At 34.0% G+C, this 107877-nt stretch overlaps 8 protein-coding genes and 14 pseudogenes across 8 annotated transcripts; 8 read left to right on the top strand and 14 right to left on the bottom strand.

The window, feature by feature from the left end:
• Positions 1-2683: 2683 nt before the first annotated feature.
• Positions 2684-3413, bottom strand: LOC111903404 (uncharacterized; annotated as a pseudogene).
• A 1654-nt stretch (positions 3414-5067) lies between these two features.
• Positions 5068-6409, bottom strand: LOC128127417 (putative pentatricopeptide repeat-containing protein At5g40405; annotated as a pseudogene).
• Positions 6410-6768: 359 nt separating this feature from the next.
• On the top strand, positions 6769-7119 carry LOC128127418 (protein PELPK1-like). The gene has a single exon (XM_052765900.1). The coding sequence runs from the start codon at positions 6769-6771 to the stop codon at positions 7117-7119; it is 351 nt and encodes a 116-aa protein (XP_052621860.1).
• A 5242-nt stretch (positions 7120-12361) lies between these two features.
• Positions 12362-13704, bottom strand: LOC128127419 (putative pentatricopeptide repeat-containing protein At5g40405; annotated as a pseudogene).
• Positions 13705-14061: 357 nt separating this feature from the next.
• LOC128127420 (protein PELPK1-like) lies at positions 14062-14412 on the top strand. The gene has a single exon (XM_052765901.1). It carries the CDS (start codon positions 14062-14064, stop codon positions 14410-14412), a length of 351 nt encoding a protein of 116 aa, XP_052621861.1.
• Positions 14413-19657: 5245 nt separating this feature from the next.
• On the bottom strand, positions 19658-21000 carry LOC128127421 (putative pentatricopeptide repeat-containing protein At5g40405; annotated as a pseudogene).
• A 358-nt stretch (positions 21001-21358) lies between these two features.
• Positions 21359-21709, top strand: LOC128127422 (protein PELPK1-like). The gene has a single exon (XM_052765902.1). It carries the CDS (start codon positions 21359-21361, stop codon positions 21707-21709), a length of 351 nt encoding a protein of 116 aa, XP_052621862.1.
• Positions 21710-26952: 5243 nt separating this feature from the next.
• LOC128127423 (putative pentatricopeptide repeat-containing protein At5g40405) lies at positions 26953-28294 on the bottom strand (annotated as a pseudogene).
• Positions 28295-28653: 359 nt separating this feature from the next.
• Positions 28654-29004, top strand: LOC128127424 (protein PELPK1-like). Its single transcript, XM_052765903.1, has one exon. It carries the CDS (start codon positions 28654-28656, stop codon positions 29002-29004), a length of 351 nt encoding a protein of 116 aa, XP_052621863.1.
• Positions 29005-34247: 5243 nt separating this feature from the next.
• On the bottom strand, positions 34248-35589 carry LOC128127425 (putative pentatricopeptide repeat-containing protein At5g40405; annotated as a pseudogene).
• A 360-nt stretch (positions 35590-35949) lies between these two features.
• On the top strand, positions 35950-36300 carry LOC128127426 (protein PELPK1-like). Its single transcript, XM_052765904.1, has one exon. It carries the CDS (start codon positions 35950-35952, stop codon positions 36298-36300), a length of 351 nt encoding a protein of 116 aa, XP_052621864.1.
• A 5245-nt stretch (positions 36301-41545) lies between these two features.
• Positions 41546-42887, bottom strand: LOC128127427 (putative pentatricopeptide repeat-containing protein At5g40405; annotated as a pseudogene).
• Positions 42888-43245: 358 nt separating this feature from the next.
• Positions 43246-43596, top strand: LOC128127428 (protein PELPK1-like). Its single transcript, XM_052765905.1, has one exon. It carries the CDS (start codon positions 43246-43248, stop codon positions 43594-43596), a length of 351 nt encoding a protein of 116 aa, XP_052621865.1.
• Positions 43597-48841: 5245 nt separating this feature from the next.
• Positions 48842-50006, bottom strand: LOC128127429 (putative pentatricopeptide repeat-containing protein At5g40405; annotated as a pseudogene).
• Positions 50007-52537: 2531 nt separating this feature from the next.
• LOC128127430 (putative pentatricopeptide repeat-containing protein At5g40405) lies at positions 52538-53905 on the bottom strand (annotated as a pseudogene).
• A 7657-nt stretch (positions 53906-61562) lies between these two features.
• Positions 61563-62904, bottom strand: LOC128127431 (putative pentatricopeptide repeat-containing protein At5g40405; annotated as a pseudogene).
• Positions 62905-63262: 358 nt separating this feature from the next.
• On the top strand, positions 63263-63613 carry LOC128127432 (protein PELPK1-like). The gene has a single exon (XM_052765906.1). It carries the CDS (start codon positions 63263-63265, stop codon positions 63611-63613), a length of 351 nt encoding a protein of 116 aa, XP_052621866.1.
• Positions 63614-68859: 5246 nt separating this feature from the next.
• On the bottom strand, positions 68860-70024 carry LOC111894248 (putative pentatricopeptide repeat-containing protein At5g40405; annotated as a pseudogene).
• A 2531-nt stretch (positions 70025-72555) lies between these two features.
• Positions 72556-73896, bottom strand: LOC111893338 (putative pentatricopeptide repeat-containing protein At5g40405; annotated as a pseudogene).
• A 7489-nt stretch (positions 73897-81385) lies between these two features.
• LOC128127433 (putative pentatricopeptide repeat-containing protein At5g40405) lies at positions 81386-82729 on the bottom strand (annotated as a pseudogene).
• A 359-nt stretch (positions 82730-83088) lies between these two features.
• LOC111894336 (protein PELPK1) lies at positions 83089-83439 on the top strand. The gene has a single exon (XM_023890434.1). It carries the CDS (start codon positions 83089-83091, stop codon positions 83437-83439), a length of 351 nt encoding a protein of 116 aa, XP_023746202.1.
• A 5257-nt stretch (positions 83440-88696) lies between these two features.
• On the bottom strand, positions 88697-90037 carry LOC128127434 (putative pentatricopeptide repeat-containing protein At5g40405; annotated as a pseudogene).
• Positions 90038-107877: the final 17840 nt, after the last annotated feature.

Below are 107877 nucleotides of genomic sequence, written 5' to 3' on the forward strand. Positions count from 1 at the left end.
GTATCATAAGAGCGCGTCGTCTCTAGACGACGCGCATTGAGACGACGCGCATTTGAGCGTCATCTTTGTTTATGACATGGCCTTCCTTGACGCGCATTGCGTATCATAAAAGCGCGTCGTCTATAGATGACGCGCACTTGCACGTCGTCTATCTTTATGACATGGCCTTCCTTGACGCCCATTGCGTATCATCAGGGCGCGTCGTCTCTAGATGACGCGCATTTGCACGTCGTCTATCTTTATGACACAGCCTTCCTTGACGCGCATTGCGTATCATAAGAGAGCGTCGTAAATGCGCGTCGTAAATGCGCGTCGTCTCTAGACGACGCGCATATGCGCGTCGTCTATCTTTATGACATGGCCTTCCTTGACACGCATTTGCGCGTCGTCTGTGCCTTTTACGACGCGCAATGAGCGTCGTAAAAGGCCTTTTTTCTAGTAGTGGTGGTGACATGTGTCATTCAATTTAATTTAGATTAGATTAAGATGTTAAATCTGTACATTTGTCACAATCTTAAATAGGTAGGAATAAAAGGTAGGAGTATATTGAATTTCTCTGAAATAAATATTCACTACTAGAAAAACAGCCTTTTACGACGCTCATTGCGCGTCGTAAAAGGCTCAGACGACGCGCAAATGCGTGTCAAGGAAGGCCCTGTCATAAAGAGAGACGACGCGCTTTTGCGCGTCGTCTATAGACGACGCGCATTTACGACGCTCATTTACGACGCGCAATTACGACGCGCGTTTACGACACGCAATGCGTATCAAGGAAGGCCCTGTCATAAAGGAAGATGACACGCATTCGCGTGTCGTAACCTTACGACGCGCGTGTTAATGACACGCAATGCGTATCAAGAAAGCCCCTGTCAAGAAAGGCCATGTCATAAATGAAGATGACACACATTTTTGCGTATCGTAAATTTAAATGTTTAAAAAAAATAAATTTATATATTTATTAATTTTCAAATTAAATTTGCATTTAATTTCTCATAATAGAAATAAAATAGCATATACAAAAAATACAATCCATTGCATAATATAAAATAAAATTTCATACTCAAATCATAAAAGGTAAGATGAAAAACAAAATCAAAGATATAGTTACACCAAATTCAGAAAACAATTACCCTAGCTACATTTGTTCTATTTTCTATCCCACTCCAATCCACTTCCCTAGCTGCATGTGCTATCAAACTCCATCTAATTGTCCTTGCACAACCGAACAAACAAACATGACTATCAAAGATATAGTTATGTGAATTTCAGAAAAAAAATACCCACCTGGACATTTGTAGAGTCTATATCTATTCGTAGTCGTCTGGTACTTCAGCAAACATGTATTACCTTTGAGGATGAAAAACATTAAGGTTGGATCCATGGAAACTAGAAATCAAATTTTCAACTTATGAGAGAAATTAAAAGGTAGAAATTGAAGCTTACCTACCTGTTGTAGCATCCACATAATACTCCCACATCCATTTCATATAACATTTTTTACACAACTTCATTTGACCACCATATGTACATATATTAAATTCTCAAAGCTCTGTTTTAATTTGCTTTTTAAATTGCATGAAACATTGAAACCCATGTTAAGCCTTTATATCATATAAAAATTAAATAACAGATTGTAGTTGAAACCCATGAAAAATGCTAATTCTTGAAAATTCATTACTCCAAACCTGTTTAGACTGATCATTACAACCACCTAGAATGCTCCACACAGCTCCAAAAGGTGGCAGCAAGCTCCACACAGCTCCAAAAGCATGGGAAAAAATTTGAGACCAACAAACACAACAACTAAGCAAAACACAGAGCAGGGGTAAAATGGTCAAAAAGGCAGAAAACACTTCAAAGTTCAAATAGCAACCGTAGCAGGTTAATGATGTAGCTATAAAATTAGCAATTAGATACCTAAGAAAGAAATCACAAGTTTCCCCAAGTTTCCCCTGTTCCAACAATTAATAAAATCAATAATTCACAAATTAGGTTAATGATGTAGCTAATTTTTATACTCACAAGAGAATAAGGGAATAAGTGATGCAATCGATTTCTACATGACAGAGTCAGAAAGAAGACCGGGTGTGTTGTTGTTCTTATAACATGCCTTGCTTCAGAACCCACACCATGTACTATCTCTGGTTCACTTTCCTGCAATATAAATCCAACATGAACAGATTATCAATAACAACTGATGATATATAAGAATTTTATGAATGATATATAAGAAAAGTTATGATAAGGGAAAAGGAACTTGCACTCACTCTTTCATCATCATGTTCTACCTTGTCACATCTCAAGCATCTCTCTCCCGAGCCAGTCAACTGAACTAGATAAATAATTCAAGCCGGTAACAACTCTGGAACTGCCAACTCCGCCATGTCCAAGGTTGGTAGAAGCCATTTAACACCTGATGAATAGCACAAAGGTGGCAACGACTGTTTCTTTAGTAACTTCCAGGAAGTTTTTTATAAATGTCAACCAAGGGTATAATGGACCAAACTTGAAATAAATTTATATTTATCCCTGACATGACGTTGAAGTTTTCAACCTCGAGTGTCAATACCAAGCATATCCCTGGAACTTTGTGCTGTTGGATCGATGTATATCAGGAGCTGTAAAATCAAAAATAAAAAACATTAAATATGAGTAAATGCAAATTGTAACTTACCAATAGACATTAAATATGAGTAAATAAAAAATCAAGAACATCATCAACCAATAGTTTGATACCAATAAATTCATCACGATTAGCAAGGCTTCTAGCAAGGCTAATTGCTCATTCACTATAATCTATTCCAGTGAGATCAGAAAACCTATTTATACTAACATCAAAAGTAATAAAGAATGATTTATCAATTATCATCGTACCAAAAGGAGGAATAAGTGTTATTATGTATAATACTATACCCCTGTTTAGCAAGCTCTTGAAGAAGTAGCCCATTGCCTGTTCCAACATCAAGAACACTCCATCTTGCTAAATCTTTATCCTCTTGACTAACAGACTCAGAGTCATCAATTTTATGTTGAATTTGTAAATGTCTTTGTGAAATGTCAGCACATAGTCCTTTTTTCCATGAAGCAACATTTCCATGACATCTGCCCCAAACCTTTAGAAAGAATTTAAAAAGTCATACAAAAAAGCATCTTGTCAAAGAAGGTATATGTCATAGTCAATTAGATATGCATACCAAACTTCACCAGCATCCCCATGTTCACGAAAATTTGTCAATTCATGTGCATATGCTGCATCCCAGTAACTTTGATACCCCAGATGATTACCTTGGTTAAAGCTTTAATTTACTAAACCTTCAATTGGAACTGAAGAAGCATAGGGCACTACCCTTGCTGTTGTAATTGATGATTGGGACCCATTTTGCCTAGCAATAACAGATCACAGATGTGACCATTATTGCAACTAAATGAGCTTCAATTCCATTCCATATCTTCAATTCCAACTCTCAAACGCTAAATGGTAATTTTCTCCAGCACTAGCAACTTCAGGGTAAGATTGACAAGTTGATTTAGTTAATGAAGAATCATGATCTTGAAACTGAATTTCAACTAAACAACACATGGGTGTCTTCAAAGTCAAGATCAAGAACTAAAGACGATGGAATTTTCTAAAAAAGAAAAACATTAAGAACAAGAACAAAGGCAAAAGGATTGGATGTTTAAGAATCATAACCCTAATTTGTTTACTAATCACAGATAAAAATGCCCAGATTGGGAAGGAAAATAAACATGCAGGTTCCAAAAATCAAGAAACCCGAACAATTTATGAAGATCTTATAAAATCAAAGAGCTAAATCCAGATAAATTCTAACACTGAAAGAAGAACAAGAAAGGGGTTTGAAAGATTAAAGATGAAAAAACATGAAAGCAGAAATTATACTCTATGGAGGAGAGACTTACCTAAAGTCGCAGGAGAAGAAGTGTTTATGCAATCAGAGTAGTTTTAGGGTTTCCTTCGGTTACTCCCTTCATGTCTCCGACAATCTCCATCTATGGAGGAGAGAGATGAGAGAAAACACGGTGGAGGGGGAGAGACGAGAAGGTGGATGCAAGCGCTTTCCAGAACCAGAATCCAATGTTGGAGAAGATGCAGCAGATGCAAGCGCTGTTGTGGTGCGATGTTGGAATGGTGGAGTCCGAGAGAAAAAACAAATTATGATGGGTAGCTATCATTGTTGGTGATGTTCGATTCATCAGAAGCCCTAGTTCTTCGCTCAATCGTCTATTTTGTGAAAGAAGACATTACCATTGCAAATGCGTTATGTTTGATTAAGGTTTACACAGAGAAGGAAGTGAAAGTCGATCGCAGAGGAAGGGGTTGCAGAGAGAAGGAAGGGAGAGAATGAAATCGATTTGGCGGGTGTAGAGAGTACACAGGGAGGATGGCGGGTGTTCAAAATTTTGGGGGATTTCATTTTCCCTCGGACACGCGCGTTTCTTAAAAAAAATATAAAACGACATTCACAGATGACGCACAAGTGCCTTCCGTGTTTTTAATATTTTTACATCAAACACTAATTTAAAGGCACTCAGTAATGCGCGACATAAATCCTTAAAATTTTTGAAGAGATGACACTTTTTTAATGTCACTCTCTAATGCGTAACATAAATCAAAGAGCGTCGTGTTTTGCATGTCGTAAAAGGCTGTTTTTCTAGTAGTGATTGTTGAGACAATTGTAAAGGCCTGGTACCGTTTTGGTTTTATTAGATTCCTTTTGTCCGATCTAATGTGCTTCAACTGATTTTTTTTATAATAAAAACAATTTTTTTTAATACCATATAATACTTTTAAAAATTATTGAGCATTAAGTGGTACAAATTTATAAATTGATTTTTTTTAAAGAAATAAACTAAATGTTTTATAAAACTTACAAAAATACATGGAAACTAAAAAATTACGAAAAAAATGCATTGAAATGGCAAGAACTAAAATACCTATTAAAATTGCAATAATTACAGAAACATGCAATGAATGGTTAAATATTTCTCAAAATGAAACGATTGTCAAAAAGTCAAAACAAAGTTAAGTACCAGTTCAACATGTTCAACTTAACTGCTATCGATAACGATAACAACATGGATCTTCACAACACCTTTTGATTTCATTTTATGCCTCACGCCATCAACACCATTCAAATTCTTGAAATCCGCAAAAACATTCGACAACTCCACATACGCACCATCACTGTTAGCCTCTAATTCCACCATCTTTCTAGACGCAAGTTTAGCCATTTCCACATTTTTATAAATCTTGTTGGCATTTAGACGGTGCACCCTATGCTTCAGCAATCGGTGCACATGGCATACTCTGGATGAAGCGTAATGATTCATCCAAACGGATCAATCGGCCGTATAAATCAACCATACATCCATACTGCTCTACTCTTTGGTCATAGATTAAGAATGCTTCCAACCTTCTTCAACAAGACCCGCTACACTACAAGCCTTTAAGATTGAAATGAAAGTGACCTCATTTCGTGTGATGTTTTTTTGTTGCATAAGGGTAAAAAGGTCAAGATACTCTTTACCATAACCATGCATGGCTAGTCCTCCCATGGCACCACTCCATGTGTAGACATTCTTTTCTTTCATCACCCAAAAAAACATTCATTGCCGTGTTAAAACCCCCACACTTTTCGTATATATGGACTAGTGCACTACCAAGAGTTGTGTTGATTTGTAGTTTTTTATACTTTATATATCTATATGCCGGTTGTCCCGCATCTAAAGCACTTAACCGAGTGCATGCAGATAATACATGAACCTTCAAACCTTTCATTTCCATTGCGTTAAACAGTTCGAGTCCGTTTAAAGGCTCCCCGAAACGCACGTACCCTGCTTTCATTGCGTTCCAGGCAATCACATCTCGGTCGAGCGTTATTTCAAACTCTTGGCGTGTGAATTTGATATCTCCTAACTTTGCACAGGCGACCACCATTGTTGTCTGAGTTACCAAATCTGGGTTGTTGATGCTAAAAAGCAAATCTTTTAAGTCCCTAAGAGACCCCATTTCAGCGTACAAATTAATCAACCCGCTTTGAACATGTGGGTCTTGATCCAAGGCGTATTTCAAAGCAGTCCCATGTACAGCCAAACCAAAATTCTTATCCACTAACTGTGCAGCAGAATTGATCAAGAACGTAAACAAGTAATTATCAGGTTTATAATTCGATTTTACAATTCTTTTATAGAAATCGAAGCTTTTTTCAGTAGTTGAGCTCTCTTGGAGTAAACTTTGATCAGAGAGTTTAAAGCAAAGACCGGAGGGACTTTCACATTGGTCCAATAGTTGAACAGAATAATCCATATTTTGTGGGTGTTTGAGGGCCATTGATGCAGCAAATTTAGATACAAGATCTGGGCCGTTTAGGAAACCATTGACTAGCAATTGTGAGTGAATTTACTTTTTTTTTTTTTTTGTCATTAATTTCATAAAAGGAAAACTCTCGATATTATGTGGCAAAATAGCTTACCTAACATATACGAGGGTTAATAAACGATTTCTTGTTATCAGGAAGTTGTTTAACAACATTACATGCCTTGGATATCTTCATACCAACCAACCTAATGTAAGTCTCAACAAAACTCATGACACGTTAATTATTTATGGATCAATCATTATCACTGTGCATTACCTATATATACATGGTCTCTTGTACATTATTTTTCACAGGTTAATCAACTTCATTAATCTTCGATCACCTCTCAGAGTCTTTTGACTCATCTTTAGCGACTCAAAAAAATCCTACAATGGCTTCCACCTCCTACCTTTACATTTTTGCAATTGCACTATTCTCAATTACAACAAATGAGATGTGTTTTGCTTCCCGCAATTTGCTGCAAGCAACCACATTCCCGACACTGCCACAACCACAGATACCAACAATCCCGACAATGCCACAGCCACAGATACCAACAATCCCGACAATGCCACAACCACAAATGCCCACCATCCCCACACTGCCACTACCACAAATACCCAGCATCCCTAACATGCCCAAAGTTTCATTGCCTCCATTGCCTTCTATGCCTACCATCCCTAACTTTCCAACAACTCTTCCCAATATTCCTTTCTTTGCTCCACCACCTTCCAAGAAGTAGATTGTACAACGATATCAAAAAAAGAAAAGAAAAATCCATTATAGAGCTCGGGCGATTTGATTGATCCGGAGATTATAATCTTTTTTATTTGATCGCATTCATGATATTTGTGGCTAGATTAAATTGTTGTCGAGTGCTATCATTCACATGTTTTTGTGTTTTGTGTAATTTGATATACTTTGTAATATATTTTTTCTATTAAGGTTGATGATTTCCATTACTTTTATCTCAAGTGTTTCCTGGTATACAAAATTAGGCAACATGCTTGATATATGTTAACATTACATAACAAAAATTATTAAAAATATACTTTATAAAAACAATTATTTCATTTTACGTTTACTATAAAATACTGAAAATCTTATAATAAGATGAAGTATATATTATAAAACAAATATATATTACAATCACATTAATCAATGACTTCAATCCATGGTTTGAGTGAAAATAAAATAAAAATTTATTTTTAGATTTAATGATAACTTTTTAACTATTGTTATTATTAATTAGTAAAAGCCTATCTATTTGGTTATTTTTATGTTCGATTATGTAGCTTTTTTAAAATATTAACCATTATGTATAGTTAATTAATGTAATTTTATTTATCAGTTTACGTTAATACTTTATTTTTTAGACAAAATTATAAAAATAGTCCTAATGGTTTGTCAAATGTCACAAAGTCGGTCACTATTAATTTTCATTATGCAAATGGGAATTGTGGTTTGCAAAACATGCACGTGTGGCCATTTTAGTAACTCCGTTAGTATTCAGGAATGACATTTTCGTCTTTTCAAGTATAAAATGACTGAATTCGTGACATTTGGTAAACCAGAATGACCATTTTTGTAACTTGTTTTAAATTAATATAGATGATAGAAAATGAGTTTTTTTTTATACTCAAAAGTTTGAGGCCATATGGGATTAATATTTTTCTTGTGTTTCACCTTGCATGTTTTGACTTCCCGAATAATAACATTATTCAAACCATCCACAACCGATCATACTTTGGAAGTAGGTATGAAAGAAGACTGTCATGAATCTGACTGTAGATTGTCTAAAGTATCTTAGACATAACAAAAGTTTGTTGCAGGGTTCATCAGTGCTCCTGTAAGATTACAGTATTGGATTAAACAGATGCTCACTTGGATCGCATCATGGATTTTATCACGAGTGATTAGTGAGACGATAATATCCTATATTCTTGAAACCGAGACGTGTGAATTTTATTCTGTAATTCGGTTGCACATTGATAATATGTAAACGCACCAGTAACTTGGTGTTATAAAACATATTGTTGTGTGTGATTTGATGAGTAGGTACAAGCGAGCATTGAGTCCAATTTTATCCGTTCCTTTTACCCAAAGTGGGATAAAAGCGATATATATGGGGCCCTCGATGATTTAGTGATGACACCCTAAGCGCTTGGCAGAGCCGGGACTAAGTTGATGTGTTGAATTGTAGTGTGTTGTTAGTCGTCATAAATCGGAAATCGGGAAACAACACATGAACAGAGAGTCTGATTAAAATCCATGTCTCAGTTCATACGATATCTAGAATGGAGGAACATATGATCCCTTATCTAAAGGACACGTTTCTGATATGATCAGAGTTCGACAACGGCTTTAGAAAGCTACGGTTGCTGATCAGGTTCCGAAGTCATATGCAACTGATAGGATAAACTAAGGAGAAAGAGGATTAATTATGATTTATTAATATATCATATGGATAATATATTATAAGAGAAATCATATTGTTTAATAAATATTAGTTAACAATTAATAATAATTAATTTTGTGGCTAAAAGAGATTAATTAAATAAAGGGGACTGATTGTGTAATTATATGATAGTTGCATAAATGGGCTAATGGACTCCATAGAAGTTGGAGCGGATGAAATCTATGGGGAAACCCATAAGAATTCGTGCAAGGCCTCTAAAGAGGGAGGTCATGGGCTCCTTAGGGCCTAAGCAGTGAAATTAGGGTTTCCTAGTTCAAAACCCTAATAGCCTACCAATATAAGGAACCCCTAAGGCCCCAAAATGTGGTGAAGTAATCCATAAGGGTTCTTGGACGTTTTTGGTGCTCATCCTCCTTCTCTAGGCCATCTTGTTGCTCATGGTGTTTGTGACTCCATTAGAGGTGCAACATTTAAGGCACTAAGCTTTCAAAGGTCAAGATCAAAAGGAATTGAGATTGTTATTGCTACATAAAAATCAATGTAAGATCTAAACTCTATTCTTTTGTCAATTTCGATTGTTGTATGCTAGAATTAGGGTTTATGAGCGTTGGATGATTATTGCATGTTCATTAGACAAACTAGATCCAAAGCTTTAGGGTTTGCATGTACACCATATGATTGATGTAGTGCTCAAAGCCCATCAGATTTTGACCATACTGAAAAAGGTGAACTAAGTAGAGTTTGTATGTGCCTTTGATGTTATCTAATTTTTGTTTTGACTATGCTCAATGTTATGGGGATCCAAAGTAAAGGTGTGTTGGTTGGAGTCTATAACCACCGATGGAGATAGAAGGTGAGGAGAGGGGGAAAACTGTACAAGGCTTATGAATAAGACATGTGTACTACCATAAGCATACCTAGGTGGTTCCCGAGGTAGCCAAGGAAAAATTTTGGGGATAGCCTTTTACTTTGATCTTGGATCCGCCACTCTGTATGTGTACTAAGATTTGAAAATTTTGTAACCACCCATGTGTAGATAATGAAATAAGTACTTCAAGGTAAGTTCATATAAGTAATATTATACAAAAACCCTAGATTTTAGGCAATTCTTTTGTTACTAACTTCTAACTGGAAAAATATTTGTATTTTAATTCTTAAATTTATAACCTAACAGATGTATATGCCAAACATTCAGTTACATATTTAAATGAAAAGTTGATGCATCGTTCAAGGAGTGCGTGAAGTTGTTATTATGTTTCCCATGCCTACAAGATTGAAAGATATCAAACTACTTTAGTAGGTATATACATAGTGCTACTATTCATATTTGGATTATAACTTTTCAGCCTTTATAATTTAGTTCTTTCAATTAATGTCTCATGTATTCATGAAGTTGCTATTATCCATATTTGGATTATAACTTTTCAGCTCTAATTTTGATGTTTGTGATATGATTTTAGGAAGCAAACATGGCAACCAACAACAAGTCTTGTATTTTGCAAGTTATATCTTCCATCTTCTTAAGTGTTTTTAAACATCAATTAAACACTGTATATTTAAAGCATTTAATGTGGATCAAAATAGCCTTAACTATACCTCTTTATGATGTTCATTGCTTTCTTAACACATGCTTTTACTATATAAAACATTTACTTTTTTCGTTCTTTTACACGCACTACCATATGATTGTTTGTTTTGTCACTAACGTCAAAAGTCGATGGAAATGCATGTTTATGGTATTGAAAATTTCCATTTTTTTTAGTATAGCATTTTCATACAGTTTCTAATTATGGGAACATTTACTTAGGTCTTCACAACCACAACTTCTGATGACCATAAAGCATTCCACTACTCTTTTTGCAATAATCAAAACGATAATGCATGATTATTATAAATATATTATAAGGACATAAACAAAAGCTTTTACAAATTGTGTAAATTGTACGTTGGTATTAATTGTGGCTAGTTTTTATTTAAGTTGAAAGTATGTTGCTAGTTTTTTATTCGATTTGAAAGTATGTTCTTATTAATAAAATGATACGGCTTGCTGTTTAATTTGGTGTAAACATGGTTATTATTTCTTTGTTAATCTTGAATTTAATTTGTGACACTTGGGTAAGGATTAGTGGTAGATTCAACACCTAATAGACCATGGCTAATTACATTAGTAACAATGATTAAATATATAGAAAAATTGTTCATTTACAAATAATCAACAACGGATAAGCGACGGCAATTAGCGACGGATCTTTGACAAAATGTAGTTGATCCAAAAGTCTTCCGCGATAGCCCAATCACTTCTTGATCTTTCGCTGCCCATTAGCTACCAAGGTTTTTTCGTCTGTATCCATCATTGATTTGTAACTAATGGCTTTACCAACAGATTTCCCGACAGAAATGTTCGTGACCAATACCTATGTTTCTAGTAGTGCAACACATATTAAATTCACATCAATCAGGGCTTCATTGGGTGTAAATAAAACTAAATTTAATTCTTAATTTATTGTTACATTTTTAACTATTGTCATGATTATTTAAACAAAATTTACTTATTTGGTCCATTTTAGATTTCGATTATGATAATATTCTAAAATACTAACCATTGTTTGTAAGTTAAAAAAACATATTACGTTTTTTATTATTATTAATCATTATTGTTGTGCACTATTTTTAAACTAGTTATTACTATTAAAAAGTTATGAAAGATCATCCATTAGTTATTTTAAAACCATTAACTATTATTATTAGTAAATAATTCAAAAGTTACAATTCTATGTCTTGGTAGAAAATTTTATTTTTCATTGCACTTATGTGAAATCTTGTTATGTTTTATGGTTGACAAGATTTACATAATTAAATGATGTTGTGTGAGAAGCAAAACTAGTGAACCATGTATGCAAGTTTTGTAAAGGGGAGTTCGTATACTATGTTCATATATGTATATAATTAGGGTCGTAACCTTGTAATAACAAGAGCTAAACATAATCTGGGTTAGTCCGATTCTAAACCGGTCCATAAATCGGTTCCCATAACTAATATCTTCATACCTATTTAGGTGGTGACATGTGTCATTCAATTTAATTTAGATTAGATTAAGATGTTAAATCTGTACATTTGTCACAATCTTAAATAGGTAGGAATAAAGGGTAGGAATATACTGAATTTCTTTGAAATAAATATTGTTGAGACAATTGTAAAGGCCTGGTACCGTTTTGGTTTTATTAGATTCCTTTTGTCCGATCTAATGTGCTTCAACTGATTTTTTTTATAATAAAAACATTTTTTTTAATACCATATAATACTTTTAAAAATTATTGAGCATTAAGTGGTACAAATTTATAAATTGATTTTTTTTAAAGAAATAAACTAAATGTTTTATAAAACTTCCAAAAATACATGGAAACTAAAAAATTACGAAAAAAATGCATTGAAATGGCAAGAACTAAAATACCTATTAAAATTGCAATAATTACAGAAACATGCAATGAATGGTTAAATATTTTTCAAAATGAAACGATTGTCAAAAAGTCAAAACAAAGTTAAGTACCAGTTCAACATGTTCAACTTAACTGCTATCGATAACGATAACAACATGGATCTTCACAACACCTTTTGATTTCATTTTATGCCTCACGCCATCAACACCATTCAAATTCTTGAAATCCGCAAAAACATTCGACAACTCCACATACGCACCATCACTGTTAGCCTCTAATTCCACCATCTTTCTAGACGCAAGTTTAGCCATTTCCACATTTTTATAAATCTTGTTGGCATTTAGACGGTGCACCCTATGCTTCAGCAATCGGTGCACACGGCATACTCTGGATGAAGCGTAATGATTCATCCAAACGGATCAATCGGCCGTATAAATCAACCATACATCCATACTGCTCTACTCTTTGGTCATAGATTAAGAATGCTTCCAAACCTTCTTCAACATGACCCGCTACACTACAAGCCTTTAAGATTGAAATGAAAGTGACCTCATTTCGTGTGATGTTTTTTTGTTGCATAAGGGTAAAAAGGTCAAGATACTCTTTACCATAACCATGCATGGCTAGTCCTCCCATGGCACCACTCCATGTGTAGACATTCTTTTCTTTCATCACCCAAAAAAACATTCATTGCCGTGTTAAAACCCCCACACTTTTCGTATATATGGACTAGTGCACTACCAAGAGTTGTGTTGATTTGTAGTTTTTTATACTTTATATATCTATATGCCGGTTGTCCCGCATCTAAAGCACTTAACCGAGTGCATGCAGATAATACATGAACCTTCAAACCTTTCATTTCCATTGCGTTAAACAGTTCGAGTCCGTTTAAAGGCTCCCCGAAACGCACGTACCCTGCTTTCATTGCGTTCCAGGCAATCACATCTCGGTCGAGCGTTATTTCAAACTCTTGGCGTGTGAATTTGATATCTCCTAACTTTGCACAGGCGACCACCATTGTTGTCTGAGTTACCAAATCTGGGTTGTTGATGCTAAAAAGCAAATCTTTTAAGTCCCTAAGAGACCCCATTTCAGCGTACAAATTAATCAACCCGCTTTGAACATGTGGGTCTTGATCCAAGGCGTATTTCAAAGCAGTCCCATGTACAGCCAAACCAAAATTCTTATCCACTAACTGTGCAGCAGAATTGATCAAGAACGTAAACAAGTAATTATCAGGTTTATAATTCGATTTTACAATTCTTTTATAGAAATCGAAGCTTTTTTCAGTAGTTGAGCTCTCTTGGAGTAAACTTTGATCAGAGAGTTTAAAGCAAAGACCGGAGGGACTTTCACATTGGTCCAATAGTTGAACAGAATAATCCATATTTTGTGGGTGTTTGAGGGCCATTGATGCAGCAAATTTAGATACAAGATCTGGGCCGTTTAGGAAACCATTGACTAGCAATTGTGAGTGAATTTACTTTTTTTTTTTTTGTCATTAATTTCATAAAAGGAAAACTCTCGATATTATGTGGCAAAATAGCTTACCTAACATATACGAGGGTTAATAAACGATTTCTTGTTATCAGGAAGTTGTTTAACAACATTACATGCCTTGGATATCTTCATACCAACCAACCTAATGTAAGTCTCAACAAAACTCATGACACGTTAATTATTTATGGATCAATCATTATCACTGTGCATTACCTATATATACATGGTCTCTTGTACATTATTTTTCACAGGTTAATCAACTTCATTAATCTTCGATCACCTCTCAGAGTCTTTTGACTCATCTTTAGCGACTCAAAAAAATCCTACAATGGCTTCCACCTCCTACCTTTACATTTTTGCAATTGCACTATTCTCAATTACAACAAATGAGATGTGTTTTGCTTCCCGCAATTTGCTGCAAGCAACCACATTCCCGACACTGCCACAACCACAGATACCAACAATCCCGACAATGCCACAGCCACAGATACCAACAATCCCGACAATGCCACAACCACAAATGCCCACCATCCCCACACTGCCACTACCACAAATACCCAGCATCCCTAACATGCCCAAAGTTTCATTGCCTCCATTGCCTTCTATGCCTACCATCCCTAACTTTCCAACAACTCTTCCCAATATTCCTTTCTTTGCTCCACCACCTTCCAAGAAGTAGATTGTACAACGATATCAAAAAAAGAAAAGAAAAATCCATTATAGAGCTCGGGCGATTTGATTGATCCGGAGATTATAATCTTTTTTATTTGATCGCATTCATGATATTTGTGGCTAGATTAAATTGTTGTCGAGTGCTATCATTCACATGTTTTTGTGTTTTGTGTAATTTGATATACTTTGTAATATATTTTTTCTATTAAGGTTGATGATTTCCATTACTTTTATCTCAAGTGTTTCCTAGTACACAAAATTAGGCAACATGCTTGATATATGTTAACATTACATAACAAAAATTATTAAAAATATACTTTATAAAAAATATTATTTCATTTTACGTTTACTATAAAATACTGAAAATCTTATAATAAGATGAAGTATATATTATAAAACAAATATATATTACAATCACATTAATCAATGACTTCAATCCATGGTTTGAGTGAAAATAAAATAAAAATTTATTTTTAGATTTAATGATAACTTTTTAACTATTGTTATTATTAATTAGTAAAAGCTTATCTATTTGGTTATTTTTATGTTCGATTATGTAGCTTTTTTAAAATATTAACCATTATGTATAGTTAATTAATGTAATTTTATTTATCAGTTTACGTTAATACTTTATTTTTTAGACAAAATTATAAAAATAGTCCTAATGGTTTGTCAAATTTCACAATGTCGGCCACTATTAATTTTCATTATGCAAATAGGAATTGTGGTTTGCAAAACATGCACGTGTGGCCATTTTACTAACTCCGTTAGTATTCAGGAATGACATTTTCGTCTTTTCAAGTATAAAATTACTGAATTCGTGATATTTGGTAAACCAGAATGACCATTTTTGTAACTTGTTTTAAAATAATATAGATGATAGAAAATGAGTTTTTTTTTATACTCAAAAGTTTGAGGCCATATGAGATTAATATTTTTCTTGTGTTTCACCTTGCATGTTTTGACTTCCCGAATAATAACATTATTCAAACCATCCACAACCGATCATACTTTGGAAGTAGGTATGAAAGAAGACTGTCATGAATCTGACTGTAGATTGTCTAAAGTGTCTTAGACATAACAAAAGTTTGTTGCAGGGTTCATCAGTGCTCCTGTAAGATTACAGTATTGGATTAAACACATGCTCACTTGGATCGCATCATGGATTTTATCACGAGTGATTAGTGAGACGATAATATCCTATATTCTTGAAACCGAGACGTGTGAATTTTATTCTGTAATTCGGTTGCACATTGATAATATGTAAATGCACCAGTAACTTGGTGTTATAAAACATATTGTTGTGTGTGATTTGATGGGTAGGTACAAGCGAGCATTGAGTCCAATTTTATCCGTTCCTTTTACCCAAAGTGGGATAAAAGCGATATATATGGGGCCCTCGATGATTTAGTGATGACACCCTAAGCGCTTGGCAGAGCCAGGACTAAGTTGATGTGTTGAATTGTAGTGTGTTGTCAGTCGTCATAAATCGGAAATCGGGAAACAACACATGAACAGAGAGTCTGATTAAAATCCATGTCTCAGTTCATACGATATCTAGAATGGAGGAATATATGATCCCTTATCTACAGGACACGTTTCTGATATGATCAGAGTTCGACAGCGGCTTTTGAAAGCTACGGTTGTTGATCAGGTTCCGAAGTCATATGCAACTGATAGGATATAATAAGGAGAAAGAGGATTAATTATGATTTATTAATATATTATATGGATAATATATTAAAAGAGAAATTATATTGTTTAATAAATATTTGTCAACAATTAATAATAATTAATTTTGTGGCTAAAAGAGATTAATTAAATAAAGGGGACTGATTGTGTAATTATATGATAGTTGCATAAATGGGCTAATGGACTCCATAGAAGTTGGAGCGGATGAAATCTATGGGGAAACCCATAAGAATTCGTGCAAGGCCTCTAAAGAGAGAGGTCATGGGCTCCTTAGGGCCTAAGCAGTGAAATTAGGGTTTTCTAGTTCAAAACCCTAATAGCCTACCAATATAAGGAACCCCTAAGGCCCCAAAATGTGGTGAAGTAATCCATAAGGGTTCTTGGACGTTTTTGGTGCTCCTCCTCCTTCTCCTAGGCCATCTTGTTGCTCATGGTGTTTGTGACTCCATTAGAAGTGCAACATTTAAGGCACTAAGCTTTCAAAGGTCAAGATCAAAGGGAATTGAGATTGTTATTGCTACATAAAAATCAATGTAAGATCTAAACTCTATTCTTTTGTCAATTTCGATTATTGTATGCTAGAATTAGGGTTTATGAGCGTTGGATGATTATTGCATGTTCATTAGACAAACTAGATCCAAAGCTTTAGGGTTTGCATGTACACCATATGATTGATGTAGTGCTCAAAGCCCATCAGATTTTGACCATACTAAAAAAGGTGAACTAAGTAGAGTTTGTATGTGCCTTTGATGTTATCTAATTTTTGTTTTGACTATGCTCAATGTTATGGGGATCCAAAGTAAAGGTGTGTTGGTTGGAGTCTATAACCAGCGATGGAGATAGAAGGTGAGGGGAAGGGGGAAAACTGTAAAAGGCTTATGAACAAGACATGTGTACTATCATAAGCATACCTAGGTGGTTCCCGAGGTAGCCAAGGAAAATTTTTGGGGATAGCCTTTTACTTTGATCTTGGATTCGGCACTCTGTATGTGTACTAAGAGTTGAAAATTTTGTAACCACCCATGTGTAGATAATGAAATAAGTACTTCAAGGTAAGTTCATATAAGTAATATTATACAAAAACCCTAGATTTTATGTAATTCTTTTGTTACTAACTCCTAACTGGAAAAATATTTGTATTTTAATTCTTAAATTTATAACCTAACAGATGTATATGCCAAACATTCAGTTACATATTTAAATGAAAAGTTGATGCATTTTCCGAGGAGTGCGTGAAGTTGTTATTATGTTTCCCATGCCTACAAGTTTGGAAGATATCAAACTACTTTAGTAGGTATATACATAGTGCTACTATTCATATTTGGTTTATAATTTTTCAGCCTTTATAATTTAGTTCTTTCAATTAATTTCTCATGTATTCATGAAGTTGCTATTATCCATATTTGGATTATAACTTTTCAGCTCTAATTTAGATGTTTGTGATATGATTTTAGGAAGCAAATATGGCAACCAACAACAAGTCTTGTATTTTGCAAGTTATATCTTCCATCTTCTTAAGTGTTTTTAAACATCAATTAAACACTGTATATTTAAAGCCTTTAATGTGGAACAAAATAGCCTTAACTATACCTCTTTATGATGTTCATTGCTTTCTTAACACGTGCTTTTACTATATAAAACATTTACTTTTTTCGTTCTTTTACACCCATTACCATATGATTGTTTGGTTTGTCACTAACGTCAAAAGTCGATCCAAATGCATGTTTATAGTATTGAAAATTTCCATTTTTTTTAGTATAGCATTTTCATACAGTTTCTAATTATGGGAACATTTACTTAGGTCTTCACAACCACAACTTCTGATGACCATAGAGCATTCCACTACTCTTTTTGCAATAATCAAAAAGATAATGCATGATTATTATAAATATATTATAAGGACAGAAACAAAAGCTTTTACAAATTGTGTAAATTGTACGTTGGTATTAATTGTGGCTAGTTTTTATTTAAGTTGAAAGTATGTTGCTAGTTTTTTATTCGATTTGAAAGTATGTTCTTATTAATAAAATGATACGGCTTGCTGTTTAATTTGGTGTAAACATGGTTATTATTTCTTTGTTAATCTTGAATTTAATTTGTGACACTTGGGTAAGGATTAGTGGTAGATTCAACACCTAATAGACCATGGCTAATTACATTAGTAACAATGATTAAATATATAGAAAAATTGTTCATTTACAAATAATCAACAACGGATAAGCGACAACAATTAGCGACGGATCTTTGACAAAATGTAGTTGATCCAAAAGTCTTCCGCGATAGCCCAATCACTTGTTGATCTGTCGCTGCCCATTAGCTACCAAGGTTTTTTCGTCTGTATCCATCATTGATTTGTAACTAATGGCTTTACCAACAGATTTCCCGACAGAAATGTTCGTGACCAATACCTATGTTTCTAGTAGTGCAACACATATTAAATTCACATCACTCAGGGCTTCATTGGGTGTAAATAAAACTAAATTTAATTCTCAACTTATTGTTACATTTTTAACTATTGTCATGATTATTTAATCAAAATTTACTTATTTGGTCCATTTTAGATTTCAATTATGATAATATTCTAAAATACTAACCATTGTTTGTAAGTTAAAAAAACATATTACGTTTTTTATTATTATTAATCATTATTATTGTGCACTATTTTTAAACGAGTTATTACTATTAAAAAGTTATGAAAGATCATCCATTAGTTATTTTAAAACCATTAACTATTATTATTAGTAAATAATTCAAAAGTTACAATTCTATGTCTTGGTAGAAAATTTTATTTTCCATTGCACTTATGTGAAATCTTGTTATGTTTTATGGTTGACAAGATTTACATAATTAAAGGATGTTGTGTGAGAAGCAAAACTAGTGAACCATGTATGCAAGTTTTGTAAAGGGGAGTTCGTATACTATGTTCATATATGTACATAATTAGGGTCGTAACCTTGTAATAACAAGAGCTAAACATAATCCGGGTTAGTCCGATTCTAAACCGGTCCATAAATCGGGTCCCATCACTAATATCTTCATACCTATTTAGGTGGTGACATGTGTCATTCAATTTAATTTAGATTAGATTAAGATGTTAAATCTGTACATTTGTCACAATCTTAAATAGGTAGGAATAAAAGGTAGGAGTATATTGAATTTCTCTGAAATAAATATTGTTGAGACAATTGTAAAGGCCTGGTACCGTTTTGGTTTTATTAGATTCCTTTTGTCCGATCTAATGTGCTTCAACTGATTTTTTTTATAATAAAAACAATTTTTTTTAATACCATATAATACTTTTAAAAATTATTGAGCATTAAGTGGTACAAATTTATAAATTGATTTTTTTTAAAGAAATAAACTAAATGTTTTATAAAACTTACAAAAATACATGGAAACTAAAAAATTACGAAAAAAATGCATTGAAATGGCAAGAACTAAAATACCTATTAAAATTGCAATAATTACAGAAACATGCAATGAATGGTTAAATATTTCTCAAAATGAAACGATTGTCAAAAAGTCAAAACAAAGTTAAGTACCAGTTCAACATGTTCAACTTAACTGCTATCGATAACGATAACAATATGGATCTTCACAACACCTTTTGATTTCATTTTATGCCTCACGCCATCAACACCATTCAAATTCTTGAAATCCGCAAAAACATTCGACAACTCCACATACGCACCATCACTGTTAGCCTCTAATTCCACCATCTTTCTAGACGCAAGTTTAGCCATTTCCACATTTTTATAAATCTTGTTGGCATTTAGACGGTGCACCCTATGCTTCAGCAATCGGTGCACACGGCATACTCTGGATGAAGCGTAATGATTCATCCAAACGGATCAATCGGCCGTATAAATCAACCATACATCCATACTGCTCTACTCTTTGGTCATAGATTAAGAATGCTTCCAAACCTTCTTCAACATGACCCGCTACACTACAAGCCTTTAAGATTGAAATGAAAGTGACCTCATTTCGTGTGATGTTTTTTTGTTGCATAAGGGTAAAAAGGTCAAGATACTCTTTACCATAACCATGCATGGCTAGTCCTCCCATGGCACCACTCCAGGCGTAGACATTCTTTTCTTTCATCACCCAAAAAAACATTCATTGCCGTGTTAAAACCCCCACACTTTTCGTATATATGGACTAGTGCACTACCAAGAGTTGTGTTGATTTGTAGTTTTTTATACTTTATATATCTATATGCCGGTTGTCCCGCATCTAAAGCACTTAACCGAGTGCATGCAGATAATACATGAACCTTCAAACCTTTCATTTCCATTGCGTTAAACAGTTCGAGTCCGTTTAAAGGCTCCCCGAAACGCACGTACCCTGCTTTCATTGCGTTCCAGGCAATCACATCTCGGTCGAGCGTTATTTCAAACTCTTGGTGTGTGAATTTGATATCTCCTAACTTTGCACAGGCGACCACCATTGTTGTCTGAGTTACCAAATCTGGGTTGTTGATGCTAAAAAGCAAATCTTTTAAGTCCCTAAGAGACCCCATTTCAGCGTACAAATTAATCAACCCGCTTTGAACATGTGGGTCTTGATCCAAGGCGTATTTCAAAGCAGTCCCATGTACAGCCAAACCAAAATTCTTATCCACTAACTGTGCAGCAGAATTGATCAAGAACGTAAACAAGTAATTATCAGGTTTATAATTCGATTTTACAATTCTTTTATAGAAATCGAAGCTTTTTTCAGTAGTTGAGCTCTCTTGGAGTAAACTTTGATCAGAGAGTTTAAAGCAAAGACCGGAGGGACTTTCACATTGGTCCAATAGTTGAACAGAATAATCCATATTTTGTGGGTGTTTGAGGGCCATTGATGCAGCAAATTTAGATACAAGATCTGGGCCGTTTAGGAAACCATTGACTAGCAATTGTGAGTGAATTTACTTTTTTTTTTTTTTGTCATTAATTTCATAAAAGGAAAACTCTCGTTATTATGTGGCAAAATAGCTTACCTAACATATACGAGGGTTAATAAACGATTTCTTGTTATCAGGAAGTTGTTTAACAACATTACATGCCTTGGATATCTTCATACCAACCAACCTAATGTAAGTCTCAACAAAACTCATGACACGTTAATTATTTATGGATCAATCATTATCACTGTGCATTACCTATATATACATGGTCTCTTGTACATTATTTTTCACAGGTTAATCAACTTCATTAATCTTCGATCACCTCTCAGAGTCTTTTGACTCATCTTTAGCGACTCAAAAAAATCCTACAATGGCTTCCACCTCCTACCTTTACATTTTTGCAATTGCACTATTCTCAATTACAACAAATGAGATGTGTTTTGCTTCCCGCAATTTGCTGCAAGCAACCACATTCCCGACACTGCCACAACCACAGATACCAACAATCCCGACAATGCCACAGCCACAGATACCAACAATCCCGACAATGCCACAACCACAAATGCCCACCATCCCCACACTGCCACTACCACAAATACCCAGCATCCCTAACATGCCCAAAGTTTCATTGCCTCCATTGCCTTCTATGCCTACCATCCCTAACTTTCCAACAACTCTTCCCAATATTCCTTTCTTTGCTCCACCACCTTCCAAGAAGTAGATTGTACAACGATATCAAAAAAAGAAAAGAAAAATCCATTATAGAGCTCGGGCGATTTGATTGATCCGGAGATTATAATCTTTTTTATTTGATCGCATTCATGATATTTGTGGCTAGATTAAATTGTTGTCGAGTGCTATCATTCACATGTTTTTGTGTTTTGTGTAATTTGATATACTTTGTAATATATTTTTTCTATTAAGGTTGATGATTTCCATTACTTTTATCTCAAGTGTTTCCTGGTATACAAAATTAGGCAACATGCTTGATATATGTTAACATTACATAACAAAAATTATTAAAAATATACTTTATAAAAACAATTATTTCATTTTACGTTTACTATAAAATACTGAAAATCTTATAAAAAGATGAAGTATATATTATAAAACAAATATATATTACAATCACATTAATCAATGACTTCAATCCATGGTTTGAGTGAAAATAAAATAAAAATTTATTTTTAGATTTAATGATAACTTTTTAACTATTGTTATTATTAATTAGTAAAAGCCTATCTATTTGGTTATTTTTATGTTCGATTATGTAGCTTTTTTAAAATATTAACCATTATGTATAGTTAATTAATGTAATTTTATTTATCAGTTTACGTTAATACTTTATTTTTTAGACAAAATTATAAAAATAGTCCTAATGGTTTGTCAAATGTCACAAAGTCGGTCACTATTAATTTTCATTATGCAAATGGGAATTGTGGTTTGCAAAACATGCACGTGTGGCCATTTTAGTAACTCCGTTAGTATTCAGGAATGACATTTTCGTCTTTTCAAGTATAAAATGACTGAATTCGTGACATTTGGTAAACCAGAATGACCATTTTTGTAACTTGTTTTAAATTAATATAGATGATAGAAAATGAGTTTTTTTTTATACTCAAAAGTTTGAGGCCATATGGGATTAATATTTTTCTTGTGTTTCACCTTGCATGTTTTGACTTCCCGAATAATAACATTATTCAAACCATCCACAACCGATCATACTTTGGAAGTAGGTATGAAAGAAGACTGTCATGAATCTGACTGTAGATTGTCTAAAGTGTCTTAGACATAACAAAAGTTTGTTGCAGGGTTCATCAGTGCTCCTGTAAGATTACAGTATTGGATTAAACACATGCTCACTTGGATCGCATCATGGATTTTATCACGAGTGATTAGTGAGACGATAATATCCTATATTCTTGAAACCGAGACGTGTGAATTTTATTCTGTAATTCGGTTGCACATTGATAATATGTAAACGCACCAGTAACTTGGTGTTATAAAACATATTGTTGTGTGTGATTTGATGGGTAGGTACAAGCGAGCATTGAGTCCAATTTTATCCGTTCCTTTTACCCAAAGTGGGATAAAAGCGATATATATGGGGCCCTCGATGATTTAGTGATGACACCCTAAGCGCTTGGCAGAGCCAGGACTAAGTTGATGTGTTGAATTGTAGTGTGTTGTCAGTCGTCATAAATCGGAAATCGGGAAACAACACATGAACAGAGAGTCTGATTAAAATCCATGTCTCAGTTCATACGATATCTAGAATGGAGGAATATATGATCCCTTATCTACAGGACACGTTTCTGATATGATCAGAGTTCGACAGCGGCTTTTGAAAGCTACGGTTGTTGATCAGGTTCCGAAGTCATATGCAACTGATAGGATATAATAAGGAGAAAGAGGATTAATTATGATTTATTAATATATTATATGGATAATATATTAAAAGAGAAATTATATTGTTTAATAAATATTTGTCAACAATTAATAATAATTAATTTTGTGGCTAAAAGAGATTAATTAAATAAAGGGGACTGATTGTGTAATTATATGATAGTTGCATAAATGGGCTAATGGACTCCATAGAAGTTGGAGCGGATGAAATCTATGGGGAAACCCATAAGAATTCGTGCAAGGCCTCTAAAGAGAGAGGTCATGGGCTCCTTAGGGCCTAAGCAGTGAAATTAGGGTTTTCTAGTTCAAAACCCTAATAGCCTACCAATATAAGGAACCCCTAAGGCCCCAAAATGTGGTGAAGTAATCCATAAGGGTTCTTGGACATTTTTGGTGCTCCTCCTCCTTCTCCTAGGCCATCTTGTTGCTCATGGTGTTTGTGACTCCATTAGAAGTGCAACATTTAAGGCACTAAGCTTTCAAAGGTCAAGATCAAAGGGAATTGAGATTGTTATTGCTACATAAAAATCAATGTAAGATCTAAACTCTATTCTTTTGTCAATTTCGATTATTGTATGCTAGAATTAGGGTTTATGAGCGTTGGATGATTATTGCATGTTCATTAGACAAACTAGATCCAAAGCTTTAGGGTTTGCATGTACACCATATGATTGATGTAGTGCTCAAAGCCCATCAGATTTTGACCATACTAAAAAAGGTGAACTAAGTAGAGTTTGTATGTGCCTTTGATGTTATCTAATTTTTGTTTTGACTATGCTCAATGTTATGGGGATCCAAAGTAAATGTGTGTTGGTTGGAGTCTATAACCAGCGATGGAGATAGAAGGTGAGGGGAAGGGGGAAAACTGTAAAAGGCTTATGAACAAGACATGTGTACTATCATAAGCATACCTAGGTGGTTCCCGAGGTAGCCAAGGAAAATTTTTGGGGATAGCCTTTTACTTTGATCTTGGATTCGGCACTCTGTATGTGTACTAAGAGTTGAAAATTTTGTAACCACCCATGTGTAGATAATGAAATAAGTACTTCAAGGTAAGTATATAAGTAATATTATACAAAAACCCTAGATTTTATGTAATTCTTTTGTTACTAACTCCTAACTGGAAAAATATTTGTATTTTAATTCTTAAATTTATAACCTAACAGATGTATATGCCAAACATTCAGTTACATATTTAAATGAAAAGTTGATGCATTTTCCGAGGAGTGCGTGAAGTTGTTATTATGTTTCCCATGCCTACAAGTTTGGAAGATATCAAACTACTTTAGTAGGTATATACATAGTGCTACTATTCATATTTGGTTTATAATTTTTCAGCCTTTATAATTTAGTTCTTTCAATTAATTTCTCATGTATTCATGAAGTTGCTATTATCCATATTTGGATTATAACTTTTCAGCTCTAATTTAGATGTTTGTGATATGATTTTAGGAAGCAAATATGGCAACCAACAACAAGTCTTGTATTTTGCAAGTTATATCTTCCATCTTCTTAAGTGTTTTTAAACATCAATTAAACACTGTATATTTAAAGCATTTAATGTGGAACAAAATAGCCTTAACTATACCTCTTTATGATGTTCATTGCTTTCTTAACACGTGCTTTTACTATATAAAACATTTACTTTTTTCGTTCTTTTACACCCACTACCATATGATTGTTTGGTTTGTCACTAACGTCAAAAGTCGATGGAAATGCATGTTTATGGTATTGAAAATTTCCATTTTTTTTAGTATAGCATTTTCATACGGTTTCTAATTATGGGAACATTTACTTAGGTCTTCACAACCACAACTTCTGATGACCATAGAGCATTCCACTACTCTTTTTGCAATAATCAAAAAGATAATGCATGATTATTATAAATATATTATAAGGACAGAAACAAAAGCTTTTACAAATTGTGTAAATTGTACGTTGGTATTAATTGTGGCTAGTTTTTATTTAAGTTGAAAGTATGTTGCTAGTTTTTTATTCGATTTGAAAGTATGTTCTTATTAATAAAATGATACGGCTTGCTGTTTAATTTGGTGTAAACATGGTTATTATTTCTTTGTTAATCTTGAATTTAATTTGTGACACTTGGGTAAGGATTAGTGGTAGATTCAACACCTAATAGACCATGGCTAATTACATTAGTAACAATGATTAAATATATAGAAAAATTGTTCATTTACAAATAATCAACAACGGATAAGCGACAGCAATTAGCGACGGATCTTTGACAAAATGTAGTTGATCCAAAAGTCTTCCGCGATAGCCCAATCACTTGTTGATCTGTCGCTGCCCATTAGCTACCAAGGTTTTTTCGTCTGTATCCATCATTGATTTGTAACTAATGGCTTTACCAACAGATTTCCCGACAGAAATGTTCGTGACCAATACCTATGTTTCTAGTAGTGCAACACATATTAAATTCACATCACTCAGGGCTTCATTGGGTGTAAATAAAACTAAATTTAATTCTCAACTTATTATTACATTTTTAACTATTGTCATGATTATTTAATCAAAATTTACTTATTTGGTCCATTTTAGATTTCAATTATGATAATATTCTAAAATACTAACCATTGTTTGTAAGTTAAAAAAACATATTACGTTTTTTATTATTATTAATCATTATTATTGTGCACTATTTTTAAACTAGTTATTACTATTAAAAAGTTATGAAAGATCATCCATTAGTTATTTTAAAACCATTAACTATTATTATTAGTAAATAATTCAAAAGTTACAATTCTATGTCTTGGTAGAAAATTTTATTTTTCATTGCACTTATGTGAAATCTTGTTATGTTTTATGGTTGACAAGATTTACATAATTAAAGGATGTTGTGTGAGAAGCAAAACTAGTGAACCATGTATGCAAGTTTTGTAAAGGGGAGTTCGTATACTATGTTCATATATGTACATAATTAGGGTCGTAACCTTGTAATAACAAGAGCTAAACATAATCCGGGTTAGTCCGATTCTAAACCGGTCCATAAATCGGGTCCCATCACTAATATCTTCATACCTATTTAGGTGGTGACATGTGTCATTCAATTTAATTTAGATTAGATTAAGATGTTAAATCTGTACATTTGTCACAATCTTAAATAGGTAGGAATAAAAGGTAGGAGTATATTGAATTTCTCTGAAATAAATATTGTTGAGACAATTGTAAAGGCCTGGTACCGTTTTGGTTTTATTAGATTCCTTTTGTCCGATCTAATGTGCTTCAACTGATTTTTTTTATAATAAAAACAATTTTTTTTAATACCATATAATACTTTTAAAAATTATTGAGCATTAAGTGGTACAAATTTATAAATTGATTTTTTTTAAAGAAATAAACTAAATGTTTTATAAAACTTACAAAAATACATGGAAACTAAAAAATTACGAAAAAAATGCATTGAAATGGCAAGAACTAAAATACCTATTAAAATTGCAATAATTACAGAAACATGCAATGAATGGTTAAATATTTCTCAAAATGAAACGATTGTCAAAAAGTCAAAACAAAGTTAAGTACCAGTTCAACATGTTCAACTTAACTGCTATCGATAACGATAACAACATGGATCTTCACAACACCTTTTGATTTCATTTTATGCCTCACGCCATCAACACCATTCAAATTCTTGAAATCCGCAAAAACATTCGACAACTCCACATACGCACCATCACTGTTAGCCTCTAATTCCACCATCTTTCTAGACGCAAGTTTAGCCATTTCCACATTTTTATAAATCTTGTTGGCATTTAGACGGTGCACCCTATGCTTCAGCAATCGGTGCACAGGGCATACTCTGGATGAAGCGTAATGATTCATCCAAACGGATCAATCGGCCGTATAAATCAACCATACATCCATACTGCTCTACTCTTTGGTCATAGATTAAGAATGCTTCCAACCTTCTTCAACAAGACCCGCTACACTACAAGCCTTTAAGATTGAAATGAAAGTGACCTCATTTCGTGTGATGTTTTTTTGTTGCATAAGGGTAAAAAGGTCAAGATACTCTTTACCATAACCATGCATGGCTAGTCCTCCCATGGCACCACTCCATGTGTAGACATTCTTTTCTTTCATCACCCAAAAAAACATTCATTGCCGTGTTAAAACCCCCACACTTTTCGTATATATGGACTAGTGCACTACCAAGAGTTGTGTTGATTTGTAGTTTTTTATACTTTATATATCTATATGCCGGTTGTCCCGCATCTAAAGCACTTAACCGAGTGCATGTAGATAATACATGAACCTTCAAACCTTTCATTTCCATTGCGTTAAACAGTTCGAGTCCGTTTAAAGGCTCCCCGAAACGCACGTACCCTGCTTTCATTGCGTTCCAGGCAATCACATCTCGGTCGAGCGTTATTTCAAACTCTTGGCGTGTGAATTTGATATCTCCTAACTTTGCACAGGCGACCACCATTGTTGTCTGAGTTACCAAATCTGGGTTGTTGATGCTAAAAAGCAAATCTTTTAAGTCCCTAAGAGACCCCATTTCAGCGTACAAATTAATCAACCCGCTTTGAACATGTGGGTCTTGATCCAAGGCGTATTTCAAAGCAGTCCCATGTACAGCCAAACCAAAATTCTTATCCACTAACTGTGCAGCAGAATTGATCAAGAACGTAAACAAGTAATTATCAGGTTTATAATTCGATTTTACAATTCTTTTATAGAAATCGAAGCTTTTTTCAGTAGTTGAGCTCTCTTGGAGTAAACTTTGATCAGAGAGTTTAAAGCAAAGACCGGAGGGACTTTCACATTGGTCCAATAGTTGAACAGAATAATCCATATTTTGTGGGTGTTTGAGGGCCATTGATGCAGCAAATTTAGATACAAGATCTGGGCCGTTTAGGAAACCATTGACTAGCAATTGTGAGTGAATTTACTTTTTTTTTTTTTTTGTCATTAATTTCATAAAAGGAAAACTCTCGATATTATGTGGCAAAATAGCTTACCTAACATATACGAGGGTTAATAAACGATTTCTTGTTATCAGGAAGTTGTTTAACAACATTACATGCCTTGGATATCTTCATACCAACCAACCTAATGTAAGTCTCAACAAAACTCATGACACGTTAATTATTTATGGATCAATCATTATCACTGTGCATTACCTATATATACATGGTCTCTTGTACATTATTTTTCACAGGTTAATCAACTTCATTAATCTTCGATCACCTCTCAGAGTCTTTTGACTCATCTTTAGCGACTCAAAAAAATCCTACAATGGCTTCCACCTCCTACCTTTACATTTTTGCAATTGCACTATTCTCAATTACAACAAATGAGATGTGTTTTGCTTCCCGCAATTTGCTGCAAGCAACCACATTCCCGACACTGCCACAACCACAGATACCAACAATCCCGACAATGCCACAGCCACAGATACCAACAATCCCGACAATGCCACAACCACAAATGCCCACCATCCCCACACTGCCACTACCACAAATACCCAGCATCCCTAACATGCCCAAAGTTTCATTGCCTCCATTGCCTTCTATGCCTACCATCCCTAACTTTCCAACAACTCTTCCCAATATTCCTTTCTTTGCTCCACCACCTTCCAAGAAGTAGATTGTACAACGATATCAAAAAAAGAAAAGAAAAATCCATTATAGAGCTCGGGCGATTTGATTGATCCGGAGATTATAATCTTTTTTATTTGATCGCATTCATGATATTTGTGGCTAGATTAAATTGTTGTCGAGTGCTATCATTCACATGTTTTTGTGTTTTGTGTAATTTGATATACTTTGTAATATATTTTTTCTATTAAGGTTGATGATTTCCATTACTTTTATCTCAAGTGTTTCCTGGTATACAAAATTAGGCAACATGCTTGATATATGTTAACATTACATAACAAAAATTATTAAAAATATACTTTATAAAAACAATTATTTCATTTTACGTTTACTATAAAATACTGAAAATCTTATAATAAGATGAAGTATATATTATAAAACAAATATATATTACAATCACATTAATCAATGACTTCAATCCATGGTTTGAGTGAAAATAAAATAAAAATTTATTTTTAGATTTAATGATAACTTTTTAACTATTGTTATTATTAATTAGTAAAAGCCTATCTATTTGGTTATTTTTATGTTCGATTATGTAGCTTTTTTAAAATATTAACCATTATGTATAGTTAATTAATGTAATTTTATTTATCAGTTTACGTTAATACTTTATTTTTTAGACAAAATTATAAAAATAGTCCTAATGGTTTGTCAAATGTCACAAAGTCGGTCACTATTAATTTTCATTATGCAAATGGGAATTGTGGTTTGCAAAACATGCACGTGTGGCCATTTTAGTAACTCCGTTAGTATTCAGGAATGACATTTTCGTCTTTTCAAGTATAAAATGACTGAATTCGTGACATTTGGTAAACCAGAATGACCATTTTTGTAACTTGTTTTAAATTAATATAGATGATAGAAAATGAGTTTTTTTTTATACTCAAAAGTTTGAGGCCATATGGGATTAATATTTTTCTTGTGTTTCACCTTGCATGTTTTGACTTCCCGAATAATAACATTATTCAAACCATCCACAACCGATCATACTTTGGAAGTAGGTATGAAAGAAGACTGTCATGAATCTGACTGTAGATTGTCTAAAGTGTCTTAGACATAACAAAAGTTTGTTGCAGGGTTCATCAGTGCTCCTGTAAGATTACAGTATTGGATTAAACACATGCTCACTTGGATCGCATCATGGATTTTATCACGAGTGATTAGTGAGACGATAATATCCTATATTCTTGAAACCGAGACGTGTGAATTTTATTCTGTAATTCGGTTGCACATTGATAATATGTAAACGCACCAGTAACTTGGTGTTATAAAACATATTGTTGTGTGTGATTTGATGGGTAGGTACAAGCGAGCATTGAGTCCAATTTTATCCGTTCCTTTTACCCAAAGTGGGATAAAAGCGATATATATGGGGCCCTCGATGATTTAGTGATGACACCCTAAGCGCTTGGCAGAGCCAGGACTAAGTTGATGTGTTGAATTGTAGTGTGTTGTCAGTCGTCATAAATCGGAAATCGGGAAACAACACATGAACAGAGAGTCTGATTAAAATCCATGTCTCAGTTCATACGATATCTAGAATGGAGGAATATATGATCCCTTATCTACAGGACACGTTTCTGATATGATCAGAGTTCGACAGCGGCTTTTGAAAGCTACGGTTGTTGATCAGGTTCCGAAGTCATATGCAACTGATAGGATATAATAAGGAGAAAGAGGATTAATTATGATTTATTAATATATTATATGGATAATATATTAAAAGAGAAATTATATTGTTTAATAAATATTTGTCAACAATTAATAATAATTAATTTTGTGGCTAAAAGAGATTAATTAAATAAAGGGGACTGATTGTGTAATTATATGATAGTTGCATAAATGGGCTAATGGACTCCATAGAAGTTGGAGCGGATGAAATCTATGGGGAAACCCATAAGAATTCGTGCAAGGCCTCTAAAGAGAGAGGTCATGGGCTCCTTAGGGCCTAAGCAGTGAAATTAGGGTTTTCTAGTTCAAAACCCTAATAGCCTACCAATATAAGGAACCCCTAAGGCCCCAAAATGTGGTGAAGTAATCCATAAGGGTTCTTGGACATTTTTGGTGCTCCTCCTCCTTCTCCTAGGCCATCTTGTTGCTCATGGTGTTTGTGACTCCATTAGAAGTGCAACATTTAAGGCACTAAGCTTTCAAAGGTCAAGATCAAAGGGAATTGAGATTGTTATTGCTACATAAAAATCAATGTAAGATCTAAACTCTATTCTTTTGTCAATTTCGATTATTGTATGCTAGAATTAGGGTTTATGAGCGTTGGATGATTATTGCATGTTCATTAGACAAACTAGATCCAAAGCTTTAGGGTTTGCATGTACACCATATGATTGATGTAGTGCTCAAAGCCCATCAGATTTTGACCATACTAAAAAAGGTGAACTAAGTAGAGTTTGTATGTGCCTTTGATGTTATCTAATTTTTGTTTTGACTATGCTCAATGTTATGGGGATCCAAAGTAAAGGTGTGTTGGTTGGAGTCTATAACCAGCGATGGAGATAGAAGGTGAGGGGAAGGGGGAAAACTGTAAAAGGCTTATGAACAAGACATGTGTACTATCATAAGCATACCTAGGTGGTTCCCGAGGTAGCCAAGGAAAATTTTTGGGGATAGCCTTTTACTTTGATCTTGGATTCGGCACTCTGTATGTGTACTAAGAGTTGAAAATTTTGTAACCACCCATGTGTAGATAATGAAATAAGTACTTCAAGGTAAGTTCATATAAGTAATATTATACAAAAACCCTAGATTTTATGTAATTCTTTTGTTACTAACTCCTAACTGGAAAAATATTTGTATTTTAATTCTTAAATTTATAACCTAACAGATGTATATGCCAAACATTCAGTTACATATTTAAATGAAAAGTTGATGCATTTTCCGAGGAGTGCGTGAAGTTGTTATTATGTTTCCCATGCCTACAAGTTTGGAAGATATCAAACTACTTTAGTAGGTATATACATAGTGCTACTATTCATATTTGGTTTATAATTTTTCAGCCTTTATAATTTAGTTCTTTCAATTAATTTCTCATGTATTCATGAAGTTGCTATTATCCATATTTGGATTATAACTTTTCAGCTCTAATTTAGATGTTTGTGATATGATTTTAGGAAGCAAATATGGCAACCAACAACAAGTCTTGTATTTTGCAAGTTATATCTTCCATCTTCTTAAGTGTTTTTAAACATCAATTAAACACTGTATATTTAAAGCATTTAATGTGGAACAAAATAGCCTTAACTATACCTCTTTATGATGTTCATTGCTTTCTTAACACGTGCTTTTACTATATAAAACATTTACTTTTTTCGTTCTTTTACACCCACTACCATATGATTGTTTGGTTTGTCACTAACGTCAAAAGTCGATGGAAATGCATGTTTATGGTATTGAAAATTTCCATTTTTTTTAGTATAGCATTTTCATACGGTTTCTAATTATGGGAACATTTACTTAGGTCTTCACAACCACAACTTCTGATGACCATAGAGCATTCCACTACTCTTTTTGCAATAATCAAAAAGATAATGCATGATTATTATAAATATATTATAAGGACAGAAACAAAAGCTTTTACAAATTGTGTAAATTGTACGTTGGTATTAATTGTGGCTAGTTTTTATTTAAGTTGAAAGTATGTTGCTAGTTTTTTATTCGATTTGAAAGTATGTTCTTATTAATAAAATGATACGGCTTGCTGTTTAATTTGGTGTAAACATGGTTATTATTTCTTTGTTAATCTTGAATTTAATTTGTGACACTTGGGTAAGGATTAGTGGTAGATTCAACACCTAATAGACCATGGCTAATTACATTAGTAACAATGATTAAATATATAGAAAAATTGTTCATTTACAAATAATCAACAACGGATAAGCGACAGCAATTAGCGACGGATCTTTGACAAAATGTAGTTGATCCAAAAGTCTTCCGCGATAGCCCAATCACTTGTTGATCTGTCGCTGCCCATTAGCTACCAAGGTTTTTTCGTCTGTATCCATCATTGATTTGTAACTAATGGCTTTACCAACAGATTTCCCGACAGAAATGTTCGTGACCAATACCTATGTTTCTAGTAGTGCAACACATATTAAATTCACATCACTCAGGGCTTCATTGGGTGTAAATAAAACTAAATTTAATTCTCAACTTATTGTTACATTTTTAACTATTGTCATGATTATTTAATCAAAATTTACTTATTTGGTCCATTTTAGATTTCAATTATGATAATATTCTAAAATACTAACCATTGTTTGTAAGTTAAAAAAACATATTACGTTTTTTATTATTATTAATCATTATTATTGTGCACTATTTTTAAACTAGTTATTACTATTAAAAAGTTATGAAAGATCATCCATTAGTTATTTTAAAACCATTAACTATTATTATTAGTAAATAATTCAAAAGTTACAATTCTATGTCTTGGTAGAAAATTTTATTTTTCATTGCACTTATGTGAAATCTTGTTATGTTTTATGGTTGACAAGATTTACATAATTAAAGGATGTTGTGTGAGAAGCAAAACTAGTGAACCATGTATGCAAGTTCTGTAAAGGGGAGTTCGTATACTATGTTCATATATGTACATAATTAGGGTCGTAACCTTGTAATAACAAGAGCTAAACATAATCCGGGTTAGTCCGATTCTAAACCGGTCCATAAATCGGGTCCCATCACTAATATCTTCATACCTATTTAGGTGGTGACGTGTCATTCAATTTAATTTAGATTAGATTGAGATGTTAAATCTGTACATTTGTCACAACCTTAAATAGGTAGGAATAAAAGGTAGGAGTATATTGAATTTCTCTAAAATAAATATTGTTGAGACAATTGTAAAGCCCTGGTACCGTTTCGGTTTTATTAGATTCCTTTTTTCCGATCTAATGTGCTTCAACTTACCTTTTTTTATAATAAAAACATTTTTTTAATACCATATAATACTTTTAAAAATTATTGAGCATTAAGTGGTACAAATTTATAAATTGATTTTTTTTAAAGAAATAAACTAAATGTTTTATAAAACTTACAAAAATACATGGAAACTAAAAAATTACAAAAAAAAATGCATTGAAATGGCAAGAACTAAAATACCTATTAAAATTGCAATAATTACAGAAACATGCAATGAATGGTTAAATATTTCTCAAAATGAAACGATTGTCAAAAAGTCAAAACAAAGTTAAGTACCAGTTCAACATGTTCAACTTAACTGCTATCGATAACGATAACAACATGGATCTTCACAACACCTTTTGATTTCATTTTATGCCTCACGCCATCAACACCATTCAAATTCTTGAAATCCGCAAAAACATTCGACAACTCCACATACGCACCATCACTGTTAGCCTCTAATTCCACCATCTTTCTAGACGCAAGTTTAGCCATTTCCACATTTTTATAAATCTTGTTGGCATTTAGACGGTGCACCCTATGCTTCAGCAATCGGTGCACATGGCATACTCTGGATGAAGCGTAATGATTCATCCAAACGGATCAATCGGCCGTATAAATCAACCATACATCCATACTGCTCTACTCTTTGATCATAGATTAAGAATGCTTCCAACCTTCTTCAACAAGACCCGCTACACTACAAGCCTTTAAGATTGAAATGAAAGTGACCTCATTTCGTGTGATGTTTTTTTGTTGCATAAGGGTAAAAAGGTCAAGATACTCTTTACCATAACCATGCATGGCTAGTCCTCCCATGGCACCACTCCATGTGTAGACATTCTTTTCTTTCATCACCCAAAAAAACATTCATTGCCGTGTTAAAACCCCCACACTTTTCGTATATATGGACTAGTGCACTACCAAGAGTTGTGTTGATTTGTAGTTTTTTATACTTTATATATCTATATGCCGGTTGTCCCGCATCTAAAGCACTTAACCGAGTGCATGCAGATAATACATGAACCTTCAAACCTTTCATTTCCATTGCGTTAAACAGTTCGAGTCCGTTTAAAGGCTCCCCGAAACGCACGTACCCTGCTTTCATTGCGTTCCAGGCAATCACATCTCGGTCGAGCGTTATTTCAAACTCTTGGCGTGTGAATTTGATATCTCCTAACTTTGCACAGGCGACCACCATTGTTGTCTGAGTTACCAAATCTGGGTTGTTGATGCTAAAAAGCAAATCTTTTAAGTCCCTAAGAGACCCCATTTCAGCGTACAAATTAATCAACCCGCTTTGAACATGTGGGTCTTGATCCAAGGCGTATTTCAAAGCAGTCCCATGTACAGCCAAACCAAAATTCTTATCCACTAACTGTGCAGCAGAATTGATCAAGAACGTAAACAAGTAATTATCAGGTTTATAATTCGATTTTACAATTCTTTTATAGAAATCGAAGCTTTTTTCAGTAGTTGAGCTCTCTTGGAGTAAACTTTGATCAGAGAGTTTAAAGCAAAGACCGGAGGGACTTTCACATTGGTCCAATAGTTGAACAGAATAATCCATATTTTGTGGGTGTTTGAGGGCCATTGATGCAGCAAATTTAGATACAAGATCTGGGCCGTTTAGGAAACCATTGACTAGCAATTGTGAGTGAATTTACTTTTTTTTTTTTTTTTGTCATTAATTTCATAAAAGGAAAACTCTCGATATTATGTGGCAAAATAGCTTACCTAACATATACGAGGGTTAATAAACGATTTCTTGTTATCAGGAAGTTGTTTAACAACATTACATGCCTTGGATATCTTCATACCAACCAACCTAATGTAAGTCTCAACAAAACTCATGACACGTTAATTATTTATGGATCAATCATTATCACTGTGCATTACCTATATATACATGGTCTCTTGTACATTATTTTTCACAGGTTAATCAACTTCATTAATCTTCGATCACCTCTCAGAGTCTTTTGACTCATCTTTAGCGACTCAAAAAAATCCTACAATGGCTTCCACCTCCTACCTTTACATTTTTGCAATTGCACTATTCTCAATTACAACAAATGAGATGTGTTTTGCTTCCCGCAATTTGCTGCAAGCAACCACATTCCCGACACTGCCACAACCACAGATACCAACAATCCCGACAATGCCACAGCCACAGATACCAACAATCCCGACAATGCCACAACCACAAATGCCCACCATCCCCACACTGCCACTACCACAAATACCCAGCATCCCTAACATGCCCAAAGTTTCATTGCCTCCATTGCCTTCTATGCCTACCATCCCTAACTTTCCAACAACTCTTCCCAATATTCCTTTCTTTGCTCCACCACCTTCCAAGAAGTAGATTGTACAACGATATCAAAAAAAGAAAAGAAAAATCCATTATAGAGCTCGGGCGATTTGATTGATCCGGAGATTATAATCTTTTTTATTTGATCGCATTCATGATATTTGTGGCTAGATTAAATTGTTGTCGAGTGCTATCATTCACATGTTTTTGTGTTTTGTGTAATTTGATATACTTTGTAATATATTTTTTCTATTAAGGTTGATGATTTCCATTACTTTTATCTCAAGTGTTTCCTGGTATACAAAATTAGGCAACATGCTTGATATATGTTAACATTACATAACAAAAATTATTAAAAATATACTTTATAAAAACAATTATTTCATTTTACGTTTACTATAAAATACTGAAAATCTTATAATAAGATGAAGTATATATTATAAAACAAATATATATTACAATCACATTAATCAATGACTTCAATCCATGGTTTGAGTGAAAATAAAATAAAAATTTATTTTTAGATTTAATGATAACTTTTTAACTATTGTTATTATTAATTAGTAAAAGCTTATCTATTTGGTTATTTTTATGTTCGATTATGTAGCTTTTTTAAAATATTAACCATTATGTATAGTTAATTAATGTAATTTTATTTATCAGTTTACGTTAATACTTTATTTTTTAGACAAAATTATAAAAATAGTCCTAATGGTTTGTCAAATGTCACAAAGTCGGTCACTATTAATTTTCATTATGCAAATGGGAATTGTGGTTTGTAAAACATGCACGTGTGGCCATTTTAGTAACTCCGTTAGTATTCAGGAATGACATTTTCGTCTTTTCAAGTATAAAATGACTGAATTCGTGACATTTGGTAAACCAGAATGACCATTTTTGTAACTTGTTTTAAATTAATATAGATGATAGAAAATGAGTTTTTTTTTATACTCAAAAGTTTGAGGCCATATGGGATTAATATTTTTCTTGTGTTTCACCTTGCATGTTTTGACTTCCCGAATAATAACATTATTCAAACCATCCACAACCGATCATACTTTGGAAGTAGGTATGAAAGAAGACTGTCATGAATCTGACTGTAGATTGTCTAAAGTGTCTTAGACATAACAAAAGTTTGTTGCAGGGTTCATCAGTGCTCCTGTAAGATTACAGTATTTGATTAAACACATGCTCACTTGGATCGCATCATGGATTTTATCACGAGTGATTAGTGAGACGATAATATCCTATATTCTTGAAACCGAGACGTGTGAATTTTATTCTGTAATTCGGTTGCACATTGATAATATGTAAACGCACCAGTAACTTGGTGTTATAAAACATATTGTTGTGTGTGATTTGATGGGTAGGTACAAGCGAGCATTGAGTCCAATTTTATCCGTTCCTTTTACCCAAAGTGGGATAAAAGCGATATATATGGGGCCCTCGATGATTTAGTGATGACACCCTAAGCGCTTGGCAGAGCCAGGACTAAGTTGATGTGTTGAATTGTAGTGTGTTGTCAGTCGTCATAAATCGGAAATCGGGAAACAACACATGAACAGAGAGTCTGATTAAAATCCATGTCTCAGTTCATACGATATCTAGAATGGAGGAATATATGATCCCTTATCTACAGGACACGTTTCTGATATGATCAGAGTTCGACAGCGGCTTTTGAAAGCTACGGTTGTTGATCAGGTTCCGAAGTCATATGCAACTGATAGGATATAATAAGGAGAAAGAGGATTAATTATGATTTATTAATATATTATATGGATAATATATTAAAATAGAAATTATATTGTTTAATAAATATTTGTCAACAATTAATAATAATTAATTTTGTGGCTAAAAGAGATTAATTAAATAAAGGGGACTGATTGTGTAATTATATGATAGTTGCATAAATGGGCTAATGGACTCCATAGAAGTTGGAGCGGATGAAATCTATGGGGAAACCCATAAGAATTCGTGCAAGGCCTCTAAAGAGAGAGGTCATGGGCTCCTTAGGGCCTAAGCAGTGAAATTAGGGTTTTCTAGTTCAAAACCCTAATAGCCTACCAATATAAGGAACCCCTAAGGCCCCAAAATGTGGTGAAGTAATCCATAAGGGTTCTTGGACGTTTTTGGTGTTCCTCCTCCTTCTCCTAGGCCATCTTGTTGCTCATGGTGTTTGTGACTCCATTAGAGGTGCAACATTTAAGGCACTAAGCTTTCAAAGGTCAAGATCAAAGGGAATTGAGATTGTTATTGCTACATAAAAATCAATGTAAGATCTAAACTCTATTCTTTTGTCAATTTCGATTATTGTATGCTAGAATTAGGGTTTATGAGCGTTGGATGATTATTGCATGTTCATTAGACAAACTAGATCCAAAGCTTTAGGGTTTGCATGTACACCATATGATTGATGTAGTGCTCAAAGCCCATCAGATTTTGACCATACTAAAAAAGGTGAACTAAGTAGAGTTTGTATGTGCCTTTGATGTTATCTAATTTTTGTTTTGACTATGCTCAATGTTATGGGGATCCAAAGTAAAGGTGTGTTGGTTGGAGTCTATAACCAGCGATGGAGATAGAAGGTGAGGGGAAGGGGAAAAACTGTAAAAGGCTTATGAACAAGACATGTGTACTATCATAAGCATACCTAGGTGGTTCCCGAGGTAGCCAAGGAAAATTTTTGGGGATAGCCTTTTACTTTGATCTTGGATTCGACACTCTGTATGTGTACTAAGAGTTGAAAATTTTGTAACCACCCATGTGTAGATAATGAAATAAGTACTTCAAGGTAAGTTCATATAAGTAATATGATACAAAAACCCTAGATTTTATGTAATTCTTTTGTTACTAACTCCTAAATGGAAAAATATTTTTATTTTAATTCTTAAATTTATAACCTAACAGATGTATATGCCAAACATTCAGTTACATATTTAAATGAAAAGTTGATGCATTTTTCGAGGAGTGCGTGAAGTTGTTATTATGTTTCTCATGCCTACAAGTTTGGAAGATATCAAACTACTTTAGTAGGTATATACATAGTGCTACTATTCATATTTGGTTTATAATTTTTCAGCCTTTATAATTTAGTTCTTTCAATTAATTTCTCATGTATTCATGAAGTTGCTATTATCCATATTTGGATTATAACTTTTCAGCTCTAATTTAGATGTTTGTGATATGATTTTAGGAAGCAAATATGGCAACCAACAACAAGTCTTGTATTTTGCAAGTTATATCTTCCATCTTCTTAAGTGTTTTTAAACATCAATTAAACACTGTATATTTAAAGCATTTAATGTGGAACAAAATAGCCTTAACTATACCTCTTTATGATGTTCATTGCTTTCTTAACACGTGCTTTTACTATATAAAACATTTACTTTTTTCGTTCTTTTACACCCACTACCATATGATTGTTTGGTTTGTCACTAACGTCAAAAGTCGATCCAAATGCATGTTTATAGTATTGAAAATTTCCATTTTTTTTAGTATAGCATTTTCATACGGTTTCTAATTATGGGAACATTTACTTAGGTCTTCACAACCACAACTTCTGATGACCATAGAGCATTCCACTACTCTTTTTGCAATAATCAAAAAGATAATGCATGATTATTATAAATATAGTATAAGGACAGAAACAAAAGCTTTTACAAATTGTGTAAATTGTACGTTGGTATTAATTGTGGCTAGTTTTTATTTAAGTTGAAAGTATGTTGCTAGTTTTTTATTCGATTTGAAAGTATGTTCTTATTAATAAAATGATACGGCTTGCTGTTTAATTTGGTGTAAACATGGTTATTATTTCTTTGTTAATCTTGAATTTAATTTGTGACACTTGGGTAAGGATTAGTGGTAGATTCAACACCTAATAGACCATGGCTAATTACATTAGTAACAATGATTAAATATATAGAAAAATTGTTCATTTACAAATAATCAACAACGGATAAGCGACAGCAATTAGCGACGGATCTTTGACAAAATGTAGTTGATCCAAAAGTCTTCCGCGATAGCCCAATCACTTGTTGATCTGTCGCTGCCCATTAGCTACCAAGGTTTTTTCGTCTGTATCCATCATTGATTTGTAACTAATGGCTTTACCAACAGATTTCCCGACAGAAATGTTCGTGACCAATACCTATGTTTCTAGTAGTGCAACACATATTAAATTCACATCACTCAGGGCTTCATTGGGTGTAAATAAAACTAAATTTAATTCTCAACTTATTATTACATTTTTAACTATTGTCATGATTATTTAATCAAAATTTACTTATTTGGTCCATTTTAGATTTCAATTATGATAATATTCTAAAATACTAACCATTGTTTGTAAGTTAAAAAAACATATTACGTTTTTTATTATTATTAATCATTATTATTGTGCACTATTTTTAAACTAGTTATTACTATTAAAAAGTTATGAAAGATCATCCATTAGTTATTTTAAAACCATTAACTATTATTATTAGTAAATAATTCAAAAGTTACAATTCTATGTCTTGGTAGAAAATTTTATTTTTCATTGCACTTATGTGAAATCTTGTTATGTTTTATGGTTGACAAGATTTACATAATTAAAGGATGTTGTGTGAGAAGCAAAACTAGTGAACCATGTATGCAAGTTTTGTAAAGGGGAGTTCGTATACTATGTTCATATATGTACATAATTAGGGTCGTAACCTTGTAATAACAAGAGCTAAACATAATCCGGGTTAGTCCGATTCTAAACCGGTCCATAAATCGGGTCCCATCACTAATATCTTCATACCTATTTAGGTGGTGACATGTGTCATTCAATTTAATTTAGATTAGATTAAGATGTTAAATCTGTACATTTGTCACAATCTTAAATAGGTAGGAATAAAAGGTAGGAGTATATTGAATTTCTCTGAAATAAATATTGTTGAGACAATTGTAAAGGCCTGGTACCGTTTTGGTTTTATTAGATTCCTTTTGTCCGATCTAATGTGCTTCAACTGATTTTTTTTATAATAAAAACAATTTTTTTTAATACCATATAATACTTTTAAAAATTATTGAGCATTAAGTGGTACAAATTTATAAATTGATTTTTTTTAAAGAAATAAACTAAATGTTTTATAAAACTTACAAAAATACATGGAAACTAAAAAATTACGAAAAAAATGCATTGAAATGGCAAGAACTAAAATACCTATTAAAATTGCAATAATTACAGAAACATGCAATGAATGGTTAAATATTTCTCAAAATGAAACGATTGTCAAAAAGTCAAAACAAAGTTAAGTACCAGTTCAACATGTTCAACTTAACTGCTATCGATAACGATAACAACATGGATCTTCACAACACCTTTTGATTTCATTTTATGCCTCACGCCATCAACACCATTCAAATTCTTGAAATCCGCAAAAACATTCGACAACTCCACATACGCACCATCACTGTTAGCCTCTAATTCCACCATCTTTCTAGACGCAAGTTTAGCCATTTCCACATTTTTATAAATCTTGTTGGCATTTAGACGGTGCACCCTATGCTTCAGCAATCGGTGCACATGGCATACTCTGGATGAAGCGTAATGATTCATCCAAACGGATCAATCGGCCGTATAAATCAACCATACATCCATACTGCTCTACTCTTTGGTCATAGATTAAGAATGCTTCCAACCTTCTTCAACAAGACCCGCTACACTACAAGCCTTTAAGATTGAAATGAAAGTGACCTCATTTCGTGTGATGTTTTTTTGTTGCATAAGGGTAAAAAGGTCAAGATACTCTTTACCATAACCATGCATGGCTAGTCCTCCCATGGCACCACTCCATGTGTAGACATTCTTTTCTTTCATCACCCAAAAAAACATTCATTGCCGTGTTAAAACCCCCACACTTTTCGTATATATGGACTAGTGCACTACCAAGAGTTGTGTTGATTTGTAGTTTTTTATACTTTATATATCTATATGCCGGTTGTCCCGCATCTAAAGCACTTAACCGAGTGCATGCAGATAATACATGAACCTTCAAACCTTTCATTTCCATTGCGTTAAACAGTTCGAGTCCGTTTAAAGGCTCCCCGAAACGCACGTACCCTGCTTTCATTGCGTTCCAGGCAATCACATCTCGGTCGAGCGTTATTTCAAACTCTTGGCGTGTGAATTTGATATCTCCTAACTTTGCACAGGCGACCACCATTGTTGTCTGAGTTACCAAATCTGGGTTGTTGATGCTAAAAAGCAAATCTTTTAAGTCCCTAAGAGACCCCATTTCAGCGTACAAATTAATCAACCCGCTTTGAACATGTGGGTCTTGATCCAAGGCGTATTTCAAAGCAGTCCCATGTACAGCCAAACCAAAATTCTTATCCACTAACTGTGCAGCAGAATTGATCAAGAACGTAAACAAGTAATTATCAGGTTTATAATTCGATTTTACAATTCTTTTATAGAAATCGAAGCTTTTTTCAGTAGTTGAGCTCTCTTGGAGTAAACTTTGATCAGAGAGTTTAAAGCAAAGACCGGAGGGACTTTCACATTGGTCCAATAGTTGAACAGAATAATCCATATTTTGTGGGTGTTTGAGGGCCATTGATGCAGCAAATTTAGATACAAGATCTGGGCCGTTTAGGAAACCATTGACTAGCAATTGTGAGTGAATTTACTTTTTTTTTTTTTTGTCATTAATTTCATAAAAGGAAAACTCTCGATATTATGTGGCAAAATAGCTTACCTAACATATACGAGGGTTAATAAACGATTTCTTGTTATCAGGAAGTTGTTTAACAACATTACATGCCTTGGATATCTTCATACCAACCAACCTAATGTAAGTCTCAACAAAACTCATGACACGTTAATTATTTATGGATCAATCATTATCACTGTGCATTACCTATATATACATGGTCTCTTGTACATTATTTTTCACAGGTTAATCAACTTCATTAATCTTCGATCACCTCTCAGAGTCTTTTGACTCATCTTTAGCGACTCAAAAAAATCCTACAATGGCTTCCACCTCCTACCTTTACATTTTTGCAATTGCACTATTCTCAATTACAACAAATGAGATGTGTTTTGCTTCCCGCAATTTGCTGCAAGCAACCACATTCCCGACACTGCCACAACCACAGATACCAACAATCCCGACAATGCCACAGCCACAGATACCAACAATCCCGACAATGCCACAACCACAAATGCCCACCATCCCCACACTGCCACTACCACAAATACCCAGCATCCCTAACATGCCCAAAGTTTCATTGCCTCCATTGCCTTCTATGCCTACCATCCCTAACTTTCCAACAACTCTTCCCAATATTCCTTTCTTTGCTCCACCACCTTCCAAGAAGTAGATTGTACAACGATATCAAAAAAAGAAAAGAAAAATCCATTATAGAGCTCGGGCGATTTGATTGATCCGGAGATTATAATCTTTTTTATTTGATCGCATTCATGATATTTGTGGCTAGATTAAATTGTTGTCGAGTGCTATCATTCACATGTTTTTGTGTTTTGTGTAATTTGATATACTTTGTAATATATTTTTTCTATTAAGGTTGATGATTTCCATTACTTTTATCTCAAGTGTTTCCTGGTATACAAAATTAGGCAACATGCTTGATATATGTTAACATTACATAACAAAAATTATTAAAAATATACTTTATAAAAACAATTATTTCATTTTACGTTTACTATAAAATACTGAAAATCTTATAATAAGATGAAGTATATATTATAAAACAAATATATATTACAATCACATTAATCAATGACTTCAATCCATGGTTTGAGTGAAAATAAAATAAAAATTTATTTTTAGATTTAATGATAACTTTTTAACTATTGTTATTATTAATTAGTAAAAGCCTATCTATTTGGTTATTTTTATGTTCGATTATGTAGCTTTTTTAAAATATTAACCATTATGTATAGTTAATTAATGTAATTTTATTTATCAGTTTACGTTAATACTTTATTTTTTAGACAAAATTATAAAAATAGTCCTAATGGTTTGTCAAATGTCACAAAGTCGGTCACTATTAATTTTCATTATGCAAATGGGAATTGTGGTTTGCAAAACATGCACGTGTGGCCATTTTAGTAACTCCGTTAGTATTCAGGAATGACATTTTCGTCTTTTCAAGTATAAAATGACTGAATTCGTGACATTTGGTAAACCAGAATGACCATTTTTGTAACTTGTTTTAAATTAATATAGATGATAGAAAATGAGTTTTTTTTTATACTCAAAAGTTTGAGGCCATATGGGATTAATATTTTTCTTGTGTTTCACCTTGCATGTTTTGACTTCCCGAATAATAACATTATTCAAACCATCCACAACCGATCATACTTTGGAAGTAGGTATGAAAGAAGACTGTCATGAATCTGACTGTAGATTGTCTAAAGTGTCTTAGACATAACAAAAGTTTGTTGCAGGGTTCATCAGTGCTCCTGTAAGATTACAGTATTGGATTAAACACATGCTCACTTGGATCGCATCATGGATTTTATCACGAGTGATTAGTGAGACGATAATATCCTATATTCTTGAAACCGAGACGTGTGAATTTTATTCTGTAATTCGGTTGCACATTGATAATATGTAAACGCACCAGTAACTTGGTGTTATAAAACATATTGTTGTGTGTGATTTGATGGGTAGGTACAAGCGAGCATTGAGTCCAATTTTATCCGTTCCTTTTACCCAAAGTGGGATAAAAGCGATATATATGGGGCCCTCGATGATTTAGTGATGACACCCTAAGCGCTTGGCAGAGCCAGGACTAAGTTGATGTGTTGAATTGTAGTGTGTTGTCAGTCGTCATAAATCGGAAATCGGGAAACAACACATGAACAGAGAGTCTGATTAAAATCCATGTCTCAGTTCATACGATATCTAGAATGGAGGAATATATGATCCCTTATCTACAGGACACGTTTCTGATATGATCAGAGTTCGACAGCGGCTTTTGAAAGCTACGGTTGTTGATCAGGTTCCGAAGTCATATGCAACTGATAGGATATAATAAGGAGAAAGAGGATTAATTATGATTTATTAATATATTATATGGATAATATATTAAAATAGAAATTATATTGTTTAATAAATATTTGTCAACAATTAATAATAATTAATTTTGTGGCTAAAAGAGATTAATTAAATAAAGGGGACTGATTGTGTAATTATATGATAGTTGCATAAATGGGCTAATGGACTCCATAGAAGTTGGAGCGGATGAAATCTATGGGGAAACCCATAAGAATTCGTGCAAGGCCTCTAAAGAGAGAGGTCATGGGCTCCTTAGGGCCTAAGCAGTGAAATTAGGGTTTTCTAGTTCAAAACCCTAATAGCCTACCAATATAAGGAACCCCTAAGGCCCCAAAATGTGGTGAAGTAATCCATAAGGGTTCTTGGACGTTTTTGGTGCTCCTCCTCCTTCTCCTAGGCCATCTTGTTGCTCATGGTGTTTGTGACTCCATTAGAGGTGCAACATTTAAGGCACTAAGCTTTCAAAGGTCAAGATCAAAGGGAATTGAGATTGTTATTGCTACATAAAAATCAATGTAAGATCTAAACTCTATTCTTTTGTCAATTTCGATTATTGTATGCTAGAATTAGGGTTTATGAGCGTTGGATGATTATTGCATGTTCATTAGACAAACTAGATCCAAAGCTTTAGGGTTTGCATGTACACCATATGATTGATGTAGTGCTCAAAGCCCATCAGATTTTGACCATACTAAAAAAGGTGAACTAAGTAGAGTTTGTATGTGCCTTTGATGTTATCTAATTTTTGTTTTGACTATGCTCAATGTTATGGGGATCCAAAGTAAAGGTGTGTTGGTTGGAGTCTATAACCAGCGATGGAGATAGAAGGTGAGGGGAAGGGGGAAAACTGTAAAAGGCTTATGAACAAGACATGTGTACTATCATAAGCATACCTAGGTGGTTCCCGAGGTAGCCAAGGAAAATTTTTTGGGATAGCCTTTTACTTTGATCTTGGATTCGGCACTCTGTATGTGTACTAAGAGTTGAAAATTTTGTAACCACCCATGTGTAGATAATGAAATAAGTACTTCAAGGTAAGTTCATATAAGTAATATTATACAAAAACCCTAGATTTTATGTAATTCTTTTGTTACTAACTCCTAACTGGAAAAATATTTGTATTTTAATTCTTAAATTTATAACCTAACAGATGTATATGCCAAACATTCAGTTACATATTTAAATGAAAAGTTGATGCATTTTTCGAGGAGTGCATGAAGTTGTTATTATGTTTCTCATGCCTACAAGTTTGGAAGATATCAAACTACTTTAGTAGGTATATACATAGTGCTACTATTCATATTTGGTTTATAATTTTTCAGCCTTTATAATTTAGTTCTTTCAATTAATTTCTCATGTATTCATGAAGTTGCTATTATCCATATTTGGATTATAACTTTTCAGCTCTAATTTAGATGTTTGTGATATGATTTTAGGAAGCAAATATGGCAACCAACAACAAGTCTTGTATTTTGCAAGTTATATCTTCCATCTTCTTAAGTGTTTTTAAACATCAATTAAACACTATATATTTAAAGCATTTAATGTGGAACAAAATAGCCTTAACTATACCTCTTTATGATGTTCATTGCTTTCTTAACACGTGCTTTTACTATATAAAACATTTACTTTTTTCGTTCTTTTACACCCACTACCATATGATTGTTTGGTTTGTCACTAACGTCAAAAGTCGATCCAAATGCATGTTTATAGTATTGAAAATTTCCATTTTTTTTAGTATAGCATTTTCATACGGTTTCTAATTATGGGAACATTTACTTAGGTCTTCACAACCACAACTTCTGATGACCATAGAGCATTCCACTACTCTTTTTGCAATAATCAAAAAGATAATGCATGATTATTATAAATATATTATAAGGACAGAAACAAAATCTTTTACAAATTGTGTAAATTGTACGTTGGTATTAATTGTGGCTAGTTTTTATTTAAGTTGAAAGTATGTTGCTAGTTTTTTATTCGATTTGAAAGTATGTTCTTATTAATAAAATGATACGGCTTGCTGTTTAATTTGGTGTAAACATGGTTATTATTTCTTTGTTAATCTTGAATTTAATTTGTGACACTTGGGTAAGGATTAGTGGTAGATTCAACACCTAATAGACCATGGCTAATTACATTAGTAACAATGATTAAATATATAGAAAAATTGTTCATTTACAAATAATCAACAACGGATAAGCGACAGCAATTAGCGACGGATCTTTGACAAAATGTAGTTGATCCAAAAGTCTTCCGCGATAGCCCAATCACTTGTTGATCTGTCGCTGCCCATTAGCTACCAAGGTTTTTTCGTCTGTATCCATCATTGATTTGTAACTAATGGCTTTACCAACAGATTTCCCGACAGAAATGTTCGTGACCAATACCTATGTTTCTAGTAGTGCAACACATATTAAATTCACATCACTCAGGGCTTCATTGGGTGTAAATAAAACTAAATTTAATTCTCAACTTATTGTTACATTTTTAACTATTGTCATGATTATTTAATCAAAATTTACTTATTTGGTCCATTTTAGATTTCAATTATGATAATATTCTAAAATACTAACCATTGTTTGTAAGTTAAAAAAACATATTACGTTTTTTATTATTATTAATCATTATTATTGTGCACTATTTTTAAACTAGTTATTACTATTAAAAAGTTATGAAAGATCATCCATTAGTTATTTTAAAACCATTAACTATTATTATTAGTAAATAATTCAAAAGTTACAATTCTATGTCTTGGTAGAAAATTTTATTTTTCATTGCACTTATGTGAAATCTTGTTATGTTTTATGGTTGACAAGATTTACATAATTAAAGGATGTTGTGTGAGAAGCAAAACTAGTGAACCATGTATGCAAGTTTTGTAAAGGGGAGTTCGTATACTATGTTCATATATGTACATAATTAGGGTCGTAACCTTGTAATAACAAGAGCTAAACATAATCCGGGTTAGTCCGATTCTAAACCGGTCCATAAATCGGGTCCCATCACTAATATCTTCATACCTATTTAGGTGGTGACATGTGTCATTCAATTTAATTTAGATTAGATTAAGATGTTAAATCTGTACATTTGTCACAATCTTAAATAGGTAGGAATAAAAGGTAGGAGTATATTGAATTTCTCTGAAATAAATATTGTTGAGACAATTGTAAAGGCCTGGTACCGTTTTGGTTTTATTAGATTCCTTTTGTCCGATCTAATGTGCTTCAACTGATTTTTTTTATAATAAAAACAATTTTTTTTAATACCATATAATACTTTTAAAAATTATTGAGCATTAAGTGGTACAAATTTATAAATTGATTTTTTTTAAAGAAATAAACTAAATGTTTTATAAAACTTACAAAAATACATGGAAACTAAAAAATTACGAAAAAAATGCATTGAAATGGCAAGAACTAAAATACCTATTAAAATTGCAATAATTACAGAAACATGCAATGAATGGTTAAATATTTCTCAAAATGAAACGATTGTCAAAAAGTCAAAACAAAGTTAAGTACCAGTTCAACATGTTCAACTTAACTGCTATCGATAACGATAACAACATGGATCTTCACAACACCTTTTGACTTCATTTTATGCCTCACGCCATCAACACCACTCAAATTCTTGAAATCCGCAAAAACATTCGACAACTCCACATACGCACCATCATTGTTAGCCTCTAATTCCCCCATCTTTCTAGACGCAAGTTTAGCCATTTCCACATTTTTATAAATCTTGTTGGCATTTAGACGGTGCACCCCATGCTTCAGCAATCGGTGCACATGGCATACTCTGGATGAAGCGTAATGATTCATCCAAACGGCTCAATCGGCCGTATAAATCAACCATACATCCATAATGCTCTACTCTTTGGTCATAGATTCAGAATGCTTCCAAACCTTCTTCAACATGACCCGCTACACTACAAGCCTTTAAGATTGAAAGGAAAGTGACCTCATTTCTTGTGATGTTTTGTTGTTGCATAAGGGTAAAAAGGTCAAGATACTCTTTACCATAACCATGCATGGCTAGTCCTCCCATGGCACCACTCCATGTGTAGACATTCTTTTCTTTCATCACCCAAAAAAACATTCATTGCCGTGTTAAAACCCCCACACTTTTCGTATATATGGACTAGTGCACTACCAAGAGTTGTGTTGATTTGTAGTTTTTTATACTTTATATATCTATATGCCGGTTGTCCCGCATCTAAAGCACTTAACCGAGTGCATGCAGATAATACATGAACCTTCAAACCTTTCATTTCCATTGCGTTAAACAGTTCGAGTCCGTTTAAAGGCTCCCCGAAACGCACGTACCCTGCTTGCATTGCGTTCCAGGCAATCACATCTCGGTCGAGCGTTATTTCAAATTCTTGGCGTGTGAATTTGATATCTCCTAACTTTGCACAGGCGACACCATTGTTGTCTGAGTTACCAAATCTGGGTTGTTGATGCTAAAAAACAAATCTTTTAAGTCCCTAAGAGACCCCATTTCAGCGTACAAATTAATGAACCCGCTTTGAACATGTGGGTCTTGATCCAAGGCGTATTTCAAAGCAGTCCCATGTACAGCCAAACCAAAATTCTTATCCACTGACTGTGCAACAGAATTGATCAAGAACGTAAACAAGTAATTATGAGAATGGATCCGCCACTCTGTATGCGTACTAAGAGTTGAAAATTTGTAACCATCCATGTGTAGATAATGAAATAAGTACTTGAAGGTAAGTTCATATAAGTAATATTATACAAAAACCCTAGATTTTATGCAATTCTTTTGTTACTAACTCCTAACTGGAAAAATATTTGTATTTTAATTCTTAAATTTATAACCTAACAAATTGATATGCCAAGCATTCAGTTACATATTTAAAAATGAAAAGTTGATGCATCTTTCAAGAAGTGCGTGAAGTTGTTATTATGTTTCCCATGCCTACAAGTTTGAAAGATATCAAACTACTTTAGTAGGTATATACATAGTGCTACTATTCATATTTGGATTATAACTTTTCAGCCTTTATAATTTAGTTCTTTCAATTAATTTCTCATGTATTCATGAAGCTGCTATTATCCATATTTGGATTATAATTTTTCAACTCTAATTTTGATGTTTGTGATATGATTTTAGGAAGCAAATATGGCAACCAACAACAAGTCTTGTATTTTGCAAGTTATATCTTCCATCTTCTTAAGTGTTTGTAAACATCAATTAAACGCTATATATTTAAAGCATTTAATGTGGAACAAAATAGCCTTAACTATACCTCTTTATGATGTTCATTGCTTTCTTAACATGTGCTTTTACTATATAAAACATTTACTTTTTTCGTTCTTTTACACCCACTACCATATGATTGTTTTGTTTGTCACTAACGTCAAAAGTCGATGGAAATGCATGTTTATGGTATTGAAAATTTCCATTTTTTTTATTTTTTTAGTATAGCATTTTCATACAATTTCTAATTATGGGAACATTTACTTAGGTCTTCACAACCACAACTTCTAATGACCATAAAGCATTCCACTACTCTTTTTGCAATAATCGAAACGATAGTGCATGATTATTATAAATATATTATAAGGACAGCAACAAAAGCTTTTACAAATTGTGTAAATTGTACGTTGGTATTAATTGTTGCTAGTTTTTATTTAAGTTGAAAGTATGTTGCTAGTTTTTTATTCGATTTGAAAGTATGTTATTATTAATAAAATGATACGGCTTGATGTTTAATTTGGTGTAAACATGGTTGTTATTTCTTTGTTAATCTTGAATTTAATTTGTGACACTTGGGTAAGGATTAGTGGTAGATTCAACACCTAATAGACCATTGCTAATTACCTTAGTAACAATGATTTAATATATAGAAAAATTGTTCATTTACAAATAATCAACAACGGATAAGCGACGACAATTATCGACGGATCTTTGACAAAATGTACTTGATCCAAAAGTCTTCCGCGATAGCCCAATCACTTGTTGATCCGTCGCTGCCCATTAGCTACCAAGGTTTTTTCGTCTGTATCCATCATTGATTTGTAACTAATGGCTTTAGCAACAGATTTCCCGATAGAAATGTTCGTCACCAATACCTATGTTTCTAGTAGTGCAAAACATATTAAAATCACATCAATCAGGGCTTCATTAGGTGTAAATAAAACTAAATTTAATTCTTAATTTATTGTTACATTTTTAGCTATTGTCATGATTATTTAATCCAAATTTACTTATTTGGTCCATTTTAGATTTCAATTATGATAATATTCTAAAATACTAACCATTGTTTGTAAGTTAAAAAAACGTACTATGTTTTTATGTTATTATTAATTATTATTATTGTGCACTATTTTTAAAGTAGTTATTACTATTAAAAAGTTATGAAAAATCATCTATTAGTTATTTTAAAACCATTAACTATTATTATTAGTAAATAATTCAAAAGTTACAATTCTATGTCTTGGTAGAAAATTTTATTTTTCGTTGCACTTATGTGTAATATTGTTATGTTTTATGGTTGACAAGATTTACATAATTAAAGGATGTTGTGTGAGAAGTAAAACTAGTGAACCATGTATGCAAGTTTTGTAAAGGGGAGTTCGTATACTATGTTCATATATGTACATAATTTTGGTCGTAACCTTGTAATAAGAAGAGCTGAACATAATCCAGGTTAGTCAGATTCTAAACCGGTCCATAAATCGGGTCCCATCACTACTATCTTCATACCTATTTAGGTGGTGACATGTATCATTGAATTTAATTTAGATTAGATTGAGATGTTAAATTTGTACATTTGTCACAATCTTAAATAGGTAGGAATATATTGAATTTCTCTGAAATAAATATAGTTGAGACAATTGTAAAGGCCTGGTATCGTTTCGGTTTTATTAGATTCCTTTTGTCTGATCTAATGTGCTTCAACTGATATTTTTAATAATAAAAACAACTTTTTTAATACCTTATAATACTTTTAAAAATTATTGAGCATTAAGTGGTACAAATTTATAAACTGATTTTTTTAAAGAAATAAACTAAATGTTTTATAAAACTTACAAAAATGCAGGGAAACTAAAAAATTACGAAAAAATGCATTGAAATGGCAAGAACTAAAATACCCATTAAAATTGCAAGAATTACAAAAACATGCAATGAATGCTTAAATATATTTCAAAATGAAACCATTGTCAAAAAGTCAAAACAAAGTTAAATATCAGTTGAACATGTTCGACTTAACAACTACTGATAACGATAACAACATGGATCTTCACAACACCTTTTGACTTCATTTTATGCCTCAGGCCATCAACACCACTCAAATTCTTGAAATCCGCAAAAACATTCGACAACTCCACATACGCACCATCATTGTTAGCCTCTAATTCCACCATCTTTCTAGACGCAAGTTTAGCCGTTTCCACATTTTTATAAATCTTGTTGGCATTTAGACGGTGCAACCCATGCTTCAGCAATCGGTGCACATGGCATACTCTGAATGAAGCGTAATGATTCATCCAAACGGCTCAATCGGCCGTATAAATCAACAATACATCCATAATGCTCTACTCTTTGGTCATAGATTCAGAATGCTTCCAACCTTCTTCAACAAGACCCACTACACTACAAGCCTTTAAGATTGAAAGGAAAATGACCTCATTTCGTGTGATGTTTTGTTGTTGCATAAGGGTAAAAAGGTCAAGATACTCTTTACCATAACCATGCATGGCTAGTCCTCCCATGGCACCACTCCATGTGCACACATTCTTTTCTTTCATCACCCAAAAAAACATTCATTGCCGTGTTAATACCCCCACACTTTGCGTACATACGGACTAGTGCACTACCAAGAGTTGTGTTGATTTGTAGTTTTTTATACTTTATCTATCCATATGCCGGTTGTCCCGCATCTAAAGCACTTAACCGAGTGCATGCAGATAATACATTAACTCTCAAACCTTTCATTTCCATTGCGTTAAACAGTTCGAGTCCGTTTAAAGGCTCCCCGAAACGCACGTACCCAGCTTTCATTGCGTTCCAGGCAATCACATCTTTCATTGCGTTCCAGGCAATCACATCTCGGTCGAGCGTTATTTCAAACTGTTGGCGTGGGAATTTGATATCTCCTAACTTTGCACAGGCGACCACCATTGTTGTCTGAGTTACCAAATCTGGGTTGTTGATGCTAAAAAACAAATCTTTTAAGTCCCTAAGAGACCCCATTTCAGCGTACAAATTAATCAACCTGCTTTGAACATGTGGGTCTTGATCCAAGGCGTATTTCAAAGCAGTCCCATGTACAGCCAAACCAAAATTCTTATCCACTAACTGTGCAGCAGAATTGATCAAGAACGTAAACAAGTAATTATCAGGTTTATGATTCGATTTTACAATTCTTTTATAGAAATCGAAGCTTTTTTCAGTAGTTGAGCTCTCTTGGAGTAAACTTTGATTAGAGAGTTTAAAGCAAAGACGGAGGGATTTTCACATTGGTCCAATAGTTGAACAGAATAATCCATATTTTGTGGGTGTTTGAGGGCCATTGATGCAGCAAATTTAGATACAAGATCTGGGCCGTTTAGGAAACCATTGACTAGCAATTGTGAGTGAATTTACTTTTTTTTTTGTTTGTGATTAATTTCATAATAGGAAAACTCTCAATATTATGTGGCAAAATAGCTTACCTAAAATATACGAGGGTTAGTAAACGATTTCTTGTTATCAGGAAGTTGTTTTACAACATTACATGCCTTGGATATCTTCATACCAACCAACCTAATGTAAGTCTCAACAAAACTCATGACACGTTAATTATTTATTGATCAATCATTATCACTGTGCATTACCTATATATACTTGGTCTCTTGTACATTATTTTTCACAGGTTAATCAACTTCATTAATCTTCGATCACCTCTCAGAGTCTTTTGACTCATCTTTAGCGACTGAAAAAAAATCCTACAATGGCTTCCACCTCCTACCTTTACATTTTTGCAATTGCACTATTCTCAATTACAACAAATGAGATGTGTTTTGCTTCTCGCAATTTGATGCAAGCAACCACATTCCCGACAATGCCACAACCACAGATACCAACAATCCCGACAATGCCACACACTAGTACAAAACGTATTTTTTAGTGCGATGAGGTTTTTTTTTTTGGTGAGGTTTTAGCCTACGACCGCACCATTAAAACTCTTTAGCATTAATAAATCAAGGAACCACACTAACAAATGCATTTTTTGATGCTATTTTCTTTAAAAGCACTAATAAATGCATTTTTTAATGCTGTTTTTCAAAATCGCACTTATAAATATATTTTTTGATGCTGTTTTCTAAAACCGCACTAATAATAAATGTATTTTTTTGATGCTGTTTTCTTAAAAAGCATTAATAAATGCATTTTTTGATGCTACTTTTAAAAATGGCACTAATAAATGTATTTTTTGATGCCGTTTTCCAAAACTACAGTAATAGCAAATGCATTTTTTGATGCGGTTTTGGATTGAGTTCCCTCTTTATTTTTGTTCCCAGGCTGAAGCTCCTTCCAAAATTTCATTCCCCGCGCGATGCTTTTCTCTTCCTCTTTATATTTCCTCAATCTAATTTCATTTGGCCACACAAACCTTAATATCATCAACTACTGCCGCCCTCACCAACATCCTTGGGTCCTCTCACCCGTGATGAATCTGAATAATCTTTGAGGAGTCGACCTCCACTATAATCATCTTTGTCCATCGCGATCAACCCAGCTTCAAGACTGACATGTATGTTTCTGATTTATAATTTTGATTCATAAAATTACTTAATCTATATGTCTGATACTCTGATTTTAAGTTAGGTTGTAGAAGAAAGAAGGGGTTGGGCAAAGAAGCTTGTGATGTTCAAAGGAGAGCACATATCTATGCAGGGGATGATATAAAGGTAGAAAAAACCTAAAAAAAGAAACAATCTCATGTCTTTCATCTACAACAATTGAATCAGGCAAGTTTTTTCCTTTGTATTGATAATATTTCTAACCTGTGTAATTTACCTTTTAATTAAATGGATTGTATGCCTTTTGATAAAATTACTTTATAATTTAATTAGCTTCTGAATTCCTACCCAAGTGAGGTAACAGAGTCAAAGGTGGGCATCATCTCCAAAAGTCTGCAAGATACCGAAGAGGGGCCATATGAAGATGGTGATAACGAAATTGAACACGTCTATATCAAAAAAACTTGAATATGCTTCTGTAGTTAACTTCCTAAACAACTTACATACCTGAAGTTATTATATCAATTTGTAAATAGATACAAGGATGAAAAGGTTAGAAAAGAATGTGATTTTTTATTAAGATAATTTGAATCTCTTGTATGGTTTGTGCCTTTACATCTATTATGATTTTTTGTTGTTTTGTTTATGTATTGTAAATCAAGCAGTTTATGATATTTTATGTTGCAATTCGTATTGTATTTTAAAAGACCGTTTATTTTCTAAGGATGTTCAATAACATCATCAAAAAATAACTCTATTTTCTAAGGCTGTTTAATAACAACATCAAAAAATAATTGTGTTTCTAAGGCTGTTTAATAACAGCATCAAAAAATAACTCAATAACTCTATTTTATAAAGCTATATTTTATAAGGCGGTTTTGGACAGCATCAAAAAATAAGTATAATTTATAAGGCGGTTCTGGACAGCATTAAAAAATAAGTATCATTTATGAAGCTATTTTTATGAGGCGGTTTTGGACATTTTTTAAGGCGGTTTAAGAACCGCCTAAAAAAACAACACTATTTTATATTGCTATATTTTTGAAGCGGTTGAATAACCGCATCAAAAAATAAAATAAACCGCTGAGACCAACAATCCCGACAATGCCACAACCACAAATGCCCACCATCCCCACACTGCCACTACCACAAATACCCAGCATCCCTAACATGCCCAAAGTTTCATTGCCTCCATTGCCTTCTATGCCTACCATCCCTAACTTTCCAACAACTCTTCCCAATATTCCTTTCTTTGCTCCACCACCTTCCAAGAAGTAGATTGTACAACGATATCAAAAAAAGAAAAGAAAAATCCATTATAGAGCTCGGGCGATTTGATTGATCCGGAGATTATAATGTTTTTTATTTGATCGCATTCATGATATTTGTGGCTAGATTAAATTGTTGTCGAGTGCTATCATTCACATGTTTTTGTGTTTTGTGTAATTTGATATACTTTGTAATATATTTTTTCTATTAAGGTTCATGATTTCCATTACTTTATATCTCAAGTCTTTCCTGGTATACAAAATTAGGCAACATGCTTGATATATGTTAACATTACATAACAAAAATTATTAAGAATATACTTTATTACAAAAAATTATTTCATTTTAGGTTTACTATAAAATACTGAAAATCTTATAATAAGTTGAAGTATATATAATAAACAAATATATATATATATATATATATATATATATATATATATATATATATATATATATATATATATATATATATTACAATCACATTAATCAATGGCTTCAATCCATGGTTTGAGTGAAAATAAAATAAAAAATTATTTTTAGATTTAATGATAACTTTTTCACTACTGTTATTATTAATTAGTAAAAGCTTATCTATTTGGTTATTTTTAAGTTCGATTATGAAGCTTTTTTAAAATATTAACCATTATGTATAGTTAATTAATGTAATTTTGTTTATCAGTTTATGTTAATACTTTAGTTTTTAGACAAAATTATAAAAATAGTCCTTATGGTTTGTCAAATGTCATATAGTCGGTCACTGTTAATTTTCATTATGCAAATGGGCATTGTGGTTTGCAAAACATGCACATGTGGCCATTTTACTAACTCCGTTAGTATTCAGGTAATGACATTTTCGTCTTTTCAAGTATAAAATGACTGAATTCGTGACATTTGGTAAACCAGAATGACCATTTTTGTAACTTGTTTTAAAATAATATAGATGATAGAAAATGAGTTTTATTTTATACTCAAAAGTTTGAGGCCATATGGGATTAATATTTTTCTTGTGTTTCACCTTGCATGTTTTGACTTCCCGAATAATAACATTATTCAAACCATCCACAACCGATCATACTTTGGAAGTGGGTATGAAAGAAGACTGTTATGAATCTGAGTGTAGATTGTCTAAAGTGTCTTAGACATAACAAAAGTTTGTTGCAGGGTTCATCAGTGCTCCTGTAAGATTAGAGTATTGGATTAAACACATGCTCACTTGGATCGCATCATGAATTTTATCACGAGTGATGAGTGAGACGATAATATCCTATATTCTTGAAACCGAGACGTGTGAATTGTATTCTGTAATTCCGTTGCACATTGATAATATGTAAAAGCGATATATATGGGCCCCTCGATGATTTAGTGATGACACCCTAAGCGCTTGGCAGAGTCGGGACTAAGTTGATGTGTTCAATTGTAGTGTGTTGTCAGTCGTCATAAATCGAAAATCGGGAAACAACACATGAACAGAGAGTATGATTAAAATCCATGTCTCAGTTCATACGATATCTAGAATGGAGGAATACATGATCCCTTATCTAAAGTACACATTTCTGATATGATCAGAGTTCGACAGCGGCTTTTGAAAACTACGGTTGCTGATCAAGTTTCGAAGTCATATGCAACTGATAGGATAAACTAAGGAGAAAGGAGATTAATTATGATTTATTAATATATTATATGGATAGTATATTAAAAGAGAAATCATATTGTTTAATAAATATTAGTCAAGAATTAATAATAATTAATTTTGTGGCTAAAAGAGATTAATTAAATAAACGGGACTGATTGTGTAATTATAAGATAGTTGCATAAATGGGCTAATGGACTCCATAGAAGTTGGAGTGGATGAAATCTATGGGGAAACCCATAAGAATTCGTCCAAGGCCTTTAAAGAGGGAGTTCATGAGCTCCTTAGGGAGTAAGTAGTGAAATTAGGGTTTCCTAGTTCAAAACCCTAATAGCCTACCAATATAAGGAACCCCTAAGGCCCCAAAAATGTGGTGAAGTAATCCATAAGCGTTCTTGGATGTTTTTGGAGATCCTCCTCCTTCTCCTAGGTCATCTTGTTGCTCATGGTGTTTGTGACTCCATTAGAGGTGCAACATTTGAGGCACTAAGCTTTCAAAGGTCAAGATCAAAGGGAATTGAGATTGTTATTGCTACATAAAAATTAATGTAAGATCTAAACTCTATTCTTTTGTCAATTTCGATTATTGTATGCTAGAATTAGGGTTTATGAGCGTTGGATGATTATTGCATGTTCATTAGACAAACTAGATCCAAAGCTTTAGGGTTTGCATGTACACCATAGGATTGATGTAGTGCTCAAAGCCCATCAGGTTTTGACCATACTCAAAAAGGTGAACTAAGTAGAGTTTGTATGTGCCTTTGATGTTATCTAATTTTTGTTTTGACTATGCTCAATGTTATGGGGATCCAAAGTAAAGGTGTGTTGGTTGGAGTCTATAACCAGTGATGGAGATAGAAGGTGAGGGGAAGGGGGAAAACTATACAAGGCTTATGAATAAGACATTTGTACTACCACAAACATATCTAGGTGGTTCCCGAGGTAGGCGAGGAAAAATTTTGGGGATTACCTTTTACTTTGATCTTGGATCTGCCACTCTGTATGTGTACTAAGAGTTGAAACATTTGTAACCACCCATGTGTAGATAATGAAATAAGTATTTCAAGGTAAGTTCATACAAGTAATATTATACAAAAACCTTAGATTTTACGCAATTCTTTTGTTACTAACTCCTAACTGGAAAAATATTTGTATTTTAATTCTTAAATTTATAACCTAACAGATTGATATGCCAAGCATTTAGTTACATATTTAAATGAAAAGTTGCATATTTAAATGAAAAGTTGATGCATCTTTCAAGGAGTGCGTGAATTTGTTATTTTGTTTCCCATGCCTACAAGTTTGAAAGATATCAAACTACTTTAGTAGGTATATACATAGTGCTACTATTCATATTTGGATTATAACTTTTCAGCCTTCATAATTTAGTTCTTTCAATTAATTTTTCATGTATTCATGAAGTTGCTATTATCCATGTTTGGATAATAACTTTTCAGCTCTAATTTTGATGTTTGTGATATGATTTTAGGAAGCAAATATTGCAACCAACAACAAGTCTTGTATTTTGCAAGTTATATCTTCCATCTTCTTAAGTGTTTTTAAACATCAATTAAACACTATATATTTAAAGCATTTAATGTGGAACAAAATAGCCTTAACTATACCTCTTTATGATGTTCATTGCTTTCTTAACATGTGCTTTTACTATATAAAACATTTACTTTTTTCGTTCTTTTACAACCACTACCATATGATTGTTTGGTTTGTCACTAACGTCAAAAGTCGATGGAAAAGCATGTTTATGGTATTGAAAATTTCCATTTTTTTTTATTATTTTGAGTATAGCATTTTCATATAGTTTCTAATTATGGGAACATTTGCTTAGGTCTTCACAACCACAACTTCTGATGACCATAAAGCATTCCCCTACTCTTTTTTCAATAATCGAAACGATAGTGCATGATTATTATAAATATATTATAAGGACAGAAACAAAAGCTTTTACAAATTGTGTAAATTGTACGTTGGTATTAATTGTTGCTAGTTTTTATTTAAGTTGAAAGTATGTTGCTAGTTTTTTATTCGATTTGAAAGTATGTTCTTATTTATAAAATGATACGGCTTGATGTTTAAATTGGTGTAAACATGGTTATTATTTATTTGTTAATCTTGAATTTAATTTGTGACACTTGGGTAAGGATTAGTGGTAGATTCAGCACCTAATAGACCATTGCTAATTACATTAGTAACAATGATTAAATATATAGAAAAATTGTTCATTTACAAATAATCAACAACGGATAAACAACGACAATTAGCGACGGATCTTTGACAAAATATACTTGATCCAAAAGTCTTCCGCGATAGCCCAATCACTTGTTGATCCGTCGCTGCCCATTAGCTACCAAGGTTTTTTCGTCTGTATCCATCATTGATTTGTAACTAATGGCTTTAGCAACAGATTTCCCGACATAAATGTTCGTCACCAATACCTATGTTTCTAGTAGTGCAACACATATTAAAATCACATCAATCAGGGCTTCATTGGGTGTAAATAAAACTAAATTTAATTCTCAATTTATTGTTACATTTTTAACTATTGTCATGATTATTTAATCCAAATTTACTTATTTGGTCCATTTTAGATTTCAATTATGATACTATTCAAAAATACTAACCATTGTTTGTAAGTTAAAAAAACGTATTATGTTTTTATGTTATTATTAATTATTATTATTGTGCACTATTTTTAAACTAGTTATTACTATTAAAAAGTTATGAAAGATCATCCATTAGTTATTTTAAAACCATTAACTATTATTATTAGTAAATAATTCAAAAGTTACAATTTTATGTCTTGGTAGAAAATTTTATTTTTCATTGCACTTATGTGAAATCTTGTTATGTTTTATGGTTGACAAGATTTACATAATTAAAGGATGTTGTGTGAGAAGTAAAACTAGTGAACCATGTATGAAAATTTTGTAAAGGGGAGTTCGTATACTATGTTCATATATGTACATAATTTGGGTCGTAACCTTGTAATAACAAGAGCTAAACATAATCCGGGTTAGTCCGATTCTAAACCGGTCCATAAATCGGGTCCCATCACTAATATCTTCATACCTATTTAGGTGGTGACGTGTCATTCAATTTAATTTAGATTAGATTGAGATGTTAAATCTGTACATTTGTCACAACCTTAAATAGGTAGGAATAAAAGGTAGGAGTATATTGAATTTCTCTAAAATAAATATTGTTGAGACAATTGTAAAGCCCTGGTACCGTTTCGGTTTTATTAGATTCCTTTTTTCCGATCTAATGTGCTTCAACTTACCTTTTTTTATAATAAAAACATTTTTTTAATACCATATAATACTTTTAAAAATTATTGAGCATTAAGTGGTACAAATTTATAAATTGATTTTTTTTAAAGAAATAAACTAAATGTTTTATAAAACTTACAAAAATACATGGAAACTAAAAAATTACAAAAAAAAATGCATTGAAATGGCAAGAACTAAAATACCTATTAAAATTGCAATAATTACAGAAACATGCAATGAATGGTTAAATATTTCTCAAAATGAAACGATTGTCAAAAAGTCAAAACAAAGTTAAGTACCAGTTCAACATGTTCAACTTAACTGCTATCGATAACGATAACAACATGGATCTTCACAACACCTTTTGATTTCATTTTATGCCTCACGCCATCAACACCATTCAAATTCTTGAAATCCGCAAAAACATTCGACAACTCCACATACGCACCATCACTGTTAGCCTCTAATTCCACCATCTTTCTAGACGCAAGTTTAGCCATTTCCACATTTTTATAAATCTTGTTGGCATTTAGACGGTGCACCCTATGCTTCAGCAATCGGTGCACATGGCATACTCTGGATGAAGCGTAATGATTCATCCAAACGGATCAATCGGCCGTATAAATCAACCATACATCCATACTGCTCTACTCTTTGATCATAGATTAAGAATGCTTCCAACCTTCTTCAACAAGACCCGCTACACTACAAGCCTTTAAGATTGAAATGAAAGTGACCTCATTTCGTGTGATGTTTTTTTGTTGCATAAGGGTAAAAAGGTCAAGATACTCTTTACCATAACCATGCATGGCTAGTCCTCCCATGGCACCACTCCATGTGTAGACATTCTTTTCTTTCATCACCCAAAAAAACATTCATTGCCGTGTTAAAACCCCCACACTTTTCGTATATATGGACTAGTGCACTACCAAGAGTTGTGTTGATTTGTAGTTTTTTATACTTTATATATCTATATGCCGGTTGTCCCGCATCTAAAGCACTTAACCGAGTGCATGCAGATAATACATGAACCTTCAAACCTTTCATTTCCATTGCGTTAAACAGTTCGAGTCCGTTTAAAGGCTCCCCGAAACGCACGTACCCTGCTTTCATTGCGTTCCAGGCAATCACATCTCGGTCGAGCGTTATTTCAAACTCTTGGCGTGTGAATTTGATATCTCCTAACTTTGCACAGGCGACCACCATTGTTGTCTGAGTTACCAAATCTGGGTTGTTGATGCTAAAAAGCAAATCTTTTAAGTCCCTAAGAGACCCCATTTCAGCGTACAAATTAATCAACCCGCTTTGAACATGTGGGTCTTGATCCAAGGCGTATTTCAAAGCAGTCCCATGTACAGCCAAACCAAAATTCTTATCCACTAACTGTGCAGCAGAATTGATCAAGAACGTAAACAAGTAATTATCAGGTTTATAATTCGATTTTACAATTCTTTTATAGAAATCGAAGCTTTTTTCAGTAGTTGAGCTCTCTTGGAGTAAACTTTGATCAGAGAGTTTAAAGCAAAGACCGGAGGGACTTTCACATTGGTCCAATAGTTGAACAGAATAATCCATATTTTGTGGGTGTTTGAGGGCCATTGATGCAGCAAATTTAGATACAAGATCTGGGCCGTTTAGGAAACCATTGACTAGCAATTGTGAGTGAATTTACTTTTTTTTTTTTTTGTCATTAATTTCATAAAAGGAAAACTCTCGATATTATGTGGCAAAATAGCTTACCTAACATATACGAGGGTTAATAAACGATTTCTTGTTATCAGGAAGTTGTTTAACAACATTACATGCCTTGGATATCTTCATACCAACCAACCTAATGTAAGTCTCAACAAAACTCATGACACGTTAATTATTTATGGATCAATCATTATCACTGTGCATTACCTATATATACATGGTCTCTTGTACATTATTTTTCACAGGTTAATCAACTTCATTAATCTTCGATCACCTCTCAGAGTCTTTTGACTCATCTTTAGCGACTCAAAAAAATCCTACAATGGCTTCCACCTCCTACCTTTACATTTTTGCAATTGCACTATTCTCAATTACAACAAATGAGATGTGTTTTGCTTCCCGCAATTTGCTGCAAGCAACCACATTCCCGACACTGCCACAACCACAGATACCAACAATCCCGACAATGCCACAGCCACAGATACCAACAATCCCGACAATGCCACAACCACAAATGCCCACCATCCCCACACTGCCACTACCACAAATACCCAGCATCCCTAACATGCCCAAAGTTTCATTGCCTCCATTGCCTTCTATGCCTACCATCCCTAACTTTCCAACAACTCTTCCCAATATTCCTTTCTTTGCTCCACCACCTTCCAAGAAGTAGATTGTACAACGATATCAAAAAAAGAAAAGAAAAATCCATTATAGAGCTCGGGCGATTTGATTGATCCGGAGATTATAATCTTTTTTATTTGATCGCATTCATGATATTTGTGGCTAGATTAAATTGTTGTCGAGTGCTATCATTCACATGTTTTTGTGTTTTGTGTAATTTGATATACTTTGTAATATATTTTTTCTATTAAGGTTGATGATTTCCATTACTTTTATCTCAAGTGTTTCCTGGTATACAAAATTAGGCAACATGCTTGATATATGTTAACATTACATAACAAAAATTATTAAAAATATACTTTATAAAAACAATTATTTCATTTTACGTTTACTATAAAATACTGAAAATCTTATAATAAGATGAAGTATATATTATAAAACAAATATATATTACAATCACATTAATCAATGACTTCAATCCATGGTTTGAGTGAAAATAAAATAAAAATTTATTTTTAGATTTAATGATAACTTTTTAACTATTGTTATTATTAATTAGTAAAAGCTTATCTATTTGGTTATTTTTATGTTCGATTATGTAGCTTTTTTAAAATATTAACCATTATGTATAGTTAATTAATGTAATTTTATTTATCAGTTTACGTTAATACTTTATTTTTTAGACAAAATTATAAAAATAGTCCTAATGGTTTGTCAAATGTCACAAAGTCGGTCACTATTAATTTTCATTATGCAAATGGGAATTGTGGTTTGCAAAACATGCACGTGTGGCCATTTTACTAACTCCGTTAGTATTCAGGAATGACATTTTCGTCTTTTCAACTATAAAATGACTGAATTCGTGACATTTGGTAAACCAGAATGACCATTTTTGTAACTTGTTTTAAATTAATATAGATGATAGAAAATGAGTTTTTTTTTTATACTCAAAAGTTTGAGGCCATATGGGATTAATATTTTTCTTGTGTTTCACCTTGCATGTTTTGACTTCCCGAATAATAACATTATTCAAACCATCCACAACCGATCATACTTTGGAAGTAGGTATGAAAGAAGACTGTCATGAATCTGACTGTAGATTGTCTAAAGTGTCTTAGACATAACAAAAGTTTGTTGCAGGGTTCATCAGTGCTCCTGTAAGATTACAGTATTGGATTAAACACATGCTCACTTGGATCGCATCATGGATTTTATCACGAGTGATTAGTGAGACGATAATATCCTATATTCTTGAAACCGAGACGTGTGAATTTTATTCTGTAATTCGTTTGCACATTGATAATATGTAAACGCACCAGTAACTTGGTGTTATAAAACATATTGTTGTGTGTGATTTGATGGGTAGGTACAAGCGAGCATTGAGTCCAATTTTATCCGTTCCTTTTACCCAAAGTGGGATAAAAGCGATATATATGGGGCCCTCGAAGATTTAGTGATGACACCCTAAGCGCTTGGCAGAGCCAGGACTAAGTTGATGTGTTGAATTGTAGTGTGTTGTCAGTCGTCATAAATCGGAAATCGGGAAACAACACATGAACAGAGAGTCTGATTAAAATCCATGTCTCAGTTCATACGATATCTAGAATGGAGGAATATATGATCCCTTATCTACAGGACACGTTTCTGATATGATCAGAGTTCGACAGCGGCTTTTGAAAGCTACGGTTGTTGATCAGGTTCCGAAGTCATATGCAACTGATAGGATATAATAAGGAGAAAGAGGATTAATTATGATTTATTAATATATTATATGGATAATATATTAAAATAGAAATTATATTGTTTAATAAATATTTGTCAACAATTAATAATAATTAATTTTGTGGCTAAAAGAGATTAATTAAATAAAGGGGACTGATTGTGTAATTATATGATAGTTGCATAAATGGGCTAATGGACTCCATAGAAGTTGGAGCGGATGAAATCTATGGGGAAACCCATAAGAATTCGTGCAAGGCCTCTAAAGAGAGAGGTCATGGGCTCCTTAGGGCCTAAGCAGTGAAATTAGGGTTTTCTAGTTCAAAACCCTAATAGCCTACCAATATAAGGAACCCCTAAGGCCCCAAAATGTGGTGAAGTAATCCATAAGGGTTCTTGGACGTTTTTGGTGCTCCTCCTCCTTCTCCTAGGCCATCTTGTTGCTCATGGTGTTTGTGACTCCATTAGAGGTGCAACATTTAAGGCACTAAGCTTTCAAAGGTCAAGATCAAAGGGAATTGAGATTGTTATTGCTACATAAAAATCAATGTAAGATCTAAACTCTATTCTTTTGTCAATTTCGATTATTGTATGCTAGAATTAGGGTTTATGAGCGTTGGATGATTATTGCATGTTCATTAGACAAACTAGATCCAAAGCTTTAGGGTTTGCATGTACACCATATGATTGATGTAGTGCTCAAAGCCCATCAGATTTTGACCATACTAAAAAAGGTGAACTAAGTAGAGTTTGTATGTGCCTTTGATGTTATCTAATTTTTGTTTTGACTATGCTCAATGTTATGGGGATCCAAAGTAAAGGTGTGTTGGTTGGAGTCTATAACCAGCGATGGAGATAGAAGGTGAGGGGAAGGGGGAAAACTGTAAAAGGCTTATGAACAAGACATGTGTACTATCATAAGCATACCTAGGTGGTTCCCGAGGTAGCCAAGGAAAATTTTTGGGGATAGCCTTTTACTTTGATCTTGGATTCGGCACTCTGTATGTGTACTAAGAGTTGAAAATTTTGTAACCACCCATGTGTAGATAATGAAATAAGTACTTCAAGGTAAGTTCATATAAGTAATATTATACAAAAACCCTAGATTTTATGTAATTCTTTTGTTACTAACTCCTAACTGGAAAAATATTTGTATTTTAATTCTTAAATTTATAACCTAACAGATGTATATGCCAAACATTCAGTTACATATTTAAATGAAAAGTTGATGCATTTTTCGAGGAGTGCGTGAAGTTGTTATTATGTTTCTCATGCCTACAAGTTTGGAAGATATCAAACTACTTTAGTAGGTATATACATAGTGCTACTATTCATATTTGGTTTATAATTTTTCAGCCTTTATAATTTAGTTCTTTCAATTAATTTCTCATGTATTCATGAAGTTGCTATTATCCATATTTGGATTATAACTTTTCAGCTCTAATTTAGATGTTTGTGATATGATTTTAGGAAGCAAATATGGCAACCAACAACAAGTCTTGTATTTTGCAAGTTATATCTTCCATCTTCTTAAGTGTTTTTAAACATCAATTAAACACTGTATATTTAAAGCATTTAATGTGGAACAAAATAGCCTTAACTATACCTCTTTATGATGTTCATTGCTTTCTTAACACGTGCTTTTACTATATAAAACATTTACTTTTTTCGTTCTTTTACACCCACTACCATATGATTGTTTGGTTTGTCACTAACGTCAAAAGTCGATCCAAATGCATGTTTATAGTATTGAAAATTTCCATTTTTTTTAGTATAGCATTTTCATACGGTTTCTAATTATGGGAACATTTACTTAGGTCTTCACAACCACAACTTCTGATGACCATAGAGCATTCCACTACTCTTTTTGCAATAATCAAAAAGATAATGCATGATTATTATAAATATATTATAAGGACAGAAACAAAAGCTTTTACAAATTGTGTAAATTGTACGTTGGTATTAATTGTGGCTAGTTTTTATTTAAGTTGAAAGTATGTTGCTAGTTTTTTATTCGATTTGAAAGTATGTTCTTATTAATAAAATGATACGGCTTGCTGTTTAATTTGGTGTAAACATGGTTATTATTTCTTTGTTAATCTTGAATTTAATTTGTGACACTTGGGTAAGGATTAGTGGTAGATTCAACACCTAATAGACCATGGCTAATTACATTAGTAACAATGATTAAATATATAGAAAAATTGTTCATTTACAAATAATCAACAACGGATAAGCGACAACAATTAGCGACGGATCTTTGACAAAATGTAGTTGATCCAAAAGTCTTCCGCGATAGCCCAATCACTTGTTGATCTGTCGCTGCCCATTAGCTACCAAGGTTTTTTCGTCTGTATCCATCATTGATTTGTAACTAATGGCTTTACCAACAGATTTCCCGACAGAAATGTTCGTGACCAATACATATGTTTCTAGTAGTGCAACACATATTAAATTCACATCACTCAGGGCTTCATTGGGTGTAAATAAAACTAAATTTAATTCTCAACTTATTGTTACATTTTTAACTATTGTCATGATTATTTAATCAAAATTTACTTATTTGGTCCATTTTAGATTTCAATTATGATAATATTCTAAAATACTAACCATTGTTTGTAAGTTAAAAAAACATATTACGTTTTTTATTATTATTAATCATTATTATTGTGCACTATTTTTAAACTAGTTATTACTATTAAAAAGTTATGAAAGATCATCCATTAGTTATTTTAAAACCATTAACTATTATTATTAGTAAATAATTCAAAAGTTACAATTCTATGTCTTGGTAGAAAATTTTATTTTTCATTGCACTTATGTGAAATCTTGTTATGTTTTATGGTTGACAAGATTTACATAATTAAAGGATGTTGTGTGAGAAGCAAAACTAGTGAACCATGTATGCAAGTTTTGTAAAGGGGAGTTCGTATACTATGTTCATATATGTACATAATTAGGGTCGTAACCTTGTAATAACAAGAGCTAAACATAATCCGGGTTAGTCCGATTCTAAACCGGTCCATAAATCGGGTCCCATCACTAATATCTTCATACCTATTTAGGTGGTGACATGTGTCATTCAATTTAATTTAGATTAGATTAAGATGTTAAATCTGTACATTTGTCACAATCTTAAATAGGTAGGAATAAAAGGTAGGAGTATATTGAATTTCTCTGAAATAAATATTGTTGAGACAATTGTAAAGGCCTGGTACCGTTTTGGTTTTATTAGATTCCTTTTGTCCGATCTAATGTGCTTCAACTGATTTTTTTTATAATAAAAACAATTTTTTTTAATACCATATAATACTTTTAAAAATTATTGAGCATTAAGTGGTACAAATTTATAAATTGATTTTTTTTAAAGAAATAAACTAAATGTTTTATAAAACTTACAAAAATACATGGAAACTAAAAAATTACGAAAAAAATGCATTGAAATGGCAAGAACTAAAATACCTATTAAAATTGCAATAATTACAGAAACATGCAATGAATGGTTAAATATTTCTCAAAATGAAACGATTGTCAAAAAGTCAAAACAAAGTTAAGTACCAGTTCAACATGTTCAACTTAACTGCTATCGATAACGATAACAACATGGATCTTCACAACACCTTTTGACTTCATTTTATGCCTCACGCCATCAACACCACTCAAATTCTTGAAATCCGCAAAAACATTCGACAACTCCACATACGCACCATCATTGTTAGCCTCTAATTCCCCCATCTTTCTAGACGCAAGTTTAGCCATTTCCACATTTTTATAAATCTTGTTGGCATTTAGACGGTGCACCCCATGCTTCAGCAATCGGTGCACATGGCATACTCTGGATGAAGCGTAATGATTCATCCAAACGGCTCAATCGGCCGTATAAATCAACCATACATCCATAATGCTCTACTCTTTGGTCATAGATTCAGAATGCTTCCAAACCTTCTTCAACATGACCCGCTACACTACAAGCCTTTAAGATTGAAAGGAAAGTGACCTCATTTCTTGTGATGTTTTGTTGTTGCATAAGGGTAAAAAGGTCAAGATACTCTTTACCATAACCATGCATGGCTAGTCCTCCCATGGCACCACTCCATGTGTAGACATTCTTTTCTTTCATCACCCAAAAAAACATTCATTGCCGTGTTAAAACCCCCACACTTTTCGTATATATGGACTAGTGCACTACCAAGAGTTGTGTTGATTTGTAGTTTTTTATACTTTATATATCTATATGCCGGTTGTCCCGCATCTAAAGCACTTAACCGAGTGCATGCAGATAATACATGAACCTTCAAACCTTTCATTTCCATTGCGTTAAACAGTTCGAGTCCGTTTAAAGGCTCCCCGAAACGCACGTACCCTGCTTGCATTGCGTTCCAGGCAATCACATCTCGGTCGAGCGTTATTTCAAACTCTTGGCGTGTGAATTTGATATCTCCTAACTTTGCACAGGCGACACCATTGTTGTCTGAGTTACCAAATCTGGGTTGTTGATGCTAAAAAACAAATCTTTTAAGTCCCTAAGAGACCCCATTTCAGCGTACAAATTAATGAACCCGCTTTGAACATGTGGGTCTTGATCCAAGGCGTATTTCAAAGCAGTCCCATGTACAGCCAAACCAAAATTCTTATCCACTGACTGTGCAACAGAATTGATCAAGAACGTAAACAAGTAATTATGAGAATGGATCCGCCACTCTGTATGCGTACTAAGAGTTGAAAATTTGTAACCATCCATGTGTAGATAATGAAATAAGTACTTGAAGGTAAGTTCATATAAGTAATATTATACAAAAACCCTAGATTTTATGCAATTCTTTTGTTACTAACTCCTAACTGGAAAAATATTTGTATTTTAATTCTTAAATTTATAACCTAACAAATTGATATGCCAAGCATTCAGTTACATATTTAAAAATGAAAAGTTGATGCATCTTTCAAGAAGTGCGTGAAGTTGTTATTATGTTTCCCATGCCTACAAGTTTGAAAGATATCAAACTACTTTTGTAGGTATATACATAGTGCTACTATTCATATTTGGATTATAACTTTTCAGCCTTTATAATTTAGTTCTTTCAATTAATTTCTCATGTATTCATGAAGCTGCTATTATCCATATTTGGATTATAATTTTTCAACTCTAATTTTGATGTTTGTGATATGATTTTAGGAAGCAAATATGGCAACCAACAACAAGTCTTGTATTTTGCAAGTTATATCTTCCATCTTCTTAAGTGTTTTTAAACATCAATTAAACGCTATATATTTAAAGCATTTAATGTGGAACAAAATAGCCTTAACTATACCTCTTTATGATGTTCATTGCTTTCTTAACATGTGCTTTTACTATATAAAACATTTACTTTTTTCGTTCTTTTACACCCACTACCATATGATTGTTTTGTTTGTCACTAACGTCAAAAGTCGATGGAAATGCATGTTTATGGTATTGAAAATTTCCATTTTTTTTATTTTTTTAGTATAGCATTTTCATACGGTTTCTAATTATGGGAACATTTACTTAGGTCTTCACAACCACAACTTCTAATGACCATAAAGCATTCCACTACTCTTTTTGCAATAATCGAAACGATAGTGCATGATTATTATAAATATATTATAAGGACAGCAACAAAAGCTTTTACAAATTGTGTAAATTGTACGTTGGTATTAATTGTTGCTAGTTTTTATTTAAGTTGAAAGTATGTTGCTAGTTTTTTATTCGATTTGAAAGTATGTTATTATTAATAAAATGATACGGCTTGATGTTTAATTTGGTGTAAACATGGTTGTTATTTCTTTGTTAATCTTGAATTTAATTTGTGACACTTGGGTAAGGATTAGTGGTAGATTCAACACCTAATAGACCATTGCTAATTACCTTAGTAACAATGATTTAATATATAGAAAAATTGTTCATTTACAAATAATCAACAACGGATAAGCGACGACAATTATCGACGGATCTTTGACAAAATGTACTTGATCCAAAAGTCTTCCGCGATAGCCCAATCACTTGTTGATCCGTCGCTGCCCATTAGCTACCAAGGTTTTTTCGTCTGTATCCATCATTGATTTGTAACTAATGGCTTTAGCAACAGATTTCCCGATAGAAATGTTCGTCACCAATACCTATGTTTCTAGTAGTGCAAAACATATTAAAATCACATCAATCAGGGCTTCATTAGGTGTAAATAAAACTAAATTTAATTCTCAATTTATTGTTACATTTTTAGCTATTGTCATGATTATTTAATCCAAATTTACTTATTTGGTCCATTTTAGATTTCAATTATGATAATATTCTAAAATACTAACCATTGTTTGTAAGTTAAAAAAACGTACTATGTTTTTATGTTATTATTAATTATTATTATTGTGCACTATTTTTAAAGTAGTTATTACTATTAAAAAGTTATGAAAAATCATCTATTAGTTATTTTAAAACCATTAACTATTATTATTAGTAAATAATTCAAAAGTTACAATTCTATGTCTTGGTAGAAAATTTTATTTTTCGTTGCACTTATGTGTAATATTGTTATGTTTTATGGTTGACAAGATTTACATAATTAAAGGATGTTGTGTGAGAAGTAAAACTAGTGAACCATGTATGCAAGTTTTGTAAAGGGGAGTTCGTATACTATGTTCATATATGTACATAGTTTTGGTCGTAACCTTGTAATAACAAGAGCTGAACATAATCCAGGTTAGTCAGATTCTAAACCGGTCCATAAATCGGGTCCCATCACTACTATCTTCATACCTATTTAGGTGGTGACATGTATCATTGAATTTAATTTAGATTAGATTGAGATGTTAAATTTGTACATTTGTCACAATCTTAAATAGGTAGGAATATATTGAATTTCTCTGAAATAAATATAGTTGAGACAATTGTAAAGGCCTGGTATCGTTTCGGTTTTATTAGATTCCTTTTGTCTGATCTAATGTGCTTCAACTGATATTTTTAATAATAAAAACAACTTTTTTAATACCTTATAATACTTTTAAAAATTATTGAGCATTAAGTGGTACAAATTTATAAACTGATTTTTTTAAAGAAATAAACTAAATGTTTTATAAAACTTACAAAAATGCAGGGAAACTAAAAAATTACGAAAAAATGCATTGAAATGGCAAGAACTAAAATACCCATTAAAATTGCAAGAATTACAAAAACATGCAATGAATGCTTAAATATATTTCAAAATGAAACCATTGTCAAAAAGTCAAAACAAAGTTAAATATCAGTTGAACATGTTCGACTTAACAACTACCGATAACGATAACAACATGGATCTTCACAACACCTTTTGACTTCATTTTATGCCTCAGGCCATCAACACCACTCAAATTCTTGAAATCCGCAAAAACATTCGACAACTCCACATACGCACCATCATTGTTAGCCTCTAATTCCACCATCTTTCTAGACGCAAGTTTAGCCGTTTCCACATTTTTATAAATCTTGTTGGCATTTAGACGGTGCAACCCATGCTTCAGCAATCGGTGCACATGGCATACTCTGGATGAAGCGTAATGATTCATCCAAACGGCTCAATCGGCCGTATAAATCAACAATACATCCATAATGCTCTACTCTTTGGTCATAGATTCAGAATGCTTCCAACCTTCTTCAACAAGACCCACTACACTACAAGCCTTTAAGATTGAAAGGAAAGTGACCTCATTTCGTGTGATGTTTTGTTGTTGCATAAGGGTAAAAAGGTCAAGATACTCTTTACCATAACCATGCATGGCTAGTCCTCCCATGGCACCACTCCATGTGCACACATTCTTTTCTTTCATCACCCAAAAAAACATTCATTGCCGTGTTAATACCCCCACACTTTGCGTACATACGGACTAGTGCACTACCAAGAGTTGTGTTGATTTGTAGTTTTTTATACTTTATCTATCCATATGCCGGTTGTCCCGCATCTAAAGCACTTAACCGAGTGCATGCAGATAATACATTAACCCTCAAACCTTTCATTTCCATTGCGTTAAACAGTTCGAGTCCGTTTAAAGGCTCCCCGAAACGCACGTACCCAGCTTTCATTGCGTTCCAGGCAATCACATCTCGGTCGAGCGTTATTTCAAACTGTTGGCGTGGGAATTTGATATCTCCTAACTTTGCACAGGCGACCACCATTGTTGTCTGAGTTACCAAATCTGGGTTGTTGATGCTAAAAAACAAATCTTTTAAGTCCCTAAGAGACCCCATTTCAGCGTACAAATTAATGAACCCGCTTTGAACATGTGGGTCTTGATCCAAGGCGTATTTCAAAGCAGTCCCATGTACAGCCAAACCAAAATTCTTATCCACTAACTGTGCAGCAGAATTGATCAAGAACTTAAACAAGTAATTATCAGGTTTATGATTCGATTTTACAATTCTTTTATAGAAATCGAAGCTTTTTTCAGTAGTTGAGCTCTCTTGGAGTAAACTTTGATTAGAGAGTTTAAAGCAAAGACGGAGGGATTTTCACATTGGTCCAATAGTTGAACAGAATAATCCATATTTTGTGGGTGTTTGAGGGCCATTGATGCAGCAAATTTAGATACAAGATCTGGGCCGTTTAGGAAACCATTGACTAGCAATTGTGAGTGAATTTACTTTTTTTTTTGTTTGTGATTAATTTCATAATAGGAAAACTCTCAATATTATGTGGCAAAATAGCTTACCTAACATATACGAGGGTTAGTAAACGATTTCTTGTTATCAGGAAGTTGTTTTACAACATTACATGCCTTGGATATCTTCATACCAACCAACCTAATGTAAGTCTCAACAAAACTCATGACACGTTAATTATTTATTGATCAATCATTATCACTGTGCATTACCTATATATACTTGGTCTCTTGTACATTATTTTTCACAGGTTAATCAACTTCATTAATCTTCGATCACCTCTCAGAGTCTTTTGACTCATCTTTAGCGACTGAAAAAAAATCCTACAATGGCTTCCACCTCCTACCTTTACATTTTTGCAATTGCACTATTCTCAATTACAACAAATGAGATGTGTTTTGCTTCTCGCAATTTGCTGCAAGCAACCACATTCCCGACAATGCCACAACCACAGATACCAACAATCCCGACAATGCCACACACTAGTACAAAACGTATTTTTTAGTGCGATGAGGTTTTTTTTTTTGGTGAGGTTTTAGCCTACGACCGCACCATTAAAACACTTTAGCATTAATAAATCAAGGAACCACACTAACAAATGCATTTTTTGATGCTATTTTCTTTAAAAGCACTAATAAATGCATTTTTTAATGCTGTTTTTCAAAATCGCACTTATAAATATATTTTTTGATGCTGTTTTCTAAAACCGCACTAATAATAAATGTATTTTTTTGATGCTGTTTTCTTAAAAAGCATTAATAAATGCATTTTTTGATGCTACTTTTAAAAATGGCACTAATAAATGTATTTTTTGATGCCGTTTTCCAAAACTACAGTAATAGCAAATGCATTTTTTGATGCGGTTTTGGATTGAGTTCCCTCTTTATTTTTGTTCCCAGGCTGAAGCTCCTTCCAAAATTTCATTCCCCGCGCGATGCTTTTCTCTTCCCCTTTATATTTCCTCAATCTAATTTCATTTGGCCACACAAACCTTAATATCATCAACTACTGCCGCCCTCACCAACATCCTTGGGTCCTCTCACCCGTGATGAATCTGAATAATCTTTGAGGAGTCGACCTCCACTATAATCATCTTTGTCCATCGCGATCAACCCAGCTTCAAGACTGACATGTATGTTTCTGATTTATAATTTTGATTCATAAAATTACTTAATCTATATGTCTGATACTCTGATTTTAAGTTAGGTTGTAGAAGAAAGAAGGGGTTGGGCAAAGAAGCTTGTGATGTTCAAAGGAGAGCACATATCTATGCAGGGGATGATATAAAGGTAGAAAAAACCTAAAAAAAGAAACAATCTCATGTCTTTCATCTACAACAATTGAATCAGGCAAGTTTTTTCCTTTGTATTGATAATATTTCTAACCTATGTAATTTACCTTTTAATTAAATGGATTGTATGCCTTTTGATAAAATTACTTTATAATTTAATTAGCTTCTGAATTCCTACCCAAGTGAGGTAACAGAGTCAAAGGTGGGCATCATCTCCAAAAGTCTGCAAGATACCGAAGAGGGGCCATATGAAGATGGTGATAACGAAATTGAACACGTCTATATCAAAAAAACTTGAATATGCTTCTGTAGTTAACTTCCTAAACAACTTACATACCTGAAGTTATTATATCAATTTGTAAATAGATACAAGGATGAAAAGGTTAGAAAAGAATGTGATTTTTTATTAAGATAATTTGAATCTCTTGTATGGTTTGTGCCTTTACATCTATTATGATTTTTTGTTGTTTTGTTTATGTATTGTAAATCAAGCAGTTTATGATATTTTATGTTGCAATTCGTATTGTATTTTAAAAGACCGTTTATTTTCTAAGGATGTTCAATAACATCATCAAAAAATAACTCTATTTTCTAAGGCTGTTTAATAACAACATCAAAAAATAATTGTGTTTCTAAGGCTGTTTAATAACAGCATCAAAAAATAACTCAATAACTCTATTTTATAAAGCTATATTTTATAAGGCGGTTTTGGACAGCATCAAAAAATAAGTATAATTTATAAGGCGGTTCTGGACAGCATTAAAAAATAAGTATCATTTATGAAGCTATTTTTATGAGGCGGTTTTGGACATTTTTTAAGGCGGTTTAAGAACCACCTAAAAAAACAACACTATTTTATAATGCTATATTTTTTGAAGCGGTTGAATAACCGCATCAAAAAATAAAATAAACCGCTGAGACCAACAATCCCGACAATGCCACAACCACAAATGCCCACCATCCCCACACTGCCACTACCACAAATACCCAACATCCCTAACATGCCCAAAGTTTGATTGCCTCCATTGCCTTCTATGCCTACCATCCCTAACTTTCCAACAACTCTTCCCAATATTCCTTTCTTTGCTCCACCACCTTCCAAGAAGTAGATTGTACAACGATATCAAAAAAAGAAAAGAAAAATCCATTATAGAGCTCGGGCGATTTGATTGATCCGGAGATTATAATGTTTTTTATTTGATCGCATTCATGATATTTGTGGCTAGATTAAATTGTTGTCGAGTGCTATCATTCACATGTTTTTGTGTTTTGTGTAATTTGATATACTTTGTAATATATTTTTTCTATTAAGGTTCATGATTTCCATTACTTTATATCTCAAGTCTTTCCTGGTATACAAAATTAGGCAACATGCTTGATATATGTTAACATTACATAACAAAAATTATTAAGAATATACTTTATTACAAAAAATTATTTCATTTTAGGTTTACTATAAAATACTGAAAATCTTATAATAAGTTGAAGTATATATAATAAACAAATATATATATATATATATATATATATATATATATATATATATATATATATATATATATATATATTACAATCACATTAATCAATGGCTTCAATCCATGGTTTGAGTGAAAATAAAATAAAAAATTATTTTTAGATTTAATGATAACTTTTTCACTACTGTTATTATTAATTAGTAAAAGCTTATCTATTTGGTTATTTTTAAGTTCGATTATGAAGCTTTTTTAAAATATTAACCATTATGTATAGTTAATTAATGTAATTTTGTTTATCAGTTTATGTTAATACTTTAGTTTTTAGACAAAATTATAAAAATAGTCCTTATGGTTTGTCAAATGTCACAAAGTCGGTCACTGTTAATTTTCATTATGCAAATGGGCATTGTGGTTTGCAAAACATGCACATGTGGCCATTTTACTAACTCCGTTAGTATTCAGGTAATGACATTTTCGTCTTTTCAAGTATAAAATGACTGAATTCGTGACATTTGGTAAACCAGAATGACCATTTTTGTAACTTGTTTTAAAATAATATAGATGATAGAAAATGAGTTTTATTTTATACTCAAAAGTTTGAGGCCATATGGGATTAATATTTTTCTTGTGTTTCACCTTGCATGTTTTGACTTCCCGAATAATAACATTATTCAAACCATCCACAACCGATCATACTTTGGAAGTGGGTATGAAAGAAGACTGTTATGAATCTGAGTGTAGATTGTCTAAAGTGTCTTAGACATAACAAAAGTTTGTTGCAGGGTTCATCAGTGCTCCTGTAAGATTAGAGTATTGGATTAAACACATGCTCACTTGGATCGCATCATGAATTTTATCACGAGTGATGAGTGAGACGATAATATCCTATATTCTTGAAACCGAGATGTGTGAATTGTATTCTGTAATTCCGTTGCACATTGATAATATGTAAAAGCGATATATATGGGCCCCTCGATGATTTAGTGATGACACCCTAAGCGCTTGGCAGAGTCGGGACTAAGTTGATGTGTTCAATTGTAGTGTGTTGTCAGTCGTCATAAATCGAAAATCGGGAAACAACACATGAACAGAGAGTATGATTAAAATCCATGTCTCAGTTCATACGATATCTAGAATGGAGGAATACATGATCCCTTATCTAAAGTACACATTTCTGATATGATCAGAGTTCGACAGCGGCTTTTGAAAACTACGGTTGCTGATCAAGTTTCGAAGTCATATGCAACTGATAGGATAAACTAAGGAGAAAGGAGATTAATTATGATTTATTAATATATTATATGGATAGTATATTAAAAGAGAAATCATATTGTTTAATAAATATTAGTCAAGAATTAATAATAATTAATTTTGTGGCTAAAAGAGATTAATTAAATAAACGGGACTGATTGTGTAATTATAAGATAGTTGCATAAATGGGCTAATGGACTCCATAGAAGTTGGAGTGGATGAAATCTATGGGGAAACCCATAAGAATTCGTCCAAGGCCTTTAAAGAGGGAGTTCATGAGCTCCTTAGGGAGTAAGTAGTGAAATTAGGGTTTCCTAGTTCAAAACCCTAATAGCCTACCAATATAAGGAACCCCTAAGGCCCCAAAAATGTGGTGAAGTAATCCATAAGCGTTCTTGGATGTTTTTGGAGATCCTCCTCCTTCTCCTAGGTCATCTTGTTGCTCATGGTGTTTGTGACTCCATTAGAGGTGCAACATTTGAGGCACTAAGCTTTCAAAGGTCAAGATCAAAGGGAATTGAGATTGTTATTGCTACATAAAAATTAATGTAAGATCTAAACTCTATTCTTTTGTCAATTTCGATTATTGTATGCTAGAATTAGGGTTTATGAGCGTTGGATGATTATTGCATGTTCATTAGACAAACTAGATCCAAAGCTTTAGGGTTTGCATGTACACCATAGGATTGATGTAGTGCTCAAAGCCCATCAGGTTTTGACCATACTCAAAAAGGTGAACTAAGTAGAGTTTGTATGTGCCTTTGATGTTATCTAATTTTTGTTTTGACTATGCTCAATGTTATGGGGATCCAAAGTAAAGGTGTGTTGGTTGGAGTCTATAACCAGTGATGGAGATAGAAGGTGAGGGGAAGGGGGAAAACTATACAAGGCTTATGAATAAGACATTTGTACTACCACAAATATATCTAGGTGGTTCCCGAGGTAGGCGAGGAAAAATTTTGGGGATTACCTTTTACTTTGATCTTGGATCTGCCACTCTGTATGTGTACTAAGAGTTGAAACATTTGTAACCACCCATGTGTAGATAATGAAATAAGTATTTCAAGGTAAGTTCATACAAGTAATATTATACAAAAACCTTAGATTTTACGCAATTCTTTTGTTACTAACTCCTAACTGGAAAAATATTTGTATTTTAATTCTTAAATTTATAACCTAACAGATTGATATGCCAAGCATTCAGTTACATATTTAAATGAAAAGTTGCATATTTAAATGAAAAGTTGATGCATCTTTCAAGGAGTGCGTGAATTTGTTATTTTGTTTCCCATGCCTACAAGTTTGAAAGATATCAAACTACTTTAGTAGGTATATACATAGTGCTACTATTCATATTTGGATTATAACTTTTCAGCCTTCATAATTTAGTTCTTTCAATTAATTTTTCATGTATTCATGAAGTTGCTATTATCCATGTTTGGATAATAACTTTTCAGCTCTAATTTTGATGTTTGTGATATGATTTTAGGAAGCAAATATTGCAACCAACAACAAGTCTTGTATTTTGCAAGTTATATCTTCCATCTTCTTAAGTGTTTTTAAACATCAATTAAACACTATATATTTAAAGCATTTAATGTGGAACAAAATAGCCTTAACTATACCTCTTTATGATGTTCATTGCTTTCTTAACATGTGCTTTTACTATATAAAACATTTACTTTTTTCGTTCTTTTACAACCACTACCATATGATTGTTTGGTTTGTCACTAACGTCAAAAGTCGATGGAAAAGCATGTTTATGGTATTGAAAATTTCCATTTTTTTTATTATTTTGAGTATAGCATTTTCATATAGTTTCTAATTATGGGAACATTTGCTTAGGTCTTCACAACCACAACTTCTGATGACCATAAAGCATTCCCCTACTCTTTTTTCAATAATCGAAACGATAGTGCATGATTATTATAAATATATTATAAGGACAGAAACAAAAGCTTTTACAAATTGTGTAAATTGTACGTTGGTATTAATTGTTGCTAGTTTTTATTTAAGTTGAAAGTATGTTGCTAGTTTTTTATTCGATTTGAAAGTATGTTCTTATTTATAAAATGATACGGCTTGATGTTTAAATTGGTGTAAACATGGTTATTATTTATTTGTTAATCTTGAATTTAATTTGTGACACTTGGGTAAGGATTAGTGGTAGATTCAGCACCTAATAGACCATTGCTAATTACATTAGTAACAATGATTAAATATATAGAAAAATTGTTCATTTACAAATAATCAACAACGGATAAGCAACGACAATTAGCGACGGATCTTTGACAAAATATACTTGATCCAAAAGTCTTCCGCGATAGCCCAATCACTTGTTGATCCGTCGCTGCCCATTAGCTACCAAGGTTTTTTCGTCTGTATCCATCATTGATTTGTAACTAATGGCTTTAGCAACAGATTTCCCGACATAAATGTTCGTCACCAATACCTATGTTTCTAGTAGTGCAACACATATTAAAATCACATCAATCAGGGCTTCATTGGGTGTAAATAAAACTAAATTTAATTCTCAATTTATTGTTACATTTTTAACTATTGTCATGATTATTTAATCCAAATTTACATATTTGGTCCATTTTAGATTTCAATTATGATACTATTCAAAAATACTAACCATTGTTTGTAAGTTAAAAAAACGTATTATGTTTTTATGTTATTATTAATTATTATTATTGTGCACTATTTTTAAACTAGTTATTACTATTAAAAAGTTATGAAAGATCATCCATTAGTTATTTTAAAACCATTAACTATTATTATTAGTAAATAATTCAAAAGTTACAATTTTATGTCTTGGTAGAAAATTTTATTTTTCATTGCACTTATGTGAAATCTTGTTATGTTTTATGGTTGACAAGATTTACATAATTAAAGGATGTTGTGTGAGAAGTAAAACTAGTGAACCATGTATGAAAATTTTGTAAAGGGGAGTTCGTATACTATGTTCATATATGTACATAATTTGGGTCGTAACTTTGTAATAACAAGAGCTAAACATAATCCGGGTTAGTCCGATTCTAAACCGGTCCATAAATCGGGTCCCATCACTAATATCTTCATACCTATTTAGGTGGTGACGTGTCATTCAATTTAATTTAGATTAGATTGAGCTGTTAAATTTGTACATTTGTCACAATCTTAAATAGGTAGGAATAAAAGGTAGGAGTATATTGAATTTCTCTAAAATAAATATTGTTGAGACAATTGTAAAGCCCTGGTACCGTTTCGGTTTTATTAGATTCCTTTTTTCCGATCTAATGTGCTTCAACTTACCTTTTTTTATAATAAAAACATTTTTTTTAATACCATATAATACTTTTAAAAATTATTGAGCATTAAGTGGTACAAATTTATAAATTGATTTTTTTTAAAGAAATAAACTAAATGTTTTATAAAACTTACAAAAATACATGGAAACTAAAAAATTACAAAAAAAAATGCATTGAAATGGACCTTCACAACACCTTTTGATTTCATTTTATGCCTCACGCCATCAACACCATTCAAATTCTTGAAATCCGCAAAAACATCCGACAACTCCACATACGCACCATCATTGTTAGCCTCTAATTCCACCATCTTTCTAGACGCAAGTTTAGCCATTTCCACATTTTTATAAATCTTGTTGGCATTTAGACGGTGCACCCCATGCTTCAGCAATCGGTGCACATGGCATACTCTGGATGAAGCGTAACGCTTCATCCGAACGGCTCAATCGGCCGTATAAATCAACCATACATCCATAATGCTCTACTCTTTGGTCATAGATTCAGAATGCTTCCAACCTTCTTCAACAAGACCCGCTACACTACAAGCCTTTAAGATTGAAAGGAAAGTGACCTCATTTCGTGTGATGTTTTGTTGTTGCATAAGGGTAAAAAGGTCAAGATACTCTTTACCATAACCATGCATGGCTAGTCCTCCCATGCCACCACTCCATGTGTACACATTCTTTTCTTTCATCAACCAAAAAAACATTCATTGCCGTGTTAATACCCCCACACTTTGCGTACATACGGACTAGTGCACTACCAAGAGTTGTGTTGATTTGTAGTTTTTTATACTTTATATATCCAAATGCCCGTTGTCCCGCATCTAAAGCACTTAACCGAGTGCATGCAGATAATACATTAACCTTCAAACCTTTCATTTCCATTGCGTTAAACAGTTCGAGTCCGTTTAAAGGCTCCCCGAAACGCACGTACCCTCCTTTCATTGCGTTCCAGGCAATCACGTCTCGTTCGAGCGTTATTTCAAACTGTTGGCGTGTGAATTTGATATCTTCTAACTTTGCACAGGCGACCACCATTGTTGTCTGAGTTACCAAATCTGGGTTGTTGATCCTAAAAAACAAATCTTTTAAGTCCCTAAGAGACCCCATTTCAGCGTACAAATTAATCAACCCGCTTTGAACATGTGGGTCTAAATCCAAGGCGTATTTCAAAGCAGTCCCATGTACAGCCAAACCAAAATTCTTATCCACTAACTGTGCAGCAGAATTGATCAAGAACGTAAACAAGTAATTATCAGGTTTATGATTCGATTTTACTATTGTTTTATAGAAATCGAAGCTTTTTTCAGTAGTTGAGCTCTCTTGGAGTAAACTTTGATTAGAGAGTTTAAAGCAATGACGGAGGGATTTTCACATTGGTCCAATAGTTGAACAGAATAATCCATATTTTGTGGGTGTTTGAGGGCCATTGATGCAGCAAATTTAGATACAAGATCTGGGCCGTTGAGGAAACCATTGACTAGCAATTGTGAGTGAATTTACTTTTTTTTTTTATTTGTCATTAATTTCATAAAAGGAAAACTCTCGATATTATGTGGCAAAATAGCTTACCTAACATATGCGAGGGTTAATAAACAATTTCTTGTTATCAGGAAGTTGTTTAACAACATTACATGCCTTGGATATCTTCATACCAACCAACCTAATGTAAGTCTCAACAAAACTCATGACACGTTAATTATTTATTGATCAACCATTATCACTGTGCATTACCTATATATACTTGGTCTCGTGTACATTATTTTCACAGGTTAATCAACTTCATTAATCTTCAATAACCTCTCAGAGTCTTTTGACTCATCTTTAGCTACTCAAAAAAAATCCTACAATGGCTTCCACCTCCTACCTTTACATTTTTGCAATTGCACTATTCTCAATTACAACAAATGAGATGTGTTTTGCTTCCCGCAATTTGCTGCAAGCAACCACATTCCCGACACTGCCACAACCACAGATACCAACAATCCCGACAATGCCACAGCCACAGATACCAACAATCCCGACAATGCCACAACCACAAATGCCCACCATCCCCACACTGCCACTACCACAAATACCCAGCATCCCTAACATGCCCAAAGTTTCATTGCCTCCATTGCCTTCTATGCCTACCATCCCTAACTTTCCAACAACTCTTCCCAATATTCCTTTCTTTGCTCCACCACCTTCCAAGAAGTAGATTGTACAACGATATAAAAAAAAAAAAAAAAAATCCATTATAGAGCTCGGGCGATTTGATTGATCCGGAGATTATAATGTTTTTTATTTGATCGCATTCATGATATTTGTGGCTAGATTAAATTGTTGTCGAGTGCTATCATGCATTCACATGTTTTTGTGTTTTGTGTAATTTGATATACTTTGTAATATATATTTTCTATTAAGGTTGATGATTTCGATTACTTTACATCTCAAGTGTTTCCTCCTACACAAAATTAGGCAACATGTTTGATATATGTTAAAATTACATAACAAAAATTATTAAAAATATACTTTATAAAAACTATTATTTCATTTTACGTTTACAAAAAGAATACTGAAAATCTTATAATAAGATGAACTATATATTATAAAAGAAATATATATTACAATCACATTAATCAATGGCTTCAATCCATGGTTTGAGTGAAAATAAAATAAAAATTTATTTTTAGATTGAATGATAACTTTTTAACTATTATTATTATTAATTAGTAAAAGCTTATCTATCTGGTTACTTTTAAGTTCGATTATGAAGCTTTTTTAAAATATTAACCATTATGTATAGTTAATTCATGTAATTTTATTTATCAGTTTATGTTAATATTTTATTTTTTAGACAAAAGTAAAAAAAAAGTCCTTATGGTTTGTAAAATGTCACAAAGTCGGTCACTATTAATTTTCATTATGCAAATGGGCATTGTGGTTTGCAAAACATGCACATGTGGCCACTTTACTAACTCCGTTAGTATTCAGGTAATGACATTTTCGTCTTTTCAAGTATAAAATGACTGAATTCGTGACATTTGGTAAACCAGAATGACCATTTTTGTAACTTGTTTTAAAATAATATAGATGATAGAAAATGAGTTTTTTTTTTACTCAAAAGTTTGAGGCCATATGGGATTAATATTTTTCTTGTGTTTCACCTTGCATGTTTTGACTTCCCGAATAATAACATTATTCAAACCATCCACAACCGATTATACTTTGGAAGTAGGTATGAAAGAAGACTGTCATGAATCTGACTGTAGATTGTCTAAAGTGTCTTAGACATAACAAAAGTTTGTTGCAGGGTTCATCAGTGCTCCTGTAAGATTAGAGTATTAGATTAAACACATGCTAACTTGGATCGCATCATGGATTTTATCACGAGTGATTAGTGAGACGATAATATTCTATATTCTTGAAACCGAGATGTGTGAATTGTATTCTATAATTCGGTTGCACATTTATAATATGTAACCGCACTAGTAACTTGGATTTACAAAACATATTGTTGTGTGTGATTTGATGAGTGTGTACAAGCGAGCATTGAGTCAAAGTTTATCCATTCTTTTCCCCAAAGTGGGATAAAAGCGATATATATGGGCCCCTCGATGATTTAGTGATGACATCCTAAGCGCTTGGAAGAGCCATGACTAAGTTGATGTGTTCAATTGTAGTGTGTCATTAGTCGTCATAAATCGGAAATCGGGAAACAACACATGAACAGAGAGTCTGATTAAAATCCATGTCTCAGTTCATACGATATCTAGAATGGAGGAATATATGAACCCTTATCTAAAGGACACGTTTCTGATATGATCAGAGTTCGACGGCGGCTATTGAAAGCTATGGTTGCTGATCAGGTTCCAAAGTTATATGCAACTGATAGGATGAACTAAGGAGAAATAGGATTAATTATGATTTATTAATATATTATATGGATAATATATTAAAAGACAAATCATATTGTTTAATTAATATTAGTCAAGAATTAATGATAACTAATTTTGTGGCTAAAAGAGATTTAGTAAATAAAGGGGACTGATTGTGTAATTATAAGATAGTTGCATAAATGGGCTAATGGACTCCATAGAAGTTGGAGTGGATGAAATCTCTGGGGAAACCCATAAGAATTCGTCCAAGGCCTGTAAAGAGGGAGTTCATGGGCTCCTTAGGGCCTAAGCAGTCAAATTAGGGTTTCCTAGTTCAAAACCCTAATAGCCTACCAATATAAGGAACCCCTAAGGCCCCAAAAATGTGGTGAAGTAATCCATAAGGGTTCTTGGACGTTTTTGGTGCTCCTCCTCCTTCTCCTACATCATCTTGTTGCTCATGGTGTTTGTGACTCCATTAGAGGTGCAACATTTGAGGCACTAAGCTCTCAAAGGTCAAGATCAAAAGGAATTGAGATTGTTTTTGCTACATAACAATCAATGTAAGATCTAAACTCTATTCTTTTGTCAATTTCGATTATTGTATGCTAGAATTAGGGTTTATGAGCGTTGGATGATTATTGGATGTTCATTCGACAAACTAGATCCAAAGTTTTAGGATTTGCGTGTACACCATAGGATTGATGTAGTGCTCAACGCCCATCAGGTTTTGACCATACTCAAAAAGGTGAACGAAGTAGAGTTTGTATGTGCCTTTGATGTTATCTAATTTTTGTTTTGACTATGCTCAATGTTATGGGGATCCAAAGTAAAGGTGTGTTGGTTGGAGTCTATAACCAGTGATGGAGATAGAAGGTGATGGGAAAGGGGAAAACTGTACAAGGCTTATGAACAAGACATGTGTACTACCATAAGCATATCTAGGTGGTTCCCGAGGTAGCCAAGGAAAAATTTTGGGGATAGCCTTTTACATTGATCTTGGATCTGGCACTCTGTATGTGTCCTAAGAGTTGAAACATTTGTAACCACCCATGTGTAGATAATGAAATAAGTACTTTAAGGTAAGGTCATATAAGTAATATTATACAAAAACCCTAGATTTTATGCAATTCTTTTGTTACTAACTCCTAACTAGAAAAATATTTGTTTTTTAATTCTTAAATTTATAACCTAACAGATGTATATGCCAAGCATTCAGTTACATATTTAAATGAAAAGTTGATGCATTTTTCAAGGAGTGCGTGAAGTTGTTATTATGTTTCCCATGCCTACAAGTTTGAAAGATATCAAACTACTTTAGTAGGTATATACATAGTGCTACTATTCATATTTGGTTTATAATTTTTTTGCCTTTATAATTTAGTTCTTTCAATTAATTTCTCATGTATTCATGAAGTTGCTATTATCCATATTTGGATTATAACTTTTCAGCTCTAATTTAGATGTTTGTGATATGATTTTAGGAAGCAAATATGGCAACCAACAACAAGTCTTGTATTTTGCAAGTTATATCTTCCATCTTCTTAAGTGTTTTTAAACATCAATTAAACACTGTATATTTAAAGCATTTAATGTGGAACAAAATAGCCTTAACTATACCTCTTTATGATGTTCATTGCTTTCTTAACACGTGCTTTTACTATATAAAACATTTACTTTTTTCGTTCTTTTACACCCACTACCATATGATTGTTTGGTTTGTCACTAACGTCAAAAGTCGATGGAAATGCATGTTTATGGTATTGAAAATTTCCATTTTTTTTAGTATAGCATTTTCATACAGTTTCTAATTATGGGAACATTTACTTAGGTCTTCACAACCACAACTTCTGATGACCATAAAGCATTCCACTACTCTTTTTGCAATAATCAAAATGATAATGCATGATTATTATAAATATATTATAAGGACAGAAACAAAAGCTTTTACAAATTGTGTAAATTGTACGTTGGTATTAATTGTGGCTAGTTTTTATTTAAGTTGAAAGTATGTTGCTAGTTTTTTATTCGATTTGAAAGTATGTTCTTATTAATAAAATGATACGGCTTGCTGTTTAATTTGGTGTAAACATGGTTATTATTTCTTTGTTAATCTTGAATTTAATTTGTGACACTTGGGTAAGGATTAGTGGTAGATTCAACACCTAATAGACCATGGCTAATTACATTAGTAACAATGATTAAATATATAGAAAAATTGTTCATTTACAAATAATCAACGATGGATAAGCGACGACAATTAACGACGGATCTTTGACAAAATGTAGTTGATCCAAAAGTCTTCCACAATAGCTCAATCACTTGTTGATCTGTCACTGCCCATTAGCTACCAAAGTTTTTTCGTCTGTATCCATCATTGATTTGTAACTAATGGCTTTTGCAACAGATTTCCCGACATAAATGTTCGTCACCAATACCTATGTTTCTAGTAGTGCAACACATATTAAAATCACATCAATCAGGGCTTCATTGGGTGTAAATAAAACTGAATTTAATTCTTAATTTATTGTTACATTTTTAACTATTGTCATGATTATTTAATCCAAATTTTACTTATTTGGTCCGTTTTAGATTTAAATTATGATAATATTCTAAAATACTAACCATTGTTTGTAAGTTAAAAAAACATATTATGTTTTTATGTTATTATTAATTATTATTATTGTGCATTATTTTTAAACTAGTTATTACTCTTAAAAAGTTATGAAAGATCATCCATTAGTTATTTTAAAACCATTAACTATTATTATTAGTAAATAATTCAAAAGTTACAATTTTATGTCTTGGTAGAAAATTTTATTTTTCATTGTAGTACTTATGTGAAATCTTGTTATGTTTTATGGTTGACAAGATTTACATAATTAAAGGATGTTGTGTGAGAAGTTAAACTAGTGAACCATGTATGCAAGTTTTGTAAAGGGGAGTTCGTATACTATGTTCATATATGTACATAATTTGGGTCCTAACCTTGTAATAACAAGAGCTGAACATAATCCGGGTTAGTCCGATTCTAAACCGGTCCATAAATCGGGTCCCATCACTACTATCTTCATACCTATTTAGGTGGTGACATGTGTCATTCAATTTAATTTAGATTAGATTGAGATGTTAAATCTATACATTTGTCACAATCTTAAATAGGTAGAAATAAAAGGTAGGAGTATATTGAATTTCTCTAAAATAAATATAGTTGAGACAATTGTAAAGCCATGGTACCGTTTCGGTTTTATTAGTTTCCTTTTGTCTGATCTAATGTGCTTCAACTGACTTATTTTTTATAATAAAAACAACTTTTCTAATACCTTATAATACTTTTAAAAATTATTGAGCATTAAGTGGTACAAATTTATAAATTGATTTTTTTAAAGAAATAAACTAAATGTTTTATAAAACTTACAAAAATACATGGAAAATAAAAAATTATGAAAAAAAAATGCATTGAAATGGCAAGAACTAAAATAACTATTAAAATTGAAAGAATTACAAAAACATGCAATGAATGCTTAAATATTTTTCAAAACGAAACCATTGTCAAAAAGTCAAAACAAAGTTAAGTACGAGTTGAACATGTTCAACTTAACTACTATCGATAACGATAACAACAAGGATCTTCACAACACCTTTTGACTTCATTTTATGCCTCACGCCATCAACACCATTCAAATTCTTGAAATCCGCAAAAACATTCGACAACTCCACATACGCACCATCATTGTTAGCCTCTAATTCCACCATCTTTCTAGACGCAAGTTTAGCCATTACCACATTTTTATAAATCTTGTTGGCATTTGGACGGTGCACCCCATGCTTCAGCAATCGGTGCACATCGCATACTCTGGATGAAGCCTAATGATTCATCCAAACGGCTCAATCGGCCGTATAAATCAACCATACATCCATAATGTTCTACTCTTTGGTCATAGATTCAGAATGCTTCCAACCTTCTTCAACAAGACCCGCTACACTACAAGTCTTTAAGATTGAAAGGAAAGTGACCTCATTTCGTGTGATGTTTTGTTGTTGCATAAGGGTAAAAAGGTCAAGATACTCTTTACCATAACCATGCATGGCTAGTCCTCCCATGCCACCACTCCATGTGTACACATTCTTTTCTTTCATCAACCAAAAAAACATTCATTGCCGTGTTAATACCCCCACACTTTGCGTACATACGGACTAGTGCACTACCAAGAGTTGTGTTGATTTGTAGTTTTTTATACTTTATATATCCAAATGCCCGTTGTCCCGCATCTAAAGCACTTAACCGAGTGCATGCAGATAATACATTAACCTTCAAACCTTTCATTTCCATTGCGTTAAACAGTTCGAGTCCGTTTAAAGGCTCCCCGAAACGCACGTACCCTCCTTTCATTGCGTTCCAGGCAATCACATCTCGTTCGAGCGTTATTTCAAACTGTTGGCGTGTGAATTTGATATCTTCTAACTTTGCACAGGCGACCACCATTGTTGTCTGAGTTACCAAATCTGGGTTGTTGATCCTAAAAAACAAATCTTTTAAGTCCCTAAGAGACCCCATTTCAGCGTACAAATTAATCAACCCGCTTTGAACATGTGGGTCTTGATCCAAGGCGTATTTCAAAGCAGTCCCATGTACAGCCAAACCAAAATTCTTATCCACTAACTGTGCAGCAGAATTGATCAAGAACGTAAACAAGTAATTATCAGGTTTATAATTCGATTTTACAATTCTTTTATAGAAATCGAAGCTTTTTTCAGTAGTTGAGCTCTCTTGGAGTAAACTTTGATTAGAGAGTTTAAAGCAAAGACGGAGGGATTTTCACATTGGTCCAATAGTTGAACAGAATAATCCATATTTTGTGGGTGTTTGAGGGCCATTGATGCAGCAAATTTAGATACAAGATCTGGGCCGTTGAGGAAACCATTGACTAGCAATTGTGAGTGAATTTACTTTTTTTTTTTTATTTGTCATTAATTTCATAAAAGGAAAACTCTCGATATTATGTGGCAAAATAGCTTACCTAACATATGCGAGGGTTAATAAACAATTTCTTGTTATCAGGAAGTTGTTTAACAACATTACATGCCGTGGATATCTTCATACCAACCAACCTAATGTAAGTCTCAACAAAACTCATGACACGTTAATTATTTATTGATCAACCATTATCACCGTGCATTACCTATATATACTTGGTCTCGTGTACATTATTTTCACAGGTTAATCAACTTCATTAATCTTCAATAACCTCTCAGAGTCTTTTGACTCATCTTTAGCTACTCAAAAAAAATCCTACAATGGCTTCCACCTCCTACCTTTACATTTTTGCAATTGCACTATTCTCAATTACAACAAATGAGATGTGTTTTGCTTCCCGCAATTTGCTGCAAGCAACCACATTCCCGACACTGCCACAACCACAGATACCAACAATCCCGACAATGCCACAGCCACAGATACCAACAATCCCGACAACGCCACAACCACAAATGCCCACCATCCCCACACTGCCACTACCACAAATACCCAGCATCCCTAACATGCCCAAACTTTCCTTGCCTCCATTGCCTTCTATGCCTACCATCCCTAACTTTCCAACAACTCTTCCCAATATTCCTTTCTTTGCTCCACCACCTTCAACGAAGTAGATTGTACAACGATATCAAAAGAAAAGAAAAATCCGTTATAGAGCTCAGGCGATTTGATTGATCCGGAGATTATAATGTTTTTTATTTGATCGCATTCATGATATTTGTGGCTAGATTAAATTGTTGTCGAGTGCTATCATTCACATGTTTTTGTGTTTTGCGTAATTTGATATACTTTGTAATATATTTTTTCTATTAAGGTTGATGATTTCCATTACTTTATATCTCAATTGTTTCCTGGTATACAAAATTAGGCAACATACTTGATATATGTTAACATTACATAACAAAAATTATTAAAAATATACTTTATTAAAAAAAAATATTTCATTTTAGGTTTACTATAAAATACTGAAAATCTTATAATAAGTTGAAGTATATATAATAAAACAAATATATATATTACAATCACATTAATCAATGGCTTCAATCCATGGTTTGAGTGAAAATAAAATAAAATTTTATTTTTAGATTGAATGATAACTTTTTAACTATTGTTATTATTAATTAGTAAAAGCTTATCTATTTGGTTATTTTTAAGTTCGATTATGAAGCTTTTTTAAAATATTAACCATTATGTATAGTTAATTAATGTAATTTTATTTATCAGTTTATGTTAATAATTTATTTTTTAGACAAAATTATAAAAATAGTCCTTATGGTTTGTCAAATATCACAAAGTCGGTCACTGTTAATTTTTATTATGCAAATGGGCATTGTGGTTTGCAAAACATGCACAGGTGGCCATTTTACTAACTCCGTTAGTATTCAGGTAGTGACATTTTTATCTTTTCAAGTATAAAATGACTGAATTCGTGACATTTGGTGTAACACCGTAAAAATTAAAACAATTTTTCACTTTTGAAAAACACATTTTTAATTAAACAATTCGTTCACAAAACGTCATAACATCAAGTTTTCAAATCACAATGTCTCCCAAGATCATAATACATCCAATTCCCATATGTGTGTACGAATCAAGCCGGCGCCTTCCCGCGGTCATCACTGGTACCTGAAACACATAACACTCAACACTGTAAGCATAAGCTTAGTGAGTTTCCCCCAAATACCACAATAATCACATAATAGCCACTCGAGGCTGTAACTCTATTGACCCTCTGGTCAGTGTGTCTCAGTGGGGCCCTCCAACCCCAACTCTCTGTGGGCCCTCTGGCCCTAACTCTAGGGACCCGAAAGTCCCAACTCTGTAAATCTGAATCATGCATATCACATATCACAATAAATCATAACACATAATAACATGCAATCACACTGGCATATAACTCTATAATACTCTGTCTCTTAACTTTGTTATCACACTAGGTAAAGTATAGTGAGAAGACTCACCTCGCGTATCTCGATAACTTGCAAATCCCAGAAATCACTCGCGCTCGATCCCCCGAGCTATAATCCTCCTATAACACAATATATCTCTAATTAACACTTTCACAACTAAGGTTGACTACCCCTATCAAGTCAACACTGGTTAACTCTGGTCAACGGTCAACGGTCAACTCTGACCGGAATCGGCGAGTGCACTAGAGCGACTCGGCGAGTCTATACGTGTTCACTGACTCCCTAGGATCCTCTCTTGACACGTCGAGTACTTCCCTTACTCGACGAGTTCCACCTGGCATGAATCGCGGGGCCACCATGACTCAACTCGCAGAGTCTCAAGAACAACTCGGCGAGTTCCAACTTGACTCAGTCCACCCGTCAACCCTCTCTGACTCTCCCTGACTCACTGAGTCAACCCCTTAACTCGGCAAGACCACTCGCTGAGTGGTTAAGGACAATCTTCATGCTACTCGCCAAGTCTGTTCTTCGGACTCGGCGAGTCTATGCCATGCATAAACTCAAACTCACTCCTGAGGTCCGATCCGTTCCAATAACTCATAGATCCAGTCCTTCCAAGCACATACATCACGTAAAGTTACAATCTTGGTGCTCATGAAAAGGTCCAAAGGCCTTATTTGATGATATGGTCTCTAGAATGCTATTCTAAGCTCATGGCCTCCATTAACACTCATAAAGCTTGAGGGAAAAGAGTCTCTGGACCTCTTTGGGTCCAGATCTAAAGCACCAACACAAGAAGAGGCCAATTACTCCATGGATCATTCCACAAAGAAACGCTAACTCTAAGATTTACACCAAGGACTGAGAAAGGAACAAATGGTTACCTCAAATGAAGTCTCTGAGCTCAGGAATCACTGGATTAGCACCCTCTTTGGTCTCCTCTTGCCTTGATCCTCTTCTATATGCAAAAACACCCACAAATAGTCAAGGATCTTCCTCTTCTCTCTCACAAAACGCTCAAAGACTCTTTAGGGGTTCTCTCTGGGGTTGGTGGCCGCAAATGACGGCCATAAGCCCCTTTAAATAGGTCTCATACCCTGGAAATTAGGGTTTCATTAAACAGCGTGGAATCGCCGAGTCCGGACGCGAACCCGTGCCCATACCGCGATCATACTCGGCGAGTTTGAGCTCCAACTCGCCGAGTCTCCTCACAAATCACCAAATTTTTATAAAAATAAATAATACCTGGGAATCCGGGCTGTTACAATTCTCCCCCACTAGAACTAGACTTCGCCCTCGAAGTCTCGCTCTGCAAATAACTCCGGATGCTGCTCATGCATCTCACGCTCCGGTTCCCAAGTCATCTCGGACCCCTTCCGATGCTGCCACTGAACCAAAACCAAGGGTACCTCCTTGTTCCTCAGAACCTTGATTTTCCGATCTCTGATTGCCACTGGTCTCTCAGCATAATTCAGGCTCACATCCACCTGAATATCCTCTAATGGAACCACTGCCGACTCATCGGCTATACACTTTCGTAGTTGCGACACATGGAAAGTGTCGTGAATCTGCCCCAACTCTGCTGGCAAATCCAAACGATAGGCTACCCTGCCTACCCTCGCGATCACTCGGAATGGACCAATATATCGAGGCCCCAACTTGCCCCTCTTCCTGAATCGAATCACTCCTTTCCAAGGAGAGACCTTCAGGAGCACAAGGTCGCCGACCTGAAACTCAAGCTCGGACCGGCGTCTGTCTGCATAACTCTTCTGACGACTCTGAGTGGTCAACAACCTCTGTCTGACCTGCTGGATTTGCTCTGTCGTCTGAAGCACGATCTTTGTACTGCCCATCACACGCTGTCCGACCTCTCCCCAGAAAATGGGGGTCCGGCATCTCCTCCCATACAACAGCTCAAAGGGCGGCATACCAATGCTCGAATGATGGCTGTTGTTGTAGGAAAACTCTGCCAAGGGCAAGTACGTATCCCAACTTCCCCTGAAATCCAACGCACATGCCCAGAGCATGTCCTCGAGCGTCTGAATCGTCCGTTCACTCTGTTCGTCTGTCTGGGGGTGATATGCGATACTAAAATGCAGTCTAGTACCCAACTCCTCGTGAAACTTCTTCCAGAATCTGGAAGTGAAACGCACATCACAGTCTGAAACAATCGAGATTGGCACTCCATGCCGTGACACCACTTCCCTCACATACACCTCTACAAATTTCTCTGCTGAAAAACTCTCGCTGATAGCAAGAAAGTGAGTGCTCTTCGTCAACCTGTCCACAATCACCCAAATTGCATCAACTCCCCTGGCAGTCCTAGGAAATTTGGTGATAAAATCCATGGTGTTCCCACTTCCATTCGGGAACCTTCAACGGCTGCAACTTGCCATGCGGCCTCTGGTGCTCGGCCTTAACCCTACGGCAGGTCAAGCACCTCTCAACAAACCACGCAACATCCCTCTTCATACAGGGCCACCAATACTCTTTCCTCGAGTCCAAATACATCTTAGTGGCCCCAGGATGGATCGAAAATTTCGACCGATGAGCCTCTTCCATCAAAATGGTACGCGTTCCTCCCACAAACGGTACCCAGATACGCCCCTGGAAGGTCATAAGCCCCTGACCATCGGTAACGAACTCTGAAATCAATCCAACAACTCGCTCTTTCTTCTACATCTCAGGTTACACAGCCTCGGCCTGTGCCCCACGAATGGCGTCCAACACTAGAGCTATCACGGTTAATATCAAACATACATCCCGCAGCGGGGTGCTCTCCGCCCTGCGGCTCAGTGCATCGGCTACAACATTAGCCTTGCCTGGGTGGTACAAGATCTCACAATCATAATCCTTGACCACATCCAACCACCTTCTCTGTCGCATATTTAGGTTGGGCTGATCCATCAAATACTTCAAACTCTTATGGTCCGTGTATATCGTACACCGAACCCCATACAGGTAGTGACGCCAAATCTTGAGGGCGAACACCACTGCCCCCAACTCTAGATCATGGGTGGGATATCTCGTCTCGTGAGGCTTCAGCTACCTCGATGCATAGGTTATCACATGCCCTCTCTGCATCAGCACCGCCCCCAACCCCAAAATCGATGCATCACAGTATACCACAAAGTCCTCCATCCCTTCCGGGAGGGCTAACACCGGGGCTTCGCATAACCTTTGGCGAAGCGTCTCAAAGGAGGCCTGCTGCTCGAGGCCCCATAAAAAAGCGACACCCTTCCGGGTCAACTTGGTGAGTGGCACTGCGATTTTAGAGAAATTTTTGATAAATCTCCGATAATAACCTGCCAACCCTAGGAAACTCCTGATCTCGGAGGGTGACCTCGGCACCTCCCAACTCATCACCGCCTCAACTTTGGCCGGGTCGACCAATATCCCTTTCTGTTTAACGAGATGTCCTAGGAACTGGACCTCCCGCAACCAGAAATCACACTTGGAGAATTTGGCATAAAGCCTCTCCAATCTCAGAACTCCGAGAATCTCCCTCAAATGCTCCTCATGCTGCTCTCTAGATCTCGAATATACCAAAATGTCGTCGATAAATACAATCACCGACCGATCCAGCATCGGCCTGCACACTCGGTTCATGAGATCCATGAACACTTTCGGGGCATTGGTGAGCCCGAAAGGCATCACCACAAACTCATAATGCCCATAACGCGTCCTGAACGCTGTCTTCTGGACGTCCTAATCTCGCACCCTCACCTGATGATATCCAGACCTCAAATCGATCTTGGAGAACCAAGATGCTCCCTGTAACTGATCGAACAAATCGTCGAACCTCGGCAACGGGTAACGGTTCTTGACCGTCATCTTGTTCAACTCCCGGTAATCAATGCACATCCGGTGTGAACCATCTTTCTTCTTGACAAACAGGATAGGCGCTCCCCACGGCTAGCTGCTCGGCCGAATAAATCCCTTCCCCAGCAGCTCATGAAGCTGCGAGGATAACTCTTGCATCTCTGGAGGTGCAAGGCGATAAGGCACCTTAGCGATAGGCGCGGCCCCCGGAACTAAATCGATACTGAACTCCACTTGCCTCGCAGGAGGCACACCCGGCAACTCCTCTGGAAATACATTCGGGAACTCACGCACTATCGGAACCTCCTCAACTGACCTCGGTCTCTCGGAATCCACCCGCGTATCCATCACATACGCCACAAAACCCTTACAGCCCTGCTGTAGACACTGCCTCACCCTAGCGGCCGAACAAAACGCTGATCCAGAACGGGTACCCTCGCCGTACACCGTAAGAACTCCCCCACTAGGGTCTCGTATGGTCACCAGCTGTCGCTCGCAGTCGATAACCGCACCGAATCTGCTCAACCAATCCATGCCCACAATGACACAGACATCACCCATCGCAATAGGAACCAAATCAATCGGGAACTCAACACCGAAAATCTCGAACACGCACCCCCGGAGAACCTCCGTGGCATATATCACCCTCTCGTCAGCTATGGAAACTCTCAGAGGCCGACTCAATGCCTCACGAGAAACACTGATATGTTGACTAAATGCCAAAGATACAAAAGACCGACTCGCACCCGAGTCAAATAACACCAACGTAGGTACAGAATTCACAAGAAAAGTACCTATGCATAACATAATATAAGCACAATACCTCATCATCAAAATAAATACATGAAAGAATACATACCAGCCACGACATCGGACGCTGCGCGGACCTCCTCCGCGGTCAACTGAAAGGCTCTCCCTCGTGCCCTCGGCACTTCGGCCTTCACTGGCCGACTCTCGGTAGCTCTGATGACGGCAGGGGCAGATCCCTGAGGTGCTCCTTGTGCTGATCCCCGCAACTGCGGACACTCTGCCTTCCGGTGTCCGGTCTGGTTGCAGTGAAAACATACTGCAAACCCCTTGGGGCAGTCCTTGGCCATATGCGCCTCCTTGCCACATTTGTAGCAAGACCCTACTCTGCACACTCCGTCGTGGCTCTTGCTGCACTTGCCACAAGTGCGGCCCCTCTGGTTCCCTGATCTTGAATCGGCGGGCTTGGCCAACTTGGCTACCGGCTGGGACTGCGCCGGTCGCCGATCCCTCCCCTGAGACTCAGCCTCCTCCTTAGCCTGAGTCTCCAGCTCTATCTCCCTCTTCCGGGCATTTGCATGAAGCTCGGAAAATTTCCGGTACGTCGAGTTCGCCACGAACTCACGTATGTCCCTCCTCAGAATGCTCAAATATCGACTCATACGTGCCTGCTCGGAGGACACGTGCCCTGGGCAGAACATCGCCTGCTCATGAAACATCCTCGTGATCACTGTAACAGGCTCAGTACCCTGCTTGAGGGTCAGAAACTCCTAGGCCAAACGCTCCCTCTCCACCTGGGGAACGTACTCATCTCGGAACATAGCAGTAAACCTCTCCTAGGTTACTACTGCAAGCTCAGCAGGCGTATAGTGCGCCGTCACAAATTTCCACCAGTCCTTCGCCCCCAAGCAAAGCTGGTTCAGCGCGAACCGGACTCTCAAATGCTCAGGAGATGAGCAAGTGAAGAAACACCCCTCTATGTCTGAAATCCATCTCATCGCAGCAATCGGATCCTGGGTCCCGTCAAACTCCGGTGGTTTCGTGTTGCTGAACTCTCGGAACAGCAACGCGTCACCACCCTGCGACCTCGTCGCAGCTATGGCTGCAGTGGCTGCAGCAACAACATCCTCAGAAAGAGCTGATAGGTTTTGGTTCTAAGAACATCCTATGTGCTCATACAAACCCTAATGCTTGGATCTGGGTTTCTCTATTGTACATGCAAGTTATCCAAGACTATAAACCCTAATTCTAGCATACAAGTAATCATATTAACATGAGAATAGGTTTATAATATTACCTTGATTGTTATGTAGCAATAACAATCCCAAATCTCCTTGTATTGACTTGGAAGGCTTAGAGTCACAAGTGTCACTCCTCTAATGGCTTACAAACACCAAGAGCAAATGGAGAAGGTATAAAGAGAGAGGAGAGGTATAAGATTTCGTCCCTAAGAAGCCTTGGGAAGGTCTGGACGAAATCATGAGCCAAAGGGGGTTTATATAGGTGTAGAGATAAGGTTTCAGTCCTTATCCTTATCTAGTTGCTTGCTTACCAAGCAACCCATAAGATAAGCCTTGAATCCTTATCATGGTCGAATTCTAAGGCCCTATCACCTCAAATTCGTTCAACCTATCCTTAAGATAATCCTTACCTTATTTTGTAACTATCACATAATTACAATTCAGCCCCTCTAGTTTAAATAATTACATTTGACCACAAAATTAATTCTTAATTAATTATTGACCAATATTAATTAAACAAATATGATTTCTCCTTTAATATATTATTCTTATAACATATTAATAAATCATAATAACCTCTCTCTCTAGTTATCTCTCCAATCAAGTTGCCTTGGTGAAGGCAACCCAAAAGGACCTGCACCATCGGGTCAAGTACATACCAAAATAGTTATGGACTTAGACACTAATCCAACAGTCTCCCACTTGGATAAGTCTAATAACTATTCTGCGTATGACTTCAGATCCTGATCTGCAATCGTAGCTTTCCAAAGCCGCTGTCAACTCTGATCATATCAGATACGCGTGTCCTTAGATAAGGGATCATATATTCCTCCATTCTAGATATCATATGAGATATGATTTCAAATCATTCTCTTTGTACTATATCTCGATTTCCGATTTATGACGACTGACTAATTGAACAAATCAAATTAGCCCTAGCCCGGCCGAGCATTTACGTTTGTCATCACTAAATCATCGAGGGGCCCAAAGATATCGCTTTTATCCTACTTTGGATAAAAGGAACGGATAAACTTTGATACAATGATCGCTTGCACTTACTAACCGAATCACACACAATAATATGTTTTATAACACCAAGTTACTAGTGCGTTTACATATTATCAATGTGCAACCGATTCGCAAGATACAACTCACACCTCTCGGTTTCAAGAATATAAGATGTTATCGTCTCACCAATCACTCGTGATACAATCCATGGAGTGATCCAAGTGAGTGTGGGTTTAATCCAATGCTCAAATTCATATTCATAAGCACTCATGAACATTGCAGCGAACATTTGCTTATGTCTAATGCTCTTTAGACAATCCACACACCAATTCACGACAGTCTTCATTCATATCTACTTCCAACATATGAACGATTGTGGCCCGTTCGAACAATTCGATTATTTTTAATAAACTCAATTATTCTGGAAGTCAAAACATGCAAAGATGAAACACAAGAATAATACTAATCCCATATGGCCTCAAACCTTTGAGTATAAATAAAACGCCTTTTATTTATCACCATATTGATTACTCATTATTTGTTGTTTCGGGTAATCAACTTTTTACTTGAATTACAACACTTGTCCCATGCTCCTAGCATGCACACAATGTTTACCTATGGTTCTTACTTTGTGAAATAGATCACATTGAACACATTTCCAATCATTCTTATTTCACAACTCCAAATCCTTTTTCCATAAGTTAAAGAATATCAAATTCTTGCTACTTATAGAATATGCTAGATTCTAACATTCTATGCAACTATCCTTTCGTAATGTCACTGCACCAAAGTCACAAAGACTATTGCTAATGATATTACAAAGTCCTCTATCAGAGATTGTTACAAGACAATTCCTTAGATATGATGTCTCTCACTCAAAGTACATTCCTTTGAACATCCTTTTGCATAAAGGTTTCTAATCTAGACATAGATTTTCAATATTCAATTCCCAATATAGATACATTTCCACATTTTCCATATGACAACTTATTATTAATAGAATCTTATCTATTCATAATAATATCGATATGGTCCATTCAATACCATGCTTCCAACTACTCACAAGCAACCAATCTTCGTCGAACTTTGGATTGTCCTTTGATAGTTGTTTAATTATTTCAGTCAAAACCGATTCTAGTCCTTTTTCCCTCTAAACGCGCTAGACATTTGAAAAAAATTTAGAATGGTGAAACATTAAAGTATTTGCAATCGATCCTGTACCCGAAGCGTATGGGACACGACGCATAATGTTTTATTTGCTATGTTCTCAAAATTCGAATTGTGAAGAGGAGTGTCGTAATCATAATCAAAATTTTAAGAACACACTATGTACCTTTGACTAATTTTATTAACATTCCACAACCTAAGCCTTTAGATTTGAAAGGAAGCATAATATTCTCTCCCTTAATTATAGCAAAACAACTTTACAACCCTTACTACTTTGCAAGGTATGACTCTTGTTTTTCTGTAATTAATATTGCCAACTTGCAATACTTTCCATAATATCATACAATCATAACTTTTATGCTCCCACTATCATAATGATTACTATAAAACATAACACTTATGCTCCCACTAGCTTCGACATGTATTCATAAACATCTTAACTTTCAGAAAAACAATACTTATTGAATTTCTTAAGTTCATGTTTCTAATACCTAGTTCTTTGATAATCTTTTATCAAGGCTTCTTGAACTTATACACCTTTGCCTTCGATAGTTCATATGTGTGTCTAAACAATTAAGACTAATTGCCAAACCTCACAATTCAAATTATGGAAAGGGATACCGTAACCATAATCGAATTCGAGAATGCAATTTTACAATCACTATCTTCTTAAAATCTTTCTTAGTGAAAGCATTTCCTCACAATCATTTTCATGAAGGAGGAAATCTTATGACACTTAGATTTAAACGGTGTATGTGTTCCTATCCATGTGAATTTGTTAAAACCAAAGTTTACGACAAATTCAAACTCATATGGACCGAACTTTCTTAATCTTGATTTCTTGCCTTATGGTAGCACAGCTGCCCATCATGTCTTCCAAGTAGTTAAGCAGCTCACCCTTTCCTATCAATGTACGTTTCATTGATTAAGGTGCTTTGCCTTTTATGCATTCAAAATGAGAACTCATAGAAATCACATGCATAATTAACTCAATTGGAATAGCACAGAAACAAAATAATGTCAACACGATAGGTTGTAAACCTCAACTCGTGTGCTAGTGATGATTGATAAGGTTTATTTGATTTGTTCTTGAAACTTTTCAAGACCATTAAGACTCCCACTGACTCCTTGACATATAAGATTCTCTTGTAAATAACCATTTCTTGACAAACAAATATTCAAGAGTTAGTGTATCTTTTATCAAAACACTTCATAAATTGATCCTAGTTGGTCTTTGTCTTATCCAAGACATCACAACTTTCCACATTTGATGAATGTTATAAACCTTTAATACTTTTCACTCATTGTCATAATCTTAACTTTAAGACTTGTTATTGGAATGAAGTATGATTGTCTTCTTGATTTAACCATTTCTTCAATCCTCGATTCCTCTTCTTAGACATACAATTGTACTAAGACTCACTTAGAGGATCAATTGAGATATGGTTCTTAATCATTAAGACCTATCATAAAGCATAAAAGCTACTCTCCCTTCTTCTTAGAATGGAGAAACTTTTATCTTTCTGCCTACTTGATTCTTCTTATTCGTTTTGCTATTGATTTAAACTTTTTCAATCAATTCATAATTACACTTAATCTTGTAAGTATAATCATATTTATTAAACCTTTAGTAAATCATGACGAATATCATTGTTACTCTTATGGTAGACTTGATTAACACACAACTTTGTGTGCTCGATCTCCTTCATTTGACACTTTGTCAATGAATTAGTCTATTTTCCAAATATGAAATTTTTCATTCATCGTGCAACCAAGTTGCATGATTCCAAGTTTTTGTCCAATTGAAACTTGGGCGATGAGAAACTCTCCCTATTTGCTAAATTCTCGACATTCCATAACATAATAAGAACCAAATCCATTATAGAAACATTTTAACATCAATTTTTCATACACGCCATTGCAAGGATAAATAAATAAAATTTAAAATCAAAATTTATTTTATTGCGGAAAAAATTTGTCCTTACAATGCAATTCATTGAAAAACTATGCTAATACATCTTTCTTAGCAATCTAATTGTAACTCTAAGTAGTAGCTCAAGAATCTAATCTTCGAGAAATGCGATCGAAATCCATTCCTTCACGGTTAGATTCTGCTCACTTCTTTCCTTAAGCTTCCTTTCTTTTCTTCGATCTACAAAACATCAATTGTAATCTTATCACATTATGTATTAAGAATCTAGAATAGAAGCTTAAAAGAGTTAGTTAATGGATTTTACCTATATTAGAGCCATACGTTTCGACTCTCCCATCTCTTAGATCTCTTAGGTAAATAGGGCAGCTTCGTCTCCAATGCCCTTTCTCTTGGCAATAAAAGCAAATTGACTCTTTTGGAACATGACATGGAACTACTTTAGACATTGCCTTTCTCTTATGATCAAACCTTTCGATCATAGCATGTCTTTTGTTGCCATCATCTATATCCATAGAGGTCTTGAAGGCAGATTCACCAATCAACTTTGCTTTTCTATTGCGCCAAACCATTGCTGATTGAGCAGCAATAAGCATATAGGTGAGATCTATAAGGTTCACGTCGCAGTTCATCATATAGTACTCTCTTATGAACTCACTATATGAGTTAGTAAGTGACTGAAGAACCCAATCAACAGCCATTTCCTCACAGACAACGGATCCCAACATTCTTAACCTATCAATGTGTGACTTCATCCCTAGGACGTGTGCACACACCGACTTTCCTTCTTTATGTTTACTTGCCAAAAGGGCTTGAGTGATCTTGAACTTTTCAAGCCTTTGAACTTGTGGGTTAGGGAGAATAATTTGAGGAGGAGGAGGAGGAAGTGAAGTATGATCTCTTGTTCCTCGATCGAATCGTGGAATATCATCTTCATGTGGAATGCTTGTTCCACGAGATTTGGGAAAACCATAGTTGTCGAACTTTGACATCTACATAACGGGAGAAAACGAATTCAAGTTAGTTGATTGATTGAGTCCTTAGTAAATCACCCAAATGAGATACTAAGGCTAGGACCCAACACAATATTCTACAACTCGGGAGAGGGATGCCGTAACCCACACACGCTCCACTAACGTCTTCGCAAGAGCACAAAGTGTAATTTCATGGAATTGCATCAATTCACTTTTGCCTAAGTAACTAAGATTGGGAATTTTATGAAAACATTTAGTTACTTTAATAATTCATTATACTTATAATGAAAGGTTTTGTCCTATCCTACCCGTTCGGCTAACGACCCTCCAGTAGTCAAGAGTGTGGTGGGTAAGAGTGGATACCCATTCAATCGCCATTTTATAGGCAATTTCCTTAAACACCCCTTATAGACCAGCTTCGTGAATGAGGCCTACTAACGGTAAGACTGACTTTTACTCATACATATATATATATATATATATATATATATATATATATATATATATATATATATATATATATATATATATATATATATAATGTTAGACTTTTAATGTTATATATAGTATAGGGTGTATTTTATACTTTCAAAATACTAGGTGGTCTAATTTAACAATTATACTTTTAATTCAATTAAATTGTAAACCTAAACTTTTATGGATTTATTAAACCTCTTCTAATTATACACTTTAATTAATTAATAAAACCATAAAGGTGTGATTTGAACTTTTTCAAAACTATACTAGAGTTTTAGAATTTAACATTCCTAATTAAACTTTTAATCAACTTTTAAATTCCAAAACTTGAGGGCAAGTTTTGAAACATTTCTACACATTAGGGCTTTGAATTTAAATATACATCAAAATTAAACCATTTAATCAAAATTTAAATTCCAAAACTTGAGGGCAAGTTTTGAAACATTTCAAAACATTAGGGTTTTAACTATTTAAATTTCAAAACAACAAAACTTTTGGGTTCAAATTTAAACTATAAAACCTAAAGGGGAACACATGAAACTTTTCATAACAATAAGGATCAAATAACAAATAATCTAAATTAAAAATTAATCACATAATTATCCATATTTGATTTATTTAATGATTTATTGCAAAACAATTTACCAATTTAATCAAAATAATTAATCAATTATCACATAAGGAAACAAATATTTTATTAATTGATAAATATCTTCAATTAGATCAAGAATATACTCATATATATAAAAAAACGGATTTATATTGATCTAATGTGATAAGGCAACTTTCCATAAGCAAAAACAGCAAGAAATCACGAAGATATCCCCATCTGACGAGTTGACTCGTCGAGTCAAGCTTGGACTCGTCGAGTCAGCATGGACTCGGCGAGTTCAGCTATGGACTCGGTGAGTCCAGCCTCCAGAACATCAAAAATCAAATTTTTTGAACATGTAATGCATCAATACAATTGAAACCAGTCTAGGCTCTGATACCACTGATGGGTTTTGGTCCTAAGAACATCCTATGTGCTCATACAAACCCTAATGTTTGGATCTAGGTTTCTCTATTGTACATGCAAGTTATCCAAGACTATAAACCCTAATTCTAGCATACAAGTAATCATATTAACATGAGAATAGGTTTATAATATTACCTTGATTGTTATGTAGCAATAACAATCCCAAATCTCCTTGTATTGACTTTGGAAGGCTTAGAGTCACAAGTGTCACTCCTCTAATGGCTTACAAACACCAAGAGCAAATGGAGAAGGTATAAAGAGAGAAGAGAGGTATAAGATTTCGTCCCTAAGAAGCCTTGGGAAGGTCTGGACGAAATCATGAGCCAAAGGGGGTTTATATAAGTGTAGAGATAGGGTTTCAGTCCTTATCTTTATCTAGTTGCTTGCTTACCAAGCAACCCATAAGATAAGCCTTGAATCCTTATCATGGTCGAATTCTAAGGCCCTATCACCTCAAATTCGTCCAACCTATCCTTAAGATAATCCTTACCTTATTTTGTAACTATCACATAATTACAATTCAGCCCCTCTAGTTTAAATAATTACATTTGACCACAAAATTAATTCTTAATTAATTATTGACCAATATTAATTAAACAAATATGATTTCTCCTTTAATATATTATTCTTATAACATATTAATAAATCATAATAACCTCTCTCTCTAGTTATCTCTCCAATCAAGTTGCTTTGGTGAAGGCAACCCAAAAGGACCATGCACCATCGGGTCAAGTACATACCAAAATAGTTATGGACTTAGACACTAATCCAACAAGAGCATCGTACTTCTCATCAAATGTCTCTATCAACGTGGTCTTGATAGACCCGAACATCTCTGGTATCTCTGCCCTAATGGCCGCAGCCACCTCCTCCTGAATGATCCTATGGATCTCCTCATCCCTCGTGTCACTAGTCCCTGATGTCTGGCGAGTCCCAACCATGATCTCTTTCTCTGAAATACAACATAAGAATAATATTAGGGACTCGCTCGAGTATACTCACACTTGAGTACTCCATCCTACTTGTTCCCTGGTACTCCAAAGATTCTTACTTGGACTGTGCACTGACCCGGTGTCTTCAGTAGTACGGGCCCAATACTACCGTCCACACCGCATCAGCATCCACCCCAAGTCCTCCTCCCAGAGTCCCAAGTCCCAAGCACTCTACTCTCTCTAATCATATGATACTCGCAACAGATCTCTCAAAATCTCCTCGCTGCTACCTAACCACTCTGAAATATTCGTAGCAGTAAGACTCCTAGACTCAGGCATCACATATCAGGCCACTCTAGTCCTAATAAGAATACCTAGTCTACTCTAGCATGCATATCATAGCTCATCAGATAACATAATACATCATATATTATAACACTTATAATGATGGTATTTTGGGAAATCACCGTTCGGGCGTTGGCCGTTCGTACACACGACTCTGATCTGTTTATCTCGCAAGTTCTTCTTTTGAAAACTTGTTTTATTATCAACATTTTTCTCAAATCCTCGGTTTGAGTTCAGATACACCCGAAGGTGCACCCGAATCCCTCAAACCTAGGCTCTGATACCAACTTGTAACACCGTAAAAATTAAAACAATTTTTCACTTTTGAAAAACACGTTTTTAATTAAACAATTCGTTCACAAAAAGTCATAACATCAAGTTTTCAAATCACAATGTCTCCCAAGATCAAAGTACATCCAATTCCCATATGTGTGTACGAATCAAGCCGGCGCCTTCCCGCGGTCATCACTGGTACCTAAAACACATAACACTGAACACTGTAAGCATAAGCTTAGTGAGTTTCCCCCAAATACCACAATAATCACATAATAGCCACTCGAGGCTGTAACTCTGTTGACCCTCTGGTCAATGTGTCTCAGTGGGGCCCTCCAGCCCCAACTCTCTGTGGGCCCCCTGGCCCTAACTCTAGGGACCCGAAATTCCAACCTCTGTAACTCTGAATCATGCATATCACATATCATAATAAATCATAACACATAACTCTGTAACTCTAAATCACAATAAATCATAACACATAATAACATGCCTTGGATATCTTCATACCAACCAACCTAATGTAAGTCTCAACAAAACTCATGACACGTTAATTATTTATTGATCAATCATTATCACTGTGCATTACCTATATATACTTGGTCTCTTGTACATTATTTTCAAAGGTTAATCAACTTCATTAATCTTCGATAACCTCTCAGAGTCTTTTGACTCATCCTTAGCTACTAAAAAAAATCCTACAATGGCTTCCACTTCCTACCTTTACATTTTTGCAATTGCACTATTCTCAATTACAACAAATGAGATCTGTTTTGCTTCCCGCAATTTGCTGCAAGCAACCACATTCCCGACACTGCCACAACCACAGATACCAACAATCCCGACAATGCCACAGCCACAGATACCAACAATCCCGACAATGCCACAACCACAAATGCCTACCATCCCCACACTGCCACTACCACAAATACCCAGCATCCCTAACATGCCCAAACTTTCCTTGCCTCCATTGCCTTCTATGCCTACCATCCCTAACTTTCCAACAACTCTTCCCAATATTCCTTTCTTTGCTCCACCACCTTCAACGAAGTAGATTGTACAACGATATCAAAAGAAAAGAAAAATCCATTATAGAGCTCAGGCGATTTGATTGATCCGAAGATTATAATGTTTTTTATTTGATCGCATTCATGATATTTGTGGCTAGATTAAATTGTTGTCGAGTGCTGTCATTCACATGTTTTTGTGTTTTGCGTAATTTGATATACTTTGTAATATATTTTTTCTATTAAGGTTGATGATTTCCATTACTTTATATCTCAAGTGTTTCCTGGTATACAAAATTAGGCAACATGCTTGATATATGTTAACATTACATAACAAAAATTATTAAAAATATACTTTATTAAAAAAAATATTTCATTTTAGGTTTACTATAAAATACTGAAAATCTAATAATAAGTTGAAGTATATATAATAAAACAAATATATATTACAATCATATTAATCAATGGCTTCAATCCATGGTTTGAGTGAAAATAAAATAAAAATTTATTTTTAGATTGAATGATAACTTTTTAACTATTGTTATTATTAATTAGTAAAAGCTTATCTATTTGGTTATTTTTAAGTTCGATTATGAAGCTTTTTTAAAATATTAACCATTATGTATAGTTAATTAATGTAATTTTATTTATCAGTTTATGTTACTACTTTATTTTTTAGACAAAACTATAAAAATAGTCCTTATGGTTTGTCAAATGTCACAAAGTCGGTCACTGTTAATTTTTATTATGCAAATGGGCATTGTGGTTTGCAAAACATGCACAGGTGGCCATTTTACTAACTCCGTTAGTATTCAGGTAGTGACATTTTCATCTTTTCAAGTATAAAATGACTGAATTCGTGACATTTGGTAAACCAGAATGACCATTTTTG

This window comes from Lactuca sativa, chromosome 7, assembly GCF_002870075.4.
Source record: "Lactuca sativa cultivar Salinas chromosome 7, Lsat_Salinas_v11, whole genome shotgun sequence".
In the NCBI taxonomy this organism is placed as follows: Eukaryota; Viridiplantae; Streptophyta; class Magnoliopsida; order Asterales; family Asteraceae; genus Lactuca; species Lactuca sativa.

Excerpts from the sequence above, each read along its gene's own strand:
- LOC128127432 (XM_052765906.1), top strand. The coding sequence starts at position 63,263 with ATGGCTTCCACCTCCTACCTTTACATTTTTGCAATTGCACTATTCTCA.
- LOC111894336 (XM_023890434.1), top strand. The coding sequence starts at position 83,089 with ATGGCTTCCACCTCCTACCTTTACATTTTTGCAATTGCACTATTCTCA.
- LOC128127420 (XM_052765901.1), top strand. The coding sequence starts at position 14,062 with ATGGCTTCCACCTCCTACCTTTACATTTTTGCAATTGCACTATTCTCA.
- LOC128127418 (XM_052765900.1), top strand. The coding sequence starts at position 6,769 with ATGGCTTCCACCTCCTACCTTTACATTTTTGCAATTGCACTATTCTCA.
- LOC128127428 (XM_052765905.1), top strand. The coding sequence starts at position 43,246 with ATGGCTTCCACCTCCTACCTTTACATTTTTGCAATTGCACTATTCTCA.
- LOC128127424 (XM_052765903.1), top strand. The coding sequence starts at position 28,654 with ATGGCTTCCACCTCCTACCTTTACATTTTTGCAATTGCACTATTCTCA.
- LOC128127422 (XM_052765902.1), top strand. The coding sequence starts at position 21,359 with ATGGCTTCCACCTCCTACCTTTACATTTTTGCAATTGCACTATTCTCA.
- LOC128127426 (XM_052765904.1), top strand. The coding sequence starts at position 35,950 with ATGGCTTCCACCTCCTACCTTTACATTTTTGCAATTGCACTATTCTCA.